The sequence below is a fragment of the Chaetodon auriga genome, chromosome 10 (assembly GCF_051107435.1).
Source record: "Chaetodon auriga isolate fChaAug3 chromosome 10, fChaAug3.hap1, whole genome shotgun sequence".
Lineage (NCBI taxonomy): Eukaryota > Metazoa > Chordata > Actinopteri > Chaetodontiformes > Chaetodontidae > Chaetodon > Chaetodon auriga.
This window is the reverse complement of record NC_135083.1, coordinates 16,573,928-16,718,106: the sequence shown is the minus strand read 5'-3', so window position 1 is coordinate 16,718,106 and position 144,179 is coordinate 16,573,928. Positions and strand designations below refer to the sequence as shown.

The 144,179-nt window shown below is 41.2% G+C and overlaps 2 protein-coding genes across 11 annotated transcripts; one reads left to right on the top strand and one right to left on the bottom strand.

Moving 5' to 3' along the window:
- The first annotated feature begins 27,685 nt into the window (after nt 1-27,685).
- Nucleotides 27,686-102,234, top strand: cntn3a.1 (contactin 3a, tandem duplicate 1). 4 transcript variants are annotated; one of them, XR_013077719.1, is made up of 24 exons: nt 27,686-28,230; nt 36,414-36,557; nt 45,182-45,314; nt 48,431-48,606; nt 56,383-56,478; nt 67,563-67,766; nt 68,367-68,469; nt 68,822-69,006; nt 71,743-71,882; nt 76,556-76,688; nt 79,833-79,983; nt 86,887-87,014; nt 89,528-89,703; nt 92,949-93,066; nt 94,394-94,552; nt 94,763-94,912; nt 95,586-95,656; nt 96,223-96,457; nt 97,565-97,680; nt 97,916-98,102; nt 98,929-99,041; nt 99,749-99,917; nt 100,787-100,929; nt 101,017-102,234. XR_013077719.1 is itself a non-coding variant. In XM_076741154.1 (24 exons), exons 3-24 carry the CDS (start codon nt 36,503-36,505, stop codon nt 100,876-100,878), a joined length of 3,087 nt encoding a protein of 1,028 aa, XP_076597269.1. In that variant the 5' UTR covers nt 27,712-28,003; nt 28,107-28,230; nt 36,414-36,502; the 3' UTR covers nt 100,879-102,234. The 4 variants fall into 4 exon arrangements, 3 of the variants coding, with proteins under 3 accessions (XP_076597269.1, XP_076597268.1, XP_076597270.1); XM_076741154.1 differs by having other exon boundaries at nt 27,712-28,003; nt 28,107-28,230; nt 76,559-76,688; nt 100,787-102,234; XM_076741153.1 differs by having other exon boundaries at nt 27,712-28,003; nt 28,107-28,230; nt 100,787-102,234.
- Nucleotides 102,235-103,107: 873 nt separating this feature from the next.
- LOC143327026 (band 4.1-like protein 1) lies at nt 103,108-142,157 on the bottom strand. Of its 7 annotated transcripts, none has more exons than XM_076741145.1 (24): nt 141,844-142,078; nt 126,533-126,621; nt 126,044-126,190; nt 120,281-120,385; nt 119,244-119,286; nt 119,022-119,097; nt 118,275-118,493; nt 118,064-118,151; nt 117,827-117,979; nt 116,595-116,692; nt 115,268-115,443; nt 114,590-114,837; nt 113,978-114,016; nt 112,830-112,859; nt 112,006-112,164; nt 110,584-111,684; nt 109,369-109,419; nt 108,481-108,882; nt 107,337-107,549; nt 107,136-107,195; nt 106,808-106,897; nt 106,566-106,646; nt 106,109-106,225; nt 103,108-106,003 (listed from the first exon to the last, which is right to left on the bottom strand). In XM_076741145.1, the coding sequence occupies exons 2-24, from the start codon at nt 126,602-126,604 to the stop codon at nt 105,995-105,997; spliced, it is 3,777 nt and encodes a 1,258-aa protein (XP_076597260.1). In that variant the 5' UTR covers nt 126,605-126,621; nt 141,844-142,078; the 3' UTR covers nt 103,108-105,994. The 7 variants fall into 7 exon arrangements, with proteins under 7 accessions (XP_076597260.1, XP_076597261.1, XP_076597264.1 ...); XM_076741146.1 differs by having other exon boundaries at nt 112,006-112,161; XM_076741149.1 differs by lacking the exon at nt 110,584-111,684 and having other exon boundaries at nt 112,006-112,161; nt 141,844-142,157.
- Nucleotides 142,158-144,179: the final 2,022 nt, after the last annotated feature.

The following is a 144,179-nucleotide window of genomic DNA, read 5'->3' as shown; positions in this document are numbered from 1 at the left end:
AGGGAAGAGGGAGGCGGGAGCTGGCAGGCAGAGGTCAGTGGGAGGACTTCTACATTTCATCCGGCACACATTGAGGGATGGAGGTGCCACAGAGTGACAGTCTCCGACCCCTAGGTGAGATCTGAAAGGGATGATAAAGGCAACTGACGGAGAGAAAATTGGCAGATAATTACAAAGGCTAGAGGGGCACATTTTGTCTCCCCCTGTCCCTTTCTCTGTGTCATGTAACACACACACACACACAAACACACATAATGCAACAACTGTGACAAGTCAGTGTGAACACTGCAACATCTAGGTAGGCACTGAAATTATCCTTAACTCCTGCTCCACCATTATAGCTGATTGTTGTTTGCGTTGGTTTGTTTCCTCTTTCATGATCTTTCAGAGGAAATATCCTCCATTAAAATCATATATATCTGTGGTATATATATATATATATATCTGGAGATGCTGACAAATTGGCTCTTTATATGTGCACTCCAGCTCTCTGCAAGATGAAATTACATCAGGGATAATGGAACATTTGATGTCATGTTTGTGAAGCTGTTCCACCTCATCTTTGTTTGGAAAATGCCATCTACTGATCAGGGAACATGAACTCAGATTTGTTATTTACAAATGGAGTTAGACGGCGGTGGCATTGTCAAACAGAGAGGTGCAACCCGACAAAGCTCTGAACCTTTTTCAACAGCAGAGAGCATCTCCAAACCGGCCCTGTATCTGCGGGAATGAATTCCTAATTCTCATAGTTTAAGATAAGATAAGACTTTATCGATGCTGCACTAGGGTAATTAAGTTGTTGCAGCCAGCAAGTATTACAAAAAGCAAAAACAGCAGCACAGAAGGGTCAAGATAAAAAAGTAAACAGGATACAGAATAAAAAAAAACAACTCTGTATAAGTACATTATGTACAGATTCTAAACATACTAAATGCCAAAAAAATCCTACTGGTAATATTCTTATGAGAAAAAACTGCTAATGTCATATGTTGTATTGCACTTGCATTGCATAGAATGGACATTGAATTTTACCAGTCTATGTATATGCACAATATGTAGAGGTTATAAAAAAGCAAAGCAAAATGCGTTTATGATGTAGAATTGAGAAAGACAGCATCAACACAGAACTACATTACATGATGCTGGAGTTAAACAGTCTGACAGCTGTTGGGATGAAGGACCTGTGGTGGCATTCTTTCTTACAGACTGGATGCAGCTGTCTGCTCCTGAAGTTTAAGGTTTTAGTTTTGCCATTTTGTTCTCATGTGTCACGTTTTGTTTAACTTCCTGTCTTGAAGCATTTTCCTGCCTGTTTTCACTGTCACCTGTGTTTCATCTGTGAATTAGCCTCTTGTGTGTTTAGTCCATGTGTTTACCCTTTTTCAGTTGTCACGTCGTCTTGGTTGCAGTTTCTTCTCAGATTTCTTGCCTGTTTTCCTCGTGTCGCCTCCAGTCTGTTGTTGGTTTAATAATCTGTATCTCTGTTTGTGTTTTTTGGATTACTCCTCATCCTGCTCCTGCAATCTCTGTTCCTGCCTCTTTTGTGTTTTTGTCTTATTAAAACCTTGTTTCGTCAACCTGCCTGCCTGGGTGTCCTGCATTTGGGTCTTTTCAACTGCAAAACATAACACGTATTGGCTGAGGTGTAGCAGGGTGTAGAGGTCAGGTGGTGTATGGGCATGTGGTGCGTCAGACTTGTCACGCAGGAGACCGGAGTTCACCTCTAGCCACAGACCAGCATTTCATGTTTTATCAGCTGTAACCACGATCTTACCCCAACCTTGACGTGATAGTACCTTAAAATAGCACTCCACTGATTAGCATTGCGCTTCTAGAACATTGTCAGACTCATGATGAACACTTTTAAAAAATGTCAAATTGGATGTGACACAACCAGAGTTATCATGTTTTTTTTTATGGCATCCTTTTTATTCTTCTTTGTCAAAACCTGGTGCCTACATTACCCACAATGCAGGTCAATGTAGCTTCAAGCTGCTAACCTCAAGCAGATGGCTACAGAAGGCTGGTTAGCTCACGTCTCCAGATCTTTCATTTTCAACCTTATACTCTTCAACTCCAACCGATGCTGCCTCAGGTGACATCACATGAGGCAATTTATCAGACTTCATGCAGTTCTCTCTGCAGCCACAAGGGGCTTTATGCAGTTCATTTCACACTTGCAGTAGCACTCCCCAAGAAGCTGTAGCTGCCATGTGCCAATATTACAGAGAGCGATAATTAAATTCATGCGTTCAGAAATATTAAACGAATACATTTTAAAACAAACTGTAATTGAATGTTTCCCGCAGGCGCTCGTGCCAAATCCACTTTGACCTGCACTGACTTTCTACCTGTTCATTAACTTCACACCCTCATTTCTAATTTCTCCTAATGCGGTGCTTTTTTTCCCCTTCTTTTCTCCCATCAGCCACCTCTGTTGCCCATTAATCATGTCATGCGTTTCTCACTGGATGAACCCCAGGGAGTGCTGAGGGGATCAGAGGACTGAACTGCATTTGAACTGGAAGAAATGCACCAGAGCAGTCAGAGCAGCTGAACCAAATCATGTCCTAAGAAAATCATGTATGTGCGTGTGTGTGAGAGTGTGTGTGTGTGTGTGTGTGTGAGAGAGAGAGAGATTAAAGTGCTGTGTAATAATAATGCAATGCTATTCCTTCTGAAGTGTATTCTTAATCCCAAACATTGTTTTTTTTCTTCACAACCACCCTCGCTGATTCAACTTGACAGAGGCAAGGTGGGCGCAGATATATCACATTCTGTCTCAGAGGACACAGTTTGCAACATGTAGTCTTCACCCGAAAAGTGAGAAAAATCACAGAAGACATTGTTCTTTTGAAACTGGCTCACATGTCGCAGAATGAACATGTGATCTGTGGGTGCCTGTCAATCTTAAATGACACAAGAGCTGAGACTCACCGGACTGATGGGAGAGAGATTTGTTGGTTTCCACACCATCTCCATTCCATTTTTGCACCCTTTTAATTGTCTGATTTTATTTGCTTCATTGCAGTCCTGAAATGTTTTAACACTGCTTATACCATGTAAAGCACTTTGAAACTCCATTTAGATAACTGCTGCAGGCCTAGAGATAAAGATCATTAGTATTATTAGCATTAATATAAAGCTACAGTCAGCTTATCTTTGCATAAAGACTGGAAACAACCCCCTCTTAAAACCCATACACACACACACACACACACACACACACACACACACACACACACAAACACATATGTGTGTCAGCATACTGTTGATGACAAAGATCTCTCGGCATCTTGATCAACGACATAAGTTTGGATCCTCAATTTCAGTGCCGAAAAATGATTTTCTGATTTGGGAAACTGCAATCATATTTCCTCACTTTTTCATCATTCTCCCAGTGATTCCTGGATTATTGGTGTCAGATTCAAAAGAGCTGATCCATATTTCAGCGCAGACAATAAGACAATCATTTGACACAGATCAATAGCCTTGTTGACAGAGAATCCAGATGAGCCAGCATTGCTGAAGCAATAGAGGGCTTGCTCCATTATGCTAAACCCAAGACTAGGGAGGGTAGCCCTAATTGTCTAAACAACACACACCGCATTCCTCATTTGATGCGGCATTGACATCTAACATATTGGATTCCATGCTGGAGCAATCAGGCCTGGACTGCAGCGCTGGGGCACCCTGAGACGCGACCAGGAGCCAGGATAATTAACATTTATTGATACATGACTGCTGTAAGCCTGTTTGCCCAGTGAATTAAACCAGCTCATTACAGGCTTAATGGTGGGTAGGGGAGATAAATAATAGATGCCAGTCCACTCACTGGCACTTAAGTATGCACCAGGAGACCCCTTCACCACTGCTTCATCCCACCACCATCCCCTTCCACCATTCATGACATCAATTTTCCCTACACAAAATCAAGACATCCTCCCATGGTGCCAAAACTGACATCACCACTTCAGTCCAATCAAGCGGTCTCTTGTGGGCCTGTTTGGAGATTTTAATGATGATAGTTGTGGAGAAAGGTTAGCTTGAATTGGGTACAAAATCAGCAGCATGCACACGCGCAGGCACGGTTTAGATAGTGGGGATGTGATAATTAACCACATAAATATTTATGTTGCAGCTTGTGGAGATTTCCTTTTGCACTCCTGTAGTGTTTGATGATAAAAACACAGATGTCAAGACACAGAGAGAGAGTTCTTCATAGGTGCCAACACCACAAAAGCAACACCACTAGCTCCACTTCGCCCTGCCTCTCTCCTCTCGCCTACCTGTGCTCGCAGAAATGAAACAAGAGAAAAACCAATACATTTTAGCGGCGCGTTACAGCGAGGCATCCTGACAAACAGATGATGCTTTTTGTTGTGCTTCTTATCTTCTGTGGCTCCCCTGTCCTTTCCAATTGTTCTCCTCCCTGACAACATAAACTTTCACACTCCTGCTCCTCCCGCCTCCCTCCTGTAACCCCACATGAAACGGCGCCTTATCGAGCCCCAGCCCAAAACACAGTGCGTTTTCATCTGCCGCTCTGCCTTGTAAAAGCCACTCAATTCAAAAGCTCATGAACATTCATTGCTGCGTGCAAGGATAGAAGTTCGAAAGGGACTAGTCATGGTTGGATGAGTGTTTTATTTCTCTATTTATGCATACTACTGCCAGGTCCAGCCTCATCTTTTTTGCAATTGTCCTGACTTATTTCTGAATATTGCTGGCATTCATTGGCTCATGAAAAGATTGAATTTTTGAAGAAAGTTTCATGCTACTTTCTGGTGCGAAGCAGCACAAATAAATTGCATTTATGAAATTCTTTTCATCCGCAAAGAATAAAACTTTTGCAAATGTCCAATTTACAGACCAACTTTCAGTTTAGCTCCGAATGAAGCGGTTTTAATCTGACAAACTATGGTTTGTTTACGAGCCGAATGTTCGTCTGCCTGCTTGTGCTTCTTGTCTGATCAAACCTAATTTTACCAACATTACCTCCGTGATAGTTGGTACTTTGATACATTAGTGAGTACAATGGTATCATAAACAACAGACACTGAAACCTTCAAAAATAAATCGGAGCTGGAATTATCCTTTAACAAGCCAGATAGGTTTTCTTTAATGGAAACACATGTTGCTCATTTTGTTTGACTATAAAATAAGTAAAAATGCAGAATTTTCCTGCTTCCCGTCCCAGTCTAATATAACTGAGGCATTTTGGCTAGAAACACCCAATGATGGGTGTGAGTAAGTGAGTGAAGTGTGATGATAGTGAGGTGCCTGTGTAGGAGAAGTCTCTCTCTTTCCACTGAACATTTATGACCAGGTCCCTCCTCATTGTGGCTGAGCATCATTATTACTCCATAAATCTTAATAAAGGTTGCTTGATTCATGCGCTGTTGCTCTTACGCTGTTTGACATTTCCATCTGTGAAGGAAGTACATGTGAAGGCTGTGCAGAGACCAAATTATATTTCTCTCAAATATTCCAAGAAATGGAAGCAAAATCCTGTTGCTAGCATTGGTTTGACTCTATCTTGACAAAAGCTAAATTTTTTTTTTCCATAGCAATATGGTGCATGATGCAAACATGCAAAAACAAGCATGATTGAGGTGTGTTTGTTTCCAGGTAATGTATCTCTTACATGAATGACATCAATTATGTAGATGGAGATTTCACACAAGAATCCAGATTTTGATTAAGTTCTTCATGCAGAATGTTTTTCCAAGTGTCTCAGATGCTACAATCAAACAGGATAGATGTTTGGCACAAATTGAATTGCACCCCGAATAAGGACAGGCTGGCTTTCGAAACGTGTGGAAGGTTTTTAGCATTTATACCAAAAAGAGTCATATTGCACAACAGTGGATGGGGGCTCTGATCCAGCATCTTAATATAGTCATCGTCCACACAAACGTTTAATTTCATCTCTGCACCTCAAACAACTAAACCACAGTAATCTCTCCTGGCCATGTTGTATATTATATAAACATCTGAGCCAGGATTCTATCAAGATGCATATTTTGTTTTGTTTTCTTTACTACAAAGTAACAAAGGTCAGGGGATGAAATTTCAGCAGCCACAGACAGCATTCAGTAGTTCAGTTGTAAGTGAAGTACTCTCATTGTCCTCATTATGTCACTTCTGACATTTGTGATGCTTTTGCCGGTTTGTTTGTTCTGGTTTGTAGGAGGACTCCTCCGGTGCCACCCATGAGGGTCTATCAGTATCAAAGCAATACGTCAGAAAACCTGACACACATCACAAGGCTTTCTCCAACACTGCCAAAGCTGCGCTGGGACTATACTGAAGTGACTGTGCAGCTGGCTTTTGTGGGGGATCTAAGAGCTCTCTGTAACATATACAGTTATATGGTGCATATAGATGTGAGCGTACAAACAACTGTATGGTGTCAGTTCATCGCCTGTTTTTTAGTTGAAAAAGAAGAATAACAATACAGGAGCTGGCAGTTTGTTAGTGTGAAGTTGACATGCCAGAAGTTTTAGAAATTTCCTCAGATACTGTGGCTAAAACTTCTATGGTGCAATGTTACCACGCTGCAGTAACTGTAAGTGCATTCCCATCCACCTTTCTTTATTTGCATTTTCAATTTTCAAAAGCTGAAACATCGCAAAAACCTTTTTTAATGCTTGGCTGAGGTGGAAAAGTTTGCGTATCTTAAAAGCTAAATGTGACAAAGTGCATTGAGAACAGATTTAGTGAATAACTGAAGAGACAAACAAACGCAGCAGATGAAAGAATCTGATCTGTCGGGTGTTTAGGAGACTGTGACCTTCCTCAGATGAATATATAAGTTCTGGTTCATTTGAGATTTCACTGCTCTGTTAATTACCTCATGTCGTTGTACCTTCTTCTTCCATGCTCAGCTAACACTAATAAATGTGCATTTCTTAGCATTTCCTTTTGTGGATTTTCTGGAAATCCATATTTGATTTGTGCTGAATTTGGATGGAAATGTAGCTAAAGATTTACAGTAATGGTACAATGCCATTTCTATTATATCACCCCAATAGTTTATTGTACTCCTTTGATCAGACACTGTTATAAAGAACGTTTTGTGCAGCTTGAATGGTGCTTTTTAGAACCCAACACTATTAGGGTTAGAACCGTTCTGGCCCTGTGAATGATCTGAAGTATCAGCGCTCAGTAGCTTTGACTTTGACAATCCTTAATTCTGACAGGTCAACATAACTTTTGGATCATGTGGCAAAGAGGTAAAACCACTGCGTCTGGAACAATTTAGCCACTCTGAGCTCTGTTGGAAGCATCACTGCTAAGTCTCTGTAATATTGCCCATGGGTGCATGCCTGACTAATGCTTCCTTCTTTTTCTCTTTCTGTCAGTACCTCTTTTTTCTGTGACCTGCAAATGGATGTTTTCGCTGTCATTTTGTCCAACCATCTGTCCCAGCAATCTAGTAGGCAAAATAAGCTGCTTCACTGTCTCCATAACAGCTTTTTTCAAAGGAGTATGGCAAGTTATCTTTGTATGTCGGGCCGTCATCCACATGCAAGATGTCCTGCTCCTTCCAGATAGATTTGAAACTGACATCAGCAATAAGCCAAGGCTATTTCCTTACACCAACATAACTTAAAATCATGGTGACTGGATTACAGGCAATAATTATAAAGACTGGATCTTTTCTTAAAATATGCAGCTATTCTACATTCGTTATTTCTGTTCAATGGCAACTGTCAAACCCAATGCAGGAAGCGGTGTCAGGCTAGGTAAGGGTGTGTAGGGTGGAATGGCCTTGAGCATTTGCCTTCTACGTTGGCATCCCATTTTTGTTTCTCATCTCATAATAATAGCTGTCAAGGACGAACTCTTCAGTCAGAGGTGAGGGAGGGGGGTTAGAGAGAACCCTCAAAAAGTAATGAACAGTCAAAAGAACATTGAAATTAAGGACTAATGACTAGTGACTAATGTTGCTGATCTGGGAAATGAGTCTGCGTCTATTCTAGCTCCCAGTTGTATCCAAATGTCCACACACCTGACGCAGTCTGTATTTAAGCAACACAGTGCGTGCCAGTCAGTCAGCGCATGGAGTGCGTGTGGTCGAGCAGTGAGGTGAAAAAATGGACAGCACAAGACGAAGAGAAAAGGAGCGTGTGAGGGCATTAAAGGAGAAAAGCCCAGGAGCAAAGTGCCACTAAATGTTGTAAAATTGCACATTAACTTCATGAGCGAGGGACCTGAGTGGTGTTTGAAAGACGAGCAGGGCTGCTCTCAGCACGTCACATCAGTCATCGATGTTTTAAAAACTTAATCATGGTTTGGATGAAAAGCTGGACGTCAGTGCATGGAAGTAATCGGCAAAGTAAAGATACCTGTGCCAGGTGGAAGTAGCTCCAGTTTCCAGAGCTACCTGAGCTTCAGGATGATATCCAGTCAGAGCTGTGAGGAGGTGCCAGGTGCAAAACTAACACTCCGAAAGTATGGAAGTGAGATTTGAAGCTGAAGAAACTGTGCTGTTGTTGGATGTGTTTTTTGAAACTAAAAGTAAAAGATGGAACTGGCACAAACAGCCAAGAGAAAAATATTTCAACAAAATGCTTTCAGTATGTGAGGTCTGTCGTGAGTGGAGATTGGCCTGGGCTGACATTAGATTCACAGCCTGAATTGTTGTCCCAGGTGATAAGGACGCAGCCCATGCCACGGGTAATGCAGGCTCAGGTGCACAGAACTGTCTTTTGCAAGTGCGTTCGTGTTTTGACCAAAGACACAATGACAACCAGGTCAGTTCACAGCGACTCAGTTTTGTGATGAATCAAACACAGACCCGGTTTTCAAATGACTGAGTGAAACTCAGATCATCCTCCAGCCTGTTACACAGCTGCTGTGTTCACTGCTGTTGGTCAACATGTAAGCCAACATGAACCAGGAGCAGTTCAGTGAGCATCCAGCATCAGTTTAACACTGAATACTGAGAGGGAGGAAATGATTTTCTTTTAGCTGTTTGAGACATGTGATGGTCATTACAAATGCCATCCATTTTTCACATACGGGGGAGACGTGACCCTCTGTCCCTTGGGGCACTTAAGCACTTGATAGAGGTCAGCGCTGGCATTTTTATTCCTGAGCCATGACCGCTGTCTCTCCCTAATCTTAACTTAACCTTAAAGGACCAGTGTGTCGGATTTAGTGGCATCTAGTGGCAATGACAAAAAACATGAAAGGTTCTCTATGGGATTCAGGGTTTGGTTTTTGTCTGTCCTGAGCTACCGTAGAAACAGCGTGGTGTTGCAACATGACAGATTCCATGAAAGAGGACTCACTCCTGTAGATACAAAGAGCTCATTCTAAGGTAATGAAAACAATTGTTATTTTCAGGTACACTGATACACAATGAAAACATACTTATGAATATTATATGACATTTCTGCCACTAGATCCCCCTAAATCTTACACACTGGTCTCTTAAGTTCCTGTATGGAAGTTTTCACATATAGATATTGTATGTTTCTGAAACTGTTGGTCGACATTAATCTAATATGTACATGGGAAACAAAATCCTGTTGACCTATAATTCCCAAAATGTATTTTACTAATGAATAATAGTTTTACATGAATGTTATTTGTGGGATGTGAAACTGATGTAGGTGAGTCTATAGAATATTACCTTCTTTCACAAAGTTTTTTTTCCTTATTTCTTACTCTAAAAGCTAGTTTAGACTCGTTCCGCAGTGACCTAATGTTTCATTCAATCTTTGTCATTTAAATGCAATACGAATTTGCACTTCGGACTGGCCAGGCACCATGAAGCCCTGTGACTGGCTGCAGAGCTGGACGTTTGTGATTGGTCATTTTCAGAAACATCCACACTGTTTTGAGGATTGAAGATTATTATTTTCTGTTGTGAACTTCAGTGTCCTGTGACCTAAAACGTTGTGGCAGAGGCCGCAGCTATATATCAAAAGAAGCAGTAGTTGTTAACCCTTATGGCATTGTTTGCTGCTGTGCTTATCGACTAGGCCGTGAAAAAAGAGAAATGGCAGCTGACAGCTGTGAACTCTTTTAAGTATCTAAATTTCTGTATAAAAAACAGGACATTACCAGTCCACAGGAACTGAGATAATTATGGTATGTTGCCTTGTTTCTAACTTTTTACCCACATTTTTCTGCTGAATGAAGAAGCAGTTATTGCTGCATTATTTACTTCCAAAACAGCATGAGCATAAGTGTATAACTGCACAGCATAAATACACTGTAATCAAAATGCCATATTAAACATGTTGAAAAGACTGTTTATTCAATTAAAAATGAATTATCACGACATGCCACAGGATGTTACGATTCGACTTTTTTCATCATAATTCTATCATCTTTATAGTTTTCCTGTCAAATATCTTAAATGTATTAAAGTACAAATAGATTTCTGACTAACAGCTAATTAATTGAATATCAACAGTTTAAACCTATTTTTCATTCCATCTGTTCTCTACATAAACAGTTGGAAATGAAGCTATGGGTGTTTTGATAATATGGCTTTAATACTGTGTTGTTACCAAACAGGAGAAATCAAAGTAATGTATTTATCGGAAATATGACGAGGAAACACTAAAACGCAAAATGACAGTCTAATACATTGTTGCTGCCATCAGTCCTACCTCCTACCTCCTACATCAGTCCTATCTATCTGTTATAATTGCCCTCATTTACAACTGAACACAGTAAATAATGTTCACAGTATATGTCAGCTTTACTGATGAGGATTGCTCTCTTGAATTATTCTGAGGTCATGGTGCAGACAGACAACGAGAAAGTCTCGGAATAACACGTTCACCTTAACAACTGAGCTTCACCTCATTTAGTCAGTGTTAACACCCACAATTATTGCTGGCAGGAGAACAAATGTAAATTACAATCAAATTCTGTATTAGCCATGCTTCAATGGTTTTAACTGCACAGAGGAACAGACGGAAACTGGCGGCCACGTTGAATTGCACTGCTGCAACTGCTGCAAAGCAATTTTCAGGAGAAATGCTGGTCAATCTTTGCTGAACAGCAAAACAACATGTGTCCAACAGCTTTCCATTTGGAAACTAATGGAGCTGTTGTGCGGAGATGTTTGAGACAAGTAAACCTGAATGACACCAAAACAGCTGGTGAGGTGTGATGATGATTAACTTCTGCACAGTGGGTTATATAAAACAGGGACAACACGACACACATGCGAGCGCACACATTTAGACATGTGCGCGCACACACACACATACACACACACACAGTCTCACAGACTCTCTAACCTCTCAAGGGAGCACCTCCACAGCCTCCTCTGATGTCTTTATCATTCAGTGTTTGATCCTACTTTCCTTCTCTGTGTGTTTAAGCCCGGCCAATTCAAGGGGCCAGGTGCAGCCTCTTCAGAGCAGCTAACACAACAGCCCTCCATCCAGTCACTGTGTTCTCACCAACACCACAATCATATGTGACAAATTATTCTGCTTTTTCACACTCCAGGGCTGAAAACATCAAATCAGCTATCCAATTTTTCCTTCTTTGAAATTTTGTGACCAGCCACAGCAGTCACACTGACATGCAAGAGCCGTTTTACCTCTTGCTTCTCTCTCAGGAAATATTTCACTGAGCTATTATTTAATGTCAGATGAGGGATGATTGAAAAAAAATCCAATGCACAAACTGTTTATATAGTTAGTAGGCTAAATATAATTGTGAATGATTTAAGTCAGGATGAGACTTTTCTCAGCCTGCCTATAATCTATATTTATATAATAACGTACCAAATGACAATGTGAAAGAGGTCGCTCATCACAATGAAGCAGCAGAGAATCATCACCTGAATCTGCAGCTCACTGCTTTGTTTTCAGCCACACAGACACACACACACAAAAAAAGATTAGCTCTCTTCAGGGCTTGAATGGGACAAAAACATCAGCTAGTATTTTTGGCTCAGAGCTGCACCTCACAATCAATTGAACACCACCCACCTGTACATCATCCTTGTGGTCCCCTTTAAATATGTACGCTGTATATTCCCCCAAAACCACTTTAAAGTTGAGTAGTAAATGTTGTTGACAAGTGTGCCAGTGCAAGTGGACACTGCACTCACTGGCTCTTGACTGACTCCCTGGTGATCAGAGGTGGGTGTAGAGAACACAATATCCATACTCAAATAGAGGTGTTAGCTGTCAAAGAAAAAGCTCTGCTGGAAGTCAAAGTATGAGTTCAAATTATTTAGTAAAATTTAAGTATACAACTGTTCACTGTTAAATTGACTATACAATGTTATCCTTTCATCATCATTAATCAAATTGATCATCATTAATCTTCGTCACCATGGCATAGTATAACTTGTCCTGTTCCTGTTTCCCTGCATACTCCATGCTTACAGCTTCTAACGACATCATCCTCCTGCTCACTCTGTTCCTCGGCTCCCCTGTCACACGGCTATGCCCCTCTGCTCCTCTGCCTGGCAGTGGCCATGGTCAGCCACCTCTCCTCCTTCCACCTGTTGCTATAGATGATGAAAACTACCACTGCAGGCTCTGCAGCCAACATATCTGTGATTTTTGCACATTTGGCTGTAACCACATCTTGCTGATTTTTTGGCCCGCAACTTCTCCGCAGCCCCCTTCTTTCATTTTTGCTCATCCGTCTTGACAATTGACAAAGATGCCCTCCTTCATCCACACATGTTGGGCTCTGAGCCACAGCATCTGACATGAGGAGCAGAGAGGAGAGTGTCATTGTAGAAAATGAAGAAATAGACTGCTGCTGCTGCTTTATGTGCCAGTCGTTAGCACAAATCTTTTTTTCATATCAAAAATTTCTATTATTTCGGCCCTAAAGTGCATCTTCCCACTGGGAAAATGCCAGATTATCAGTCCAGTGCTGGCTCTCTTTGTAGTGAGGGAGTAGCAAGCTGATGTACTGTGTTACCGCTGCATGGTAAACAAGTACCAGTGTCTTGAAACTGATTCAGGCAGATGCCAGAAGCCAGTTCAGGGTGCGAAGGAGCCATGTAGCCAGGGTGAACTTGGGTAGATTGAAGATCAGCTGCTGCATTCTGGATGAGCTGCAGGGGTCAGATTGCACATGCAGGCACAGCAGCCATGAGCGAGATGCAGTAGTCTAGACGTGAAAATGAAAAGAGCCTGGACCAGAACCTGCTGCGAGTGCTGGGTGAGTAATGGATGTGTCCTCCTGATACTGGTCACCCAGTGTCACACCCAGGTTCCTTACAGTCAGAGCCGCAGACACCACAGAGCACTTAGCATCTAAAAAGCTGGATATGTCCCTAAGGAGTTGGTAGAGACCAAAAACACGCGGTCAGACGATTTACAGTGGTCCAGAAGAAGTATTGTTCACCATGACGTTGTCAGGTCAAGCAGAAGACCCCACAACAATGCCTTCGGGCTGTCTATCCCCAAGTCTGGGCTAGCTAACAGTTAATGGGACTGAATAGGGTCAAACAGTGAGGCTATTGGGATAAACATCAAATCAAAGTGAAGCTACGGCCTTTTGTCTCCGTTGTAGCGTGACCTATTGCTATTTTGTGACCGCAGCTGAACAGGAGGCAAAATAGGATGTATCTGACATTTCCCACTGCTACACAGAGCTAATACCAGTCCACGCCAGTCCCAACCAGTATGCTACAACATCACCACAGCTTCATCTATGTGCTAGCCAATGCACCATACAGTCACAAACAACATCTGTTTAATTACATACCATTAAATCATTAGCTGATGTTCATATAATGAGGTCATCAGCAGGGATGTTTCCACCCAATACACACCTTTTGCCTGTCTGTTGGCCAGCTCAGTGTACCATCCTATCTAATCAACTCCCGCCTCCCTCACCCCACCACCACCACCATGACTACCTCTCTCAGCCATTCTTCTGCTCCATTGAGTCCAAAGCCACTCGCGCCCCTCTTGTTCTCTACTCAAGCAGAATCATTGGCAGTGACAAACATCATTATAATGTTCCTCAATGAGCGCTCCACCTTTAGCTGCATGTTGTAGCCTGCGGGGGGCTCTTCTCCTGAGTGGGATCTATGTGCTGACCCGTGTTTGCATGCTCGCTGTTTGAATGTCCACTCGAGTGAATCACACAACCAAGTCACTACCCAGTCCTCTCTCCTTGCAGACTATCATGCAATAGCTGGAAGACATTAGGGCAAGAAGACTGACATCATGTAGCCTCTTCATTAGAAGTTAGAGAAGTTCTGGTGACTCACAACATGATTGATTAAGTAAACGTGTTAAAAAAAAAAGGTTTTGCTGTGAATACAAATGAAGAAAACATTAAATAAAGCTGCATGACTTGCCCTGCACTGTGATCTGAGCGATAAAAACTTCTACATTACAACACAAAGTGAAGTTCATCAGGCAAGAAAAGTTTACATTTTACCAACAAACTGAACTATTTTCAGTGATGCATTAATGCCAGAATGACTGAAACATGTAAAAATGTAGTTTGAAATCCTGAAATCCACTCAGACAGATTAGACTAAAAGCCTATTTATCTTATTATATTATCATATTTGAGTACATATTGAACTTTGCTTAAACATCTGAGGATTTGGTGGATCCTTGTTTGGGTCTCCTTAAGTGTGGCACTGAAGGGAGCTGTTTTTTGGATCTGTGAAGTACAAATGAGCATCACACTTGAATGTATGCAGCTGATGTATATCCATCCTTGCGGTGCCTGCAGCGGCCTCTTTTTTAAGCTTTCATGGGCCAGTCGAACCCATTATACCTTTGAACATCAGGAGGGGGAAGCATTGTGGGTCATCTTTTTCACACTGGGGTTTTGTGCTCTTGTCTAAATCTATGGATGCTCTGCCTCTCTTCAGGGTATTGATTTGGATGAGGTTGCCAGCTGTGCCTGGAAGTGCCTCCTGTCCATGACTTCCTTTTCACAGATCTGCAGGGTTCTACAGTCATCTTCCAAAGTTTGTCCTTTAGCTGTTTATTTGAAGCAGCGAGGTTGTTGACAAAGTGGGTGGATGAAAGCAAGTACTGGAAAAGGTTACGAGCAGTGCTGGGAAGATTACTTGTGAAAATAACTTCATCAACTTATTTATTGGTTAATGCTTTAAAATGGGTTTGAAATCTTTATTTTATGTGACTGAATACAGTTACATTAATATACCTATAGGTGTTTCTTCAGGATTCATCAAGCAACAGCAACAGCACAAACGTTACACTGTACAGTATGTGTGTGTTTATGGAAACGTGGTATGTCTTACAGTATCAATATTTTCCTGTCAAAAATGTTGCTGTGATACATTTGAGAGTCTGGGGTGTTGGGACAGGTAGTGTTTGTCTACATTCAGTCAGGATTAGGTATTACTAGACATTTAAAAATAAATAATCTGCGGGCCTCTGGGGGAGGGGATCCTAATTCTGAATGTTCTCTCATATATTGGTGTTCTGCTTAATGTAAATTACGGTTACTTTATAATTTAAGGATCCTAATATGCATGAAATATTAATCTGTGGTCTATTAGAGGCACACGGTCACAGAGTCTGTTGGGGGCTCAAGTGTTCATTACGACAGAGCTTTGCTTGGAGTAAGTCTCCTGCAGACTGTTTCAAGTATTAATGCTTTGGGTCCTCTGTGAATTTGTCATAATACTGAGTTCCCAAGAAAAGTCAGACATGTCCGTGGGCAGGCTTTTTTTTTTTTTTTATCTCCTAAAACTATTATTCATGATTCATAACACATGACTAAATGCTGAATGTACTTCTCTTATGTGTATTGTGACCGCATCATTAATGGCGCTGAAATCCAGATTATAACTTTCGGATTTGGTCTCAAGAAAGGACACATATTGTCCTGGTTCTTGTTATTTATGCATCCAATGTGCTTTTGGAGGTACATCAGTAATATGGCTCTGGTTAGGAAGCATGTGGTGACTTTGACCTTTCCTCACCTTGGCAAGATGATACCGTGACCAACTGTGAGGCCGGCTGTCCGTCTCTCACTGGGCCCTTTTCTTTAAGTGACAGGCCTGGAAATGTTGCCAACACATTTCTTTTTCCAAATAACGTAATCTAAAACTAATAGACCATGAAGTCATTAAGTCATTACGATAACATCGTTGTTGCTAAATTAAGCCACACAAGACACTCTAAGAGCACTCTATGACTGCATGGAAACATATAATCTTGTTTATGCTGACGCTGCTCCTCGTATCTACCTTGTTTGTGCCTCTGAATGTGGTTCTGCTGGTCCTTTATGGGACAAATGATGAGGAACAGATGTAGCTGTTGTCAGAGATGGAAGCTCCTGCAGGGCGTTGCTAGCTCTGAGCTTTGGGATCGTGTGTCCACTCTGTTGCTGAGTCCAAGAGATGCACGACACATTTGTGACAGGTGGATTGCCTGGTGTCGCAGTTGGTGGCCAGCCTTTCATGTGCTCAGGTCTAGATGTCACACACGGTCACTACTCAAAGTGTCCATGCAGATCTGAAAGGGCCAAACAAGGAAGTGGCACAAGGCATATTCATTTTTGCTTTTATCAAATAGTTAATGCGCTAAAATCTATCAAATATAAGGTGATCAACACTTCAGTGAAAAGGTGAGCAATGTATCACGTGTTTACGTAGTCCCTGAACAGTATTTGAAATACAGTATAAGTAATGAGAAAACAGCTTCTCCCTAGAGGTAAGGACAAACTAAGTGGCATGCAAAGTAGTAAGGTGAGATGACTCCTGAAATCTAATGTTACTCTGTGTGTGTATGCGTATGCGTGTGTGTGTGTGTGTATAGGAGGCAGTACACCTGTAAGCCCTGCACTCACTGGAGCAAAGCCTATTAGAACAAGTATAAGACATATTCCTCAGACTGTGAACTGTGAACACACACACACACACACACACACACACACACACACAAACTCATTTCAGGCAGACAAGACATTGTACAGTGCAAGGCATGAATTACCATCTTGATCGTACCCACAACAGCTGAGGCGCCACGCAAGCTCATTGTTCTGTCTAATACTGAGGTCACCTTCAACAAGACAGCAAGTCAAGGTGTGGCGTTATGCTGTCTGCAACTGTGATGCTTTGTTTTAGCTGCGAAATGTATTTCTCATCCCCTGCAAATGCTTATTCATCAATTGACAAGCGGAGAATCCTGTCAAGGGTAAACTCTGTGTTCTGCTTCCTGCAGAGGTTGATGGGTGAGAGAGATCTGAGCTACTGCAAACACGAGGTGTGGCATTCCCAAATCCACTTAATGCAACCGAGATACTTTTCCAGGCACAAAGTTTATTTCTAATCCTTTCTAAAAGCTTAGTCATTCTACTGACAGCAAACCGCCGTTACTGTCGAGCATTTAGCATCTCAGGCTCTTTTGTGCATTGTCCAATATTTGGTGCAGATTAAATATTGATTTCTATACATTTTGAAACACAATGAAAAATGTTCCCTTGCGTTGGATTATATGGGGCGTTTCTGGAGGCCACTCATCATTTTTCTGATTCCTACAATTTGACTCAAGAGGCGAGATTATACCATACACTTTGCACTTATGGCCCATTGGTATTTGAGTTATTTGAGTATTCGGAGAGCATTGCTCAAATAATGTGTCCCTAGCAGGGATAAAACTCCACTAAACTTACTTTCCAGTGCACTAAGTCCTTAAAGCAATCAAGGATGAGGAGAAAATAGCCAATCTCCAAGAGAGTATCTCATGCTGATTTGCTCGCAATGCTTATCCAAATAGTCTGGCTTCTTATCAAATTGGATTGGTTTATTTGAATGGGAGTGAAGTCCCTTTTGGTCAGCAGAAGATTAATATTGATCTAATCTGAAATTGTTAAATATGGGACAGATGGTGACAGTAGAAAGACCTTGAATTCTGAAATCGTTGTCTATAATACACCGTTCCCTCTTGGTGTCTGTATTCTTTTTTGCATGCTGACAAGGTTTCTGTAGACTGTTAAAGTATGTTCTTCACATCCATGACCCCACAAGATATTTCTATACATTATGTAGTCCCACAATCTTTGTATGTGTGCACTCAGTTTTGAAAGTATTTCACCTAGCAGGGGAGCTCCGTCTGTGTTCAAATCGCATTAAACCACCAATTTCCACCCTCTATTAAGGATACTACCGCTCTGTTGCAGCAAATAAGGGAATTTATACATTTAAAATCTTACACAAAAACAATATAGCTGCCTCATTTGAACAACTTGTAGCCAAATTTGATATATCCAGAAAACACTTTTATTGTCGGGCAGGGACTGGGCTCGAAGGATAACTAAATCTTTCCACCTAATGCCTGAGCAGCAACTTACTGATAAAAAACTTCCAACAATCACTGGCTGTAAAAGAAGCATTGCTGTATTTTATGAGAAACTCTCCTGCTTTGAGACCCTGTCTGGATAAGGTGAAAGAGACATGGCAAAAACATCCAAAGGTAAATTGCACAGAAGACGAGTGGTCATCTATCCTGTCGTAAGTGCAGAGCCTGTGAATTTGTGCTCGAAACGGCCTTCTTCAAATCAAAATAGTGCAAAGGCTCCGTTTGTCTAAATCACGGCTGTGACAGATGTATTCATCAGTAGATGCCTCATGTAATAGATGTTGGTACTCACCATTTTCTGTCCCAAGCTCTCACGTTGTTCCATATTCAGTGATTTTACTGAAATATTTGGAAAACCGATTGAATCCAACCTCCTCTCAGGTCTTTTGGGCATTCAACCTGAAGGTAACTCTCTGCCAAACAAGCCGCTCAAAATGTGTTACATACACTAGTCTTATGACAAGAAGATTAATCCTGTTAATTGGAAGGACAGCTCCGCCTTGACATTTAAACTCTGGTTCAAGGATACTTTGAGGTTTTTGAATTTAGAGAAGATGAGATTTGCTATTCATGGGCCTAACGACGGATTCTTTCATGTGTGGCAACCTTTTATCACATACTTGGTTAACCAGTGGTAAATGTATTCATCTTCTGTCAAATCAGTTGAAAATATGTAATTCTGCGATAGTGTTGTCTGTCTTATCATCCCTTGCTGTCATTGTCTGTTGTCATTTTTGTACCGAATTTTATTTTATTAGTATTATTTTGATATGTTGAGTATCATACTGGTGATACTGTTTACTCAAAACCAAACAAATAAACTGGGCAGTTTAGTAAGAAATAGCCAGAGTTGTCCCTTTCTTTTGCATCTTTACATTGTAAGACCAATAATAGGTTATGCAACTCCCCCATGCTACACTAAAGGTTTTTGGAAATGCATCCATATTAATTTACTATAAACTAAGATACTACAGTACGACAGGAGCTACAATGAGAGGTGTGAGACTTGAAGATTGCAGATGAATGTGTGTGTAAATACACGTTTCCTAGCTCTCATATTTTACAAATTAATAAGCCATTGTTGCTCTCATCCTCACTAATATGCTGCTATGATTACAATAGATGTTGCACATAATCATTTCTCTTGGGTGAGTGATGTTACTGATTGTGAAAAATGAAAATGGTTTTCAACCGTAGAACAGAGGCTGTTTCAGCATCCTCGTCCACAGCTCATTAAAAGCTCTCTCCTTGTGCCAGAGGATAATTACAAAGGATTTACTGCAAGCCCTCGCCTTGAAATAGGGTTAAGCCTCACCAGGGCCAAGTGTCAGCTACCTGTTTGGGAGGTGATCACAGCAAACTTGAACACGTGGTCTCCACCAGTCATGTTAAACTGAATTTCTGAATTACAGATATCATAAGCGCTGTGATGATGTGGCCTCTGCTTTCATCTGAGTACCAGGTAGTGAACTCTAGTGAGTATCCACAAGTGCACTACAAGCTTGATGCTTGCCTTGTTGTTGTTCTTTTATCCCCCCTACCCTACAGACAGGAGCAGCCTTTGAGCCTCTGCAGATGCTGGTGACAGCAAGGAAATCAATGCACTCAAACAGGGATAAGAGGGACTTGGTTTTGGATAACTCAGGATGTCTTAGTGTGCATTATTCATTAGACAGGAGAGACACAGTCACAATTGCTGCCACTGCAGAGGTGTAGTGGAGACAGAAAATATGAAAGCTTAACCATATCACACCCTAAATTTCAGAGCAGAAGCGCTGCAGTTGCCGGTGTTTAGCTTTCTCTCGCTCCCTCTGTGTCAGGGCAGGTACGACACGGCTTCAGACGACGTCGTAAACATTTGAAATGGAAGCAAGGGAAAGCTCTTCTGTGGCAGGGTTCTCTGGCCTGATGTGGTGAGGCAAAAGCTAATGTGTGTTCATAGTATGCATAATTTCATTAACATTAATGATCTTAACTGAACTGTAAATGTGATGTTAGAGGGATTTTAATTATCACATGACCAACTGAAGAAGCGGACAGTCATTTGCATGAGAGTTGCAAAAGCAAGCGTCACCAGAGGGAAATCTGACAGAAAGAGATTGTTTGGTTTCAACCTGGAGGATCTCCCACAAATGTGCCTATTGTGACTCAGTCCTGCATATTCACCCAGGCTTGTTCATTTGTGCGAGGCTGACTTTCACTGCAGTTATGCTGTCTTCTGTACTGTCTCTCAATGGGGGATTATCCAGTGGATTACTTCCTGAAATCAACTGGAAAAAAGACAGATGCCAGCTGTACAAAACGGTCAGCTCTCCATGCAATAAGAAAATGCGATTACGACACATACGAGGCATTTTTATGTGAAGAACCGCAGTATGTGTGACCCATCAGCAACAAACACTTGCGACTGGTTATACATGTTCCATCACTATGATCCAACGTTACAGGGGTGATGTTAGCTGAGAGAAGAGGACGGCAAGTTACCCTGGATGTAGATCCCTATGCAGTTTGCCAGCGTGGCAGTTCCAGGGTTCTGTGTTGACTTTTTTGAGATATACTGGAATTTTCATTGAATGTTCCCACGTTAGTTGATTTCTCATTGAAAGCATTTGCTGTGCCAGTCGTTTCACTCTGACAATTACTTCTTTTCAAGCGCTGGCTTGAGAGCGAGGAATCTAATCAAAAGCACCGTTTAAGTACTGTAAATAACAAATTCAACACTGATCATCACAACAGTAGACGAATGTATTGACATTCATTTTTAAATTACTCAAACTCATCAAGTTCAGGCTCAGTATATGAAGATATTAATCATGCTTTTCCTACACAAAATGCACCCGCAAGTGGGTGGACTTTGATGCTCTGAGAGATTGCTATACATCCACAAAAACACAGGAAAAACATAAATCTCCTACACGCCTCTCACATACAAATTAGTGAAAACACCTCGCGGGCATGAAATTACACACACGTTCGTATACTCATCCTGCAACCCACACACACAACTTTTTCTGATATTAATGCTCAAGAAAGATTGAGTCAGTTTGTCCTTTGAAGAGGTAGCTGTCACTTCAAATCTGGAATATTTATTAACTGCTATAGTGAGTAAAATCTCAAGGGGATGGTATCATATGAATCTTTTTGTGCATTTCAGATTCCCCTTTCAGAGGTGTGATGTGTTTCAGAAAATATTTAATTTGCACACACACACACACACACACACACACACACACGCACACACACGCACACACGCAGACATGCACACAAATCAAAATTCAGAGGGAATTTCTGCATGCAGGTTTTGCTTTGATTGTGTTATATTCAGTGGGTGATTTAGCATGTTCCTTCATCCCCTTTTCAATCACTTCCTACATTGAGACAGCTGGGTACAGGCATTGGATCGTACCCTCACTTTTCTCAATAAATTTTCCTAAGTCTGGCACCAGAGTCCCTTTGGATCAGGATGAGTTTGACAAATTAATTCTGCTTAAGAGTCATTGCATCTGCTGTGTTTTGACAGGTATACAATCCCTTCATATAAACTTAGTCTAATAATGGTCATGTGCAATGTGTCTAGCACTTAAAAATTATTCATTTGGAAATGATTGTGCAGCAAAATCCTCAGAAAACGACTTCACAACGTTTGAAATGGCAATAATTGATTATCTTGAAGTAGTCTGGGTTGTAACCTCCTTTCAGAGGGACAACTACCTCCATTTCATGGTTCAAGAGCTCAGCTTTTCTAAGTGAGAAGACAGATTGGCTCAAGGTTAAATGCTTGGGCTAGACAGTCATTAGTGTGCAGCAAATGGAGTATGGTGGTAAGAGAGAAAGCCTCTACCTCTTGATTTTCTGTGAGATATCTCCCAAACACACAGTTTAGCTGGCAGAGCCAGAAGTCACAATTCAGTGTCAAAGCCCTTGTGTTAAGACTTTTTCCAACTGAATAATTAGAAAATAGTAGTGAAGTCCTCCCAAGGAGGTATTTCTCAGAGCTTGCTTGGTATTAGATAATGTATTAATAGACAATGAGTATATCTGTCAAAATACATATTTAGCTTAATAAAGCTCATGTCACTTAAGCTGCATTCACCAAACAGAGAAAGTGGCAGAAACGCTGATCTTTCAGCATACAAACACAATAATTATAGCACACACCACCTGGTCTAGTTTGACCTAATTCAGTTATTCAATTTTACAAAACTTTGTGGCATCCTCAGGTTTGATCATTAGAAGACCAGCAACAGGTGTATGTTTGGAGCACAGTGCAGCAGCTCGTAGATATAATTACAAAAACTTTAATATACAATACACAAATCATAAATAATAGTAGTTAAAGGTATAACAAACTAATTAATGAGATAAAAAATGCAACAACAATGAAGCATAAATCTTATCCAAATATTATAGGCAGACGACCTGACAGTATTAGGCCTATAAATTACATCTAATACTGACAAAACAGGTGGTGGGTGGACTGAGGGAATCTGCGGTGTCTAAGCTCTCACTATATTATGCTAAATTTGCAGCACGCACAAAAAAAGAGACACATTATTCCATCATAAAAATTGACTCAAATCCAGTTCTTCACTCAGACCATTTGGCTCCACAGTATTAAAGTTGTGTCTCCAGTATATTGCTCTCTTTTCATTAGCTGTTTAATGATGTTGCCACCTCTTGGGTAAAGTTAATGTGCTGCCACCCAGATTTTGTTTATTGTTGACATAATGAGGAAACATATGCAAGATATTGACTGTGAAAATGCTCATTGTCAATGTATTTAATCTGCTTTCTGTACAGTATCCACTTTGGGATTTCACTATAACATTGTTGGACTCACAGTGGACAGTCACCCCCCCCCCCCCCCCCCCTTTTTTTTAAATATCAAATCAATGCAGCAGAACCAGATATCGTCTTGTTTCATTCCTCACATTCTTCTTCCCTGTCACAACCTGGTGCCTGCAAATGTGCTTCCTTTAATGACATATTCTCCACCTCCATTTCTGATTGCTGCTTTGGGTTTGCAGATTGTTCATTTAAAATGGTATTTGTCTATATTCAAAGTATATCTCTCTAAAAAGTAACCATTCATTTGCACATGAAGAGCACTCTTTCTACAGTGGACGTCAGTGACTTCAGGCTGCTGCCATTTGTGTTTGTGAGAGCAAAGGCTGATGCTCTTTCAAACTGTCCTAGTTTGCCAATATTGCCTTCAATAAACACAAACCTTTTTGTTCCTTGTGTCTCTGCCAGGATTCCATTTGTGAACCTCACCTCTGCTTTCAACACCATTATCCTGGATTTGCTCCACAGCAATGTGTTGCAGCTTCACATTGCTCCTCTAAATGCATGGGTGGATATCAGACTTCCTGACAGATTGAAGGCAGCTACCTGTCCAACCAAAGGGTGCAGGCACAGGTGTACCACAGGGATGTGTGCTTTTCCCTCTCTTACACACCCTGTGCTGTACATCTGTGATTATATGTACTAACTTGTCCATCAAGCTGTGTGAACTTCACCTTAAAAAAGGAATCGGTTGATAACGTCAGGATGAACACACCCATATGTAAACTGTGGAGATGAGAATTCACTTTCATAGGGACTATGTGCCAGCTAATGATTGCTGAATTTTAATTGTTGATTGATTCACTAATCAGTTAGTCTATAAAATGCAAGCTCCCAGAGCCCAAGATGATGTTTTAAATTGCTTATGCGGTCCAAACAACATCATTATCCACTCAGTTTATTGGTTTAGAGCAAGAGGGACTCTCATGGAATATTTCTAAGGACACATTTATATAAACTTAAGCTTCAACTAACTATATGGACAATCATCTTTTCATTCCATGTAAGACAATATAGTCAGTCCATAGTCATCACATCAGGCGTTAATCTCGGGTTTAAATCCACATCCTCTTGTCCTAAGGATGAGTTCCAATGTGTTATCTGCATTGCTGAGCAGGTGACAGAGCTGTTGACTGTCCTTCATTTGATTAAAAATGAACGGCATCATGCAGAGACAGGGGCAGGGAGGATCGCCCTACCTCAGTCAATGCTACCACCTCAGTCCTGATGACCATCTGTGCCAAAAACTTTGCTCTAACAGACAGCACAGGTCCAGCACAAAATCCCCCTTCACCTCAGCCGCTTGTCACAAGCACCAATTAAACCCGTCTCACCTAAAATGCAGGTTGAAGAGAAAACAAAGGACAAAAAAAGTGAAATCCAGACATCAAAAAGTAGAATGTGCATGTGTGGTGCTAATGACAACATGGATCGGAGCATAGTAATTTTAGATTATACGTCGCTGCTACCATAGAGACACAACAAATGAGTCAGGATATTTAGAGGCTTGTGAGCTTTTTGGCCAATGACAAGTTGCTGCTTCCAAATTGGCAACAAAAATACAGGTAATTTGCTACTTTCATAGCACACACACTTTCCTAAAATCAGTCAGTCAGTCCATTTTTGAAAGAGTTGAACACGGTGAGGTTTACAAGACAGATAACAAATAAAGGACGATGAGCAACATTGCTCTTTTATACCTATTAGTTAACTGAAGTCTGATACCCAGCAAACAAAGAAATGTCCCCAGCGTGAGCCCTGCAGGTCCTCTCTGAACATTCGCTAAACGTTGTGTAGGGTCCCTGTTATGATACAGGGATGCTATGCTAAAAGTGCTAAAAGTACTAATGCCACACTTTGGAAATACTTCATTACAATGTCCTGCATTCAAAATCTCACTTAAATAACAATATGTAAGTTTCACCAGCAAAATGCAGACATCAGTGAAACAGTTTGTGGTTAAAGATAATATTTTATTTAAAATCCCTGTTTTGCTTGTGTCAGAAAGAGAGCGTGGCAGCGTGACACCTCTGCAGAGAATAATCTGCCTATTCTTGCACTCAGACAGCCGGCCCTGAAAATGCTTGTGTTTCTGACTCCTGGCAGCGTTGACAAGTTGCTCATTTCAGCATCTCATTGAGTGCCTCAGGACAAACGTAATTCACGTCTTTAAATGACATCTTCCAAACAGCAATGAAAAGCTCATTGTCACATTGGGGTGGTCGCATGCAGTTTTGGTCCCCTTGGAGACCAGAGGGAAATGAGTAAAACTGCATGAGGTAAAATTGAGTTAGTTTTTCTTTGGAAGAAATTATCACTGTAAAACGGTAAGAAATTTTCCCTCCAGTCTTGAGCATTGAAGAATTCATGAAATATTCAAGCCTAGTTGTGGATACAGTGTTTGTGTTTAGGGTAGCTATACTATTAAGCGTTCCTTGGAGCTTTGATGTGCCATTATTAGCTGTGTCTATGGGTGGCTAAGGAATACTAAATGTTCATTCAGTAGGTTAATCCAAATAGTCTTTTTTTTTTTTTCATTTTGCCTTTCCAAGGCTCAGCGGGGCATTCAGTAATTTCTGCTGTAATTATCTTTCTCCCATTGGCTCAAACAGAAGTAGATTCTTTTAAATCCCACTCAACATTGGATGGATTATGAACCAGAGGCATGGTGCATGTAACGAGTTCTGATTATTTGAACTTTGTGAGCTGGCAGTCTCTCCAGTTTTGTGTAGTGGCAGTAATGATGGAAACAAATGCATTATCACAGGCCCATGTCAGCTGACAAAGATGTGTTATTCTGGACACAAATCTGATTCTTTTATTTCTTATGCTAATTTTAGTAATTTACCACACTGCATACAGGAGGAGGACAAAAAATGCTAACACGTTATGAGAAATTGCTGCAACTGTGAATAATTTCATCACAGTTACAACCGCTGCTGCAAAGGTGCACTGCCATAAACATCGCTTTTTTGTGTGACTTTCAAAGCTGCAGGAGGCAATCAACAGAGTGCATTCACAGTCAGGGACGAAAGTATTGGCACCCCTCTGGAATTGTTGGTTTTCTAGCAAAAGTCGCACACTTTTGGAGGTTTTTTGACAAAATAACCAAACCAGGATCATTTCAATAACTTAACACAACTAAAACAACAATTGGTTTCCCCAAATTCAACACAAAATACCACCAAAATGCTGTGGGAAATGAAAACTGCATGGTCAAAAGTATTGGCACCCCTTCACAACAACTGTCTTTTGTACTGTTAAAGCACATTCTCATAGTTAGAATCTTGTGTAACTGCCAAACTTATGTTCACTCATTTGTATGGTTTTGGTTCAGGATTCTGTTGACTGTATCTTCTATTACCAAGCTCCAACTGCATCTGGGGAAAAAAGTGCAAAAATATTCACTATGTCATTAATACACACACAAAAAAAAATGCCATAAAAGGCCATATTTTCTAAGATGATCATATGTCTTTATGAAAACTCTGAACTTGTTAAGTGATAGTGGCTCGACACTGAAGGCCAGTAAAAATAGATAAATAAATAAAACAAGGCTTCAGGTCACTCTTTTCCCCTCACAAGTTTAGCATCTGTATTTAGTATATGAAGTTTCCTAAAATGAACACTAACAAAGTACATTTACTCAAGTGCAGATCACAGGTATTTGTACTTTACGCAAATATTTCCATGTTAGAATATTTCAATACTTCTACTTCACTTTCAATTCAGAGAGAAATATGGCACTTTAAACTCCACTACATTTGTTTGACAGCTGTGGTACTTTGCAGATTAAAGGTTCTGCACACCTAGACAGGTGTTTTCATTCATTGTGACTGAACAGACCTGCAGTATAGTCAGACATGTTGGGTGGAACCATGCTAGGCATTAGGTTGTCCCGCCCTAATAGGCTGAAAACAACAGGGGCAACAGGAAGGAGAGAAAGATGTCAATCAAGCACAGTCTACACAGCTCTGAGAAGAGCGTATAGGCAGTGTAAGTCAAAACAGCTGTGTCTGTGAACAGTAGGTCTGAGGCAATATAAGATTCTTTCATTCAAAATATATGATCACAAAATACCATGCATTTGTAGGGATTAAGCTATCAAGCAATATAATAAGTAGGGTAGAATTGGCTCTCCATTGACTCACCACAACATTAAAATGCTGCTTGTACTTTAATGCATCAGCAGCAATAACTCAATATGTAAAAATACAATACTGAATGGATCCTGTCTGCATCATGAGAACTTTTACTTTTGTTACCTTAAGTACATTTCTTTGTCATATTTACGGTTTTTAAAGTCAAATTTTGATTTCAGGACTTTTCCACCAAAGAGAATGGAATATTTGTTTTTGATTCCTTAATTCCCTTAAAAAAAACAAAAAACAAAAACAAAACTCAAAACAACAATCATGTCAGAATTCTTTAATCCTACATCGTGAGGACAGGACATCGTGGAGAACATACTGTGAACCTGCATTGTGAAAAACCAGCCTACTGTAAATCCACCTCTGATGTCCCATGTGCCACTGCCGCCGCGCGCGCAGACAACTACAGTCCTCACCCTGTGGACGAGCCGGACGCACACACTGAACGCCGAAGACCGCGAACACCTCCTGCTCCCGAAAATGAAATTATACAGCGAAATTTAACAGCATTTACCCCGCAGCCCTTTTCGTTAGAAGCCGCCGCTGCGGGTTTGGTTCGTATCAGCCTGCCTGGTCGCACCGCCGGGGTGCCCTAAATGAAAGTGCCGGGGACCAGCGCGTGGAGAGCGGGGAACCTGGCTGCTAGCAACTACTCGGACTCTGAAAGCTCCGAGGGCACTTGGGGCGGAAAAGGTGACCGCCAGCGTTTCGGGTGACTGCCTCCGAAGAGGGGAGAGGAGAGTTTGAGTCCGTTTCTACGAGAGCAACCTCTCTGAACGTCTTTCTCACTTTGCAGAGACGAACTTCGCTGTCGCCGTCGACTCCATGCTGCTCGGCTGAAGGAGTGAGGAGATGCGCGGTGTAACATGGATATCCGAGAAGGGATAAACATCAGCAAACACCGCAGGGGACGCACTCAGGTAAATTATTACAACTATTTGCTCTGCTCTATATTCTGTGTAAACTCTCTTTTTTTTTTTTTCAACATTTCCAACCCATTATTCCTTATCTTCGTTTTGTGCTGCTCTGAAACGTCAGTGTACAGAAACTTCCACTTCAGGTATCGAAGACAATTACAGTAACAGTGTAAATCCTACTGTTTTAAACAGTCAACGACAAATATCGTCTCGCTTTTTTTTTTTTTTAAAGACTATGCTCATTTTGATTTATCTCACAAACAACTGTAGGCAGTACACACACACACACACACACACACACACACACACACACACACACAGCATCATGCCACAGCGTGTTATTGCACATGCATGCATGCATGTGTTAATGCCATTATTACCATGTGTCAGTTAGAAAGAAACAAAAAAATTTTTTTTAATAACTGAAAAAAAAAACAAAACCTGAATGTAATTCTCATGTTCTTGTTCCCAACTGATTTGTACAATTTCCACATAACCTATTAAAAGATAACAGCATTCTGTGTTCTCTAATTGCCATGGCCATCATTTATTCCATGCATTTTTTTTAAAGAGGGCACAAATCCACCTATCAACTCCTCCTCATTTAAATCCTCTGGCAGAACTCATTTGTCGTCAGTGATCAACAGGGGATTGGACTCAGTCCAGTCTCATCATCTCTCCCTCTCTTTGATTGCACCGAGCTCAGAGCTTGATTGCCGTTCAGATTGTCTGAAGTCCTTTGGCGTGCGACTCCGTTGGAAGTAGTTATCCTCATGAAATCAAGTGTCCATATGTTTGAGGGGGAGCTGCCTCGCACATCATGATTCTGCTATTAAGAAAATTAGAGGTGGCTGCAGGATAGGCGTCTTTTGACGATCAACTCTTTCCTGTCCCGCGTTGTAAACTGTTTGTGTCGTGTCCCCCTCTGTTTGCAATTAAATCTCAGTGTTGTCTTTTGTTTCATGTTGACATAATGCCAGCTGGATGTGTCCTGGGCGTAACACTTACTACCAAATGCCGCGGTTTAATTCCCCGCATAAACACTACTTTGGAGTGCAGTTACTCTTCTTACCTTTTTGTATCCAAGTGTTTGGAATAGTAGAGCTACTACACATCTCCTTGGGGACGTGTGCTTATGGCAGGACACGTTTCTGATGATGTCACTGCCTCAGAAAGAGGACGAGGAGGGAGGAAGATGAAGTTCGTAGTACCTACTCATGTTCATTTTTAATAGGGGGATGGCCCAGTGGAAGCACCCCCATGTGTTTCATGTGTCTCTGTGTTCCTCCCGCTGTTCCATGATTACACGTTGTTGCTTGTCACTTTGATCATGAAGGTGATGCTACCCCATAGTGTATCTAGGCTGCAATATAGTATAGAATTGAGTATTTATAATATATAATTTAAAGAATACTATAGATCCAGGGTGAGACTGACAGAAAGGTGGGAATGAGAGAAAAAGTCTGTCATTTCAGCACCACGGAGAGCGTCATCGATTCATCAACACAGCAGTTAGACTGCTGATATTCAAAGCTCAGTCAGAAAAAGGAGCAATGAGTTAGACTAGACTAACATTCAACTGAACACCCAATCTGCACCTGCACCCTCTCTGCTATCATGGATGGAGAGGGGGCATGGCAGGGGGTTAACAAAGGGGATGGCATCCGCCCTCATTCCCCCTCAGATCACCTACTGATAGCACCTCGATGAACGCAGTCTGGTCTGCGTGAGAAGTGGGAAACCAGCACTAAAGAAGGTTAATGTGGGCAAAATGATATGCATTCTGTGTAAGCTCTGTAAAGGCTGTCCTTGTCCAACATTTTAACACAACAGATATGCAGAGATGGTAAGAAGATCCACAGGGATTCAGTTTTATGTATCTGCTGTTGATTCTTCTGCAGTGGACCAACAGCATTTTAACTGCAGAGCTAAGCTATATAATCTTTATAGTTTACTCAAATCTAAGTGCAGTTGGGGCAGTTATAGCTTGAAGCAGCATACTAAATTCTACACCGAATCTACAATATGTGACTCTTTTCTTATTAATAAGTATGATAACAGCAGCAAAAAGCATTTGTAACATACGTTTATCTCTTGCCTTCAAATGTTTAAAATCGATGACCCTGATTCGTATGAACCCTAAATACTTCATTCTTTTGTTGCATGTGTTGTTTTTCTGTTTCTCATGCACATCTGCTTCGCGGGGTACTGCAGAGTTCATTGTTCGACCTCCTCCTGTGCTTGAGTGTGCGACATCCTCAGAGACATGATGAGGAAATAAATTTTCACCTTTTTGGTCAAATGTTCAAATATGAACGTATATATGTTACATATACAGCGAGTGAATTGGACCCAGTGTGAGTGAACTGAGAAATGGATGTACCCTTGATCTGGACCACTCAAACATGGAACAAGCAGCAGTTTCTTTGCTCTACAACTGACGCTTGCGCTGTCTACTACTCTGTTGAAACTGCATATTAAGTAGTAATCATAGATGTGTAGTTGGAGCATGAACTGCATTTACCGTGGAAAAAAATAACCAAATACATGAAGACAAACTGTCTCAACATCGTAATGTGTTGCTGATGGATATCACAGCTAGTAGTCTCCAGGGACAGCTCAGGAAACATATCAGGAAGGTAATAGATGCAGGAAAAATATTTTTTTTACTTGCCCTTTATTTCCTGTTTTTCCAAGCAGGGAAAAAGACATGAACTTCTTGCATAGTGAAGATGTCGTGCTGACATTAGATCATATGGAAGCTGCACTGTTTTGAAGATTTGTTTTGTGATCAGTGTTTCCATCTTGTGTAGACGCCTTGAGCCACTTAAGACGGGTTTTTTGTCTGTAAGTGGATCTTTCATTCTTCACAGTGGTAACAGCTTACCCTTTCTCCATCCTGGGCTTACGGTTACCTCTCATGATACGTAACTGCTTCCTTCCACCAAAGTGTTTCGACAAAGACCTAAATCTGTGCATCTAATGAACTATTAATTGGCAGGCTTTTAAATCCTCATGGGATCCTTAATTAGTGCCTTTGTAAAGGCAGGTGCACTGGAATTGTCAGCTTCTTGTGTCTAAAACACTTTCAGTCAGACCATCAGTTATAGGATAAATACACAGTATGCCTGCTGCAGGTGCCTAGTCGGAGCGATTAAAATTGAGGCCAGCCACATCTAGATTATTTCCAATAAAATTAAAAGTCACAATCATCTATTAATTCACTTACATCTATTATGTATATTTATAATGAAGGCATGGCATGGCAAGTTTAACCACTTACTCAATAATGCTAAAATAAGCATGTAATTTGATGCATGGGTCTATAATGATGTTTAAATAATTACAATATACTGTTTTTATTTTATTAAGACTTGGGCATAGCACACATGCAGGCAGGAAGACCCTTTCAACATACTCAGTTGCTCTTGTCACAAGGGAGATTGGGATGAGTGCTTTCATGGAGAGCCCCTGGTGTGGTCTGGAGAAATGAAGAAGCTGGCATGTGTTATGTCATGCCTACGGCTTGTGTGCTTAGATCAAAACACCATTAGTCTCTTTGTCTTGTGCCACTGTTTGAGGTAGAATCTTGGCTGGGGAATACATTGGCACTTCCTTGACGACCGTGGTGTGTCATTTGTGAGGAATAAAAAAAAATTGGCTTGGCATGCACAAAAGCTTCAGCTCCAGAAAGTTTTGAACTTATTGGTTGTGTGCGACCAAGATTGGCAGAGAGATTTTTAGGTATTTTGGTGGCTTTTTTTGTAGGATCAACAGACGTGACGACAAGTTAACATAGAGCAGGGAAGTTCTATGATGCAATAGAAAAACCTTCAAAGAACAGCAGGATAGTCTTGGTATGCTGTATTAATAGCTCCCACAACTAAATAAAATAAGAAAATCTTAATTGCTGTTTTGCATGTTTGCTTTAATAATTGAATATTAAATATAAAAGGCCATTCCAACTATAAAACACTCTCATCTGATTAGGACTTGATATCATTATCGCCACCACTCTTCCACAGAGCTGCTTGGTAAATCTTTGATTCATGCATGTGGTGAATCAAATTATGCAGGATTAAGTAGAAATTCCACGTTCCGTACTACTACTAGTCTCAACTCACCACCACCAGAAAATGAATTTTAAATGACTGGAGGCACTCAGAGCCGTGAGATGAGCCTCAAATGCAGGAAAACACCGATCGAGCTGGTGTCTGCGGATTGAGTGAAGTCACAGCTCAGGTGATTAAAGATGCAGCATTGTATGCCATTTTTCCCTGGTCTTGTCTCATTCCTGCAGAGTGTGGGAGTCTATTCTCATTCATGATTTAGAGCTTGGGGGTGTGGGTGTGTGCGAGCGTGTGTGTGTGGGGTGCTCGTGCATTTTAGTGTGAATTTTATCTTCATCTGGACTCTTCAACCAATGGGACCTGGAGTACCCTTCTATTAATACATTTTTGAGCCCTGAAAAATTGATGGCAGTGGAGAGATCGGGTGTAGTGGAGAGGGTCGAATCAACTGCCATCACTGTCAGCCTCTGTGGCTGACTGAACTACAATCTGTGGTTTATCAACTCCAGCTGGTGCTGTCAGAGGAGAACAGGAAAAGGGGTGTCACTTTGACAACACTGAAATTTGGAGGACGGCTTTGTCTTCACAAATCTGAGGCTTCCCTCAATGCAGCTGCATTTCCTCAAAAGTCAAATGAGATCAGGTGCTCAGTTCTATATCTAAGCTTTCTGCTGTTCCAATACGTGACATTGATCCCATGTGATTGGAAGTTCGAGTACATGCAATCATGAACAAAGGAACGCCACGTTTGTCCGCAGTGCAGGCAAACTAAGGTGAGGTCTTCTTATTCCTTGTTTTTTCTGACCAGCAGTCAAAAAACTAAAGATACTCAGTTAACAATGAAATAGTAGAATATCCTCACATTTGATTAACCTGTATCAGGGAATGCTTAGCATTTTTACAGCGTGACAAATAACTGAAATGATTAATATACTATCGAAATCGTTGCTGATTAATCTTGAAAGGACAAATGTGCTATAATATTGAAGCCTCAAAAAGGACTATACATCATCTAGTATGTTGGTTATTATGATAACGTGACATTTGGGCGTTTTACACATTTTCCCCTGAAACTGGAAATATTTATTTTTACCTACAGAAGTCAGAGATGACATCTCTGAGCTGCACCTGACATTTTGCAGAACTCCTCTTGCCTCTAATTAAAATGTTTTGATCTCCCAGAATCAATCACCAGCGATTTTGCACACTTTCAGAAAGCTCATGTCAAAGCTTTTGAATTTCGCAGATAGCATTTATATTTTCCCCAGAAATTGACAAGTTTGTGTAAGCACTTGAGTGGAAATTTCAGTTTCATAGCAAGGAATATGAAGCACTTGACAGGGATAATGCTGCATGCAGCCCGTCACATGGTCAGCAGTGGTTTAATCATTGCCCAGAAAGAAAGTAAATTTGTTAATGTGTGTTATTTATTGCGCTGAGATTTCGTGTATTATTTTCCCTTGGTGTCATCTGCATTTGTGAAATGAGAGGCTGATCATCGCCATTGTGTTACATTTTAATGAAGATGAGCTTGTGCAAATTGGGTCAGGAAATGTTTAGGCCAGGACTGTCATTCCAGCCTTAATCATATTCCATTTTTCAACCCTTGGCTTTTTCCAGAGACATGAAAGAGGTTGGAACTTGAAAGGCAAAGTTTGAAAGCCTTCCCTGTCATTAACTTTCATTTCATACAGCAAACAAATGAGAGAATCGATTAGGGATGAAAGTAAGTCATTGGCCTTGCCACCACCACTTAAGGTCAGAAGGGTGATTAATTTGTACTGAAGAAGGAAGGCAAATACTGCTATGGACACCCCGACTCGCCTAGTCATCATCTGAGATTCTTTGGATCAAAAGGCTGTCTTTATCCCCCCCCCCCCAACTCCGCTGTCTGATGTTTCATGTCTCAGGGCTCGCTGAGTAATAGAGATCAAGAGATTGCTGTTAGGGGCCAAGAGATACCTTCATGAATGGGGTCTCTCCAGTTCACACGTTCTGGTCATGTTCGCTAGTGGTGCTGTCAAGGCCGGATGAATTCATTTTAGATGACCAGACCGTCACATATTTTCTCAATACAATTACTTGTTTCTGGAAACATGAAGCATTTGTCACAAGCGAATCAGTGTCAAATTACAGCAAATGTTCCGTCTGCAGCCGGAGGTGACACAAGTATTTACTTTGGCAGTCAAAATTTGAGTCTAATTTAGTGCAGGTATAAATGTTAGATCCTAAAGCCACAGTGCAGGACTTTTACATATAAATGTCTGTTGCGTTTAAGGCCTTCCCAGATCAGTTCACACAATGCTGATTTAGCCTGTCACCACCGGGTAAAGCTCTCCGTGTTTCGCAGCATACCGGAGGGTTTAAATCGGGTGTCTGTGGTGACATTCCAACGCTGGTGCAACAATACTGATGTGTTACAAGTCAGCCAGCAATAATTGGTTTGCGTAGGTGTAGAGCAACCACAGGTACGGCAACTAGGAGTATGACTGAGCCCATGGTGTCATGAGCACGTCGATGGTGTTTGTGTAATTACTGTCACTGCCAGAGGGGGGACAAAGTTCAGCACTGCAGGTTTAAGCAAACATTTGAATAAGCTGGTATAAGTGTTAAGTTGGAATACAAAGTTTTGCTGAATTTCAAGGCTCCTCTTTTTTCTTTTAAAGACATTGTATGGAGTAATTTATTCAGCACATCTCTCACAATTATTCCCTGAAAGGAGGAGCACTCCAAAAATATCCAGGAGCAGAAGAAGGGATTTGAAGTCTCTCTGTTTTATTATTAAAAGCCAACATTTACTCATGACATTTGCATCCTAATAACCGCAAGATAAGTTGGAACTTAGATGACATTCTAAACCCAATCTCCATAATGAGATTTATAGGGGAAAAGTGTTGCCTTTAATGGTTTAGTACACGCAGAAGGAAGAGTAGTGTAGGCGAACGTGTCAGGGACGCAGTTGATATATTCACATAAGCATCAGTATGCTCTGTCATGCCTTTCAGTGGTGCAAAGATAAGAGGCGAGCTGATAACTGAGAACTATGAATGTGTAATCTTTCAGTTGTCTCTGCTTTTTTGGCACTCGGTCTTGATAGACTATACTGTATGTTCTTATTAATTTTGTCCTCTCATTTATTTCAGCATGCTGATGGTGTGTAGTCAGAGGAAACAGTGCCATCAGTCAGTTAAATGTACCAGGAAGAGTTTGAGCAAAGACAATGCCTAATTTCTTCCCCTCATCCTCTCTCACTCCATAACCGGCCGATCATACGCAAACATTTATCTGCTGCTTTATCAGGGAGGATCTCAGCTATCAACGTGTTGGGGGCGTTGGAGTATTTAGAGAAATAAATACATCACTGTTTTCAGTGACAGCAGGAATACGTCTCATTATCATTTCACAACTTTTTTGGGACTTCATTTGGGTCTTAGCAGGGATAAATTACGGTTTAGTCCTTGAGAAAATCAATTGTATGAGTCTCCCGCGGGACTGAAAATGGTTTTGCCCTGCGTACAGTCATCTCTTTATGTCAGAAATACATAATCCCTGCAGCTCAGACGAATTCGAGGAGCCAGGACAGTACTTTATTTCATGCTAGGGATGTGTCTGACAACCAGCTTGCTTTTTGTTTTGTCTCAGCAGGTTTGAGTACAACCGAGCGATCCCTTTATGTTTCTCTTGCAGACATGATCCCTATTATGCAATGTTAAGCACTCTTAAGCAAACTCTACAGCACGAGTGTTTTGTAAGTGCTTTGCTTGGACGAATCATTGTGTGTGTTTGCACGAGTCAGAGCAGTTTCTTGATTATTCTCACAGATAAACATTATAACCCGACTATCACAGTGTCTGCAAGTCAAAACACAGCTGCTGCTCACCGTCATCTGGATCTGAAATGTGTTTGCAAAGATTAAATGTTACTAACAAGTATTTTGTGGTATGATTAGGTTAGGGGTATGATTTTTTACCATTCTCTTGTGTTTTATTTCATTTAAGTCACTGACTAGCAAACAAGGACAATCATTGTACTTGTGAAATAAGACCATCTGATGAGACGAGTGGCCGGTGGTTCTGAATCTCTAATGCCCCCACCCCCTTTCTTTTCATTTGACAGAAGAACGGTGAAAGTGCTGGAAAGGACAAAGCCAGGATTCTACACACCTGTGATTGGATGTGAGCTTGTATTGACCTGAGACCATTAAAATGGAGTTGCTATGGAAACTTATACTGCTGCTGTCATTGGTGGAGTGTCTGTCAGGTAAGCCTCCCAAACATGCACTTTTTTTTGCGTTGTTAGCACAGCGCCTATGAATTGTTATTTATAGATTTTTTTTGTGATGGCGGCTCGGCATACAGAACAGATGGCACTTGAAAGAAAAATGGAAAACTAAAATGTTTTATGGCAAAGAGCGCCCAAAGCTTTCCACCAATTTTACAAATGGCAGGAAAGGTTCACCTTGTTGTTTTTTCATTGGCAGCTCAAGGCAGCAAATCAACATTCCTTCAGTTGTGCAAAGCAGCTTTCTCTGTTTTTTTTTCCCCAGCAGTGAATCCTGATGGAAAAAATAAGCCAGGTTTCTGTCTCTGAAAGACAGTCCCTATCTAGCAATTGAATGTGCAGTCATTCATTTTAAAGAGCCCCTCAATTGTTGCCCTAATTGAGATTGCACCGGTAGTAGTGCAGAAATCTTGTCATTGATCTTGCTTTTAATGAGAGGCCTAATTTTTTTCCCTTACAAAATGTTCAGGGTCAAATGCTCATTCTCTTCAGAGCGTCTGAAGCTGAGACATGATGAATAAGGACTTTGTCGCATGTGCACAGTATCTTGACGAATGAATAATCTTTCATGTTGCCTTGCTCCAAATCAGCAGCCCCTCCTCACAGCTGGGACCTAAAATAATTAGTGTGTGTGCGTGTGTATGTGTGTGTACTTGTAACTGTCACTGTGTGTATTTGTTTGTGCATGTCTCTTTTCAAAAGCACAACAGCACGTCGGCACCTAAATTTGCCTACATGGCAATTAGCACCACTTATCACTAAATCCAATACACATCACTGGATGTCTAATGAGGCTTTCCTCAGGGAACTGTGACTCACTATGGGATTACGATCTAAACCGCTAGTTGGGATCACGTATTATGTCCTACTTAAGCATTCTGTTAAATATACAGATGAGTGAATGTCTATGACATTGGTGAAAATTCTGCCACAAACCTGACAGATCTGATTTGATCTGACAAACAGCTTCACGGAGACGATTCAAGTCTGCAGTCTGTGCTGCACATGAGACACCAGCCACAAAATGTTCTCTCGCAATCATGAGGTGCAGAAAACACATTCAGAGTTATCTATTCAAAGCAAATTAGTGCTTAACAAAGGAGCAGAGGGCAAATCGTTTCTGAAAAGCATTGCTTTGAGTGAGGGCTGAAGGCTGTGTTGCACAGCCCTTGCCTCACTCTTGAGGCTCACACACAGTTGGTAACACAGAGTATCAAGCATTAATATTCAGTATGGGGTTACATTACATATGCTCTGCTTGCAAGACAAGTATGGCGCAATATAAAGATAGACCTCCAAAGCCTCAATGTTCTGAGAAAGACACGATAAGCATTTTAGTATGCTGATGTGCACTACTGGATAGAGAAAGCACAGTGTGAGGGCGTTAGATAGGTGCTTCAAGGTAGGCTATTTATCTAGACTCAGAAGTGTTTGCTTTAAACAGTAGGCATCGGTTATGTGGGAGAGCAGTGGGGCCAAGGGGAAGTCATTCCCGTGGCGAGTTCACCGGGAGTTAACTAGCTCTCCTCCCATTCCTCCATGAGGACCTAGAAAGTCTTGAGGCAGAGGCGTGTGCTGTAGGTGCGTTTGTGTAGTACGAAAGGGAGAGAGAGACAGCAAGGGAGCAAGGAAGAGGCGTTGAGGTTCGGCTGGATGAGGTTTACCCCACACAGACACAGCTAACCTCTACACAGCAAGCCACCTCCAGCAATGGATCAACAGTCTCCATCTGACAAAAGTGGTTTTGTCGTGCAGTCACAACATTGTCGGTGGAGCATGTTCTCAAAGGTGTATTAACAGGAGAGCGACATTTTCTAACGTAAGGACTGCAGAGAAGAGATGAAATTTCTGTTCAGTTAACATGCTTCAATATTCAAAAACATTCAAATAATATATCATATATAAAATATAATAATATATAAGAGATTTGGTCAGTAGAAATGACCAAGGCCCTACAAGGGAAATAAAGACCCTGCTATGAAGCTTGCTGTACACATTCCCTCTTACAACACAACCACCAGCCAAAAACATAAATAACTTAATGCAAAATATTGATCTCAAGTATTTATAGGCATCTGCCTAAAAACAGTTGGCAGGAGTGAAATCATAGAAACATCTGTAGTTGGCATTGAAAGGCTACAATTTAGCAGGACTGGAAACATAAATGTAAACAAATCCAGTAAGATTGCTGCTCTAACCAGCAATCACATGTGCTGTTGGAATAATTGGGAATTAACATCAGACAAATCTTCTGCAGTCAGTTGAGTGGCTGCCTACCATTTATTTTTTGGTACAACGTCTTGATAGACTTAAAAAATCAACAAAATCTCTTGGACTTGTTGAAAGTGGAGTGATATGATTAGATGTCTAGTGTTCAGAAATCACTCACCTCAGACTGTGTTGATTGGCCAATCAGAACTAAATATTCAACAAAGCTGTAATGAGTTTTTTATTGTGCCTAGCTGAAGTGGCGTGGCACAGCAGTTGTGCCACAGTCGCAAACGATGCTGGTTTAATGGTTTTGAATGTCGAGTTGAGTTTGTGGTTGTGCAACTGGAAACTCATAAGCATTGAAGGATATTTTTACGTTAGTGTATCTCAAAGCAATTCTGACATATCCGTATGTACATTACAAGTGTAATGTGTCACTGTAGTTGTTCCATCTGCTCATACTGATTGTGTGTCCCCAGTCCTCATTCTGAGTGTAAAACATTTTTCATATTTCAAGCTAATATGAGCTTCAGCAGTCTGAGTGGGTCAACTCTTGTGGGCATCTTCTAAATTGGTCCAAAATTTCCTTTGTTTAGCTGCTTCCCTGGACGGCGTGTGCTTGCTGAGGTGCGGAGAGGCGTAGTTACAAAAAGGTGACATTTTGTATTACAAAGACATAACATTAGAGGATGCCTGCTTGATTTGTCTAATTGCTACAATTCCAACTCTCTTATTAACTTAAATGGTGGAATTCATTCCACAGAACAACTGTGCATTTTGTCCCCGATCACTCACATTGAAATAGCATTTGGACGGCATCTCTTCTCATTCAGTATGAACAGAAGGAATGATTGCAAAGACCAAAAACTGTACATTTAAGCATTGTTTTAAGACAGACTGTGAAGTTCAGAGAATGTGAAGCCATCCTTTAATTTGACACAGTCAGCAGTCACCCTAAATACATACTCAGATGACTTATAACTTCACCACCGCCATTGTTCATTTAAGGTAGATACGGGCTGCTTCTGGCCAATGCTATAAGCTCCCAGAACTACATTTACTTTGCTATCCATCCCCCAGCGTGCATTCCAGAGATGACTGGAGTTTCAAATATTGACTTACCTCATTGATTCATCAGAACATGGCAAAGCCTTTTAAGAATCCTTAAGCAAGGATTTTATTGCATCTTTGAAGTTTTGTGTATGTGAAGATGTGGAATATTCCCTTGTGGATCTTCCTCCCGTAGCTGGCTGGTACTTTTGCTTCATCCAGGAATGAAAAATCATCCAATTTAAATGTGTTTGCATACACAGTGTAGCGTTTAATATAGATGCATAGTAATTAATTTGTAATGTGTTTCATTTCTTGTGAATACATCACTATCAGTCAGCAATATGTATTTGTGTCAGGAGCTGTGAGCTGCTTTCCCTCGTGTATTTCAGTTTGGTGCCGATGCTGAAGGTACCAGTCTCTCAGAATTACCATTAGCTGGATATTTGAAAAGGGTAGTGATTATGCACTTCTCACTTACCTGCTTCACGTCTTATTAACAGTGTTTATGAGATTTATGCCACATCTTGTAAGAAATATTTGCGAAGTACAGGAATCCACTCTGTACGCTGCATTGTCAAAAAAATGAAATGCACTCATGGTCAAATTTGGCATTTTGTAATTTACAGTTTTAAAGCATGATGAATGTTTCCATTAGTGTCGACCATACGAGCTGGTAAGTGACAAATAACCTTCTAACCAATCTTGAAGAAGAAAAGGTACGACTATTACTACAATTAGATGACAAATGGCGTTCTCAGAAGCAATGCACTCCTGAGTTTATGTAGACATTCAACAGAGAGAAAAACAACAACAAAAAAATAGCTTTAATTTTCCACTCCCACATATGGAGTTGGACCTAATCAATTTTTTGCTTCCCCAGTGAACATGGCATTGGATACCCTGGATACGAGGGTATTGAATTTCAGATGCACTAGCTTTGATTAGTCGGAGAATGGTGTGACATGGGTGGATATTTGTTGGGACTATGTTGGCCACATTCCCCTCCTGACAGGCTGTGTCGCTGAAAATGTAATTAACTTAATTAACGAGAGTCTGCAGCATAGTATAGTACACCCTAGCTGATAGTCATAGCAGTAAAGTATGGCCTCCAACATTTTGTATTAGTTTGGCTCTTGGGCTATTTCTTTTTATGTTTTTCTACTATATCTTCCCACCACTTCTACAATACTAGAATCAAAAGATTATAGCGTTTTTTTCTTTTTCCATTATTTTATTGGTGAAATATAAAATTATTCATATTTTGCAGTTCCATGAAAACAGACCATGAAAAACAGATATTTCAAACATTTGAATGTAATCAAATCTATAGCTTGCTCGTAAGAACGCAAACCTTCCTTCTGCTCTGGAGCAACATTTGCTGGCCCTGAATGAGAGACCTTAAAGGTGTACCTTATCGGCCTGGACAGAGGGGAAAGATGCTTTAAAAAGCAAGATTGGCTTTTTTTATTTGATGCATAAAACCCTGAGCTGAAACGAATGGATTTGGGACCTCACAAACGACCGATACCTCCCCCACAGCCGACTCCCCATGTGCCTGTTTATTCATGCTGAGGTAAGCTGGAGGAATTCATTTGCTGTCAGCTAGTATTGAATTTGAGATTAGTTTTTATTTCAGCCTCCTAAACAGCTCCCTCTGCCTTCCACTTGTGCTTCGATGCAGAGTCTTGTGTTGTCTGAGGAGCCTTCGAAAACGGCGGCACATATCACCATCTGGCAGCAGGTGACAGATATGAGTGGGGGCGGCCCTGTTTTTTTTTTTTTTTTTTTAAACTCTTAAAGGACTCTTTCATAATGACCTCCATCTTTGTCCTGCGGCACTGTACAATCAACTTCCTGTTAGGATTCTGGATCAGTGCACTTCTCTGATAGAGCGCTTTTTCATCATCTTGCTTTCTGTTCTCTGGCGTGCTCTGAGTTGGACCTGTCAGTGGGTTCCATCTTTCTGGTTTCAGGATTTCTGGACTCCTTTTTAGAAGGGCTAACAGTCTGTCAACTTAAGTGTCAGTGTTAAAATCTTGCTACTTGGCCAGATGTATTTCCAGTATGAATCCATGGTCTGGTTGAGCCACAAACATGAAATTCGATCTGTAAAAAAGGAAAATCCTTCAGTGTCTTCAGCCTGTGGGTGTCGCTCTGAGCAGCACTGGTTTAGTGATGTGTAGCACCTCAATGTTTGATTATCAGAAAGCAAGCCTGAAAGTTATTCTACTTTCCCCTACCACATCTTACATTCATTCCTGCTAGGCCAACGAAAGAGTTTCAGAGAGTTTGCATCAGTTTGAACTGAGCCCCCAGGCACAGCCCCCGGAGCTCAATCCCGTCTCATTATTCTGACACTTATTCACCATTATAATAACAGCTGCCATGGTGCTCCCAAAGTCCAGGCCAGTTCAGCGGTGCCATTACTGAGACTAGGGGTTGCAACCAAATATCTGTGTTGATTAATTTCCCATTAATTGAATATTGAGTTAGGTTTGTGCACTGAAGTCCACTTAGGGATTGATCCAATTGTGCTGCACACACCAAGCTTCAGGACAAATGCTCTGATAGACATGGTTCGGTGCAATTAGGCAGTTTGCTTGTGGGTGCCGTAGGGGTAATGCAAGTTGTTCTGTTTGTGCTTTAAGCGTAGCAACCGCAGGGCGCAAGTGATAAGCGACAGGTCAAACACATTAAATAAGCACCGTGAATCACTCACTGCGCTCAAAGACAGTTTGTTCCCACATTCTTAATCAGGTGGTTATGAAAAAAAGTTGAAGACGAGCCAGAGCAGTGCATTTTCTTGTTTACGGTTTGCATGCGTTCGTTGAGTTGTTAATATACAACTGTGGTGACAACCCTAAATAATGAAGCAACTGTTCAGAAAAAACAACTGCGAGGTATTCTTAAAAAAACACGTGTTTCAATACAATAACCTTTATTACCTGCCCCAAGGAGGAGATGTTTTCGGTTTGGTTTGCTTGTCTGTATGTCAGCAGGATTCTGGAAAAACTACTGTCATGATTTTCATGAAACATAGGGGAAGGATGAAGAATGGACCAATGAAATTTTGGGAAAGATGCACAAATTATTTATTAGAATTCACATTGACACACATCATGCAACTAATTATACTCCAAATATGAATTGTTTGCATTAAACTCTGCAAGAGATGTTAAGGAAAAATGTTTGAAATTTAAGCTTCATGAGAGAAGCAGTCATATTGGCTGTGAGGAGTGGACTGTTGGCGTTGGCAGAAGTCTGCGCTCTCAGAGTGGCCTTACACAAAGCTATTCTTATTATGACTGCTTGAAGGATAAACTTCATTACAGTTGTCCCATATACACAGTCCAACATAGCTCCTTCAGTTGAAGGAGGAGGGAATGAATAGCTTTTATCTTTTGTGGCATCATCATTTTTTTTTTTTTAACATAATTCTCTGTAGTAAACTGTAATGCACATGATTAATGAATCACACACTGTTTAACAATATTATCCAAACACTGAATTGCAGTGCAAGCAAGATCCCCTTCAGGTTCAGGTTTTATTCAGGAGGAGAACTTGTAGCATCGAAAGCACATGGTGATACTAACACTGAAATACTGTTCTGTTTGTTGTGTTGTCAATTCTGGATGAAATGTCTTTGACTTCCCACTTTTGAAATCATTATTGAGTTAAAGTACTAATTAGTGTCCAAAGGGCTTGATGAAATATTTAGGGCCGCCAGCTGAAAAGCCCCATTTTAAGTATTTTTCAAAATAATTCTCAATATAAATGTTTGGGGCTTGATTACTGGAATCGTTTATCAGTTTAATAAGGCACGGTGATTCATCTCATGTTTCCCGCAGGCTTTATCATCCTTCCAAGTTTGCCTCCAACAAGTGTGAGGATTTGTGTTTGAATATGGACTGTACAAGATGTGTCTTCTGGTAATCAATCATCTCTCAACGCTGCTTCGAGGGACACGCTTCATCTAACAAAGATTATAATTAGGCAGCCTTTTATTCTGTGTAACTTTCTGAGAGGTTTATCCTTGTGGAGAGGAACAATCAGTGTACAAGGTCCCTTGTCAAACAGCTCCACCCTCTCAGAGAGTTATTTTGAGTCTTGAGGATAAACCTGTACTCCCATGGTGCCAGAGACTTGAAAAGGATACCTGCCTCTCATACAAATTAGTTACCCTACCTACAGAATCATCCCACTTCTGTGCCATTACAGAAATGCAAATGTATTCTGACAAATCCAAATTAATTCCTCTTCCATCACAGAAAGAAATGTTCATTCCAGTGAAGTGCTGACTGCCCCATGGGTCAATCCTACTGTGGGCTTTGCCTGCACAACATGCATTCACTATCGTACCATTGTAATTAATAAGAAACGAATGTTACACAGACATGCTGCTGTCGTTGTTGTTTGTGTTTCCTTGTTGTTGTTTCTTTCTTTTTTTTGTTCTTACATAGGCAGTGAATCAACAAGCAACAGTGCTATAATACAGAGCGTACACACAGTTATTGTGTTAATTTGTGTTTTGTGCTGTATATATTGTATGTTTAAAGTTTTGTCCTTGCAGAACACCACATGATGTTATGATAATAATGGCCAGAGTACACACAGTGCTTCTATGTAAAAATACTGGAAAAGTGTTATTCAAAGAGATTTGCAAGCAGTGCTGGTATTGTATCACGACAAGCTTTCATTATAAATAATAATGGGCAGTTTGGATGAAATTTACAATGGAAGCAATTTATACTGCACTTTCTCAGAGCAAGGAAGGAAAACAACAACTCAAGTATTTTTCCCCCCAACTGTTGAAATTACTGTCTTTTTGTCTTCGTCTGAGTCACAATGGGCAGCATTTCGATGGCTCAAATGAGATGGACTGATTTAAATGAGACCATATTACTCTCAGTATTTGTTGTGGCATTTATTTCAGATTTCTTGCTCGACGTCCCCTGGGAAGGAGGTGATAAGTTTGAAGGGTTTAGATGAAATTGTGCCGAAGCACGGCGGCAGGGCACTGTGCCTTTGACAAGTCTGTAGATTCAGATGTTTGCATTAAAGTTTTATGAAGGTTACCAGCCTGATTATGCAGTACCTCAGGGATCTAGCAACTTTTTACGACTAATATGAAAAATGCTCATGGGCTCTGCTCAAATGGCCGACGGACTCAAACCAAACTCGCATTGTGATTCAACTGTCTGTTGAGCAGCACTGTTTTCCACTTTCTTCCCTCCTATGTAAGCCCTCAAAATCTACTTGCCTTCAAAAACATGTGAAAATGGGTTTTCAGGCTCACCAGGACATCAAAGCTGATGTAGTTTTGTTGGTTCTCCACCCAGGAAGCGGAGTCCTGCTGAGGCCTGTGTTCACCAAACAGCCCGGCAGTGTGGTATTTCCCCTTCAACCTGGCGAGAATCGCAGAGAGGTGGTGTTCAGCTGTGAGGCCCAGGGGCACCCACCGCCCTTCTACAGGTAACACCTGCAGGCATGGCTTTATGCACGCTGTTTGGGTTTTGTTAGCCAGAACCTTTAGATAATATCTCAGGGCTTTCAAGTGCAGCATTTGCACTAAATATCTAGCAAGGCTGAATTTATCGGCCTGGGAAAACTGGGGATATGTGGACTTCATGGCTCGCTGCTGCTCACCGCCCACAGTGCTTAGCTCCATTGTCAATCATTGGGAATTTGAGGATGATGAATTAATTGGCCTCAGTTGTTGGTCTATTTTATATTTGCATTGGTGGGTGCACATTGATCCGCTGTAGAATTCAATTTGAGAGCTTCCTGTCATCAGTATCATTGACCACTGAAAAGATCAAGTGACCCAAGAGAATCATGCAACAAAACTCTGCCGCTACCATGACAGAGATTAAGTGAGGAAGAAAAACACAGGCGGAGTATATTTCACATACCAGGAATGATGTGGCAGAAGTTGTCATTCCATATCGCTGCTTTAGGTCTGCTACAGTTGACATTTTATGTACAGCTTCACTGTCCGAGACTGCACAGACATTGTTACAATCCAACTGATTTGGAGGCTATCACGACACGATAAACATGAGTCAAATGACTTGGTGGGCTTAGGTGTGGGAAAAACAGCTGTTCTTGTGGTCCTTGCGCCCTGGCAATTGTTAGAAACAAATTGATGTTTAGCGGTTCCTCCGCCGCTAAAATGATGACAAATGAAAACAAATGACAAATGATGATTTCTTTAAAGTGCATCAAGCGCATAAGCTATTAATTCATAGTCTATCAATTGGGGCCACATAGCTGTTGTACTCCTGTCAGTGTAATTAAATGCAAATTGCAAAGCATTTAATGTGTAATAGGTTGAAACGATCCCTCATAACATCAGCATATGCGGCCGTTAATGTAGCTTGAAGTTCCTTGGTGTTATGCCTAATGGGCACAAATTGAAATGAATGTACAAGATCCTATCACTTGGATCGGCTGGAATACTTATTAAGTAATCAGTCGCTATTTCACCGTCTGGATAGTCCTGCTTTTTAAAATGAAAAGCAATTTATGAGGTCTGCAAGATTTTTTTGCCCTTCTGAGTTCAACTTCTGAGAGCGTGCCCAGCTCTGTATCAAATCAAATTTTGCCATAATTAACTTGTTAATTACAACAAGTGGCACCAACTGTGGCAGTCGATATATCACATTAAGAACTGATTTTCTGATTTATCACAAGCTGTTATGTCATACTTTTTATCCCTGTTAGTGACGGGCCTGATATTCAGATGGACATATTGTTGCGCTGTTAGTTTTTTATTTATTTATTTATTTATTTATTTCTTCACCAAAGGTCATTTCTGCCAGCTTTGGAAATGAGTCTTGAAAAGGCTTTGGGTCCTTTTGAGGTTCAGCAGCAGGACACCATATGCTGAGTGACTCTTTACTGCTGAGTATGTAGGCAGGTATATTTCAGGGGCGCCAAGGACAAATTAATTTGTCTAAGACTACCCAATGACTGCTGCCACATAAAGCCCCCACTCCAAGATCTCACCATGGTCCCTTGATTTGTCTCATGTGGAGCTCTTGGACCAGTTCCAGCCGCAACACCAAATCACTAAATCAATCTAATCAGCCAATCTGCCGTTGAGTACCGCTCCGCTGCATATGTCCCACTGTTCCCTTGCTTCTTCAACCCTGCCTCCCACTCTCTTTGTCTAAATCCTTCCCACTAAAAAAAAAGGGAAGAAGAAATTCAGAAATAGAAACCTCAAGCTTCCTTTTCTCAGAGAGATGTGAAAATCTAATCAAGACCAAGGAGCTAACATTCAACCTAATTGTGCCTTATTTCCTTGATGAAAAGCTGTTTCATAAGAACAAGTGTCACTTTTCTTGTTAGTCTGCATTTACCCTCTTCTTTTTTCTCATTTTCTTTCTCTTTGACTGTAATTTCATTTGAGAATGAAAGTGCCATTTGCACACCAGCTTTGCCCGGGTACAATGCAGACATTCTCAGCAAACTATTGAATTGATGAAATGTATTTGAATACATTTAGAAAGTTTTCTGCAAAGAAAGTTACATCCTTTTTCATGTGTTGTTGTAAACTCTTTACTGTTCACAGTGAGTACAAACTTGCTTGAAGTCTACATGATAAATTAGGAGGTTTTGGTGACATGCTGCATTTGGTTGAACTGGTATCATCAACTCAGCAGGTTATCTTAGACTGTAAGCCTCAATTATGCAAAGTGAACAACACTAAGTCAAAAGTTAAAAGTTGAAAGTTGATTGCTGGCATCTTTCTGGTCTTCCTCACTCACGCTCACACACTGGACCCATATTATTCAAAACAAGAGGTTTAATAAACAAAAATCACCATTATCCTGTGCTATGCATGTGGCGATTTTGTTTGAGCAGCCCTGATGGTTGGCACTCCAGTCTGCTAATCACTATGATTGGAGGGAAGGATTTTGATTCATGGTGAAAGGGCCTCCCTCCTGTGGCTGTGCTTGATGGACAAACAGACTGAAAGGAAAAAGGAAACGGCAAAGGAATGTAGAGCGTTTGATTTGTGAGTAACAGTTGTTTTGGAAGGGGGAAAAAGCCTGAATAAAAATGAACGGCCTTTTGAAACGGCGGTTGCTGATTGCTTCTCATTTCAGTTGCAACCCTGATTCCAAAAAAGTTGGGTTTTTGCATGTTTTGTAAAACACAAATAAAACAGAATGTGATAACTTGCTAATTGTTTTTGACAAATACTCAATTGAAAACAGCACAAAGACTATATAATTAATGTTTAACCTCATCAACCTCATTGATTTTTGTAAATATCTGCTTATCCTGAATGGGGACAGGAGCAGTTAAAGACTGTGAAAGTAGTGGAATGTGTTCGTTTTGGTTTTGCTGCATGATGCATCAGTCTGTGCTATTTTTGCTAATGTAGGCTTTATCCATAATAAGGGCTGTTTGGTTTATATACTAGTCTCTATTATGTATTAACTGGACTCAGTGTTTCTGCATCAGCATCAGTCTAAACTGTTAATCAGAGGGGATTATCAGACACTGGCCTCATGGATATGACAAAATACAAGATGTCTAAATTTTTTTTGTCTTGTAACATGTGCTTACATTCACAGGTGGAAGCTCAATGACTCTTTCATCCTGCCCAGGCCAGGCTCACGCTACTCTCTAATGGGAGGAAACTTACACATCAGCCATCTGAATAAAGAGGGAGACGTCGGCATCTATCAATGCCTGGCATCAAACTCTTTTGGCACTATTGTCAGCAGAGAGGCCAGCCTGCACATTGCATGTAAGTCCATCTTGTATTAACTTATGACAAAGTGCAGAATGATTGATAACAGCCCTCTTCTAACAAGGAAAAATCCAATAATACAAAGATATAACAGTTTAACAATTTGTGTTCTTCTCATTTTTATTATTTCGGTTGAGTTTAGTTCACCTGGATTCAACTTCAGCACTTCTAAGTTCACTTCAGGCTTTGTTTGCCTCAGAAAGTAAACGTTTCATTAAACATCACACAAGCCGGCTCACTGAAAGTATAATGACCCAGTGGGATTCTCAAGAAATTGTTTGTTATCGTCCATCACGATGTGTGTTTTTCACTTTAGCCGCGATTAAAGCTCCAGTTCTCGTGTTTACTCGGCCTAGTGGTTCTAAACTTCTCACACCCTTGTGATGATTGTGTGGTGGGCCTTGACAGACCTCGTATAGTTGATGCTTTACAGCCCTCATCCATCACATTTTATAAGACCAGAGTCTACGGCATCTCTGATGGCAAGGTGAACTTGAGGCCTCCGTTCTTGATGGGCAGCCCATATCAAATGACAGCCCTGATATCTGTGAACAGATGGTGCAGCTAGATTGAATTCTGATGTCTGTTTCTGTGCCATAGCAGGTGCAGAGATGATCCTTGGCAGGGAGAGCACCAGAGGTGTCCATCTAGCCGCGATTTGGTGCTTCTTTCTCACAAAGCAGCATTAAATCTTCGGCATATTGTGCAAATCGGTGGCACGAGTTGCCAGCGGGCTGTTGATCATATTCACATTTCCTATCAATTTCCGAGGCCTAATATGAACTCTATGTCATTGTGATTGGTCTCATCTGTTGCCCGGGCCTGACCTGGGACCTGCTGCTGTTGTCAATGGATGAGGACAAGCATCAGTGCTGATGTGTGATACATCTTATTTATTGCTCTTGGTTTAACTTAATTAAGTGTGCCGAATGATTGAGCAGGGCCCAGGTCAAGGGAATAATTCATGGAGGAGCAGCCTGTTATGACACTTAGTATTGTGTCATTTGTAACAGACTCAGACTCTGACTCTCAGAGTGGCTCAGTATGCTCTTTCAAACACCGTGGGCTTTGCACCCCTCTCAGCCGTGTAATAACTGTGAGACAAAGACCAAGATAAAGGCCATTAATAAAGAAAATACAGGCGTCTACAATAATGTGTACGCAGTAATCTTATCAAGTCTGGTAGCCTACAACTAGTGCTTTTGCTCACTGCTGCAGAAAACAAATGTAGAACAGTAATTACAGCATACCCATTACTAAAAACACTATTTTTGTCTTCTTTAACAATCTAATCTATATTCGGCAATGCATCCATGGAGGTCTTTGCTGATGACGGTGAACAAGATCAGTGTGTTAGATTTGCTAATGATATCCCATAACATCATATTTGTATTGCATGAGTGTGTGCTGCACACATAATAGCTAAGATAGCCTACATTTTTAATCCTCTGAAGGATGGATGATATAACAGTTTCTGTTGGCATCTGGTTGGGGCTTAAACCTCTAAAAGTATAAAGGTCCTTGATCCTGTTGACAATACAGACTTAAATGTTTAAAAGGTTCTGCTCTCCTGCTGGGAGCGCTGGAAGGAATAATCTAGTTGGTTATCGAGCCAGATTGAGTTTCCTAATCTCCTGGGGATATTTTCGGTGTAAGTGAAAGGATTTTCACTGATGCAAGATGGAACATTTTACAGCAGATTGCAGGGCCAGCAATATGGGCAAAGTGTATTGGATGCCTGTCCTGAAGAAGGAGCACGCTACAGCCTAGATGCTGTGATGCTTATAGAGCCACAAGGTTAACACAGTGTTTAATGAAGGGTGAAATAGCTGTATTTATGAAAGCAGTGCAGGATGCGACTCCCTTGTATCTTGGTGCTCATGATTTCTCCTATCAAATTCAGCCCTGTAATTGCACATCATTTGCATTTTATTTCTTACTGGCTCCAGTCTAACCTAACTGCCTTATCTGTGTAATTACTTTGCAAGATTTCTATCTCTTGTTTTTTTCTTGCTTCTCTCATTTCCATCAGCTCAGTGCTCTTTATTCATTGCTTTTGCCTCAGGTGAAAATTTAGTCTTTCTTGAGTTTGAGAGCATCTGAGAAACGGACAATAACATTTATCGTCAGCACTGTGATGCTAAGTGCTCTATCTTGATTTCAGATCATCTTTTAGTGAGGTAGGCAGCAGGCATTATCTGAATGAAGCACTTCACAACAGTATTATAATTACCAGGAGACGCCAGCAGTAGCCCCTTGTATGAATTAGGCCCCTTTGATGTGGATCACTCCTCAAACATCACTCACTGTTTGGGCTTCACTGCATGATGCTTGTCTGAGAACAGAGGAGAGAAGACAAAGGCCAGACAGAGATGACAGAGATGAACGATTTTCATCATCTACTAGTATTATTCATTAATTTTTTATCATCACGGTAAAAACATATGACATGTTTGACATATGGCTTGTTGATTGTGGCTTTTAGGTGACTTGCACTCTACCTTTTGACTTCTAATAATTTATGTAGTCAATAGATTACAGAGCTTCACTTAGTTATAAGTAACCTTTCCCAGCTCCGTCTACATCCACAGTCAATTTCTCCCAGTATCCGAGTGGAGACTTGATTCCCCATGGTAAGAATATTGACTGACCGCTCTTTAACTTTGTCATAAATATTGCTTAAAAAATTGTCAAGTTGTGAATTCTAGCTGTTAAAAGTAGATAAGTGCATTCAGGAATAGCCACACTTCACTCAGCACAACAGCATAATACAACAAGCTGCACATTAGAACATGCACTCTGTCACTAATCATTTCCACAACCTATCAGGTTTCTGTGTGACAACCTGCAGATTATGTGTACTTTATTTGATTTAGGCCAATCATTTTCAGAAAATTAGTTTCTTGTATTCTAATTTTGGAGGGTTTAACCATTTAGAATGGTTTTATTAAACCTTACTGCACAAGTGTTATTTCTTCCCAAGCAATTTCAAAAGGCTTTTGATTAAACCATTGTACTTGAGTTTCTCACAAAAAACACATTTCGTCTTTGACGTTAGAGGTTTTAATGACAAATTTAGTGTGCATTTGTTTCATTGAGGATGCACAAATTTTATACCTACATATATGATAATCTTGGTGGCGCCTCTTGTAGCCTCACAAAGAGGTTCTGGTTTTGAACTGGCCTGTTTTTTTCTGTGTGCTGTGTGGCTCCACTTTCCTCCCATGCTAAACACATACATTACATATTCTCTTCGAATTTTATAATAATTGTATTTGTGTAGCACTTTTCAGGCAAAGTGCATAAAAAGCTTTGCAGTGCAGGAAAACAACATAAAAAGACAGTCACACACAAATAAAAACATCTCCATATAACTATAGTTAGATATAAAACCATCCATAAGGTGAAGAAACAAAAAAACAATCAAGAAGAGTAAAAACAAACATAAAATCTCGCCGTAACTTGACAGTGCTAAGTTGGTCTTGAGTGCAAGTTTGATTGAATTCAGTAAAGTGTGTAGATAACACAGCAGTGGGAGGAGAGAGGCAAGGTCTGCTTGGTGAAACTCATAATTACCTCTTTGCACCACACCTTGATCATTTTATTATTTAGACTCCTTATTTTTTGATGGATTAAAATTCACACCTGTTTTTAAAGTAATTCAGGAGAAGTAAATGGTTGGGTAAAAAAGCTTTATAGAGGGATGGCATTAGTGGGGAAAGATGAAAAATCAGTGAGTGTCATCCCATTTAAATTGGTTCCAAGGCTCTTTCCATTTGCTGTTTGACTACAGCTGGGTGGGAGGCGGCTAACTCCCTGGCAAACTCACAGACAGCCTTTGCTGTTTCAACTTTGCTGCTCAAGAAAAGGACAGGGACATGGCTCTTTTGAAATCTCCACCAACATGCTTATGGCGTTTTAGTCTATTTTTTATATAATCTCCTTTTTATTCATTAGGTCTGGCAATGTTTGTTGGCCTGCCAATCCGACAGCTCATGAATGGATTGCCACAACATTTTGGACCAACCCTCTTGCTCCTTTAAGTATGAATCCTGATACCTTTGGTCAGTGGATTGATAGATTTTGTTAATACCCTGAATTTCATCTTGAGCCATCAGCAGGTTAAAATTTATACTTAACACTTAAGTTCATCACAAAATGCATTAAAATAATGACCAGATTTCTGTCATCCTTTGTTATAATTACATAAGCTTATATTCTATTCTAATGTTTTCTGCTCATGTTTGTCCTGTGTTTTCTGCCAAATCTAATGCTAAACATTTTTGTTAGGTAAGGGATAAAAGCCTGAGGGTTCATGGTTTTTTAAGAATAAGTTCTATCCAAACTGGCACCACAGGTCAGCCCACATCAGAAATACAGAATAACCCTTAAGTGGAGGTAAGTGATGCCATAGTAGGAGAACTTCAAATACAAGCACTCTTGGAAAGTTTTTAAAACTCCTTTTGCCTTTTGTCCAATGGTTATGTGACAAATGTAACCACAACCCAAATTGCCCTCCAGCTCACACTCCAACAGAATGGCTTCAATTTGTCTTCTCTACAATCGCCTCTCATTCATTACAATGGGTCACATTGATGTAGCTAGCACAAAAATGCAAATTCACATCCAATTTCATGGATCTGAAAGCACTCAAAATAGCCTGAACTCTGTCATGGAGAAGCACATGGAGGTGCAGAGCCGTGATAGGCTTGATAAGATGATCCACGGGGTGCAGAACAGCTTGGGTTTTCAGGCATTGTTGGCTTTTAGTATGTCTAGCTCATTTACGCCCCACCATACTCCAAAGGAATATTGATCAGGAGAGCTTCACTCTCAGTGTGAGCAGAGCAACTCTGATATTTTCTAATGTTTGAGCCTGGTTTTAGAAAAGAGTTAAATCTGATCCTTTATGCTGTTCACAGTTCATAAAACACCCAATATTTTGCCCTATATTGAGAGGATAAGAAGAGTTGTTGTGCGAGTGATTGTAACAGTGATTGTACCAACTGACAGTGGATTAAATGCCTTTTCTATTATATATTATATTCAGATGATTTTAAATACATATAATACACTAATGGACTGAAATGTAATGTGCTATGCTTTGCAATGGGGGAGCCAAGCGCCAGCTACTGGTTGATTAGACAAGTGCTGTATGAATAAAATGTATTATTATTTTTAAAGTACTTTTTACAGTTATCCAGTTGTTGGAAAACCATAAATCAGGGCCCAGACTCCAGAAGCCTTACTAAGCTTTGAAGACATTAAAGATATGAGGAAGTACTCTGTCTGAACCACACATGTACTGAACACATGAAATGGTTGGTTGTCTAACAGTGGACCAACATCTTGTGCAACATATCTGAAACCACAGACGGCCTACTCTAGATAGTGTATTATTTCTTATCAGCATGTGGATGAGTGTGCAGAATATTAACTCAAACCGTACGATTCACAACATCAAACCATTCAGAATCATTGCTGGTACAGCTGCAGGGACGTACTGTTTGACTCAGCAGGTAGTGGCTCTGCCAGAGTAGCTATAGTCAAATGTGTTATGAGCTTCTTAGCCTGCTCACAAAGCCAAAAGAGCATATTGAGGTAGTTGAAAATAGACTGTTATTTTTAGCAGTACTATTGGCATTGCTCTTTGGATGGAAGTGCCATGTTGTCTGGTTGGTTGGTTGTTCCGCCATTTAATGCAGGGGTGGGGATCCTTTTCTTATCAATGGCCATTTCAATTTTCAGAGCATCCTTTGTGGGTCATATATACATACTAGGGCCATACTAAATACCACACTAATGTTCTTTTCCAGCTTTGGGTCAGTCAGTCTTGAGCAGAACCCACTCTATGCAAGAGTCAGATTGGAGAAGAACTGCTCTTGGTAGTAAGTTGTTGCTTTGCAGCTCAATGATTCCGTGTCGGAGGTTGTCAGACACATCAGCTGATTCCACATTAAATAGCAAATATGGTCACTTCCTTTTTGTTTCTTTTTCATGCACTGAAACCTCTTGCCAAATGCCAGCAGCATATTCAGATGTCATGGCAGGCTTTTGTTCTTGCAGAGTATGACAATGCACAGTGTTACCAGTTACAGTTACCACAGCTTTAATTTCACATTTGAAAGAGCTGAGAAGCTGGCTGGGACTTGAGGTTCAGGTCTGAGAGTTAATGTCTGCCATGAAGGCCATGAAGGCCACATCGCACAGACACCCAATGAATTGTTCCAGACAAATTGACACTTTGGAACAGTTTTACTTTGTCCAGTGCTACCAGCTTTGCAGCAGCAACAACAAAAGATTTCGGATGTGAGGGGAGGGATACTGTGGAGCCGTCGATATTTAGGGTGATGTTGTGGGTGGATTTGAAGAGTGATTTTGGTCCGATAATGATGATTTCTGATTTGTCACAATTGAATTATACCTGCTGAACTTCAGTAAATAACTTTTGTCATTGTGAGTCTTAGCAGGGTGCTGTTGGCATTTATTAAAAAGCACTCAAAGTGCCACCTCTCAGGGCTGCTAGAGGGCTGCGAATCTTTGTCTTGTTTTTATTCTGTTATTCTATTTTGTGCAAGATTCAGTCAAATTACAAACCTTTTCTATTATGTTCTTTATTTTTACCGTTAAGACGTGATGATACATGAAGTTGAGCATAACACTACATGAGCATCATCAGATGGCTGCTAATGATTGCTTTTACAAACATTACATACATCAGCATACATGTCAAGAAAAGGATAAATTAATACATCTCTCACATTCATTTAGGAGCTTTAGGACATCTAGAGGCAGCTATAGTTGGCTTGCTGGTCCAGAGGGACCCTGACTATTCTGAGTCTGTTCATGCATATAGAGGCTTTATGTGATTGTTATCCATGCATCGGTCCTAGATTTAGAATTGGCTACTGAAGCATCTGCACAATCTGTTCGCACCAAATATGAAAAGAACTTAATGATCTACTAATTAATTTGTGAAATCGTACAGCAGCTTTCCACTAAATCATTTGTGAGCCCCCCTCCCCCCCAAAAAAAGCTTTCAATTGTGGTAATATAATGCTGTTCTGCTGGATGCAATTTTCCATTACTCACGAGGTCTGTAAAGATCACATACTGTATTTATTATGCAGAGGCTCACCCTGCTGTGCTTGTACACAGGAGGTGTCAGTTTTGCATTCTTTCTCCCTGGTTTTGAATTCAGTCTTGATTATGTCATTATATGGCAGCCTCGTATTTGGCTGCACTGCCTGCGATATCTCCAAGAGCCACAGCAGGCAAGAAAAGGCAAAGTGTTCAAGGATTGCCGTCTCTATTTGCTTTCTCTCAGCAGGTTGTCAACAAGTAATCGGTCTCCATACAAATGATGTTTCAGTCTTAGTCATTTAATTGTTGCTGGTCTGCGTGCAGTGGATGAAACACAGAAAGTGATAACAATACGCAGTTCCAATTAAATTCACTCATGTGTGACTTATACTTGAGGAATTGCTTTCTGCTCCACTCAGAAGTGTTTAGGATTTTACAGCACTTTGTCTGCATTTATGCAAACAGAGCATGGGTGTTTCATGAAAATATGCAGAAGTTCAGCATCAGATGGCACTTTGAAACTCTGCTCTGTGTTCTGACCAGAAATGAAATTATTGAGCAGCTGCAGATGTGACTTAACGTGCATTTTTATCTTTGTAAACATGATCTGTTTGCTTCCTGTGTGCGCATGGCTTTTGTGAAATATGAGTTGATCATTTTGCTTTATTGCTTTTGTGTTGTGGTAAACAGACTTGGAGAACTTCAAGACCCAGAGAAGAAGTCCAGTAAGGGTTCGTGAAGGTCAAGGAGTGGTCTTACTGTGTGGCCCACCACCCCACTCTGGAGGTAAGATGGCCTATTCTGAAGTTTTTTTATTTGATCTCTACCTCATGCAATGTCATTTGTGCTGCAGTTCAGTGAATAGTCATTATCAGTGAAAAATCACTTTCAGTTTTACGCAGAAATATCGACATCATGTGGCATCACTTCTCTGATTCCTCATCTACTCTGTGTTTATCTGGACAAAGTGGAAGTCATGTTTGTGGCCTCCCCCTCAGATCTCCTGGCTGTTTGTTTGTGTTGTTGAGGTCAGTGGAGTGAGTCATTTTTACTTTGGGACACTCTGGCCTGTCAGCCTGATTTTCAATGGGGGCGAGGAAAAACTTTGGCATGCAGACTGAAGAGGCTGTCTGTGGCTGGGGCCCTGCCAGGCTGAGTAATAGAGCCTCTCTCTGAAGGTGCTTTGTTTGCTTCTCATCAGCCCTTTGCATCCATGACATTATCGCTGGGAGTTAGCATCCAGTGTTGTTAACCCCTTCACAGAGATGGGGTTTTTTTTGCTCTACAGCCAGCATGGCTGAATGTAATTCTCCACCATTCAAGATCAGTTTTAAAGAGTCGATTTACACCGAATTGTCCTTGTCACTTTCATTTTCACTTTCATTTCAGTTTTAAAAAGCATTGCCTCTATATTTTGTTACAGTCTCTTATTGTATGTTACAAGGCAATGGTGGTGAAATTCAACATATGTGTATTTCCAGTTGACACTTTTTTGCAATTTTATGTGTGATTCTGCCTACATTTTACATATAATCATAGCGGAAATAGTCATAGTAAATGTTAGCATATATGTAATAAATGTTGTGATTTTGGTCATATTTCCCAGCCCTGATAATGGCATACGGTAAACTAAGAAAGATACAGTACAGTAAGACGCTGAGGAGCAGTGAACAATCTGTAAAACATGTACTTAGAGCTTCGGCTGCGGGTTGTTGTCAGCACATATTGAACACAAACCATTGTCTGGTGTCATTTTAGGTCAAATTTAGTCCTCTAATTCATGTGCTGCTACTTTGTGAAACCATGCTGCTCATATGCTGCGATGAGAATATGATGAGGTGTTTTTGTTACACAGTCACTTGCAAACCTAACAATAGGCCTACATTTGTCTCACCTTGTGACAAGAAAATCTGGAACAATGAGTCATATGCTTACATTTGGCAGTCTCGTGGTATAATACCTTCTTTTTTTCGGACTCTGGTGCAAGGTGTCCAAATGCCAACACACTCTACAGCCAACTAGAAGGAAAACAGAAGCATTGTCAGGAGTGTTGGGCTGTAGTAGCAGTGTCACGACAGTGTCTAAAAATATTTTGAAAGATGTGGGTACAGCAATTTAAATTCAATAGTTTATTCATTATTCGTAGGGAAGCAGCACTGGTTTAGTCAGGATGGTGTCCCATATGCAAAATCCTGTCTGGTTTCTTTTTAGAAGCTTGATGAACTGTCTGTTGTGAAGGCAAACCTGCAGGCACCAGGCTAATGCTTACAATTTGGAGGAGGAAGATTGCGTCCTTTATGTGAGTGCATAAACGGGGAGTGTAGCACTCCCTGGACAACCTTCTGGGTTAGGCAGCATTTTAGTGATGAACACAGAAATGAGCCGACATTGACTTCTCCTTGGATAGATTACATGTGGCAAATCCTTTTGGGCAATTTGCACGTATTACACACACAGGCTGCAAGTACTATTTGCAAGCCACTTATTCAGATATTCAGTAAACAACCATTCATTTATTCACTTGGAAATATATTGATGCAGTTTAATGAGTTTCCTTTAAGTCACCTTTGAGTCAAGAAAATAATCTGGACTGTTTGCATGTTTAATGAATGCTGAATGCATCATTTAATTCAGGACTTTAATGTTGTATACACTGTGGCTACATACTCTATTTTGTATACAATTTTAAATCCTGTGTACAGTTATCACAGCAGCCTTTGATCTGTTCTAGCACGTAAGTCAAGCGTACTGGAGGTGCAAGTGTACAAAGTGTGAATTTTCAATATCTACTGCAGGTAATTGTTTCTATTCAGAGCAAGAGATTCATTTGTTAATTTCATATTCCCATGGTGTGAGAGCACTTGTATTTTTGGCAAACTGAGGGCAGAAAATATAAATTAAAATGTGGGGATTGCCAGGTACAGGTTGCCAAGCAGACAATTTTAAATCAGAATCTACCTACTTTCCAAACCTCCTGTTTTTGTCCTGATGGCTAGTATGTGAGGACACAATGACTATGTTTGAAGTATAAGTACAAAAAAATCACACACAGTGTGACACAAGTACAGCATGTTGTTATGTAAAAGTGTTATCCATAGCAGTGTAACAGACCAGCATGGAAGGAAGTCCAAAGGTTTTTTTATATATATATATATATATATATTTTTAGAGTGATTGCATTATGTAGAAGAGGAGGGGTAAGGGAGGTTTTGAATTTCGGTACTTACTTTTACTGACATTTTCAAATCTCAAGAATTCAGCACCATTGCTGCTCAGTTCCCGAAAGGATTTGGGGTTTAATGACTTTGACCAGAAATCCTTAAACTCATAATATGACCATCACATCTGCATTTCAAAGCATAGAAACACATCTGATGATGAATCCTATTTTTCATTTTTAACAGCAGGTGGGAGCTTCAGGGCTGTAAGAAACCTCATTTAAACACCTTTGAAAATGTTGGGAACTGATAGGAGCAGCCTTGGTTATTTGCAAATGTCAGACATTGTTATTAGTATCACCAAAATTATAATGGGAATTAATAATTATGCGGCACCACTCTGGGATCAGGGACTAATTGCTGAACCGTGGATACAGTCTCACAAAGGAGTGTTCCCTTAAAATGTCAATATTTTAGGACTATTCTACATTTAGAAGATGAACAGTCAAGTTGAATCTGACCACTGACCCTCACAACCAGCTGTTATCATAACGCATATGCACAGATAATCACAGACTTCTCCAGAAAAGGACCACAGAGCCGCACCAATCAATATTCAATAATACTTCCGTCAGTCAACATCCACTATCCAACTACAAATACAGTGTGAGTGAGGGAGAGGGAGGAGAGAGACACAGAAGGCTACATGGTGGATGTGACCACGTGAGTGTCTGCATCATGCGAGAATTTAAGATAGTGGTGGAAATGTCGAAGTTAAACAGTGAAATGACAACTAGACGGGGGACGTGATTCACATGTCTCTGACAACAAGATGGCGTGGACACAAGCCGGGTTATGCTAACACACTATCTGTGCCTTTAAGGTGTGTGTGGACGCATGTGAAGGCATGTACGTGTATTTGTGTACATGTCAGTAAAAGAGAAAAGGAGAAAAGCAGATGGTAGGACTGGCAGAGTTTCTTCAAGTTCAGACAATGACGGGGCCATTGTGGTTTAACAGTAGGCTGAGCCTCATATGGATAAGAGGGCATAGAAGTTACCCTTCTGTTTCTTGAAGAAAACTTGTCCATATCTTCCTTCTGCAGGAAAGATGTGCCTCGGCTACCTAACAGTACAAATGTTTGATTAGGAACGGCGTATCTCCTGTAGTAGTTTGACACTGCACTGGAAAGGGGCTGTGGAGTCGGCCATTCGATTCTTGTATCCTTGGTGACGTTAAGGCTGTCTCGCAGGAACTCCCCCTGAGTTCAGGTGGACCTCATTTGAGATTTTGAAGGCCTGACAGTCGTTTCATTGCTCAGGCTTTTTTTTTGTTCTTTGTTGACCCATCTGGTGAGGTCCGAACGAAACGTACCTCCTGTAATAATGTAAATCATCTCGCGTTATTTTTTTCTCATACATGTCATGTGTTACCTAACAGCATTTAGTTTGTTCCTTTATCACATTTGAAATGTATTATTTTACCCTTTAACGGACAGATGGTTAAACCAGCAGGAGCTTCTATAATTTTTCTCTTCTTTCACTGCTGTACTCTTGTGCAGTAAGGGGATATCAGGACACCATTTTATTTAAATTAGGATTAAAAATGTAACATCTCTCTTTTCTAAACTCATTTTCATAACATTCAGGAGACTCCTTTGGCTTCTGATGTTGCACTTTGCACAAGAACTCAAGAACTGCTTTGTTGTGACTGCGATCTTGCATATTTGACAACATCACACTTCACAGATGTTTACTGAGATGTATGTCACAATGTGTTTGGATAAAAATTTGACTAAATCATTGGAAATATGATATCTGGGCCTTGATGTTTTTGTCTTCAGGGAAATGTTCATAGACTTATTCAATAATTCTGTTCAATAATTCATGTTTGTCTTGTCTGTCATTTGTTCCCAAAACATACTCCTTTTTATTTAGACTGCAAACTCCCTTTGGACTTTCCTCCAACATGACACTGATCATTTGGGACTAGAGTCCTGGAGGGGTTGTTGTCAGTAACCAACATTGTTACATTGCACCTGGCCCATATCTGTCACATCCATTCAAATACGAAGCCTTCACCTGCTCTTGAAAAGGAATGATTACTCCATCCATACTAACATAAAATCTGTAGCTATTAAACGTTTCGCCATCATCATTTTATAATCTAAGACACTGTGAAAACACAAACATAATATTGTTATTGCCACTGAGCTACCTAAACCCACATTATCACTGGAGTAAATGCTTCCTCTTGTTACTTGAAATTATTATATTATGACTTTAGATTTGCTAACTGTTGTGTAGATTTGTGGTTGCGCATTGGGTAGCAATTGCTTTTGCTGCTTGGTCTATTATTTGGTTTGCTGGTTCCCCTCTGACTTAGAAAGTAAAGTACATAAATTCATTTCATCATCATCCATTCATTTAAGGATCCTATGAGGAAGCCTGGCTGAGGGTCTAGAACGGTGGTATAAGGCAGACTCAAGAAACTCATTGACTAACTATGTTTAAAAAAAGTTTATTTGCACAGTGCAACAAAAGCACGTGTAAGAACAAAAATCTGATGTACAGACTGTGTGAAGTCAAACTCACATGCATCCAGGTACACGACATCCTTCTCTCTCTCTCTCAACTTAAATAGGCCTCTCAAGCCACTGAACAATCAGGCTAGGCAGAACCATGTTTCTCTTAGAGTGCATGTTTATCTCAGTCTCTCACACCTATACCAGGCAGATGGCTATTTTGCTTGTATCAGTAAACATCATCAACACAATCAAGACTTAAACACTACTCGCCATTTTGCCAAAAACCTTTTTAAAAATTGAAAAAACAATCAAATACTAATCAGCATAACATGTTAAACCAAAGACAGCCCCCCCTCACATGATTGAACCCATGACATAATTTACTAAGAAATTATTACTAATTACTAATTATTTTTGGCACCAATTAGTTCAGGAGAGGTACAGTATTTCAAGAGGACAGAGACAGATTTGACAGAAGTGATCATGACAGTCAAACATAAGACCTCTGAAACGATAACATGAAATACAAGCATGTTCAAAAACCAATGTGCATCTTCAGTGCTCTCAGACCAACTGTCAAGAATAATCGTATTTGGTTGAATGGTGATTAATCGTTAATCTTGGTAAAATTCGTTCAGCTGGGTCAGTTTGCTTCACTGTTGTTTTCCTCATATCACATAAACACAACTAGAGCGTGCTTTTGTCCAATAGACTAGTAATGCACAGACTTCTTTTATTTACACCAGCAGCCCATTCATTCCTTCTTGTTGTGATGGATCATAGCTGTTCTCTGGAGACATAGCACAGTGCTCAGAATGATCAATTTTTGACAATATTGTCAGCAGCTGTCATTGAAGATTATCCCTATTGATGGAGATGTTGAGGATACTGACATGTGCTTTAGGATAAATCATCTCCAATTTTCAGAAATCTTTGCTGAAAGGCTAGCCTCACCATATCTTCCATGGTAATGATGTGCCCCATCTTGTTTTAGTTACATGCTCACACATTCACCCTCACACTAAACAGTCCCATTTTCTTGTCATTCAGCCCCTTTCTTACACTGCAATAATGAATGGCTGTACCGTACCTGGTCACTTTCCACTGAAATCTTTTTGAGAGAAAGAGGGCTGCAGCGAACGATTGTTTTCAGTTCTTTTCATTCTGATTCTTTTCAAAATGTGACCAGACCCACTGTTGATGTTTTGAAATGTTGTTTTGTGTGAGCGACAATCCAAAACCCAAAGATATTTAGTCTATTATCACAGAAGCGTAAGAAAGCCAGATTTTTTTTTGCATTAGAGAAGCTGAAACCAGTGAATTTTTGCTATTCTTGCAAGAAATTACTTTTTCCCAAAATTATTTAATAATTGATGCCCTGAAGGGAAACCTGTGAAGAAAATTAAACATATACTATGATATTAATGCTTGCATAAATTATAGGAAATGTTTTTAAAATGGAGAAAAATGTCTGAACCAATGTCATATCTTGAAGTTCAAGTTCAGGCAGCTGAATTTATCTACAGCAACTGAATATTACAGAATATTGTGACAAAGACTGAAAAAAATAAGATTTAAAAGCTCTTACAGTCATTGAAATTATGTTACGGCTGCATTAGAAATGTTTGCCAAATACATGAATATGCTCTGACAAATAATGGCATGCTCTGCTGTATTTGGAGCATGACTGTATTGTTGCACATCTGAAACATAGAAAATCCAGACTGGCATTTAAATAGACTCTCACAGGGTTGGAAAAGTGAGAAACATGCTCTCATAAAGGGTGACAGGACATAATTCATGATCAGCAAAATTCAGCCTTAGACAAGGATATGCCTCATCTCCCCTTTAAAGGATTTCAATATCCCATGCATGATTCAGGAAGCCATTATTTCATTTTAACGATGCGTCAAAACCCTCAAGACAGCTGCAGGAATTAGTATGGTGTGGCCAGGATGTTCTAAAACTGTAAGGCAGTTTGAAGTTGTGCTTAAAGAATGGCCAAAATATTGTCAAACATCCAAGAGGAGCTACAGCGATGTTGTTCCACTGAGCTGTACTGTGTTTGCATTAGATGTCGGTCTGTACCATCTTCTGCTTTGAGAGGGTCTGAATGACTGGGGTGAGTCCAGAACCTAATACATCTGACCTCCTTTCACTAATGGAAACAGGCCTTTTAGATTTACTCAAGGCTGAAATCACTTGTTCTCTCTATGCAGCGCATCTTCCCCAAAACAGAGGCTGCTCGGTGGCCAGTAATAATACACATAGCTTGCAGGGATTTTTCCCATGTGCGTGACCCAAGCCATTTCACAGAGTGAACTTGTTATGTGTTATGAATACAGATAGGTAGCCCTGGTTAATGGCTGTTACTGTCTAGGGAAGAGACTTGCGAGTACAAACTTTGACACAAGTTGTGCATATACTTTAATTTGATACAATACACTTGTGCAAAAACCCACTCTGGATTCAGTATGTCCTTGGGCTGTCATGTTCCATTTTCTTCCCTCCCCTCAGATCATTAAGGGGGAATTGATGTGGCCTGTTCATTACACAAGGGCTAAATGGAACCACAATGAAAATCTGCCACTCACTGTCAGTCATGATTGCATTATTCCATTGCAGGAAGCTCTCAAGACAAATCATCAAATACAACCATTGGTGCTCTTCACTTCCGATTTCCTGCTTCCTGTTTCTCACCATGAATCTTTAATTAACCAATTAGTAACTTCTTTTTTTTGCTGTTGCTCATTTGTTGTGCCCTGTACCATTGGAAGACATTGTTTCAAAAACAGAAATTAAATATACATGACCTTGTCAGGATGAGAGCTGAGATACATTATTTAGGGGAGAGAGGATATTACAGCTGTTCTCTCTGTGGGTCGGATGGATCAAGCCATGGTTGATGCAAGTCTTGGAGCCACGATGGCTAGTTCATGTGCGGTAAAACCACAAGAGATATACATTGAAATCAAAACGCAATTCCTATTATTACTTGCCTCAAATCAGTTCATAACCTCTTTCACACATAGTTCCTGCTAAATTACTGGAATAACCTTTCTTGCACCACTAGTGATTTTCACTATTCACACATGTAGCTACGTTCAGGAACATTTCTGTCTTGTGTCTTTGCACACATGCCATGGCAATGCTGGAATAGATGGCTCAAAGGACAGTTCAGCAGATGGTGGTAATGCTTTAAGAAACTCCTTCAAAGGTCACTAGTTGGTGTCTTATGTCTTGTTTGTTACATTTGTGCAACACTTGAAGTGAAAAACAAATAATTGAAAAATAATAATTCAATATAAGTTTCTTGTTGGCAAGAATCCAGGAAGTCAACGCTACTGACCTAAAACTAGTTTAAGGTATAATCCCCTGTTAAACTGCAAATTGACATTTTTTTTTCGGTCATTTTTATCACAACTTTTTTTTTTTTTTTTTTTATTTACAGTTTTTGTTTGACTTTTTACCTTTGGACAAAGCCAGGCTAGCTGCTTCCCCCTGTTTCCTGTCTTTAAGCTAAGTTAAAATTACCATCTCCTGGTTGTTGCTTCATATTTATTGTACAGGCATAAGATTGGTATCGACCTTCCTATGTAACTCTCCGCAACAACACATATAAGTGTGCTTCCCAAAATGTCAAACTATTCCTTTAATGCCAACACACATCTGTCAGTAGCCGAATTGTTAGCAGACATATAAAGCTAACAGCAGGGTGAGATGTTATGTAGCATGAAGTTCATATACATTCTAACTTTCAAAATGTGGCCCATTGGACAGCAGGAAACATTGACATCATTGGCACACAACAGACAGACAGATGTGATTACTGTGTGGTCCAAGTTTCAACCTCATGTTGTGTTCTTGGGATGATCACAAGGTCAGGTTGTCGACTGCCAGTCCAACCCACGTAGAAACACCCACTCTGGTCTGTACTTGATAGAAGGGAGCATCCTCATATGCCCCTCACAAGTTCTCAAGATTCTACGTCACGTCGTGATTTGCAGGGTTTGCAGTAATATGTCAAAGCCCACACATCTTCTTGCCCCCTAAAGAGCAGGAGTGAAGAATACTGAGTCAGTAGATGAGTGTCCGACTGACGTCTCAATTATTTCCTGTACTGTAATGCAGAGTCATCGCTTAGACAAGTTTCTTACCAACGGCCAAGATTGCTTTTGGGACAGGGATGCAATATGGTCCAGAGCAATCTGTCGTTGTGTCAATATGTCAAAACACCATCATTCCTTTTTATAATGCTGCTGATTGTTAGTGCAAAGCCTCTCTGACTGCACTCCATTTGGTTGGGAGTACTGGGAGTCTTTCCCAGAAGCTTGTTATCATGGATGATGAATAGTAGACTAGGTGGTACCATACTGAAAAACATGATATGTAGTACATTGGTTTTATTGGGCATTATACAGTTTTTATGCACGATCTGCAGCATAAAGGTTGATTTAAGGTCCTCCGCTGCCACATGACAGCCACAAAGGGAGAACGACTGTGTCTGTGTTTTTAAATGCATTTAAAAATAAATAAATATATATATATGTGTGTGTGTGTGTGTGTGTGTGTATGTACATATATATATCAAGGAGGTATGAGGTATGAAGAAGAGGTATGAAAAAGAAGATTGACTAAAGGATGTGAAATGAAATAAACCAAGGCATAATTTAATGTGGTTATGATAATACAATTATTTTAAGACTCATTTACACTGGATGAGTTTTCATAGTACAAATGTAACACTCTCCTCACATTAACATGGAAATTTTGCCAGAACAACTACAGCCCTTGGCCGTCTGCAGACTAAATACTGTGAAGGACTGCCTCGGTGGGGGCGTGGTGCTTCAGGTACCGGAGAGAAGATGAAATATGATCCAAGAAAGCTGGTTTGAGCGATACATCCTTTTACATCTCTGGAAAGTTACAACTACCACAACTTATTTTTCTTTCCTTTCATTCATGCAGCCATGTTCATGATTGGTCAGTGCAGTGTATTTAAACGAATGTTGAGCCAGGTTCAGCTGTTCTGCTGGAGCCTTCTGCTTCAGGTCCCCCACCGTACAAATGTAGTGGTCTCATTGAAATGAATGAGCAGGCAGAGCAGTTAACCTGACGTCGCTGAGCAGCACTACTGTAGCAGATGGCACTTAAAGCTGGGCTTGGGAACATTGGAGAAACCAGCAAGAGTTGGAAAGGATCCAACCTTCAGACCTCCCTCCAAAGCCACTCCCCAAACCACATTAAGGACTGCCTCAAAGTACTACTCATGAGAGAGTGTTGGGAAGAAAAGTAGTAATGGGACGACTTGTTCTTTTAATAAATACATTTATACACAGCTCTGTTAAACGTCATAATCATTGATACACAAGCAAAATAGCCGTTATGAATGTTACTGCTCACTGCTGTGGGTGTGTGCTTTGTGCCTCTGGGTTAGCTGCTGAACGAGAGTCTGATGGCTCAGGGGGTGTCTGCTGGAGAGCAGCACATCACTGTCATCGCTAACTGCATCCAACTACCTCATGTCTTATTCACAAGGAAAAAAAAACTCCAAACATCACAATGAATGTAAACAATGGACATAGCTGCCGTTTGCACTCACAGCTGTCAAGCTGGCATGTTAGCACCAGCAAATTTTGGCTGCACTTTCTGTCTTTCTTGTGTAACTTGCTCGCCATATCTTTAGCAATATATCCGCCCAGCCTTTGGAAGACCCCGGCCATGTGCAATGAGTGCAAAGGCAGAAGCACGCAGGTCGGCCATCCAGTGATTTCATTCAGGCTGAATAAAGAGCATTTGATTTATTGGTTGCTGTCAGGAGAATTTCAGCTAAAAGTCAAGCATAAACACGGCAGAAATACCTGCCGTGAGTCAGTCATTTGTACTCTTAGCATCATCACTCCAACATACTGAACCTGTGAAACTTTTTTCATATTATGGGCATTTATCCAGCAGTGAATAAGAGTAATTGCTCTTCAATTATAAATTGTGTTTTTAATCATGGACGGCTGGCACTCAGTCCACTCCACTAATTGCTTTATCCCTGAAGGCATCCACTCACACTGAAGTGATGAGACTGCTGATGTAGAACACGTTATCTGTACATGAGTATAGATGATGTATAAATACAGTATCTGCTTCTGACTGGTGCCTGATGTGTCTCACATCTCTGACTTCTTTCACAGAACTTACCTTCACATGGATCTTCAATGAGTACCCATCATTCGTCATCCAGGACACACGGCGATTTGTGTCCCAAAAGACAGGCAACCTCTACATTGCCAAAGTGGAAGCCTCTGATGTGGGCAACTACACTTGTGTAGTTACCAACACAGTCACCAAAAGCAGCGTTCAAGGGCCACCAACTCCTCTAGTGCTGCGGGTTGATGGTAGGAGAGTTTTACTCTATTTACTATATATATATATAGTACAAAGTAGATGCAGAGTGATGTATTTCTTTTGTTTTGAACTTGAAACTTATAAGGAGTCAAAGTGTTAGCTGGTGACCATCGATTTTGCTGGCTGTGAGCTAACTATTGCTGGCAAATTTAGTCATCTGCACCTCATTGATGTCAGTGACTTGGCTTGCAAAATGAAGCTTTTCTGGTCATGCTCCCGTTATGAAATTTGGAATGATAGAAAATAGACTGTGCTGATCTGTCTGACTGGTTTGCAAAAGAGAAGCTGAGAGGTGTCAACCTCACAAGGCAACAAGCAACTGTTTCATTTCATCTGATTCTTCTCATGTGGAAACAAGATAGGTTTTTAATTATCAAACCAGAGTCCCAATAGTGGTCAGAAAAACGGCATTTTGATGTTTTCCCCTCAGCCCCATGACATAGTGTTACATTTTCTTTACGCTAAGGCAGTCATGACCTTAACTTTGTTTTGATTTAGTTTCTTCTTTCTGACCTTTTCAGGCCTTTAGCTGAAAGAATTCCCTTAAGAAAACCGTGGCATCATCTCTATATTTCTCTTTATAACTCCAGGTGTGATGGGTGAATACGAGCCAAAGATCGAAGTTCAGTTCCCTGAAGTCGTCCCCGTTGCTAAGAGCTCAACTGTCAAACTGGAGTGTTTTGCACTTGGAAAGTACGTCCCGCTGTGTAATATTATACCACAGTTGTAACTACACTACTAATTGTTTACTGTACCAATCAAAGCTGTATGGTAATGTGTGAGGACTCCATGCAGTGATTTTGAGAGCAGAAGATTTCACCTTTTAATGATTCCTTCTTGTGTTGTACACCCAGAATACACCAAGAAGAATCACACACCAGTTGATGTTTCAGATTAATTAAACATTGGCACACTCTTAGTGTTTTTCAGTTTTCATTGGTATCGTCTACTTCTCTTTGACTAAGCTAAATCCCTAGATAAAATGATCTTCAGGAGTATTTTTCATTTTGCTGCCTTGCTGTGTGTTATATTTTCACGCCTTTAGCCCAGTGCCAACTATCAGCTGGAGAAGAGTGGATGGAGCCTCTTTTGGCAGGAAAGTGGACATAAATAAAGCCAGCGGAGTTTTAGAGATCCCTTACTTCCAGCAGGAGGATGCGGGGATATATGAATGTGTGGCTGAAAACAGCAGAGGAAGAAACTCTGTTAAAGGAAAGCTGTCTTTCTATGGTGAGTAGTAGGATGCCTTTCACTGACTTTGATCTAAAGCGTATCTTGCTTCACACCTCTTGTTTTGGGAACAAAACACGTCGTATGCTTTCAGCCTGTCAGTCTTCCTAACATATCTTGTACATTTATAGACATTTACCAAATCTTCTACCCACTGATTCATGGTCTCAGAGGTTCACTACTGCTGAGCCTGATTGAAACTCTTGCAGAATAAAAGTGTAGCTTTGTTGTGAGTCTGAAAAAAAGTTTCATTTCTTGTCATGCAATCTGTAGCTTTTATTAGAACCCATATATAACTGCATCATATAGTGGAATGTGGTAATAAATTAACCTATTACCAGTAGTTCATTTCTGACAAGCTCTTTATTGTGCCAGCGGCTAACACGGGACCGTAGCACACAGATTTATACCACCTTTCAGGGAGAGGTGATTTTTCCCTCACCAACACTGGACTTAGGGCCCATATTCTGAGAAAGCTTTTAATGGCCCTTGATGAAGGATTTTTATGGTTTCTCTCTCCATTATTTTGCAGTTTATGCATTGATGATGTCTGCCCACAAAGCCCTGTAGGGATGTGCTTGACTGAAATCATCAAATCCAGATTTTTCTTTCCTGTGAAGGAAGATGCCTTTGATATGATAATACAGGGTTTTTGCGGCACCTGTGGGTACGATGAAGTGCTCACGGTACCTGTAGGTAGGCTGAGAATTAAACATGCTTTACTTTAAAGAGAAGCGCCTGTTCATGGAGCAGTATAGCATCACAGCACTGGGCCTTGACGGCTTAGAGGTCCTAAAACTATGGAAAATGGGGTGATCATGTTATGGTCATTTTGTGAGCAAGGTCATAACTTTTTCAACAGCTTGTCACTGCCGCTGTCGTGGTACTACGCTGCATGGCCTCTGTACATTTTCCCTGCTGTAGTCATGCGGTCATGTTTCTCCTTGTAAGATTTAAGTCCTGTCTCGTCTCAAAGCCTCGCAGACTGGCCGGCCGCCAGGTGATAAAAATCTGTAATCTCATTTTAAACTCCCATAGACAGAAGCTTGTGAGACATCCATCAACTCTATGGAAGAATAGGAGAATCAATAAAGGGATGTGGTGTTTGCGACACCCAACCAATGCGAGCGCAGGAACAATAAGGGGTGGCCTCTCTTTCGATTTCCCACTTAATTGTCCTTCTGTAGTTCCAGGGGATGTATGAAATTAGATCACAGTTTAGCATTTGAAGGGACAATCAGATTGACTGAGCATAGCTTGCATCATTTCTTCCCTTCCGTTATGTTATCTCTGATGGTCTAATTTGTAATAATGTTAACAGGATGTCATGCGGTATTTGTGTATTTTTAATTCAGTGCTGCTTGCTCATATCCAAATATATTTATTATGCATTTTCTTCTCACAAAAAGAGCTTAAAGACAGCTTGTTTTTTGATAACAAAATATTATCTCAGCTCTCATATGGGGCTGCCAAACATTTCCTCTCTGTAAGCTTTTTAAATATTACATGAATGAGTCTTCTTACCAAGTAAAATGCACTTCAGTCAATACATTCCTCACTGTTACCAAAGATAGGGAACACAAAGTGAAGTAATCAGCAAGAAGCACCTTCATTCGTTGTGAAACACACTGTTGTCCTCACGCTTGCAGACATTTTTTCCTTTCATCTATAGTTTTCATGATTTTGCCTTCTAAGTTGGCAGGAACACGGTTTCTAAACACCGGCTGTTCCGTACAGGATACGACACTCAGCTTCCTTTTGATTACCAATCCAAGCAACAGTCATGACTGATATTAACAGATCACACATAGCACTCATAGCCGCATTATGACCTAGTGAGAGAAGAGTCTGTATTTTGTATGAAAAAACATTGGTTTAAATCCCTGTGTGTGAGTGAGTGTTTGCCCTGCTAAAAGGTCCTTGACACTGAATGTATTGTGGAAACTGTTCCAGCTTCAACAGCTGTGGAGTTACAGCTGTGTCTCTGGAGAGAAATAAGTCACAAGACCATTTCAACTGAGAACATTTAATTGTTTTATTATTATTATTATTATTATTACTCTATCAAAGTAAAACAGCGAGGCAAGCTGACAGACTCACTCAACTACCTCGTTCCCCTTGACCCTGGAAGGGCGTCCTGTATTTATGTGGGTGATTCACAAGGGCCATAAATCTTCTTACACTGTCGCCAGAGATAAGGTGCTAGTCATTTATGTGACACCAGGACCACCATCATAAATACAGAGGCATTTTTTCTATGGATTTCAAATGTTTCAGAGGACAAAATGGGAATATCAGCTGTGTTATTAACTGCAATACTGAAAAAGAATGACAGCCTATCCATTGTAAGCATTGCATGATATATACTGTGGTCTGTAAACCTGTTTCTTGCAAAAGATCTGCATCACTATAGCTGATTCAAACTGGTTGCAGCAAACCAGTAGGTATCTTTTAGCTTTTAACCTCACAGTGAATGATTTCAACCATGAATTATTGATCCTTCCTCATGTTAAGCTTACACAGTTGTTTTCATTTATATATTTTTCAAGTAGAGGTGAGCTTTAGGTTAATTGGAAGTGGATTTATGATTTGTGCCCTTGGATGCTTCCTTAATGAGCTAAATGCCTGCTTGGTTGGTTCATTGATTAATTCTGAAACTGTTTCACGCTTGTAATGCTCAGACATTTGTGTCAAGGTAAAGTGCTCATTTAAAGTGTGTGATATGTGAAATCGCAGCTGCACCTCACTTGACTGAGAAGCCTCAGGATGTTCAGAAGACCATTGATGACACTCTGGTGTGGGAATGCAAAGCCAGTGCGAAGCCCAAACCCTCGTACCGCTGGCTGAAGAACGGAGAGCCTCTGGACCAGATGGAGGTAAAATTTTTCTTGATCTGTTTTTTTAATTGCTTCTAATGACAAAAACAAAATAGGACCAAAAAAACGGCAGTGCCAGGAATGTTTGGTAGAATAATCAGATACTGACTGTATTTCCAAACCAGACGGCAAGTCCAAATTATGTTTGTGCAAATCATGTGCTGGCAAAGCTTCACCCCATCATCACTGTCATCCACATTTAACCCAAGAAATCACCATGTTAGTCATCCAAAAAAAATACACATGCCGTTTGTTTATTGTACATTTTGGGTCCATGAGACCTGTGGTATGAGAAAGAAGATAAAAAATATTAATTTGCCCTTTTCAACTTTAATCAACACCCAATCTTATGATCGTGTGCAACATTCTTTGGACAACAAACACATTAAGACTTCTGAAAGCTGCAAGGCTCCATTGAAATAGTTTTGTTATTGTTAGCAGGGAGTCAATATTATTTTCATTATAACAGCCCCTCGGCAGTTGAAGTGGTGAAGATAAACGTAATTTAATGTGTGAGATGAAAGATGACAAGATTACAGTAGATTTAGAACCATCTTGGTTAAAGGATGCACTGTTTTTTTTTTTTTTTTGTTTCATTTTGCTTAGAAGCAAATAATGGTTCCAACTCATAGGCTTGTACTTGGCAAGAACATGTCACTTTGAAATGGCTGTATTTGCCTGGGACTAAATTTGGCATCAAAGTGTGTGTGTGTGTGTGTGTGTGTGTGTGTGTGTGTGTGTGTGTGTGTGTGTGTGTGTTGGGGGAGGTTGTTTGTATGTGTTTTGCAAAGACGCCAAAGTGATGCCATTTTCTGCCTGTCATCAACCAGGGACTCTGTCGACAATTCAGCGCTCAATCTCTCCTATCTGCTACTCTCAATTTTATCATTAAGTCTCTTCTCTCTGGGGAGGGTGAAAAATGCCTTATCATCCAAAATACATTTCACATTTAGGCAATTTGCCTTGTTTTATGTTATTGTGCTGCTGGAGTGAGTGCACTTTCTGCCTACAAAGAACGGCTCCAGTGAATCACAGTCACTGATAGTGTTTGGATTGGGTAATGAGCCCAACCCCAGACTGTTGCTGTTCTGTTGGACATGTCTTTAAATGGGGCAGGTGGATTTTATTTTTCTGTTACTTGGACTGAGTGCTGAGATAATGTCTGAAATCTGGGGCACATTAATTGTGCCACTGAATCACAATGCACATGCAGTGTGGAAGATTACGGACTTTTGCTCTCTGAATGGTTTGCCATTATGACAAATAAGTAAGCAAGTCAAATTTTAATCTGTATAAATAGGCCACAAACATTTCCTCTCTCTGTCATGTTATTTGTTGATTGTGAAGGGCTGACAAAGGTTGCTTCCTCTATTTGCCTCACATCCTTAACCACAGGAAACCCTTATCACTCCACCTGTGCATCTCCGGTATTGATTTGTAAATAGCATTGTAAAAATTCCTTTGGTAGGTGGCCAAGGTAACATATTCTCTGTACATGTGGCTATATTAATGAGGGTGGGTGTTACCATTTTCAAAATGCCACCGTCAACAGCGGCAACAGTAAATCAATTTCCAAACCCAAAGGTCAGCGATGTAGAGAGAGAAGGAGAAGGAGAGGAAGGCCAAGGGGGCCATTTGTTATTCCTCATTAGAATGGATCAGTCCTCCTCGTCTCTCTCACTTTATCTCAGTATTTTCGGTGCTCTCTTTCTCTTTCTTATGCTCTCTTTCAAGCCTTTATCCTCCCACTTTTTTCTCTCTCCACCTCATTTTGGGTAACCTCCAAGGATTTAAATGGCGCAGAGTGGGGCTGTCACTTCAAAATGTCACCCGTAGAAACAAGGACCCCCTCATGCTTGTATTTTTCCACTCCACCACCAGTTCCCCTTTTAGTTACATACACGACTGTGTGGTTTTGGGATTTTCCTACCCTCCACCTCCAAAGTCAGAGACCTGCCCTCTGAGGACTTCTGTTGTTGTAGTGCACACCCAGTGCATCTAATCCAATCAGGAACAAGATCATTACTGGCATACAACAGAGCATCCATGAAGCAGTGCCGGTATCAGAGAAGAGCCAAGCATAATTAATGATGGTTATAAAGCAGATGAATGCCACTGTTTGTCTCCAGTGCTAAAGAGATTATGATAGAGCCACGACTGAGTGTCAGGGTTTTTTAACAGGGCAGTGGGTACAGAATAGTGTAGTGTGGCACCGACCCATGCACTTACACAGATCCCTTTCATCCCCCTGGGCCCTTGCACTGTGTAACCTAAAAAGAACCATCTATCGTCTATTCAAATCGCTGTGGCTCTCTCTGTCTCTCTCTCTTTTTGTTCCTCGCTCTCCCTCTCTGTCATCCTTTTCCCCTTGAACACACATATAAGCAGCCAGCCAGTCCTGGCCAAAAACCCTAGGACCCGTTGTGTTCCACTTGGAAACTGCTGCATCCATCCTCACCCAGGACCCCCTCTGGCGGTGGCTTTAGCGCCAGGTCAGCCATGTGTCCATTGTGTTACTGGACCTCAGAAAGAGCCCTGTTTGAAGATCCTCAGCAGTGTCACTTACTGATGTTAAGGGACAGTCCTTGTCTTTTCAAGTGGCAGTGCTGTAATGATTCCAGACGACAGGCAGACTGGCGGCAGGACCCTCTGGACTACTTTGTCAGTGACATTAAAAGGTCCAGCTACACTCAGTGGGAAAGATCAAGGGCAAGAACAATGAGTGCTGCCACACTTAAATTGACACAACTATAAAAAGGGATCAGAAAGAAGTGCCAAACCTCGTGAAGGTGAAAAGGAACAGTTGGAAGAGAAGAACTTCAGGTGTTGTTATTACTACCTGCACTCTGTATCGGTGTTTCTAAAATTGCATCTATTTGCTTTTACACAAGGATTTCTTTTTTCTCTGCCACCAAACACTCCATGATACTTTCAGGAATACAAAATAGCCTACATCCTGCAGATTATTCTTAAGTAATTCCTCAGAGGTTTGATTTCAACCACCGTTTCATAATGTCTCAGTTCTATGTTAAGCAGAGGGGGGTTACATCAAGTCACCGCAGGCCTATTAAGACCTCAGAAAATTAGCAGTGTTTCAATTATCAACCCCCTGAGGAGAGAAAAAGTGTGGCTAAAGCTTGAATTAGATCAGGCCATTCATCAGAATGAACACAGTTGGTGTCGTGGTACTTAAAATGTCCATAGATAGCCCTAATTACCCACCTCAAAGCGGTTTTAGTCCGGCATTCTAATATTAACACATAGTATGTGATTCGGCTGTGGCGCTAATTGGACTGTTTAGACGCTTTTCTTCAAAGATATCTTACGCATTTCTTACATAAAGAGTTTGTAGTCAACAAAAAAAGAGATGTTGCTATGTTTAATGGTTGTTAAGAGTGCCAAATTAACCATGAATGTTAGGTTAATCAAATTAAGGTAAATGTTCCAGATGCTGCTCCAGACAAGACATAATACAACAAATTACGGTGACATTTTATCACTGTTTTTAATCCATTTTGTTGTACTATAGGCAACAGCAGAACAATAATGCTAGAAACTATTAAAAATACAGTAAACTACACACTAACGAGATTTCTCTAAAGAGTAGAATGAAACCCAGTGTACTACATTAAGAAAGTAATGGTAGTAATATTGTTGGTTTGCTGAGTACTTTTTTAGACAATCAAACAAGTCAACCTTTGTGCCACCACTGTAATTTCTATGTAATTGCTGTCATTATCCAAAAAATATAAAAACAAGCATAGTAGCTGCTAACTGGCTTGTGGAATTCAAATGCTCACGTAGAAAACCTTCGCTCGAATATCCTTCCTCTGTGCTGTCTTTGTATAATGGTATTGTAATATAAACAGGTGTCAGTCCTTTCAGGGATGAACATCAGATTTGCTGAAGGAATTTCAGGCCAGTTACTGTAAACTGTTAGCATGGTCTGAGGGTTTCATCTTCCTGTCTCTTGTACCTCCACTAATCAATATTTTTATATTAACAGTCGATCAAATGATTGCATGTAATGTGAGAGGGGTTACTGCAGTGACAAATCCACAGGGAATTATTACCCACTGTACACCACCGCCCAGCAGTAGCACAGTTAGCGACTGGCGGCAAACCCAGATATCTTTCTTAGTGGAGAACAAAGAGATAAAAGATGGTGAATATTGAACTTCGATGGCCACAAACATGACTCCAAATGAAGGATAATGTTTCTATGTGTTTGACACATGCACTTGACAGGTTTATATGGCAATAATGTGCCATAACATATCGAGCATGTGGGTTTTTTTCCACCTTTTTGTTCCTCTTCCTCTTAAGTGTCTAGAAAAATCAATTACTGTAGCTGTAAGCATTAGCATGGACATGGGACAAATGGGAGACACAATATGATGTTGATAACAGTACTTTCATTACATATTGATTAACCAGGGGTCTAAGTACTTCAAGGGGCATACAGTGGTCCCAGCACATGGGAGGTCTTGACTGGATGTAAACCTTGGACTCTGTTGGGACATATTTTTGCACCTGAGGCATCCACTCAAGCCCCCTGCTGACTGTTCGCCTTGTCTAAACCTGTTCGGTGTTTGTTGTCACGTTAGCACAGCAGATTCAATTTTGAATCATGTGTGTATCTGCATGTGTGTCTTGTGTATGTGTGTCTTTAGCAGGACAGGGTTCAGGCAAATAATGGAGTGCTGACGATCAGCAGCTTGAATCTGGCCGACATCGGCATGTACCAGTGTGTGGCAGAGAACAAGCATGGCCGAATCTTCACCAACGCTGAGCTCAGAGTTATCGGTAAGTCCAAACATGAACTAGATGTGACACCACTCTGCCCGGTGGAGGCGCTATGATTAAGGGTCCATGTTTGTAGCCACATCTCCTACACCCACGGTCGCATTGGCCGAACATTTGCCAGCTAGACCACCAGGATAATTTTACATTAACATCATTTCATCATCATTACGCTTGTTTCTTATTGTTGCTTTTTTCTATTTTCTTGTATGAACAATTATTCGCAACAAAGGCTGTATAACACACAAACCCAACTTCCCCTTCTATTGCAGTTAAGCACATTACAAGCAGTTACTGTTCTTGCCTCTGTATTGGGCAGACTGTGGAAAAAACGTTCGTGCCTACAGTTCTTCCACCAGTGATTTGTCCCGAAGTGCACCCAAATTCTGCTCACATAATCAAGTGACCACATTGGATGCTGGTCAGCCCTCAGCTGGGAAAGTAGAAATGACTGGTTTACTGGGGGATTAGCAGTTGTTTACTCTGCAAACAGCAGAGGATAAGGGCAGTGCTTTGCTGTGTTAGTTATATGTAATATTATTTAAGTAAAGAAAACAATCTCTTGATTGTCTTTCCCTCAGTGCTGTGTTTCATATTATTACATTTAGTCTCACAGTTTGTAATTTTAAAGGCCTTTTTCATTATAGATTTGATTATTCTGACTGGAGACCCTGTAAACACCAGCTGGCCATATTGACTGTGATGGAAGCGAACCGTGTCCACTTACTCCTTGTTTCTTGCAATGAAAATTAAATTTCACTTGTCTGTTGTCATAATTTGCTACTAACTGTCAATTAATAGATTTTAGGTCTAGTTTTGATTTACATATAACAGTTTTCTTGTCACTGTACATATTTCACCAGAAGGTCTCCAGTGACATTCCTGTATCACAAGTGTCTGTCTGTTTTGAAGGAAAGGGAATCTAATTATGGAAGATGAACCTCCTGTCGCAGTTTAGATAACACATGACACAGGAGATTGGATGCAGACGGGTTGTTGGCAACATGCAGTCAAACGAACAGCTACAAGTGACATGACAGGTTAAGATGCTGTGACTATCTGGGCAAGACGTGCTGTGAATTCAGTACATCTAGGCATTTGCTTCCAAACATCTTGCTTACTATTTTAGAGATTAAGTGCAGACTTTCCTTGCAAACTCTGTGAGGTATTTTATATTAGCAGGTTATGAAAAAAGACCTTGTTTATATCCTTGTATTAACACTCACAGCACTTTGCTGTGGCAGTTTGACACAATGGCATTAGTGAAATAAAGTATGAGGAGTCTGTCAAAGCCACTTCACTTCCTGAAACAGCAGCTTTAGATGCTTGTGTTTACTAACATATGTAATTCTGATTGGCAGTTCGACACAAAGTCACTGCATATATGCAGGTGGGGTTGAAGCTGCAGAACTCACAGAGCCTCTGAGCAGGTTTTAGTGTCTACTGTAGGTCCAGTATGTGGATTTGAATCAGGTTAACAAGTGGAGTTGAGTGGAGAGCTTGGACATGACAAACAACTTTTGCATTCTTCATTATTTACTACAACCCTGATTCTAAAAAAGTTGTGACACTGTGTAAATAAAACAGTTTTGTACTGTTTTCAATTGAGTATATGTCAAAAAGGATTAGCAAGTTATCACAGTCTGTTTTATTCATGTTATACACAGAGCCCAACTTTTTTGGAATCAGGGTTGTAAATGTGCACCTCTCCACAATCATATCCTGTTCTGTATTAGACGTTATTAGACTTATCTGACACTGCACCTGCTTAGGATTAAGACCAAAACAAATGCACTTTGTACTTCTTTTACTAACACTACTGTTACTGCAGAGAAAGGAGCCCATTTGTGTCGTACACGACATATCTATGGACCTACAGTTAGGGCTGCAGCTAACATTTTTAACATTTTGTCTGTAAGATGCCAGAAAATTTAGAAAAATGCACATCATGCCGCTAAGGTGACATCCTGAACAGAACGCCAAAATTGAAAAATACCAAATTTGCAAAACAAATAAAATGATTTTCATGGGCAGTGGTGGTTATTTAACAGAGACAACAACTCCCATGATCCCATGCTACTTCACGATGTCATCACACTCCATCTTTTGTTATTGCTTTGGCTGAGAGACATTACATACCACGCGGCTGAGGTTACATACCGTGCATCGAATAAAGTAATAATTGTACATTTTTTGTTTGACGGATCCATGAACAGTCAGTTATGAAATAAAAAGCGAGACTTAAACTTTGATGTATAGTTTTAATATTACTAAACTCTTCTAGTTTTCATCCTTTTAGATGCAGTCGTAAAAAATGTAACCCACAACAACCAACAAGAGGGTCTGTTTAAAAACAAATAGTACATTGCTACATTAATTTTATATACAGGAGAATAAAGACATTTTATTGTCAACTCCTCCAACTCTGGCTTTAAGATAAGATATAAATCCACGTGTTATGAGGAGACAAGTAAGACAAATAATGGAGGAAAGCGGCATTTCACACTTACTGTCAAGGAATAATTGTGAGGTGCGACATGCGCATGAATGCATGTGTATCATTGTGTGTACTGTTGTGTATGCACATGCACCGGCATGCGCTGGCAGGTGCTCAGCCATGTCAGTGGCGCCAGGCTGCGTGTTCACTTTGAGGAGCTTTCTGCTGAGTCAGTGCGCATACAAAGCAGCTCCAGACGACGGCGCCTTAGTAATTAAGGCCTGAAGGAGCAGCAACAAAACCTCCCTCTCATTTTACATTCTCTCATTTTTGCTTCAGAGCCTCTCAGCTTCATTCTTAATGCATAATGTCTTCCTAAGGAAAATTCATGGAATTGGAAAACCCACCTTCTTTCAAATACGTTGTCCTCTTAGAAATTACGTACCGTGTCTGTTCTCCTGCATTTACGTGTGCATGTCAGTCCCTCTGCGTGTGTGCAAACAATGTGTGTAGAAAGAAAAGGATGTTAGAGCTGACCCACCTAATGGATGGAGTGACCTGAATGTTTTCAGGATGCACCTCCGCTCTCATTTCCTCAATAGCTCTCCCCCCTTTGCTCCTTGGTCTCCTCCGACAGTAAATTAAACCTGTTTTTTTCTTCTGCCTGCCTCACAATACTTACTTTCCTCTCCTTCCACTCTTCCTAACAGCCATTGCTCCAGACTTCTCCCAGAACTTGTTGAAGGCCCAGACTCTGGCCCGACAGGGTGGCGATGTTCTGATTGAATGCAAGCCCAGGATGTCTCCTCGGGGTGTGATTTCTTGGAGGAAGGGCAAGGAGGCATTGAGAGAGAGCCACAGGTACCAGGTTTCTTTGTGTGGAGCAGTAAGTGCAGTGTGTGTGGGACTATTGTTTAGTTTGTCTGCCTTGCTTGCAAAACAGTATTTCATCGACTTGTTATTTTATTTTTCCCTACTTGATATTCATGGTGACAAACTGCAAAAAACAGAACCACAGTGTGACACAATACAATTTGAATTGCATAACACGTTCTACACTCCACCACTTTCCCCCTGCTATCTACATTTTTTCCCTGAACTCCATTGTACTTTGCTCTCCTGGCTGTGCTCAGAGCAGGTTTCTACACTGTTTACTTGAGGTAATTGGCCGTTCGTAGACTGCGGCACTTGGATCGATGCACTGATCCATCAGCTCATTAGCAGCATGTAAGACCTGGAGGGTCATTAGAGCACAAGGCAGAGGACGATCCAAGCTACCACTGAGACGAGGAAGAAACAGGTGAAATCCCCTAAAGGACTGATCAATGGCTGGCCACTGAACAACACACACATTCTTGTGTGATAGTGGTGGTGACACTGGGGAAACTAGCTGGACGCCTTGTTTTATTAGAAATCAGGTTAAGTACAGATCAATACAATACCTCTGCGTGCTGGAGATGAGAAGAAAAAGGAAAAACAAATGTTAATCAGACAAGAGACACCAATTCTTCCCTGCTGAAGTCAGTGACTGATCAGGATTCATATAGTCTCTTCTCACACAGCAGCAATCAAGGAGATATACAGATATGGTGGATGGCAGCTTTAAACAACACAGGCTTTATATCAGTGGCCTTGAAGTGAAGCGGACATTACGTTTTCTCTGTTTCAAATGCGCACCGACACAAGCAGGCAACCACAGGAGCGTCTTTGTCTTCTGAAATGTCACCATTTGATGATATTTGCACTGCTGCAATTCTCACAACCTCGAGACATTCAACAAGATTGAACTGGAAGGAACCGAAACACCCTGATGTGCTATTACAGTCTTAATTGCTGCTCTGTCAGGAAAGTTACCAAGTAAAGTGTGATTTTTGCAGTTGGTGTTGTTGGAAACTGGCAACTTTCAGGTGTGCTCTCACAATCTCTTATTGTATAAAACACAGCATGCTCTACAAAAATCACTCAATGACGCAATTCCACTTTCTGTTTGATAACATCTTTATTTTGTGCTGAAATGTACCAGCAGGAAGCAAAGCACACCTGCCGGCACATGCGGCGGCATAGTGGGGTTCCAGATTTCTCATTTGATATGGGATTAATTGTTCAACTGGCTCAGCAGCTTTTCCACACCCAGCCTCTGGTACATCCCTCCTCACCACAGTGGGAGTGCAGCAGGTTTAGTCATGTCTCACCTCCTCCTGTCAGACAGTATGTTGCAGGAACTCAAGGTGCAATCTGATTGTTAATACCGATGCCAGGCTCAGTCGTTTGCTTACAGGAGAGAGATGTTTTATTTGAGGGGGAGCAGCAGAATCAGCACCAAGATTATGTGTTGCAAACGCCTGCTAAATGTGAGACCCAGCTTGCAGATTTATCATCCTCTTAAGTATTGAAAGAAAAATGCATCCATACTGCAATGTGCGCTATCAGTCGCGCCCATAAATGCGAGATTCCCCATTTGAGATTTAACGTTACAGCCTTGCTCTGAAGTAGGTGAGCTGAATACAAGATGTAAGGTTTTGACATTATTGCAGCATTTCTCGTGAACCTATTCCCCTGCTCCTGGCTCGTTAGCATTTAGTTTCCTCCATATCGAAATGGGGCTGCTACCAGTGCTATTACAGCGGTGGCACAACACTAATCCATCCCACTGGCTCAACTAAAATACCCATAATTCCTTCTAATCTTCCAGGGATAATGTTTTCAAGGATCTGGAGCAGAGGAGGACAAATCAACTAAGAACAAGGCGGGATCTGATTAGTTAATGAAATCATGCAGTGACGATACCTATATCAGCTCACATCCTTGGCATGTATAGCCCTGCATAACAGGGTTGCTGTGCACTTACGCGGGGAGCCATGAGTGTAACTATAAAGTGCTTACTCTAATTTAATTTCACTGCTGACCACTGCCAGCAATTGTAAAACGGATATAGGAAATAGCTTTTAGGAATATTACCTTTAGATTGAACCGCTGTGTTTAAGACTATTACGCTAAACGATATATATATTGTTTCATAATGCAATGTGAATCAATTTATAATCCTGCTACTAGAACAGCACAAGCTTTCTGGATGTGTTGCCAATACAGAATGGCCATTGCTGGTGAATGAAATAAGCAGTACTTGAGAATACTGCAAGTTCCGAGTAATATACTGAGTTAATTATGCAGTCCTTCTTCAGTGGTTAAAATAATGTTTTTCATTTACAGCCTCTTAGTTTTTTGTTAGACCCCAGAGAGGCAGAGAAGGCCTTTAGATTACAAACAGTAGCTCACTTTAACACTGGCCAATAAGGTTGAGGTAAAGCGCCTGTTTACTATATCACACTGCTCAAGTTTTATTTACCCCACAAATTTCCCCAATATCTTAATTGCTGCAGGGCAACCTTTAAGAGAAAAGGGAACAAAGTGAAAGCCTTTCAGACAGCTAATACTCCTCATATCTTTATCTTGCACTGTTCTTTTGTAGCTTTGGTGAGGAGGAAGCCTGACATAGACTGCTACACAGTTTAATGGCAAGTCATATCCCTGCGACATCTCATATCCATAACTCTTTGTTATAGTCCATTACAAAGGAAGCCCTCAGCTCAGTTAGGAGAATATACCCGCAGCTCCACAGGGAATGGACACTGCAGAAGAGACTAATACATTTTAATTCCTCCAGCCTTTCAGGTGATATAGGTCATTTCTGATCATTTGGAGAGGACCAGGCTGCCTTCAAGGGATCTTTTAGAAAGGGGTGTTCAAGTTCGTCTTTCAAACCAGTTCCGTTTGAATCACCAGTTCAACCCCATTACACTGCTGTGTCGTTTAGAAGATAAGATGGGAGCTTCCCGGTGCGGATTTGCAGGGCAAGGCATTTATCAACGGGGTAATTAATTTCAACGGGTTCAAATGTGGTCAGGAAATTGTTCTAAAACCACTGTTGAAAGGCGGTATCAAAGACTGCTGGAATATAATTTGACCAAATTAATTCATTTGACCAAAGATAGATTTTCTGCTCGACTTTGTAAAAGAGGTGAAGCTGCAGCATTTTGTGCTTGGAATCCATCAGAAATGTCAATAACACTTTCCTCCCACAAGCATTGAATGTTTACCCACTGTTGTAGTTTTCCTTCTCTGACAAATGGCTCTTGAAGACACAAAGCTGCACACATGGCAACGATCATAAGCATCCTCCTTTCGTCAGTTAAGCTGCAGCATCAGAATGTGAGTCTAACAACTGTTGCACATCATTAAAATGTTAATCTGTGCACATGAGGCTTAATGGTTATTGCTTGTTTTCAATAACTTTGATAACACCTGGCCAAATTAATTATTAGATCAACAAGCAGTGGCTGTCTTGTTAGCTCGAGGGAATTCATTTTTAACAGTGTGATATTTTATTGATCCCTGTGGGGAATTTTTCGTCATGCCTGGCCCCTCTGGGGAGATCAGAGCTGGTAGAGATTCAGTGTTGCTTCAGGACATCTCAGCAAGGCAGATTCTTGACTTCAGTGTGACAGCTGAAGGGCTACTGGCCTGCCTCTATTATTATTTTTATTTTCTAGAGATCTACAACAGATTTTCAGCAATGATCAGGAAAGGTGATTGACCCTTTATTGACGTTGTTGTTTTCTCTAGTGTGTTGCCAGGACACTGTTGCAAGTACGCAATGTACTGCAGTTCTATATTTAAGTTTTATTATATAGTTTGCATTCATTTCATATTGCAATAATTTTTGCATTCATTATTTAGATGGTCTTTTTTGCCATATCTGATACTCCTAGTGTTAGGATATGCCTTTTGTCTTCTCCTAGTGTTTTTATCATTCCCCTTTTCCTTTGTGTTATTTGTCTGTTTGTCCTGTTTCCCCTGTCTGTCTGGGACTGGGTGTGTCTTCCACGCTCACAGCTGGCCCTGTCTAATTACGTGCACACCTGCAGTGTGTTAGAGTCATCATGCCGGCAGTATTTAGGGGAGACTTTCTGGGCACATGGTTGCCAGTTCGTCCTGATCTCTCCCGTGTGTTAACCTATCCTCTGTTGTTCTACACCACGTTCAGTGTGCAACTCTGCCTCAGTTCTCCAGTTTGGTTTTGTAAATTCCACTCTGAGTGCGCTTTTGGTTATTGTGTTCCACTCTGTTTGAGTGAGATTTTGTTAGTAGTTTTGTTCTTTGTTAATGAATTTGCTTTATGGAGTCCTGTAAAAGTTATATTTAAAGGCTTAGCCTTAACACCTAGCTGAGTTTTGCACATTTGTATCCTCACAGAACAATAAAAATGTAGTGAATTGTGACACTTTGCAAGAAGGTCAGTCCACATCACCAGAATCTGAAGGTTTTGAACAAACAGTTAACAAGACAAGATGTTGTCTTTGCTTACATAAGGAGCCTTCTTCTATAAATTGCAACCCATTCAGGTTAACAGACAAGCCAAACCTCAGAAAGGATCAGTAACATAATGTATTAAACATGAGCACAGGTTATTGCTGATGCTTCTTTGCTTGGACTAACATATTTCTATCATATTATTTCAGATTGTTTACTTTAAAAATACAAGATAAGGAAAAAACAGCAACTATTGAATCCTGAAAACACGATAGAAGCGCAGCTGTGAAACAGAAGGATGCAGCACATAAGCAAAAATTTCAGCCACGCTGTCTTTTAAAGGATGTGATAGATTACCTCCAGTAATTACAGAGATCAAAGGACAGAGAACAAGGAAATGTGTGTTGTAAACCTGCTGAAATGCTTTGATAACAGGGAAGACAGAAGGATCAAACATGAACAGTGCTAAAAATGAAAAAATGAGATGGAATATGAGATGTGATCATTTTTTGATGAAATAAAGGTTTGAAATCACTTCTGCACACTGAACACATGATTAAATCCTTTTAGCTTTCCACCTGCAGCATTCTGTGCAGCATGTGGTCAGTTTTTCACCAAATAAAAGAGTGCTTCTTTTGCACAGTCGATAAAAAGAATTAATCAAACCATGTATTTTTTTAGTGTGTGCCTCAATTTCCTGTGACCCTGTCCTTTCTTTCACTTCTTTAGAGTGTTAGGTTGTCCCAGACGTGTAGACCTCACCAAACAAGTTTCCCACTTAATGTGTCTTCTCTTTTATCCTCTATCCTTGACTCTGCTCAAAATGCAGTAAAATTGGGTAAAATGAATGCCGTTATGCATATTTCTGTGCAAGTTCTTTGTGCACATGTTTCTGTACACACGGTGTTCAAGGCCTTGTTGACACTGACAGGCTTTTAAGGACTCAATCACGTACAAATCTTTTCAACGCTCCAAGAGGGGGCATCAACATATCTGAAGTTTAGTTTTTCGCCTTAGAAATCTGTCTTTTCATCTCACTCTACAAGCACTTAAAATGACAAAAAAAGTAGTTCATGATTTGTAGTCATGGTTTATAGTTAAAAGAACAAATGATAATGATGTGATTGTTTGAGTTGAATATGAGCGCACTGGGTGAAATGAGAAAAGCTAAGCCCGTGGATGAATTTAATTGTTGCTGTGAGATGAAACAGATTAAATGAGATAACTCTGCGACACGAACGAAGAGACTGGAAGCATATGTGCTTTATTTGAGCAACGCCTTGTTGCTGATTTATCTTTCATATTTGCCTTTACGTCACTCAGGCACCTTGTTGACTGGTGGAGTAGCAGCAGTGCACTTTCACTGTCAGAGGAAATCTTTCAGGCTTGACTGATGACGCCAACAGATGAAATGAGAATGTTTGTTATTTGGACTCGCGAGTGCGATCTGTCATAGAGGTTCCAGCTTCCTTTTATTACCACACAACCAGGCAGGTCGAATTGGTTTCTCTGCTGGTGAAATTTCACTGAAATATACATGACTCCATTGGACTAAATCCAAGGCTGGTTGGGTTGGGTCTTAATAGCAGTACTAGTCGCTGTTTGTACTGTTTACTTGTTAAAGCATTTGTCCAGGATAGAAATGAACAGCTGCACAGCTTGAAGCAGCCCTCTCATGTCTTTATGTATGAACCTACCACTACAAAGAACTAAAATGATCTCAGTGCTGCTTTAAAAATCAGGGTTTAATTGAATTATTTTGGTTTGCACCTCCGTTAAATGTTGTTTGACATTATGCTGCTTTTGCCTCCCTTCTTACCAGTGTATTTAGGGTGACATGTCCTTGCCATCATGCAGCACTGTATGCTGGAGTGCTGGATTAACTGTATTAAAATTAATACCTTTGATGCGTGTAGTGCAGCATATGTGACAGCCAGAGTCTCAACAACTAAGTAATATGGAAAACCACGCTCTTATCAAATTTTAGTGTGTTTATGTCTGCTGGAGCAATATTTGTGACATAACGCTTGTGCTATGCTTACACAGTATGAGCAGATCTATAACATTTGGTTACTAAGAATTTTTAACTTCGATGAACTCTTTCCTCTCATCATGTGATCTTTGGCTGTTCTTATCAACTGCTGAGAAATCAAGCTGTAACTCCTCACATTGAGCTTCTCGTATGGCAGCCTAAAGCACAGGGAGCCAATTAAAACTCACTGAGATAAACTCCGGGCTAAAGTTGAACTGCTTTAGGACACAGGACTTGCTCGTTTAGAATACATTTTTATGCACTTTGAATGTATATAAAATGACAGCCAAGCAAGCTTCCACAAGTAGAGCTGTACTTTATTAACTCAACACTAATTCACTGTCAGTTAGCCCTATATATATATATATACATATACAGTATATATATACGTATATATATATATACTCTCTTTTCACCCGCAGAGTTACCGTGTTGGATAATGGGAGCCTACGGATATCAAATGTCACCAAAATGGATGCTGGACTCTACACATGTGTGGCCAGAAACCAGTTTGGAGTAGCGAGCAGTGCTGGCAGCCTTTTGGTTAAAGGTAAGATGTTGTTTTCTTCACTCGGCTTCTTAAATGGCAGCCGGATATCATTTATTTCATTAGCTGTTTCCATTGTAACCACTGTCCCTACAGTATACATAATATAGTTACAGTAAAGCAGTGTAATTACATGAACACCAAACAGTTAAAGCTTGTTTGCTTTTTGTATTTGAGGAATGAGGTTGTTTTTTTTTTTTTTTTTTTGTTAAAACATTTAATGTGTGATCCATTTGAACGTCAGACCTCTTGCAGGTTGTGTCTCACAGCCCTTGCAATAAACTAACACATCATTAATGATGACATAAATGATCTGACAGTCTACTCAAGAGCTGTGAGACACAACCGACCAGTGCTGCATCTACAATTAACCAACACTGACCCTCACTGCACGCTTGATGAACAAATGGTGACACAGAGTTCCTGTAAAGACTCCCCTCTTCTTACCTGACAGATATACTGTCCAATTAGTTGATTGGCAGTGGCTGCAGGGAGCTCATTGGGCTCATTGCATTCATGCGCCTCAATGTTTAATTCATACTTTCTTGCACAGTGGCTCATGGCCATGGTTTGTTTAAGATCTCAATCCATATAAATCACACACTTCTGCAGTGCAATGAATTTTCTAGGTCTTTCTAAAGAGCAGAGTCAACAACGGTGCTCTATTAAAATGCCTTTTGGTGATTCCTCCTCACAAGTTTTTTGAATTGCAAATTGACTTGCATAGAAGCTTATTTCAGCTCTCTTTTCCCCCACAGCCTCTATACGTGTACGAATGGAGCTGTCATACAGTGTACTGTATATATGCATGTGTATTTATAATACTGGTCAGAGATGGAAGCTAAATTATACATTTATTCAAGTACTACACAAATTTAAGGAACTGCACAAGCACAGTACTGTGCAGATTCAGGTTTTACATACAGAAATTGGTTTAAAATATCACGCATTGTGTCTTCACCATCTTTACGGACACTGTGTACAGGTCAGTGTCAATAATGTAAACATGAATGGGAATGACAATGAAATATCTTCACTGTTGATTAAGCCTGCAACAAATGATCATTTCTATTATTTATCACTCTGAAAATATGTTTTTCATTTTACTGATTCATTGATTAGTTCTTAAAATGTCATTGCAATTTATCTTAAGAAATATTTTGTCCAAAACCCACATATATTTATATAATATATAAAGCAGGAAGTCCTCAAATTTGCTAAGCAGGAAACAGTAAACCTTTTGATGTCTTTGCTTGGTAATGATTGATCAGCCAAATTCTAAACTTGAATCTTAATCAAATGGTTTTTTACCTAACTACAATTTAAGCTGAGTACTTGCTTGGTTTCTAAGTAAAACTGTGAGTTTTGAACCCTGCACCAGGACTGTGCTGGTCCTCTGGATTCTGAACACAGTTTGCTTTCTAGCGTCCCGTCTAGTTAATTGCCGTTCATTGCATTTCACCTGCAAATCATTTCTTAGATTCCACCAGAGCTTGATGTCAGCTACCACTTCATCCCAGACGTGTTATTTTGACTTAACTGAACCTCAGGCATACTATTTAAGTTCACTTCCCCAGAATGTGGATACTCTGGGATAACAACACATCCAAGCAACTCCTGCTATCGTATGCATTTAAATCAGCATATATTGGTACATTAAAAACGTCTCTGTATGGTTGTTGGAAAATACTGTCATTCCATCGGTTTACAAAATGAGAACTGCCCTGCACGGTGCACATTGAGGGGAATGAGGGAGCCAATTTGTGATTTTCCTTCCAGTCATAAGAGGAAATGAGCGTGACAGCTTTGCAATCGAAAGCAGAAAGTTTTACCCCTCTCATTTTGCATCTGGTGCCAAACTTTCCTAAGACTCACCTGGAATGCACTGCCATGACCAGTCGGTTCTCCTTAGGGGGTGCGAGATAAACAAGCTGGCTTGTTTTGACAGAGCCGAATATAGACCTTTACTCCCCCTGACATGCTGCATTGGCTTGCCTGTCCATTAGATGCTTATGACATGCATGCATAATTCACAGTGGACTGGTGTATTGGCCTCTCAGCCCGTGCTATATTCTCTGCACCGTACTGCCGCTGAATGAGACACCCAGCCGCGACGGACCAAAGATTATGTTGATGCACACCATGCTGAGGATGAAATAGGATGGCTTTTTGTCTCGCTGCAAACAGAGCCAAATTATAGGCTTCTATCTGACCTGCCGTAATGGTTGAGTTTTTTCTTTTTGTTTGTTTGTTTTTCCTTCCTCTTGTCGTTGTTTAGTGATATAGAAGACCATACTGATTTATGAAACTCAAAGAAAGAGATGCAATATAAGCTCACTGGCAGACTCAAAAGTAATTTATTTTGTTTGGCTAACATCTAGGACAGGGTTTGACAGAGGACAGGTTTTGTTTTGGAGTGTGGCATGTTTTTGCAATTATTTCTCCATGTTCAGGGAGCATAAAGAAATAGAAGGACTGCTCGCTCAAAGATATCATATGGTGCTCCCTGTTTACAGAGCCAACTGTGATCACCAGTCCGGCAGGTCATCTGGACGTGACTGTGGGTGAGAGTATCGTGCTGCCTTGTCAGGTATCTCATGACCCCACCATGGACCTCAAGTTCACCTGGTTCTTCAACGAGCAGCTCATCCACTTTGGAAGCCACTGGGCATATTTTGAAAAAGTTGGTGGGGTAAGTGCATTCTATCAAACATTGTGATTGAAATTCAGTTTGTCATTCAGTGTGCTCCTAGATACTTAAAGCAGGTGACAGTTCCTACAGATAGGTCCCAAAGTGTAGGACACATTGGGATGTGTCTGCATGGTTTAAAATAAGCTCATTTATTTTTCCAGCAGTGATTAGCAGGAAGCTGGATTCACACCAGTGTTCCAGCTTGGAAGCCTGGACAAAGTAATCAGAGACACCATCATTCTTATAAAAAAAAGACCAACTAAAGCCTTGTCATCAGCATATTTGAATAGCTTAAAATTGCTGTCCTGCTGTGTCATCTCATTGGTGTAAACAGAAAATAAGAAAGGTGAGAAAACGCAGCCTCATCAGAAAGTGCTCCTTTTACAAAGGCTCTTTGTGGGCGGTCAGTTAAATAGTCCTTGACTGAGTGCACAAGACCCCCATTCACTGAAAGACCAGAAGCTTTTGCAGGGGCACTGTACTGTAGCCTGTCCCCATTGTATTAAGAGCTGAGCTAAAATCAATAAATAGAATCTGCACATATGCACAGCCAACCACGTTGCCAGTCACATGCAGTCAGTCCCCGCTGTGTGTCTTGTAAGCAAACTGTCATGGGTCCTATTGTTCTTCTGTGGATGAGGTCAGATGCTGCAGCCGGGAGGTTGCACATGAACATCCCCTTCAGATCAAAATGTGCTTCAGAAATCATATTGACACAAGTTTTTGAGTTGGTTTAAATTACCTTTCAACTATTCATTGTGGCACAACTACAGAATCTGATTTCTTGTCATGTTGATTAAAAAAACATTTACTTCTATATCGTCTTCATGATCTGTATGATTTATCTCTGAATCCTCCAGCATCTAAAGACAGGCTTAAAGCAAAGCTCTCTGTGAACATTTCCACACTCGATAACACTCAGAACATCTTTCTCCACATACTTGTACTCATATACAATAGTTTAAAGTGACTCATGAAGAAATTAGACGTTTGAACTCTATTACAGTGCTTATTAATGTGCTTACATTAATTCTCTACAGCTTAATATCAGGTTCATCTCTTCAGGAGCAAAGTATTCAAGACTTGTTCATGATGAATCATACATAATGTTTTTTGTGTTTTTTTTTTTTTTTTAAACTGAATGAGAGGGCTGTATCTATGCCTGTTATGCTTGATAGTAACACCTCCTCTATTGACAAAAAGCAGCAACAAAGGAATTCATTAAGCAGTGTTCAGCCATGCATTACATCTGATCATCTAACACCAAATATTTTTCTCTTTTAATTAGGAAAAGCAATTACGAGGTCTTGGCTTCTTTATCACCTCTTGTTGTCTTTTGCATTTGGCATGATCATTAACAATAACAAGAGCTTTATAATGGCGTGTAGCCCTGCGGTTCATTTAAACACTTGACTCCTCCACAATGAACCCCCGCTGACCTGTTGTGGTAGAGAAGCTATTGACATGTTGATGGTGCATGGTCACATTACTTAAACTTTCCTGATCTATAGGGAGAGATCCTTTTTTTCTTTTGCAGCAGACTATTACATGCGTTTCACTGCTGATAGAGTGTGCTGCGAACTCAAGGAGAATGAGACTTGTAACATAAAATAGCAGTGAGTCATCGCCTGATACCTAAGGTGTAGGCATCATCAGTGTAGCTATTGTAAGATTTAAGTGCTGCTTGCCTAAATGCATGATTCCCAGTGTTTGACTTGTCTTTCTACACACTCTAATATTTTCTAAAAGCTTCTAAAAGCTACAAAGAGAGATTCAACACAGGGTATGCCGAAGAATATAATTTTTAAGTAAATTGTAAGGGTTGTAATAGCTTAAGGTTGTACCTTATCAAGCAAATGTCAAGCAACAAGCTCCACAAGCACCGCATTACAGCACATAAATCAGAGATATCACAGACTGATTTGGTCTGAATGTATTTTATAGGCTAATGTTATCTTCAGATCTACTGTGGAAATGGTGCCACTGGCTAGTAAAAGTTAAAAGGTCTGCTGGTAGAGGACACACTGAGAGTTGGAAAAAAAAAAAAAACCTTATCGCTCCAGCAATGCTTACACCCGCCTCACTGTTGGTTACATCCTCATCTTTCGTTGGGTTCATAACATTCAGCAGCTGCAAATAGACGCATGCTATGTCTACGCTTTGTAGAGCTAGTTGTTAGTGCCAGAGCAGCACTGTGATTGACATGGGACTCATGGTGTCTTCACGAAAAAACAGGTTCATCTGAAATTTTAAACACAAAAGTACAGAAACTGAAATATACTTTCCAACGGAAATAAGATGGCGCTTGCTTGAGATGAAAGGGTGACAGAAGGATGCATTGGCCGTGTGAAGCACAGTCAGCATTTTTGATGAGCTGGAACATTTCGAAAACCAGAACATTGCTGTACATCTTTATAATTATTTGATATTGCGGTTTGTATTTTGCTTTTTTTTTTTTTTTTTTTTTAACACCACATGAATCATGCCAAGTCAGCCTGAACATAAAGGAACTGCACTGCCTCATGCTGCAGAGACAGACATGATGTGCAGTGGACGGAGAATGTCATTTACCTTTTATCCTACATCTAAAAGCCTCACGACATATGATTACTCTATTTTGTAAGACTTTTTACTGTCTCACTTGATTTAATAAGCAAGCTTGGAGGTTCTTTTTTTTCTTGCTGTATATGAAATTTGCCAAAGTGAGAGATCTGTGACGCGCTCCATCCCCAGTTAATATTATTTTAATGATGGCAGGGAGTTTCAAAGAGTGAATGACTTGCAGTAACTGAATTTTTATCTCTATAAAATGTCCCTGATTATACATCAAAGTAATTATCGGCTCTCACTCTGTTTCAGTCCCTTACTTTCATAGATAAGACATCAACTTAACATTAGCTCTAACTTTAAAGTTCAAAGCTAATAATGCATTTGGCATTGAATGGTTGTCTATAGAGTAAATGGAATCAGGGTGAATAAAAGGGATAGAGTTGAAAGAAGCTTTTTAATTTCTCACAAAGAGCCGTCGTCATAAATGATCATGAAAACTTCCACTCAGTCATTTCGTGCGTCCCTGGACTCATGTGTACCTCTCTCCTCCATAATGTAAGTGCCAAAAGAAAATCACTTTGGCATTCGCTTGTTTCTGCAGTCCTTTTAGTTTTGCTACTTTAAATTTCTGCCGCTTTACTGTTTTTTTCCTCTCTCTTTTTTGCCGTTGCTTTTCTGAACTTCTGCACTGACAGCGCTCGGCTGGTGACATCATGATCCGTAACATTCAACTGAGACATGCTGGGAAATACACATGTGCTGTTCAGACCAAGGTGGACAGTGTGTCTATCGCCACTGATGTGGTGGTCAGAGGTAAGAATGTCCCTCACACTACGTAAAAAAAAAAAAAAAATCCACACATCAGGGCTACAGCAGCCAAGGAGATAGCAGAGAGACACTCTATTTTGTGTGTACATCTTGTGTGATAGCAGACGTTTTCTGCAACCAACCGTCTGCTGGCCATGAATGTCACTCTCTTTCACAGTGAATGAAAGAATGCAAACACAAGTGCTTTGGCTGACTACACGGTAATAGTCTCCCATTCAATAGTGAAACAAATAAGCCTTCCCAGTACTACTCTGTATCACAAAGTGAATGAAAGAATGTAAACAAACTGTGGAGTGTATACTGAAAGCACGATAAAGCCTGACAGTGTACGCCGTATCCACATGATTGCCATGTTTGTGAGACCTCAATGCACCGTGATGCAGACGTACCATTATCCACCCAACGTTATTGATTTCTGACCCCTGAAGATGAATCAATGTCTACTTATGACACCTCATCACAGGTTACATATGTTCATTAGCTGGAAATAGCTTTACCCCAGGATTGATTTTGCCTTGTAACATCCGTCGACTGTTTCATAAGATCAGATAAAAATTCATAGAATTTTTTGCAACAAAGAAATTATAATTCTGATTTTATTTTATATCCTTTATTGGTGTTGTTAAGGTTATTAATCTCTTTTTCAAGTGCAATATGATAGTAAGTGTAATAATATAATAATAAGAATATGCCAGTGGTTAAGTCTCTACGAGAGGACAAGGCAGACCATCCAACCACAGCGTACAAGGAGCAATAATGAGTAAGGGCTTTAAATTTGTAATAAGTCTCAGCGCTCCATGGTAGAGAGTGCCCAGTGTGTGTAGGCATTGCAATGGTGCAAGGATGTATACAACATCTCGAACAAGTCTGCTTTTGACGTCAAAGGAAAAGCAACACTTGCTAGAATAGAAACCCAATTTCAACTTTAGCTTTTTCACCAGTTGCTATCCGTGTATCTTTTCCCTTTGTATCCTGTTAGTCATCTCGTGATTTACCTTGCAAACCTTCGGAGAGACTGTGAACCACTGCTGTAGGACATGTTATGATCTAGTGCAATAAACTGCATTTCATAAGAAATAAAGTGAGATATTTAAATCTTTTGTAACACACATAGTGTTCGGACTGGATTTACTGTACTTCTGTTTTGCACTCTCAGCCATCTTAATAACTCTCTGTCTAATCAGTCTGGAACATCAGCTCTAAGCGTGGCCTATCCGCTCTGTATCTCCCTTCTTCTGCCTCTTGTCTTCATTAATCTCTACAGTATGCGTCATCGTGTGTGTGTGTCAACTGTGGCTCCTTATCCTCCCAGGTGCCCCCGGCCCCCCTGTGGACTGTCACGTGACTGAGATGACAGAGACCACTGCTTCTGTGTCATGGGGTCCTGGGACAGACAACCACAGCCCCATCCTCAGCTACACCATCCAGGCCAGAACGCCCTTCTTTCTTGGGTGGCAAGCCGTTACCACTGGTAGGTCTGTTTCATGTGACAGTCTGAGTGCAGGTTGTGTGAACGTGAAGTTTACTGAGTACGTAAGAAAGAGTGTGGGGTGTATGACTGGTATTCCTTTCAAGCACCACACATAAAATGACAGTAAATAGCACATCACCAGCATGGCTAACTTTCAGTGGCAGATCTCGCAGGGCTTTGATGAAAAGTTATTTCTGTGATGTCTCTCAGTTCCTGAGCTGCTCGGGGGGAAGCAGCTGTCAGCCACTGTCATTGACTTGAGTCCCTGGGTGGAATACGAGTTCAGAGTCCTGGCAACCAACAACATTGGAACGGGGGAGCCCAGCAAACCCTCCAAAAAAGCCCGCACCAGAGAAATGCGTATGTATCAGTAGCTTCTGACATTAACTTTTTTGCCTTTTGTGCAAATTGTTTGCCAATTAGGCACATTATACGTAGAGGGATGCTGTTTCAGGGTGACAATTAGATCCCTTCAAAGAACTTCACTGTACCAGTGTATTTCAGAGAATTCTCCACCTCCTCAAGACACAATATATGAACTAAATTCACAACAAATGCAATGAGGCCCGGCAGCTCCAGTCAAACAGTTTGTGTGTGTGTGTGCATATGTGTGCGTGTGTGCCCATGTATTGCTCACATTGTGGAGACAAAAATCTGTTTACACAGTCACATTGTGGGGACTCACCTTACTTGTGGGGGCAAAATACAGGTCACCACAATTTAAATCATTACATTTTAGGGTGAAGACTGAGGATAGGATTACGGGTTAGGTAAGGTTAGGTTAGGTATAGGGTCAGGAATAGGCAAATAGTGGTTATGGATAGGGTTAGGGTTAGGGTTAGGCATAAAACACTTAAATCTGACTGAACTGTCTGAGATTGAGTTGCACTGTGTGTAATGTAGGTGCCAGGTTTTGACAGGAAAGAAGAATGTGTGGGATAAAAAAGTCGATGTCATTAGTTCTGATTGATTTTGATTCTTCTTTAAAAACTGCCCACTGTCCACCCTGTTAACACTGTGTTTGATCTGTTAGTTCCCAGGGTGACTCCGGCCAGAGTGAATGGTGGTGGTGGAGGGCGTTCAGAGCTGGTCATCACTTGGGAGGTAAACTGTATTTAGATACATTAAATATTTGGGGGAGTGGATGTGACTGTATTTTTTCATGTGCTACATCTAAATACATAACTGAAATGGATTTTAATGAAAAAAACACAATTTTGACAGATATATATGTGTGTGTGTGTGTGTGTGTGTGTGTGTGTGTGTGTGTGTATTTATATATATATATGAAATGCACCCATGCATATTGATATTGACATCAAGCACAAGAGTAATGAAATATTGACTTAGGCATTGAGTGTTTTTGTAACCTTATTTTTTGCATCATCTACGATTTCTGGTTTCACTTTAGTCCTTTATTTCTTTTAATGTGTAATTGGAAGATAAAGCGTAAAGAATAAACTCCGTTTTAATAGTTCTGTTTTATTTCTCCTCAGTATAAAAGCACTTAAGCAGACAGAGTTCATGCAAGACTTGCACGTACAGTACCACCTTCAGTATTACTCCTCTAAGGGCCTTAGTCTGTGCAAAGCTACATTTATTTTAGGTATTGATATCTTTAAGATCAGCCATCTTGAGTCATCCCTCTGAGTCATCTCATACCTCTTCAGCCTGTTCCTGAGGAGCTGCAGAGTGGCCCGGGCTTTGGGTACGTGGTGGCTTTCCGCCCACTTGGGGCGCAGGGCTGGATGCAGGCTGCTGTCACCTCCCCGGATGCCTCGAGATATGTCTTCAAGAACGAAAGCATCCCTCCCTTCTCCCCTTACCAAGTCAAAGTCGGGGTTTACAACAACAAGGGAGAAGGCCCTTTTAGTCCAGTGACCACCATCTACTCAGCAGAGGAAGGTGTGTAATATTACAACAAAGCGTCTGTTCATCTAACTCTGGGAATGTACAACATGAGCACACACTGCAGCGGCAGATCAGATTAGCTTTAGTCTTATTTATGTCATATTTTATTTTGACTCCAGTTTTAGTAATTGATATTTTAAACAGTGCCTGCTCCACAGCCATGCACGAACAAGTGGACCCACGCTGGAAATATTCTGAGTCTAAAATCCTGTTTTCAGACATCCTGAGAGGCTGTGAAAACATATTTTCTCAGTCAGTTTCTTATTATGATTGGGATTAAACAATATTTGAATAGAAATTTGGTGACAACTGTTGGTTTGTATGTTTCTTTTGAGACAGCACTGTCGGTCTGATCCAACCCCACCCACACAGTCTGATGATCACATCAGATGAGTTTAAACTCTGGTAAACTCAATTTATTGCACTTAATAATGATATCAGACAAAACGGTTGCACATTTAAGTCATGAATAAATGTTACAGAGAAATACTTAAGCTTTGTCTTGAGTGCATAGACTAATTAATCATAGCTGCTTGCAGACAGTGATGGCCTGAGCAGGTTTTGGTTTGACACTTACACAAACAACAGAATAATGTATCTTTATCAGGAAAAGCAGGCCACAATAAATGAAAGGTAATTACTTTTCTGGCCAAAGGTTTGTTTATTGTAAAGATAGATGATGAGAAGATGGTTATTCTCCAAGGACTCTCATTTTATTCTTTAATGTCTTGTAAACACGTCCATGTACATGCACAGGAAAAGGTTTTGTCCATTGAGATCATTTAGAAGACGAGTGTAGAACTGCATCAGTTATTTAACAGGAACAGCATCTCCATTATTATCGTTTTCTTTCACTATAAACACGCAGTCCTCATATTTGTCATGAATCTGCTGTAGACATCACTGCTGGGGATCTGTGTAAAAACGCAGAACCAAGTTATCCTATTACACTTTTGAGTGACGTGAATTCCAGGACTTTCTGTTGGAGCACTCTGGATAGATTGGATGGAGCTGCGGTATATTCAGTAAGTCAGTCAGTAAACGTGGGCGTAATGAATCTGGGTCTTCCTCCTTATTGGGACCATCCTGTATGCCTTTCAGAGCCCAGCAGAGCTCCAGGCAGGCTGAGGGCGAAGAGTGTGTCAGCGTCCGAGGTTGAGGTCACCTGGAGGCCACTGGCTTGGAGCAACAACCGCAGACGCATCCTGGGCTACGAGGTCAAACCAACACATGCCCACACAATAGGAACTCTACAAGTATAGTGGACAGTGCCAACAGCTAGTGAACAATGCAATGACCTTTTTGTGTTGTTGTCTACATAACTATTCATTCATGAAGTAAACTGAAGTATATTCATGCCCACAGTCGTACAGTTGCAGGTGGAAGTAGTAAGTAACAATTCGATCACAAGCTGACCAAGTATAATCTGCGTGTTTGTGTTGTGATTTTTAGCTGCAGTACTGGGGTCAGAGGCAGAGGCAGGACACAGCCAGTGTGATCAGGACAGTGGGGAATAAAACTTCAGTGCTCATCAGGGATCTGGAGGGCAGCAGTACCTATTACATGTCCCTGCGGGCCTATAACAGCGCTGGAGTGGGTCCGCAGAGCAGCATAGTCAATGTCACAACCAAGAAACCACGTAAGGGCTCTCAGTGTCTTGTGGGGACTGACTGTCTTTTTGTGTTTTCCTTTGTGTTATTTGTTCTTTTCCCTCTGGCTGAAGGTGCGTGGTCCCTTTGGTATATAACTCATTTCACCAATTAGAGTGAAAGGAGAGACATTCACTGCACAAGAGCACCTGCATTGTTCACAACCATGTTTCCATCGTCTTCTTCATCTTCTTCCCCCCTTTTTGTGAACGCATTTTTTTTCCCAGCGTCTTACCGACATGAACAGTGTGAAACAAAGGGATGTCATATAGTCAATTTGATAGACATGCCATATCTTTGATGTAAATGCCGGTGGAAATGGAAAATGATGAGATGCTTCCTGCTGAGAGGTTCCCCGTCATCGTAGTTAATTCCTCTTTATGTTGCTTTACCTTTTTCTTCCCGTGTCACGTGTGCACGTGCACGTCCCTGTGTGGCAGAAGTCAAACAAAGCAAGGACCAAGACATCAAAACAGGGCTCCATGATACCCGCAACAGGTGTATAGCATGTCATGGTCATATAATAGTTAGAATACATCTGTTTCATACTGCATGTCACTCTCCCCAACCATCCCCCTCACAAACATCCCAGCATCTCACTCCCACACACACACACACACACACACACACACACACACACACACACACACATACTCCTTAAGTGGGCGCTCACTCCTAACAGTGGGATGATAAACCGATAATGAGAAATCTCCTTCATGCTGAGTTAGTTCTGGACTTTACTGTGTATTGACTGGGTCGCTTGTTGTTTTTCCTCCCTCCTCTTCCTCTCCTTCTGCTCCCCTTGTCCTCCTCCAGCGCCCAGTCAAGCCCCGGTCAAAATCATGTGGAACACTTCCAACTCCAAGGTCATCCTGAGGTGGGACCAAGTTCATGCTCTGGAGAATGAATCAGAAGTCACAGGATATAAGGTAAAAAAAAAAGAAGAAGAAGAAGCAGAGGGTTTTACACTTGAGAGTGTTCGAACTGGGCTGGCTGCAGCTCTGACAAGGGAAAGGTTTTTTTTACCATAACAGAGAATGACAGACTGTCACTTGGTCCATGTCCTCCATGTGAGTGCACTGTTTTGTTTTGTTTTTTTTTGACTGTACTCTTCTTACAGTCGCATTAACTGCATTCAGTCTGGAAGTACAGCAAGCCACGTTCCTGTTTACTTGTTTTTAAACGTTTCTTGCTGAAGTTGTGGTGATGTGTAGCTGCACTTTAATTAAATTTTCAAGTCCTCCACAAATTGCCTACTTTCCTTGAAATAACAATCCCTTGATAACCCTGCCGCCCACACCCCATTATTATAGACACATAATTTCAGAAGCACACAAAAACGTACAACTTTTCTGATCACTCTGATGGAAACTGGGCACATGCGTGCACACACATCACGACTGCTGCATCTCTACGTTCCCCCTCTCCCCCTGGTGGTCCAACACAGTCGTGTGCAGATATCTACAGAAAGATTAATCCTCTTTAGTTTCAGAGGCAGCACATCACATCTCGTGGAGCCGTCTGAAAGAAACACGAGCTACGAACTCTCCGAAACCACTAGTGATGCATTGTATCTGGAGTGACTTCCTGCCACGCCTCACACTGTTATCACCTTTCCCCTCTCCGCTTCCTGCAGGTGATGTACAGCCAGGACAAACACAGCCGTCCCAGTGTGGTGGAAACCAACACCACCTCCCTTGAGTTGTCGCTGCCAGTCAACCAGGATTACATCATCCAGATTAAACCCTTCAGCGAGGGAGGGGAGGGCAGCAGCAGCCGCCAGATTACCATCCCCAAGATAGCAGGTGGGACAGCTGCTGAGACATGAAAATGATATCAGTGTCTGTTTGTGAGGAGTCAATGTAAATCGCGAGTCTCGAGATGCAAGCCTCCAGGCACTGGTGTTTTCAGCATATGTGGGATTATTTTGCATCCACGTTTCCTCTTCTTCTCTAATCTACTTCTCCGTAAATTGATTTCTTCTATCTGAGGCTGCTTCCAAGAACTTCAGGGTAAAGGCATGTCTTCAAGGTAAAGACATTGTTGCTGGACCAGATGTGTGAATGTAAAAATATACTCTACTCGTAAACAAAAGTTCTGTAGCCTCATTGCATTTTGGTCCTTTGAGGCTGCTCCCTGTAGATAAATTGCTATCTCTGACTCTTCCATGGCTTTTTTTTTTCCCCCCCATTAAATGTTGGCTCAAAATGGTCTTCAAATAAACCTTTTGTCTTTGCAGCTGAGTGTGAACATTGTGTTTACAGTCATCTTGGCTGTGAAATACATTCTGTTATCCGCAGACTGAGAAATGTTTATCAGCAAAGAGCTAAATGGGCTCAGACATGCAAAGAATATCACCAGCAGCTGGATGTTTAATAGATATTTCTTTTAGAATCCAACTGTGTCTGTTGCTGTGCCCACCCCACATCTGCAGTCCAGCTCTTTGAAAGGCAGCTTGCTCTATAATTGCAGCGTACCAGTGCCATCTGTCGGCATAGTGTACTCACGCCACGCTGTGCTTCTTCGTACTGAATGCGTTGGCTCTCTGAATTTTCTTCTTTCTTTACTCTCATCATATACACAAGACTTTTCAATACATTTCTAGACCAGACACCAGACATTAAGAATACAAGAGCAAACAGCTGTTGGATTTTGATTTGTCTGTGTGTTTCAGGCTCCATAGCTGTGGGTGCAGCCGCAGAGTCTTCGGGGTTTCCCATGTTCCACCTCGCAGCGTTAATTCTCACAGCCAGGACTGTACTATGACAAACATCTGCAGGAACCGGGCACTACAGCTGCTTATTAAGAGGAGAAACAGTAGGTCAGAGGCAACAAGAGGCTGACAGCCACATTTCCACCTGCTCCCTGCCCTACCCTACTGTGTCTTTCCTCTTCTTTCTACAGAGATCTCTTTGTGAGGAGGATTCTCTCCCTCCACCTTTCTAAAGGAGTTACTGAAAGGAACTGGCTCTTTCAGAGGTTGCTTTTATGGAACTGAAAGGACACGTGACTTGACTGCAGGCTCTTTGAAGATGTTTCTTTCATTGCTCCCTTCTAACCAATGGATATTCTGCTATCGTTTTAACCTTGGAGGCCCAGTGGTGTGTGATGCACAATAGGATGTGTATATGCTTTCTCTGTGGGACTGTACAGGTTCTGTTTAACAGATTTGTACAGTATGTACCACTGGACTTATCTTGGATGATAGGATTTTATGTCGCCTGAGGATGCAGGGCGTAAAGCACTTACATTGCTCATATTTATGTGAGTGAAGTTATATTTAAGAAACGGAGGACGTCATTTCCTTCCTCTTTTTTGACTGTAACCGACTGATAGTTATCCCTGCCGCAACAGGGAGCTAAGCCTCATCGCTTCACGACAGACCAGACTTTGGGACCTTTGTAACTCTGCCTGGATTTTCTTCATGCTTTTATGTTCCACCACTTCACATCAAAACCTCAGAGTTGCCATGAAACTGTAACCAAAGGTATTGAGCCAACAAGGTTCAGTTCCACCTGTTGTATCATTGTGAGAACATGCAGCGTGTACGCCCCCAATATGGCTTCCATTGTAAACAGCAGGCTTGTGTTTATTAATTGATGTCTTACTTTCCTCCCTCGTCCATGAAAAGTGTGTGACAAAGGCACGCTGAGCAGTGTGAGCCGCATTGTTGTACACAATGTATGTATGAAATCCTCAGGTCCCAAATGAGCCTTAAGTCTTATGATTATTATCCATGTTGTTATGATTCAAGATCCGTTTTATTTGTTTTCCTCCTCTGTTTATCCGCATTGTATTCTGGCTCACTCATGCTATAATTTATGAATAACTGACCTTGTTGTACGCTTTGTTGAGATTTTTCACTTTTGTTACTTTTTAGATCATATTTTTGGGCGTTTTGGGCTCAGAAACAACATGCCTTTCTCCTTTGTCTTTCATGATGAGCATTGTAATACAGTACAAGTGGCAGTGATCACTGACTTTTCTAACCGCTTATTACAAAGTAGGGATGGTATTTTACTGTCAGCTACTGTTTGGCATGAAATTGGTCAGTGTACATACCTACGTTGCTTAGGATGTCTGAATGGATCGACCTGCTTTTAATAAACATAATGTCATTTTCCTCATTTCTTTCTTTGGTGTCAGAAGAGGCCGAGAGGTCGTGCCTCAGCTGGCTGTTTGGAGTAAAGCTGAAAGCTCTTATGGAGTTTTCTTGGCAAACAGCTAGTAAGTGGACCTAAAGGTAAGATTTTAGAAGAAACTGCAGCTTAAACAAACACATCCTGTTGCTGTGTTTCAGATCTGTAAGGACTTTTCAGCCAGTTTCTCTCCTGATCCAGTTAACTGTGTTCAGTTCAGGGTTTCTTCCATTCAATTAAAGAGCAGGACTTCACTTGGTAATTTCAGTATGTAAATTTAAATGTCTTTAAGCCTTTTTGCTTTAAATTTATTTCTATTTATGTCCTTGTCAGTCTTTGTGTGCCTTCAAATCACAGAAGCGAGAGAGAGAGAGAGAGAGAGAGAGAGAGCGAGAGAGAGACTCTTCCATGGTTGCTCCTGATCAGTATTTCAAAACAGATGCTCATAATCAATATTTGCAGAGCGATACCTGTAAACCCTTGAGATTTGTTTGCTGTTCTTTGTGACTCTGAGCTGTAACACTTAGCAATCGTGCCTCTGGAAAGACTGGGTGGTGTTTAAATTCCACAGTATCTGTTGAAATAACATTCCTAGAGGCTTTTTTTCTCACATTAGTTGAGCAACAGCTGCAAGAAAATCAGTTTTTTGCCGTCATCATCAGGAAGAAAACACAAGTATAGATATGTAAGAAACTTCAAACCTTATTTTATACTGCATTATTTTTTCATGATTGAAAAATACAGCAGCTGCACTTCATTACTGGGCCCAGAGGACAAATACGCACACACATACCAGCCGTGATGAGACAAACACAGATATATGGAAGAGATCAAACAGAGGGCTTACCCTCTCATCTTCTTCTTTTCTTTCTCTCTTTTATTCATTTCGAAGGAATGCAAGTACAATGTACAACAAAGACACAGCACCAAGCAATGGAGAGCAGCAGAGCAGAGGAGGTGAAGCTGTTGTGGAGAGGAGGAGGAGGAGGAGGAGGGCGCTGTACAGAGAGGAGAGGGCTAGGTTTAAGGGTCAGCCAGAGGTCGTCCAATCAGACGTCCGCACCAGGTGTCTCAGCCACAGTCAGATATCTGCGATTAATCACAGTCTGGTTATTACTTGTCAGACTTCCATGGGCAGGCCTTTTCTGGACGGAGGAAGGTGAACTTGACCTTAAAAGTGGATCCAAGGGTGATTTGGATAATTTTGCCCCATAGTGAAGAATGGTGAGAAGGATATTCACTGTGTCTGCTGGATGTTGTTTGCTAAGCTGTCTTCTTTTAGGTAACTGGTGCCCCCTAGTGTACCTCAAAGCCCATGGCCATTAACTACTTTACATCGTCACAATCCACCAAACGGCACCAAATATACAGAACAAGGTATGCATGGCTGCATTTTTTTTTTCCCACCTTGCAGTTTGACACCCACATCCATGACTAACCATCACTTTAAAGGATTCTGGAACCAAAATATGAAACACAACGGGAAGTACACGACACGTGAACGCTGACGGTAAAGTTGAGTGTCTGAAAGCCAAAGTTATACCTCAGTTATACCCTCATAAACCTGACATGACAGTTTTAACATTGTGTTTGTCAACTGAATGACTTCACAGCTGCATGTGTTTCGATTTCTTTATAAAATACGACTTTTTGCAAGGAGACAGAAACTTTGCAGGAAATGCTGAAGACACCATAATTAAAGGGAAACCTTGCCGTGTCAAGTTTATGCATTTGACTTTCTGGCACTTCTGTAATTAAAAGTAGCTCGTTCATAGAAAGTTATTTCATACAAAATCAGAGTTTGTACAATTTGACCGCTACCTTAATTGGCACACTACATGTCTATGGCATCCCTCTAACACTGAGGTACTAAATCACACAAAACTACATGTTCAGAGATGCTGCTCCTACGGCAAATTTTATTTATAACACAGTATTTTGCTTGAAAGAGTATTGGAAGGGCTCTGATACCATTTCTGCAGGTTATGTTGAAACTGAAAAAAAAAAAAAAAAAATCAGTTGTACAGTCAGTCAACTAAATGCAGGCATGACAGGCCCTCTGCATGTTTCTGTGCTGGGAAATTAAATCCAAAACAAGCTGATCTGTGAGATGTATTGAACAGCGCCAGAAGCTTGAAATGGGGTGGAACTGTTGAAGGGTTGTAACTGGAGGAGGAAACTATAGCCACTGTGGATCTTGGGATTAATCAAACCTCATGAATGAAGTGCTTGATATTTCCCACTTTTTCTGACAAATACTCTTCATTTCCTGTCAGGAAGCTTTGTTTCCTTTTTCACATTTCAAAGCTCAGACATTCGTTATAGGATTGTGAATAATTCGGCCTTCACGACTTTTTCACTGTTTCCTTCATAGATATCATGAGCCGTCTTCTTTTGAGTTAATATCAATATTACTCAATTACTATTCAATAATGCAAGAAATTACCATGCAGACATTATCTCAAATACTAGTTTTACTGATGCAGCAGCCCAGTCTGTGACTCGAACCAGGGTGTGAGCCTACTCTATGCACTTACTACACAAACTGGCCAAAGTGGGATTGTATCCAGCTGAACTCTGAAAGCATATCTAAAGGTTGGGAAAGGAGAGTAACTGGGCTCATTCTGAAACATCGGCATGCTCAGAAACAACATCGCCACCATTTGAATAAATACAACAGGTTCGCTGTGTGTATCAACAGCACCTAATGTCCACACACAAATTCTCAAAAAGTCCAATCAGTCCATCGTGATACAGCAACTCGTATCCTCTCATACGTGCCACTCGCACACCACGGTAAAATACATGTTACAGCAGTAAAACCTGTAAGGTAGAGACAGAGAGGGAAGTATTGTGATCAGGCTAGCTCCGACTTTGGTCCGTTACAAACACTTGAATAAATACCACCAGAGGAACTTGTTGGCTCTACATGATACTTTCTACTCAGTGCATCCTCATCAGTCAGTGTGTCGGGGGGGGTGGGGCGAAGCTCATTTGTTCATTTGACCGGCTATGCGAGAGTGGAAACTGAAAGTAGGATTTGCTCTGCTCTCACTAAACCCTGCTTCACTGGATGCTTCAACAGCACTGGAGCTACACATAATGAATTCTATTAACAAGCACACACACGAGGTTTTTCAGCACACACAGCAGGAGTCTGTTGATTTCTTGTTATTCAGCAGGACGGACATGTAGAAGACTGTGCATGAGCTTTTTTTTTTTTTTTTTTTTCCCTAATTTTCCTGTTTTTCAAATGAGACTGTCTGCATGAGAGGGCATGTGATTATTCCACAGCATGAATGAGTGCACAGATGATCTAAACAAACCCCTTCTGCACTAATTCCCTTTGACCTTTGAGGAATATTTAAGCAACTCTTTTAAATATAGAGGCCCTGAGAGGTTTGCAGTCAGTTTAGTTGAATTATCTCTTGAATTGTTCCATATGTTTGGATTTCTGGTGGCATATTGTCAACGAATTGAGGAATTAAATGTTCTTTTGCTGCATGACTGCCAACCCAACTTGCTGGATGTGAAAGATTCCAATAGTGAAATGTCTGGATAAAAATAAAACATAAGAATTTTAAAGGAGTCTCATTTCAGCTTCGTGTGTGCGTGAATGTGTACAAGAGGCTCCATTTGAGCGCCACTGGCAGTAGTCTATCAGTAGGGATGGTGGGTGGCAATTTCAGGTGCTGTGGCACTGACGCTTCTGGTCCAAAGGGGGGCACTCTCGTCTCAGGAAATCAGGACTGCTGGTGAGAAAGAGGAGATAGTCAGCCTTCAAAAAGTCAAAGGCGGGTTGTGAGGCCAAATCTCGGCCAGATATTATCATTTGGAGTCAAGATGGCACCCGGTACCTCTGATGCACGGTGTCGATCCTCAGTGGACGACTCTGTTTCCCTGACAACAACAGCCTTGGTCACCTGCATGTCAGGATGCTGCTGCTTGGCTTCCTGTATCGCAATAGCCAGAGCCTGCAAGGAAAGGATCAACTGTGGTTCTTGTATCAAATGAATGACAGGAACAAATGCTGAACTTATGAAGATAAGGCTGACTTCTCTGTTTATAACATGGTCTTGTTCCAGCGTGTCAGATGTGACAGTCTGCTGCTTTTCTTTGTTAGATGTTACTGTCAACTGAATATCTTTGGGTTGACAAACAAGACAATTTTTTTTTTTTTTTGCATTTTTTTTCTGCTAGGATACTGCTGATTATTATATTTAGAACCTGTATTTGATTACTGGTACTAAATATAATAATGGTTCTTTTGACTTTACTGTGTCATCCACAGTTCATTTGTTCATTTCAGCTGACCTGCTCCTGGTCTACGTCATCGTCTCCTGTGATTATGATCCTCTTCTCAATCCTGGTCTCTGAATATCCTCCTTTGACAGTCTGCAACACACAACGGCTTGTCTTTTAATAGCCTTCAGAAGTAGAGTTCACATTCTACAGACAGAAGAATTGAGCTGTTCCTCCTCATGTTGCAAAACCCACTTTATCATAATTATACAATAAATCCTAAGCTTTTAGAAGTTCTGCTAAGGCTTCTCCACCTTGGTGACGTGAGTGGTTGCCGAGGTAACGTTTTCAGTGACGAGGATGGGCGACCCCGACGCCTCTCTTCCAAAACTGCTCATGTGCACCTGAGAAGGCAGAACAGCTGGCAGAATTAGGCAAACACTGTGAACGCACACATGTGCAAATCATTACGGACGATCAGACGAACAGTTATTCTGTGTTCTGATATTTTAGGACATGCAGTCAGGCACATATTCAGGAATTCCTGTTTGGTCTTCGTAAGTAGGTTTAAACCCCGGAGAGCAGGAAGCAGCGTGGTGCAGGTTGAGTTAAAATTGGAGAGGTCTTTCTGTTTGTACTCACAGGGGACACACTCTGTCTCGTAGAGTAAGAAACTTCACTCAGGCCAGTGATACCGTGATCCTGAAACAAATACACTCAATTATGTGACTTGCAGGTCGTAAGACTTCATGTTTAACAACATAACAAAACTGTATTACAGTTATAGTTGCAACAAATATCCATTTTCACCTACAATATTTCCCACTATAATACACAATTAACCTGATCTGTGAACTCCACGATGGTTGTGGTGACCTCTGACCCGTTGGGTTGAGTCTCTGTCCTGATGTCCGTCTTCCTCACTGTCGGTGTGGGCATCACATCGCTGGCCTCCCTGCTGAGGGGTGTGACACGGCTGGCTTCTCTGTGCGACGGCTCTCTGTCCACCGACGAGGACACTGGCACTGACCTCTTTGGTTTTTTGGGGACTACAGGCTTAAGACAGAAAAAAAACAAGCTTCAGTTTTTACACATGTGGCAGATGAGAGGGAAGGTCTGTTAGCTTTTACTTGAATTCAGTGGAAAAACAGGGCTTCAAAAGGGCCGAGAGTTAGCTGATGTAAAGCTGGAAGCACATTGCTTACAGATATTTAATAAAGTGTCTGATGCACGGGGACAAAAGACAAAACAGCACCTGGACAATGAGTTTGAGCTCAGAGCTTAAGAGAGATATTTCATATTAGAAATAAGATGAAAGAAAAACAGGAAGGAAAAGTGATGACCAGCATTCCTTCATATTAAACAGCGTTAAGCTCAAAATGAATGTTTCACTACAGCCGCTCACCGTGTCCTTTACATTGTACAACTTTTTGACAGTTCAAACACTCGACACAGAAAAACACTCCGACACATCTGTGACAAACACTTCAAGTGTGATCACGCCACGGTTTTTTTTTTTTTGTTTTTTTTTGAACCACGGTGGAAATGTGGTCACCGTTCTATTTTTGTATGTTCCATTCACATTCACACTGACCACCTACTGCATAGGCAAACTGGAGCTTGTAAACAAAACTCAAATAAACTCATCAGCAGCTCCCTTTGGTGGCCTGTTATCACACTTCGTTGGAAACTTGAAAAGCACTAAGAATGTGGTGGTGGTGGTGGTGGTGGTGGTGGTGGTGTGATAGTTGAATGGAAATCCACTCCTGCTTCCTGTTGTTTTGGCAAAACACTTGCCTGCACTCTTTAATTTCTTTCCCATGTGCTTCATGTTAAGAACACATGCAGAGACGTTGGTATAAAACACATGTACTGTATATGCATATTTTTTCCAAAAACAGAATAGCTCTTCTAACCTACCTGAAGAAATCAAACTACAGGAGTAGAAGCTTCTACAGAGTGTGCAGCACTTGCTGATCTACAGTACCTGCACATCGGGCCGTTTGACCTCTGGTCGGACTTCTTCAGCCTGGATATGTTTGGCTGGAGGGCTGCTGCTGGCTCCTCTGGACACAGGAGCTGACACTAATGGAGGAGGCGGTTCTGAGGGGCCCTGCTGCTGGAGCAAGTCGATGCCAAAGCACAGACCCACATCAGGTGACAGATCCCGGTCTCCCAGCTCTGACATGCCCCTGGAGAACTCCTCCATGCCCGTGTGCAGGTCTGTGAGGACGGTGAAGTCTACTTCAGCCTCCAAGCTGGACGTAGAGCTGACCGTGATGCTGGAACATTTGCGCTCGATGCCCAGGTGGGTTTCCTTCAAGTACGGGATATCGTGGTCCTGGTCATCCTCTGAGACGGAACCCAGGCGTCTCTCCCATAGGTCCCTCTGCAGAAAAGGGTGCAGAACATTGAATGACAATTAACACTTAGAACCTAAGCCCATGGAAATATGAGTAAATTTACTTATAATCAAAGAATGTGACCACCAGAAAAAGAAGCACTTTGAGTTTCCGCACTGATCAGAAGTAAGATGCAGGCCTGTTTTCCCGTAATTATGGATATAAACAAACCCATTAACAGCATCTGAAAATTATTATTGCATACTGTTAGCAGTAATAAAATAATGTGTTTTGAATTTTGGTGGTGGGGTTTCCCCGTTGCTTCGACTAATTTTCACAGTGATTTTAATGAAACCAGAATGGCAGTCAAAAAGTCCACATTTAGCATTTAAACACACTATAAACACATGAATGAAAACATCTTGAAGAAAAATGTGTTAGATAACCGAGTTAACTGTTTATTCATTCCCAGAAGTGAGGTAAAAAGTAGGAAAAACAAATGAAGTGACTGGTGGAGCTGAGGCCTGACTCACTGAAGCTTCGTTGAGAGGCTCCTCATGAATAGCAGGTGTGGGAGGCGTCTCCTATAGAAGAAAAACAAACAGCAGGCAAACATTAACATAAAACGAATCAAGCATGTGTCATAAAGAACCTTTTTTGTTTTGTTTTTTTTTTTACCATTTTTACCACAAACCGTGATAGCCATCTACACTGTAGCTAGTGTGTGTGTCAGAAAAGGAGAGCACACAAATGGACCGTTAGCAGTTTTTTTTCGCTCTCGTTGTGTCTGCAGCACAACACACCGCTAATAAATGCATTATTTGTCAAATTTAGAGAACCCATGTTTGCAATGTTCTCTCTTCACAGCTTTTATGCTAATTGCGTTTGCATTGGGTGGAGCTCACCGCTCATCCACCAACTCCAGGTTCTGTGTTAAACTTGTACAATAAACACACATATGAGATTTCCCAGAGTCTGTAGAGCTTAAGGCTACTGTCAGAGGCATGCGCTTAGGATATATTTCACAGGTTGACGTTATTGAAAATGACTGCAAGTGCAATGGTAATGCCATGCACTGAAAGGTTAGATTTTTTTAAAATCCCTTGCAGGAAAAAGGTATTCATATTCGTAAATGCAGCATATGAATGCCTAAGGCCTGAAGAGGTTTGGCAGCTCTGCAGCCTGTGATTACATCTGATCGCCTTTTTCATTTTCTGACTGTTGCTACAGAGGTGCCAAGGCAGAACATTTGGTTCAAATGCCCTTCTCAGCCATTCACAAAAAGGATTTAAATTATGTGGAAAAGAGGTTTCAAAGAAAAATGGTGGAAAGGTCTTGCCCTCCTTGCAACAGCAGCCACCTTTATCCTGTGAGGATGTTGGAAGGAGAGACCAGGTGTTAACGTGACAAGTTAAGGTGGGATAAAAGGGACGCCTGAAGCTTAAGCATTGTGAACTTTGCTTAAAGGCCCGAAGCATTCTGAAATGGCCAAGCAGATGTCAAGCTTTGCGGAGGGGAACAACGGAAAGCAAAAAGCTCTCTGGGCCAATGATGCGATGCGAAGGAACGTGAACTTTTGCTTTCTCATACACAGCCACATGAGTTCTGAAGTATGTGTGTGTGATTGGGGTTTTTTTTTTGTTTGTTTTTGGATGGTAAAAAACAAGATTTGCACCACACCGCCTGAAGCTCATGCAATGTTTGACTTTCCGATGATGGACAAACAGGTTAGGGGGCAGATGGTTTACCGCTTGCTTCCTCTTGGCTGTTTCTTGGCTGGGCGTCCTGTAGTGAATGTGGCTGTTATCCATGTTGCTCTGTCTGTCGCGGGTCCACTGTGTTTTCAGAGGAAGGGTTCGAGGGGGAGCTGTTGGAAATTTGCAGCCAGTGAGGAGATTCTCTTTCAACTCCGAGTTGTTTTGAAAATGATCTTCATGAACCACACCTCCTCTTGTCCACTGACTTTGTGCTGTTGTACCCCTGCAGTCTCTGAGCTCCTGTTGCCCAAACAACTCCTTCTTAATCTGTTGATGGAGCAGAGTCTGCTGCTGATAGGACATTGCGGCTTCGCTGTGGTATTTGGTCGCCCCTGTGTTTTCCTTGACAACATCTTCGGCAGACTGTAGTACAGTATTATCATCCACTCTCCTTCCTGCCTCGCAGGATCCGTCTTTTGATTTTGTCACATGTACATCCCCCGTCGCACCAAAGACACCTCTATCAGACTGGCTTTGAGTTTGAGGGTTTACAACACCTTTGTTCTCCTTATTCAAAGACTTCTTTGATCGCTGTGGCTTGAGTGGAACTATTTTGGTGACTTCTGAGTGTGAGTTCCCTGTTTTGTTGCAGTCTTTCACTCCTGTGGGGCTCGGGTCTTTTATTTTCTCACAATGCCTCTCATCACTCTCAATCCTGCCCTTTGGGAGAGAATCCACAGCCATCGGGGCTTCAGAGGTCGCTGGTCTCTCTCGATGAATACTGTGCTCGTACTGACAATGCCTCATATCTCTGCTCATCATCACACTCCTCTGTTTGTCAGGAGGAGATCCATATCCGTTTTCTTGAACGACATTCCTCGCTAATACAGAATCATGATGGCCATTAGTTGCTACCGTTTCATCCATAGCGTTCGTGAAAGTTAGTCCTGTTTCCTGTTTGGGTGATGTTCCAGGTCTAGTTTTTAAAGAGTCCCTGGGTGTTTGACAATTGTTCATGTTTGCTTCAGTCCAAGGTGTCACAGAGAACATGTCTCTACCCACAGACAAGGTCTTACTCTTATCCAATTTAGAGTTATCCAGCGCTCCTTCATAAGCATCCTGCTTGTCAATCAATTTGGCATCACCGGCCGCCTATGTTGACATAGAGTAGACAGTTGCATTAGCCTAGCTAGATATACTGCTCCTCCATTTGCGATATCATTGTTACCCCACTTAATTACTGTAGTGAAGACAAACAGTGATTAACTGGGGGGCCTACAACTGTGCAAACTTTGATGCATTTCAAGAGGTTTTTTTCTGTGTTTTGGGTCAATGGAATCAATATTCTGACAGAGAATGGGAGAAGTAGACGATGGGAAAGGGTGACCAATACAATGTTTTTTAGAAAATCAGAATATACAGGACACTAGCTGCAGTATGGTAAGTAACTTGGGAGTAGGGTCTCGTTCTTACTGGTTTCCGCTCGGGGGTTCCTCCGGGAGGAGTAGCTGAGGAGAGGCGTTTCTCCCTCTGGGCCATCTTGCTGTTAGGCTGCCTCAAAGCCCTCTTCAGCTCATTGATGCTGGCCTGGTGCTTTTGTAGAACATCTTCTGGCTTATCCAAGAACTGCTGCTGACACAGTGAAAAGCGCAAATTAACACAAGTTAAAATCCTCGATCTGAATCTGTTAGATTCTAGTCATTTACACGATTAAACTGGATATGGATTTAATTATTAATTATTTCCTTTATTTCCTGATGATGGTGCATGATTGTCTGTTTTCTGTTATGTAAAGAAAGGATGAATTAAATGCTGTACCACATGATGACCAGAAACAGATATAGACCTCATTATAGTTCACTCAGATCAGGAGTATTATCAATATTTGTCTTTTGCCTTGCAGCATTGTCAACAAAAAGAGATTAAGTTAGAGGTCTGGAGGTTTAAAGTAAAGTACGTCTTACACATTTTGATGACTAAACATCTGCCTAGTACCTCACAAGCTCAAAAACTGATTGGCATTTGTAATTATTCACTGTTGAAAGTCTAGACACGTAACAAAAAAGACTGTCACTGGGTGTTCAGAAAATATAAAACTGACATGCAAAACTGGGATATTGCATTGAAGAAAGTGGTGCACCAAATGAAATATACAAGAAAATAACCTGAATATTTTAACATGAACTCCATTGCTGTTGCTGCTCTAACAGCAAGTGACACAGACATGAAAACGAAAACACAGCACAGCTGATGAGGGTCACACACTGCACATGCCAAAAGGAGAGGACAAGCAGTACCTCCTGTTTGGGCCGAGGGGTGGCCAGATCCTTGTCCAACAGATGAGGGAGCCCGAGGTGGGGCAAGTGAGATGAAGTGAAGGGTTTTGAGCAAGGCAGGAGGTTGAGTTTTGGAGGGGGGGTTGGAGAGCAGATGTGTGCAGAGACAAAGAGGTAAAATGCTGCAGGTGAGTCAAAAAGGCAGACGGCCAGATGGACAAACAGAAACAGTTGACACCATCGAGGCTTTTGACTAAGACTGCTAGACCATTTAATGTGCTGCCAAGAAGACAGGGACAATCCATTTCAGTGTCAGCCAATTGATAATTAATGCAGTCATGTATTGACTGAAGCTAAGTGCTTGGAGAGGAGGATTATTCCCATACTTCTTCATCCAAAGATTTGGTGAGAAGGCATTACAAAACCACAAATGAACAGACCCTTGAGTGACTAATGCCAATACTTCCTGCAGTACTTAATAACACTATCACACACACCTGCACAGGAATAAAATTAGACCAGGTGCACTGTAGTGACCTTTACCATAGAATTAAAAAACAAACTTAATTTGTGCATTTATACAACAAATAAGAGTGTGTATCTCAAAAAGTCTGTAAAATAATCTAAGAATAATTATTAGTTAAACAAAATACTGAGATTGTTATGCATCTCAGCTGGAGCACCAGGAGATTTGTCAACTTGGGAATCACAGATTCACTGAATCATCAGCATTGCTTATGGGCCATCTGTTTATCCCGCTATTAACAATCAATCCCTCTAACTTCACACAGGAGCACTGTTAAAAAAGCAAGTGTGAACATGTGCTGACAATTGAAAAAGCTGGAAAGATCCACTGTTTAACTCTGGATAAGAGCTAAGTGCCTATGAAGAAAATCTAATAAAAATGTCCAATGAAACTTTTTTCCAGCAGGCAGACAAGAAAAAAGAAAGAAAACCCAAATAAATGTACAGTATGTTAAATACTTTGTGTCCATTCATCCGAAGACTGATTCATGCAGTTTCCATGGATTAAACTCAGCGGTATCCTGGAAATCGTGACGGCAAAAGAGACAACATTCCCTCTCGTGTTAACAAACACAGACTACGGATGCATGAGCCACAACAACCAAAACCACACAGACAGACACCAAGGTCCAAGGCCAAAATACCTCTGGTTTTGAGTCTACAGGCGAGCCTGCCTCCTCACCCTGCAGGAGAGGACGAGGTGGAGGAAAGCAGAGGTCAGCGAAGTGTGTTAACATGACAGCAGGGAGAGGAGAAGAACTGTTAGAGGCAGGGTGCTGGGTTCAAAAAGTAACATCCGCAGCAAAGAGGTCAAGTTAGATTTGGGAGGTGATTTAAGAAATGGAGGCTGGACTCATTCTGAGAAGTCTTATAAGTCTGGGGAGGAAATTAGGCCAAATGGAGAAAAAGTAGGGATGTGATTACAGTCTTAAATGAAAGGAATGTGAGAGGGAAGGATGAGGACTGTTAGAACTTCATGAGGGATTTTTCTGACTTTGTTCGCTGCAGCTGAGTACTTTTTCAAATGAGCCGACTGCTTTTGTAAGTTTTGTTGTACTTTCCTCACAACGATGGTATAGTTTTCATGTATAAGGTAAGAGTTAAGTTCGTTGACGTTAACTGACTGACAGTAATGAATTCATACTGTGTGCAGTGAAATGTCTTAGCTTCTTGTAAAAGCCAACTGAAGCAGTAAAACCGGGACTGACGGCAGGTTTCTGTGTGTTTGAACAGCTTTGTTTCCTCTCATCTTGTACCTTGAGCTCCAGAGTCTTGGTGGGCGTTGAGATGTTGGCACCCCGATGCTTCTGAACCTGATCTTGGTCCTGAAGGTCATGCTGGTCTAGCTCCTGATCTGTGTACAGGTCCTGGTCCTGGTCGTGGTACTGTTCGTGGTCCAGGTCCAGGCTGCCCTCTTGGTCCAGGTCTTCTCTGGACATGAACTGTGTACGTTCACTGGAGCTTCGCTGGGACAGCTGGTCCATACTGTCACCTAGAGCTGAGGCTGGTAAAGTGTGAGGGGAGGGGAACATTAAGCACCTGGACTCCAGTGTCCAGCTTTAACATGAAATGATCTCCAGTACAGTGTTTAACAGGGACACATGTCTCAGCAGCCTGCACTCTAACTTGAATTTACAAGTTCAAAACTGCCCTCATTTCTGATTTTGTCAAGGAATTTCAGGCTCTGACAACATTGCAGTCTCAGAGATTTGGTACGCGCTCCCTTCAGAGTGGTAACACAAGATCAATAAGGCCTGTTGCTGAAATATTTACACTGTGTGAGACAGGAGAAGTGTGTTTTCATGCATACATTGCTATCGATCCATCAATCCATTTTCTAAACCTGAGGGATTGAAGCCAAGTTATTGCCTCATCAGCTAATCCATAAAATATTACAACATCCATGTGGATGGTGAAATAGTCTGGGTTCTTACCTCCATCAATGCTTCGGGGCAACATGTACCGCTTGCTAACGGACCTATCGAACTGCGGGGCAGGCCTGTCAATCAGAGCACTGGCCTGTCTGGTCTGGGCTTGGGTCCGCCCACTGTAGCGGAACTTGGAGCCAATCACTAAGAAGCCCTTGGGAGGCGGCTCTGGGGAAACCAACCTGCAAGAAGGTTCAGTTTGGGCAAATACTCCTCCTTGATGTCATAATAAAAAGCTTTACTTCTCTGGTCCATAATTTCCAAATAATTTCCTGTGAAGTTTCCTGGAGAGAACCACAGTGTGTGATTTGGTACCAATTATAAGTTAGGTTCTTTCAGTTTAGTTATTTGTGTTGATTTTATCAGCAGTTGTTGGTTTCTAGAGAAATTTCCTTGGCAGTACAGCTAAAATATTGGAGTTCCACATTTTGCTAAATAGGCTTATTTGCTTTCTTGCCAAGAGAAAAGATGCCACGGATGCCTGTATCATAAATATGAAACTACCACCAGCTGGTTAGCTTATCTTAGCCCAAAGACTGGGAACAGGGGAAAACAGCTAGTCTGGCTCTGTTCAAAGATAACAAAATCCCCCAACCAGCACCTCTAAAGCTTCCTGGAGTCTTGTTGTCACTGTGAGGCTGCCAGGAAGTTGCTGCGCCTCACCAACAAATAGCCTGGCCCCATAAAACATGTAAACTTTACACTTTTACACTTTGGTTTTGTGCCCTTTAAACAGGTGAGATATAATGTGTTAATTTGTGAGCTTTGTTACCTTGGGACAGAGTAAGAACGGTTAGCTGTTTCTCGGCTGAAAGCTAAGCTAACGATCTCCTGTGAGAGATCTCCTTCACATTTAAGATACAGGCCTGAGAGTGGTATCGATCAATCTCATGAAAGCAGAACAGAAAGACTGTCATAAGCTTATTCAAACACAAAGAAATAAGCAGTTATTGCAGTAAATGTTAGATTACGTAAGGTTGACTTTCCTTGAGCTGACCCGCTTTGCACTCACTAACATGCCCTCTAGCTTAAGACAGTGGTTAATTGTAATTAATTAATGATTCATTTACAAGCAGATCTATGTTTCCATTTTCCCTATAATTAGCAAATAAGCTTCTCCTCTACCAGAATCTCCCTATGAATTTACACTTGCACTTCAGTGCCTTTCAAGGAAATTATACAGAGCCATGGGACCCATTAAAGAACAGTGTTACCATGAAAAGTTGTGCAATGAGTGCCACTTGAAGGATAGCTCTACTGTGCCAGTGCTAACAGTTCATGCAGGGGCAGAAGAAGTGTGTCTGTCTGTGTATCTGTGAGCATCAAGTCTTACCTGAAGAAGGTGTGGTGCTCTATGCAGACCTTCCACAGCCGCTTCGAGGCCCGGTGGTTGGGCAGCTTGAAGCCTATGGTGCTCTCAAACTGTTCATACTGAGTGGTGAGGGGAAGGAGTGGAGGAGGTGGAGGAGGAGGAAGAGGGGCGAAGAAGAAAAGGAGAGTGACGGGAGCAAGTGCAGGGAAAGATGGAGGGATGGTGGCAGGGTGAATTGTGTTTACTCTGCAGCAATGGAAAAATCAATGTTGTTTTTCTGTTTACTGGGAGAAATATATTCTCGTGTCTCCGACTGCCGCGTCAGGTAGATTTTCCATCTCTAACCAACCTACAAATTAGGTGTTCATGCACTCCCTCGATCAGATGTTCAGTGGTGTGAACAGAAAAACCTGCCTTCAAATCAATAGGTTATTAGCAATATAACAGGTCTTTAAAAATTAGAAGTAGTCCATTCACGAGAGTAAGCCAACTTTAGTTCCACACAAAAAATCTGTGGGGACAGTTTAAAATAAAAAGGGCTTTAAAACACAATGACGACCCTCCAGGCAAATTTGAAGTGACGGCTGACTTAAGAGGATCGGTCTGCAGAACAAAGTGTATGCATAGAACGGCCTTGGTATTCACTATCAAGATGTCAACGTCAGTTTAACAGTGGATATTAAACGCACTGCAGATACCCCGAAGGCCAAAGAATGAGGGAAAAAACAACACATCATAATTATTTTAGGGTGTTGAAAACCAGAGCAAGCATAATGTGGCTCTAACATTTGCAAGTAAAATCCTTGATGAAAGTGCAAATCCTCATGACTGCCTAATCACTTTATAGTCACCATAGAGGGAGAGAGAAGGAGGAGAAGAATAAAAACATGACCTATCAGCCCAATCTTTAAGTACAGTATCTCTGAGAGCTATAAAAATACTCCTTGTCAGTTGTCACATGGTTTGCTGCAGATAAATCACAGAAGTAACACTTTTATCAAACCATGAAATGACTATTTATGCTGCTTGGGACGACTCAAGAGAGACAATGATGTAATTTTAACAACTGTGAACCCATGAAATAGAAATGTGGGGTTGGCTCTCTACCAAATGATCCTTCATTCCACTTGCCTCGGCTTTGCCGGAGTGACTGTCATGGGCTGTTCTAGTGGGATTGTGCATGCAGTAATTGCACAGTGAAGTCTGCAGTCAGGCAAGATGCAGAAGACAAGATAATGACAGTTTTTATTCACCTCTCCCGGGCGGATCTTGATGTAGAAGTTGCTTCTCTTATAGGAGATCTTGAGGATTTTTGGCCAGGCGAATCGATTGATCCTTAGACGGTCTCGGTAGATGAGCAGACCGTTGGCACTCACGCCAAGCATTATGTCAATTCCCTCTGAATCCTGGTGAAAACAGGCGTTAAAAAAAAAAAAAAAAACTCTGAAAAAAGTGCACTGACAGGAAGCACTGAAGTTTTATCTATATACCTTAGCATGATGCAGGTCCACTCCATACATTGAGAGCTTCTTGGCATTTTCTAGAAAGTTCACCTCTGCCTCTGCTGGACTCATTCCCCTACAACACAAATGCCATACAGGATTCATGACTTCTTCATTTTCATTCCACAAATCAAAAATACCAGCATTTCTCATTATCCTCACACCATTCAGTTTAATTAATGGTCATATTTTCTCTGACCTATAGTTATGGTGCAGCTCCATCACTCTCTCCTCCAGCTCACGTGTCTGGTTGGGTGCAAAGCGGAAGTCGCTGACATAGTCAGGGCCATGTTCCTCAGGCTCGTAGTCTCCGATTTCAGCCTGGACGGTGTAGGAACCCAACAGGGCGTGGGTGACAAATGAACAGGGCAGACGACCGGACAGGATGTCGTCCCTCAGCTGCAGGCACAGGTAGTACCTAAAGAAACGCAGGAGGTGGAGGCAGAAGTGCTGCTGACACTTGTCTCCAAAAGCTAAGTTTCTACATTACCATGAAACATCTGGAATAAGCACTGTCATCAGTCACAGTCTTTATCTGATATTGACAGCAGTGCCTGTGTGTCTGCCCACCACTTTGGTCCAGACTGAAATATCTCAACAACTATTGGATGGATATTCATGGTGCTCAGAGGATGAATCCCAGTGACTGTGGTGGCCTCCTGAATTCCACTTAGTGCCCTGAACAGATCAGAATTTTACTGTATCCAATACTTACAGGTGGCCAATTACTTGCAGAGCTAATGCCATTCCCATTTGTGGTTGGTGCCAATTAGCATATGTTAGCAAGTGTGTTTAGCTCACTGGATAGCATACTCTGTAGCTGCTCTGCTCTTACTATAAATTCTGTCCTCACAACAACTTAACATATTAGATTCAGACAACCAAAACAAATCAGGGTTCTTTAACATGTGAGTTAAAAAGTCCCTGTTGTTGTATTCAGACCAACCTGGTGATGTCTTCGATGAGCACAGACGGGTCTGGAGGGTAGAACTTGACAGAAAATCCAAAGATCCAGGAACCAACTGTAGAAAAAACGCCAGCAAGGAAGGTTTTGAAAAGGACTGCCTGTTCATCAAACGCTGTGTGCATTTGATGAACTGTGTGTCTGTGTGTATGTGTGTGTGTGTGTGTGTGTGTGTGTGTGTGTGTGTGTGTCTACTGCACTTACCCCGAATTTGCTTCTTAATCTCTTTGGAGGGATCCAACCAATTCTGACAAAGAAAGAAAAGAGACAATCAAGAAATTCAACCTCGGCAAAATCATCCATATTCACATTTCTTAGAGCCCTCTTTAGTCCATTTTTAAACCTGTTCACTAGTTGAAAGCCAGATCTATTCATGCTACAAAAAAATGGATGAAGGCTTTTATAAACACTGAAAGCACCAATATGGGTGCTATAAATGCCAGTTGAATCCAGCTCTCTCTGCTTAATGTCACTAGAGCTTTCATGGTGGCCCTGTAGACCCTGTGCACAATTCTTAAAAGGCCATACTGTCTAATCACATTTTAAAAGGTTAAAGACCATGTATGCCACACTCAGGCTGTAAGTGCTTAAGCACGGTTAAAAGGGCAACCAGGGACTCACTGTTTTACAACACCTGCAGAAACAGTCGGGTTAAAAAAGCTGGTGGGCTGAAAAGGGTGACTGACATTTGCTCTAAAATCAGTGACAAACTTGAAATATGTTAAAAGAAGGTTTGAAGAAACACATCAAATTCATGATCAACATACAGTGTATATTTAGCCTCGCGCCCCCTAAAGATATTCACCACAGAAATTACCCTCACATATTATTAATAATGATCATTGTAGTGATGACTTTTATATGATAACTTGGCACAATGGCGACACCTTGAACAGAAGATCAGAACTACAGTCGATGACAGTTCAGACTGTCACACAATGTGCTGCCCAGTGTATGCACATCATAATGGATCGAGAAACGTATGTGGATTGCTAACAAATAAAAACTTACCTACCCCCAACAACTATACAGCTGCTCTACCTTTCTGGGCCAGAGTACTACTAAACTACAGATTATAATTCTGAAGGCTCCTATGCTCAGTGTAATGCCTTACTGCATGCTGTATGAATGAGTCAAGAGGTTCAGCTACAGATCTTAGAATGAGTAAAAATAGATGTAATATCTCCAAGTGAGATATCATAATGCATGTGTGTGTGTCTGCGTGTTTATGCGCGTCTGACCTTGGAGTTGTCCGTGTCCTGAAAAGTCAGGCCAAAGTAGTCCCTCTCCAGAAGGTTCAGATGGCCACACACCATGTCCAGCAGGGTCTGGCCCTTGGCAAATTTCTGTTCCACACAAACATATAAGAACACACAGTGAGTGGGCAGGTAACAAGGAACAGGTTGTGTGGACATCACATAATGTAAAATGAAAAAAGAAGGTTATGGAGTGCAGTGATTCAGTAAGGATGTGTAGCGGCTCATGTCCCTGTTCAATAACCATTGTTGCGTGTCACACCCTTCATTCTCTCCATGTATTTCCTGTCTATATCCACACTATGAGCTGGCTTGGACACAAAATCCCCCAAATAATCAGATAATTTATTATTATTTATGATATAATTCTTTCTGATAAAATAAAAGCTGCATATTATTGTCATATATTACACATATAACACAAAGGAGTCAAAGAATATCAGAGATATAAAAATCCACCTTAAATGTGGTCTGAGAGATGCTTCCAGTCCATCCTCTCCCCTGCTGCGGAGGAGGAGCTACCCTCTGTATGACTATATAAGGGGAGCGATTGCATTTCGCATCAGTGGCGTTTCAAGAGACCACACCTATCTTCCGTCCAATCCTTCAGGGCCGAGAACAACGACTCTGTGGGTTACGCAGACGGTCTTGGCAAAGCGCTGTTTCCACACATACACACATGAGCAGGCACGCACACAGGGACACACACGCCAGATTCATCTCCTAGGGAAACATGGCTCCTATGGCGACAAAGCAACCAAGCAGCTGTTACCATGGAAACAGAAGTAATAGGTCCCTTCTGTATGTGCGGGTGCCCTCTCGCTTCCTCTGTCTCTGCTACTACAAGGCCACCACAAAGCTTTGTGCAGCTCCTGTAAGAACGGCTGGCAGGACTCTCAGCGTTTCAAATTTTAGGAAAGAAATCATGAAGCATCACAAAGTGATCTGTCTCTCAATCAAACAATACAAATTTACATCCTGCTGCAGTGAGGCTGCCGCTGGTGAAGAAGTGAGAGGAATAATGCTGATTAACAGACAGAGGCTGCAGTCAGAGACTTTTTGGGGGAGCGGCGCATATATTCGATTTTCCAACAAAATGAAATTGCAACACACATTTCAGGTGGTCCCCCAAGCATGGCAACCAATTCAGGAGCTGCTGATGAGATTTCGTTGTCGCTCCAATTGGCTCCAATCACATTTCTGTAACTAGTTCTGTGGGCTGATTGTGTTAGCAGCCATTTGGTGTAATCCTAGAAATCCATTTAGCTGATCGCCTCACCCATGCAAACAAGATGAGGGGAGACAATGTGTGTGTGTGTGTGTGTGTGTGTGTGCATGCGTGTGTGTGTGTGTGTGTGTGTGAGTGTGTGTGTGTGTGTGTGTGTGTGTGTGAGTGAATGGGTTAATGGCTGGCCGAGGAGAAAGTAAATGTGCTGAACTTAGTCACTTTAACTAATGCGAGTGGAAGGATGGCACTGTGGAGTCAAGTAACTAGAGAAAACTGTGCAGCTTCTGTTATGCTATATAACAACACGGCTTGGTTCTTAGATATAGTGCTCAATCTTTTCCTGTTTCTAACCTGGACTACACTCAGCTTTACCAAAACTGTATGATGGGCGGCTCGAATTAAGGAAATTAATGGTAGCATTCAATTTACCTGCAAACAATCCCAATACAGAACAAGTAGTAGAAGTAGCAGAGGCCGATATATTCTGACTTTCGGTCCCTGTTACAGGTGAAGCTCAAAAATGCTGGAACCTTCTTTCCTAACTCACCTATATCATCTTTCATTCGACCTGTTGATAAATGCCTTTGTCTCTGTAATACAGGGTTTCTGTTTAAATCTTACGCCTCAAAACTCAAGCCCAGATAACCCTGATGACATCACCAGGGTTACTTTTTCAGACTTCACGAAGAGCGGTCTGAGCTTTATGTGTAAAAAAGCTGGAATGTCCCTTTAATAAAACAGCAGCCGACAGTAAACCATGACATTGGCTCAGGAATCTTTCTTTCTTGATTTCACAGTCATGACACCTTTTTAAGCACCTTTCAGCTGGAATCAACAAACATGAGAGTGTTGTACTTCACACTGGATTCATTAAGCAGCATCACATTCGAGGCAACCATGGTGGAAGGACATGAATCCAATAAAAATTGAAATTTCAACACTTGAAGTCGATTGGACCAAATATCCTCTGGTTCCAGAGCAATTTTTTAAAATACTTTAATGACTCGTTCACCAAGTTTGGCTCATAACCTCTTTGGAAAATGCTTCAAATATAAATTATATTGGATATGTTCAAGTTCCCAAACAGTTTATTAGAAAATGATTTGGGAATGGAAAAGTCCCTGTAGCTCAACGCACAGTAAAGACAAGCTAAGCTTCTTAGGATATTGAGTAGTGTGTAAGTCAGAAAGGCTGTCTCAGGTTGTGCTCCAGTGTTAGCAAGTATATGTTCTGAAGTTCCCTTGAGCAAGAGACTCAACTCATTTGAACCTGCAGAGGCTCATGTCTGCAGCTGACTGCACTCCGTGGAGGGGAGGAGGCCGAGTGATGCTGCACAGGAACATGTTCGATGGGTGCTATTAAAGAAATTATGCAGAATATACTGTAGATAAACTGATTTTATCGTCCCTTAAGCTTTTTCAAAGGAGGCCGAGCTGGGTCCCAGTGTCATGAATCTTTCATTTGGTCTTAACTAGTTTAACCGCACGATCACATGAGCCACACTTCTCTGGCGCTGGTGGTTTTTCTCTGTGGAGGCACTTCAAATGTGAGAATATTGAGCACTTGAACGCTCCTGTGCTTACGTTGATGTATCCATTGCCCCACTTTTTACGGCATGATTGTTGATACTGCTGCATCCCTCTTTGGAAAGTTATGAATGATTGGGAATGGGACTGAGGTATTTCAGTTTTGTATTAGCATTCAGGCTACTAATTAGAAAACCGGTGCCAGTACAGGGTTGATTGTGGATAAATGCATGAAGCAATTTTATTTTTAATATTAGGGTACTGACATATCAGCGGAACAGAATGCTTTCACTTCAAGAAAAGCAGACCCCAACCAGCCCTGCCTCTCTAATAAAGTGGAAGCTCACATGATCATGTGGTTAACCAACAGCGATGAAGGAACTATGCAAACGAACATTAGCATTTCATGGGTTGGACCTGCACAAGAAATCACATTCAGCCAAAGTTTAAGCAGTTAAAATACGAGTTCAGTGGTCTCCTCAGGATTTTATTTAAAAGCCAGATGTTTCACTTTTTTTTTTCTTTGAAAAAGTAGAAGCTCTAGTGCGTAAGCTTGATGGCAGGGACGTACTGCAAGCAGGTGGGTGGAGTTCTTTCTTTAATAGTGTGGCTTTAGATTAAGGACTGGACAAAGTAAATGCACTGAGATCAATCAATAACTATAATGTCGGGAGCCAAACATCAATAGGAGGCTCAGGCTGCTTCCCCGTGCTTTTATCATCATGGCCCGCTCGCTCCGCGGACATCATGGCTTTAAGTTAAGTAATGATTTCAATGCACCCTCCTTGTCTTTTTTCTATTGCCAACACAGTGATATACACACTCTCAGACATACTACTGTACACAAGCAAGCACAACCTCCTCTCCATCTTTCTCTCCACCTCCTCCCCCGCTCATCTTTTCCTCCTCCTCTTTCCTTCAGCCATTCTATTTTCTCCGCGCTCAAACTTAAGAGCACCCATCTGTCAGCTGTATGGATTCCCTGTCAAAGCCCAAAACCTCTAGTGCCACAGCCCAGGTGACACGAAGAAATGTGTGTGTGTGTGTGTGTGTGTGTGTGTATGCATGTGACCAAGAAAGAAGGAGATGGGGAGGGGGGTTGAGTTGAAGGAGAATGTGTGTGGGTGAGTAAAATATGTAGGGTCACGTGGGAGGCAGTAAGCCATAAAAGGAAGATAGTTAACATGAATGAGGTCGAGCTACCAACAAGATCCCGTCACATGTCACACTCCATCATCAGCAGCAGCCAATGGGGTTCCAGTGCAGGCTTTAATGGAATTCATGGCAGCTCTGAATGTCCTGCTCAGGATCTCCCCCTTCGACACCCCTCTCTCTGCCCCAGAAGTCAATTCAGTGCAGGAGCAGATTAATTTTCTGCACTGTTCGATCATGGTGAGCATGTGGGCTCCTGTTAAATTTAAATAAACCGAGAGCGGCGGGAATTCGTCTGTTTACAAACACAAAAGGCTACAGAGTCACGATTCACGGAAGCCAAGCTCATCATCTGAGCCCTCCATCCCCCACAAAGTCGAGCTTGTCTTACCTCCCTCCACCCATCACTCCCCCTCTCAGTGAGCATAGCAGCAGAGCTGCATTTCCTGACTCAGTAGCATGTATTACCCAGGGAGACTAAATCCTACTGAGGTGTACCGCGGTGCGGTGTGCTGAGTCAAGGACTCTGTTCAACTAGGGGAGATATACACCAGCTTCTTAAACTGCTGTATTTCTTGTCACCCTGCAAAGCAAAGATATGCATTTTAAGCATGTGTGCATTTTAGCGTGGAGAGACAGCCAAACGAAAAGTGAAACGACATTTTGAAATCATTGAAAATTCCAATTATGCCTCCACATGTGTGCAGAATTGCTTACCATAAGTCTTTGGAAAGGAAACTGTGTGTTTAGCTTTGCAGCTGGAAGCACCTTAAAGGATAGGTTACATTTTTGCAGTTTTGGCCTTCATTTCTTCCAGCTATGATAACTATATACCAACAAGAGTACTGGATGAGACCTGGAAACATAGTAAAAAAGCCCAACATCGAAGTATGATGGAGCACAGGACAAGCAATCCAACAGGTTGTGAACTAGATCTGATCCAGGAGAATACAACTCATCTTAGCAACCTATAAACCTTGAAAATCATAGGTAAAGCAAGAAAAACCATGATTTGTTCAGACAGAGCAAGGTCCCCTCTATCAAAGGCAATACAAACCATTACAATCACTGTTATTTTGCTGTTATTTTATAGTATCCTACATTTTTTCCTAGCTTGTATGTTGCTCAAAAGATTGACTAAAATGTTCCATGCGGGACCATGACACAGTACATGGTGCACGTATAGGTCCTGATCAGGCCTATTTGTGAACAGTTCAGCCAAATTAAATGAACCCATTTCATGTGCAGGCAAAAATGAAAGTAGTCAAGTTTCTGGCCACAAGAGCAGATTAATGACGGAATTTGCAGAAAATTGGCAAAAAGGGAAATTGATGTGTATTTCTATCCACTATTGTTATGAGAACATTAGGAGTTGGATGCAACAGTTTGGTTTGGTGCACTAACACTAATAGCCTTACACTTTTGAAGAATAGGACACAAGAAGACCACACATTTAAAGAGCATCAGTCAAATCTCTAACAAGCACAAAGTGATGTATGAAATGAGATGGAAATATGGCATTTCAGTTTCTATCAATCTTCCAATCAATTTCATGTCTTCAGGAAAACGAAGGCTTGAGTGACATCTAAGTCACATGCTTATGTTCACTAAATCTGTTCCTTTTTGAATCTCCAGCATTTCCACTCATTGAAAATGTGCATAAAAAGATGCACTAACAGAGGGAGGAAGTCAGTCTGTAAAAAATGCTTGTTTGTTTTCTCTTGTTGGCGAACCATTTTCGTGATGTCCCAGATTGCAGCAAATAGCTCAATAGTCATTTCATGTTTCATGGATTGATCAGCCATTTTCTGGATCCTCGATGATGAAAAGCAAGTAACATACCTCAACTGCAGCCTCATAGTCTGAGCCGTCGAGTAGAGTGACTTTGACAGGGACAGTCTTGGGCCGTTTGGTGGTTTTCTGGGGGGATTTGGAGGCTTTGCTGGGGGTCTTTTCTGAGCTATCATCTTCCCCGTGGTCCTCTGGAACCTGGGAGAGAGAAAATCCTTCCTCTGAGTGGGTGAGCTTCAAATCACTGTAGTTTGTCTTCCATTTTAAATATTTCAATTCTGAGTCTCAAGAGGCATTATGCACTTGTCTTGCAAAGTGATTTAAAACCAAAATCTCTAATCATGTGAGGCAATCATCAAATGCGTGACATGGTGTGGGCTGCTGCTCTAAGATGTTAAGATGTTAAGATGTTAAGTCACTGGCACACACAGAGGGGGCTAGCTGCCTTGCATATCAAACAGAAAGCCGGAAGGCCCCTGGGTGATTGAAAGGCCTGAGTAAAATGATCTACAGCTGCTCTGAGTTCCACAGTGCCCCCACCTGATTGGCTCTCCTGGCGTCACCCTCCATTGCGCTCTTCATTTCCCCAGCCAAAGCCTTCTCTGTTGTCATTGAAATGGATTGCAGTCCTGCAACCACACATAAACATATTCAGTCAACATCACATCTTTTCCTGTTCCAGAAACCAGTGTTGAGTGTTTACTGCTGCTTGAAGTCCAATCCGCCTATAGACTCCTGATGGATTTGACTTATGAGATTTAAGCAAAACACTTTCCCATCTGCACACACCATAGGAAATCACTTAAACTGACATGTTGGTTTAATGAACGGCCACAGAACAGATACCTACACTGACATCACATCCACTTTCCTTTGCAGCACACAGCTACGATGTGGTATTTTTTAATTATCCCGTACCACCATGCAGATTGAGTATCTTTGTCACATGCATGGTCAATGCATTGTGCACAGAGAGATGCTGAAAGAGGGTAGCTCAGGCAGTGCTGGCTCACAGCCTCCCACAGGAGCACTCTGCATGAAGAGTGTTGGCTTCAGGACGCTCTCTTCTCACACTAGCAAAGGAGATAGCATAAATTACATCAGCCAGCGAGCCCTGCGGCACCGCACAAGACAGCAGACACACCGAGATAGAGAATGAGAGAGAGAGCAAGGGAGACGTCAAGGAAGGAGAGGGCACTGGGAATGTGACAACAATCTGAGGATGAGACAGGAGGAAGGAAAGAGTAGCACGGACTAAAGGCAGAGGTTATGAGGTGAGAGACACCAGAGAAGGGTAAAGACAAGGGCTGGAGAGTGAGACATATAACAGTGCTGATACAATATCGGGGCGAGGTGGAGACAGATGAGGTTTGTCATTTGAAGGTGACCATTGCTATAGTGGAGCTGGACTCTTGCACCGCGCTCTTTCTCCAGGTGCATACAGCTACAATAGCTGATATTCAGATTAGGTGGTGCAGCTAAGAGGAACAAACTATCTGAGATAAAGTCCAGACTCAATCTGTAGCTTTTGTGAGAGAAGTGAGCACGAGGTCACAGGTTTAACATTCCTTATATGCCAGCTGAAAATTTCAAAGATAACATCGGACACTTTCTTCCAAATTACAGGGTGTTAAAATTCGACACTTCAGCCAGTTTTTTGAGAGGGACTGGATTGTGATGAGAAAGAAGTGCAGAATTTTATGTAGGTGCTTGCTCTTCCCAATCTGGCAAAAATATAGGGTGGTAAATGCCAGATTTTAGGGTTGTTCCTTTCCTCGAGTATATTTCTTCTCTAAGAATTTCCCCATTTTTCATCCTCCAGAGAAAGGCTATGCACTAGAAATGTAAACTCTGCTGTATAATATAACAAAGTCTTCTCAAGGAACTCCAGGAACCGTCTTAGCCGAAGGCCATGAAGCCATAAAGCCATGAAGCCATAAAGGGAACATGCTTTTCACTTCGGAGCAAACTGTCATCAGCTGTTGATTTGCACATGAGAAAAATGAAATGCTCTAAATTTGTATCTTATCACACACACTGTGAAGACATTTGTAACACAAATAACCTCCAAGCTTGAATGTAAAAAGTGTGAGAAAAAGCGTAAAGTAAGGTAAGAGGTTAATGAGAGGAAGGGATTAGTGAGGAGGGGACATGGGAAGCTCTGATAAAAAGTACAAAGCTTCCAGGGAAATCTGTCATTAGGGAGGAGCAAAACAGAAGCTTAATTTGGTCTAATAACGGCCAATGAAGTGTTTGTAAACCAGGAAAAGATGGTAGTATTTTCCCCCAAAGATGAGGCCCTAATTAAGATTTTTTTCCTCAACCAGCTGTCTGAGCACATCTCTGTGTTTATAATTTGGGAAGCAGGAACACAGCAGCACGTCTCAGCTTTCATGATAGGTCAGCCTCCCTCTGCATAATGAAGCCGGATCAAAGAGGAGTGCAGTCTGGCTCCAGGAAGGCTGCAGATGTCACACTCACACCGTGTGGTGTCCCTTCACCACTCTGAAGGGCCTGCGGGTTGCTTAATTCATGTAAATACTGAATAATAATGTAATTGATTTTAAAAGATATTCTCATTATGACTTTATATTATATGTCTGAATAACATTTTGTGGTGTTTCAGGTTAAAGCAGTAAGTATTTTCTGAAGCAGACTTTATGTAGATTTGTCTGTACGACTCATGGTTATGCAGTGAAACAATGTCAAACAAAGTCAGACATGGGACGTGGCCAATTTACATGAATGCATTAATACGCTGCTCTATGAAGAAGAAGAAAAGTCTGAGAAAACACAGCATGGAGCTTACTGATGAGGGACCCTGTTTTATCAACATAAGTATCTCATCAAAAGTGTTCTTCAGCGAGTCAAGTCAGGGTGCAGATTCTGTTTATGTGGCATATTTCATTAAGAACGGGAAATGATTCAATATTTACTGCAAATGGTATGATCATATTATTAGTAATGATATTATCATGGCACTGCAATGTTTGGTCAGCTGGTCCACCACTTTGACCTAGACTAAAATATCCTAAACTGTGTACAGACATGTCCAGACAGTGGATGAATACTGACTTTGGTGAGTTTTCCTTTAACGCCACCATGAGGTTGACATGAGGGTTTGAGTTTCATGCAGATATCCATGATGCTCAGAGGATGTACTGTAATAACCTTCACTCCATTCAGTCCTACACTTTGGTGCTTCATTGACCAAATATCTGCAAAGTTAATGACATTCCCATCAGTCTCAGCTGTACTTTGTGTTTATTGCCGTTCAGCAAATGTTAGCATGCTAGCACACTAAACTAAGACGGTGAACATACACAGTAGTAAACATCACATCTGCTAAACATCAGTGTGTAAGCATTACCAAGGTTACCAATTCTCATACTTCAGAGGCTTTCTGTGTTGGTCTCAGGGTCACAAACACTGCGACAGCAACAGAGATTAACAGATGAATGTATTGTGGTCAAAGTCTTTGTGTCACTATGGTTAAACCAAGTCAACATTGGTTACATAACCCCACATTCTGTGAGTATGGGCTCTTCAATTACTCTGACTGGTGCACAACGCTTAGCATGTTTTTCATGTGTGTGTGAGTGGTTGGGTGGCTCATGGAATTAAATCACTGACCATGGATTTCAGTCATGTTGACATGATAAGGGTGATGGTCTCCAAGCTGAACAACCCTGGCATTATCATTGTGACCATGTTAACATGCTGATTTTAGCATTTAGCTCAAAGCTGAAACAGAGCTGTGCCAGACAGCCCCAAAAATGGAAGCATGACTGTAGAACTTTAGTGTTGTTTAATTGTAAAGTGGGGACACCTGCAAAAGGATCCTGGTCTGATTTAGACCTGAGACCACAGACCTGTTCTCACAGAGTTTGAGTCTTAGACCCTTACACCACCATAACATTTCATTTCATACAAAAGCTCGTTTCATATAATCAATGGTATATACTGAGGAACACCAAAGCCAATTCACATTCTATTCTTTTACCTTGACAGCCATCTCTAATCTTATCTCATCTGTTCAGCCAATCAGATCTGCCCACTGTAATACCTTCACTGCGTGCGAATGTCAGCCCCCATGAAGCAGCTGTCAGAACAATGTACCAGTGAATCACAAGCAAACTTGAGAGGAATTTTAATAGATCGGTGTCAGAGACTTTAGGGCGCTCATTTCACACACATCATGATCGCAAGGCCAATCAATTCTTTCATTTGGGTCACTTTGTGATTCAATCACTCCAACTCCGCATCAGTTCTGGTCTCTGCACAACTAATCATCTGTGTGAGGGAGATGATGGAGACCGAGATTTGTGAGGTGCTGCTGCTGCTTAGACTCAAAATTCCTATAACAGTCATTGTCTTCAAACAGACTCACATTAAAGGTCTTTCTCCACAAAAATCGTCTGGAGCCCTTTGGTTCATGAACTTCAAAGAGCAAACGTCAAGGGAAGTCTCTGTGAAGTATGACAGCGTCGGGGTAGGTGAAGCTCTGAAAACAACGTGCAGGATTGAAGGCCTCCGAAAATAGTCGCATTAGGTGAGCTGACTTTTCTTTACTTAAATAAGACAGAAATAACTTTTTTATTTATACTTCAGGAGTTTATGGATCAAATTAATTGTCAGAGTAGATGTGGGGAAAGTGCTTATATCAGGATGGTTATGGAACTGATGGACATCATTACGCTCAGACACCACCGTGATTCTGTTCTACAGGTTTAGCATTTGCTTGAGTTATAGACGACCAAAGTAATCCCAGACAGCTTCCTCTCTGCCTCCACTCTTGTTGATTAATCTTAGACTGTGTGGGCACTGTGGTGTATGCGTGCGTGTCTGGGTGTGTTTTTGGCCTGATGGAAACAAAATTGTACCTACAACTAACTAAAGGTCGCAGCAGTCCCAAACTACGACTGATGGTAATTGTATCAGGCATCGAGTGACAGAAGTCAATGTGATATTGATGGAAGAAAAGGGGAAGCTTTGCAGCCCACTCTCACTGTTTATCCACACTGTTGAACGAACACTACTCACCATGTTAAAGGCCTCGAAAATCTACTGAACTAAACTCCAAACAATTTTGGTGATTTCACATATTTTTCTGTCTTTGAGTTTAGGAAAACTGTGACTTCACCCATTGGTTTGTGGAACACTGTGTTGGGATTAAGATCATCTTGTTTTCTTGCAGACAGAAGTGATCATATTTGGACAAGAGGGTGGAAACGGGGATAGGCTTCTATCCTGATTGTTATGTGACTGATAATTGTGTATTCACATATCCCAATTCATTTAAGGTCATGTTTTTGACCACCTTATGAAGTCCAATATTCATTCTTTGTTTTTGTTTCTTGAAGAAAACATCTAGCTCTCTAGTTGCAAAATGCTTCACAGCTTGCTAACTGTGTCTGTCTGCCATTTCGTGCTGCACAGGTTGCATACACTGAGTTTTCAAGCTTTTTTTTTTGCTAAAAATAGCTGCCTGCTGGGCCAAAAATGACACTATGAGAGCGGTGAGAGTGAAACAACTAAACATGTGGATTGTAAAACCAATTCAAGGACCTGGGAGATGCTATGAAGCTTCAGAGAGCTGAGTTCAATGATAATCCTCTATGGGTTTGTCACTATGAGTGACCCCATTTATGTTACACATACACCATTTCAGCCAACAGAATATACAAATGCACTCAATTGCAAGATTCACGCAATAAAAGTATTTTTGAATCTTCGTCAGTTTTATTGTATCTTGACTTAGTCAGGTGTTGAACCTCTACAGTCGAGTTTTTGGTATTGTTAAACTGTGCTGCACCTCACAAGTGAGTTAAATTGTCTCCTTGACCGTCTGAACAATTAGTACATGTGTTCTTTCCAAAACATTCAGTCTGTCAGGATGTTCGCTCTGAGATTGATCCTGTTTTAGTTCAAGAACCAAGTAATTAATACTAATAGTTTGATACAGCCAAATTACTGTCTACATATTAACTCAAAAGTGTGAGTTCTACCCAAAAAGCTTCATTGGTGTGTCACTGTTGTCTATTTGTGTCATTGCAACCTCGACCCCTCGAGATTTTGACCAGATGTAAAAAAGTATGTCAGAAGCTCTCCAATCATTATTCCTTCAGTTAATTGTTAATTTGCTGTAAATGTTATTTCACTAGATGAAAGTCTAAATTCTTTTTCAATGCTTTTTCTGCACTGCACAAAGAATTCCTTTACTTCTTTGTACTAATACTGTAAATATTAAATTTAAAAAAAAGCTTTAAATTGCAGAATGAAACTCCAGTCCTGACTATTCCCTCTAAAATAAAGCATTAATTACCTCATCATTCTGGCTGTTGGTGGCACACTTGATCCACCATCCCTTTTATCTTTTGCCAAACCAGGTATAAAGATTTCTTACGCAGGTAAAACATTTACCTGGATAAACCCTGTAATCCATTCAGGATGGGAGGGGGCCATGAGTCATTTACACCTCCTAGGCCGACTGCCACAAAAGAGAAGCGTGTACAGATGGTACTGTACTGTATGGGTACAGTACCATCGCACTGTATTAAAACAGGACACATCTGCAAACTAGTGTTTTTCTGCAGCAAAGTACTTGCCCCCGCATTTCAAACATTTTTCACCACACTCAAAATATTTCTTGTCTTTTTGGTTGAAAAGTAAGGATGGTACATCTGAAGTCTATGATGTACTGCATCTCCAACAGATCATATCTTCAAATCCAATGAATTTGCTTTGTTTCCATAAGACGCGTCGCCTATTCAAGTGCGTTACAAAACACTGCAGGCATCAGTAAGATAAGCTTATGTTTAGCTGATCAGCCATTGAAAGTCTTTTAAGATAAGCGAGATTCAGCTTAAAACAAACACACACTCATATTATCCTCAGAGACGCACGCACACGTGCACAGACTTCCCCGTCGCTGAGTCCTCTCTTTCAGGACTCATGTCAGTCTATCAGTCAGTGCATCTCTGGAGATGACCTCCTCTGTGCTCTACATTTCGGAGTCAGTCCAGATACACAGTAATGACTACTGAGCAGCACGGCTGTTCTGATGTAAGCCTGGATCAACTGCAACACTGTGAAACCGCAAGTCTCAAGCTGCAGAACGTCAACTCCTTTCCAATGAAAGGAAGCCAAATGCAGACAATGTGACGCCCAAAAACACTCATCGTCTGCAGCGGGGCGGCTCAGATAAATTGCCGGATGGTAACGGACATGATGGCTGATCATCTAGGGCAGAATGATGTCCATGATGCACAGTTCACCATTGCCTGCCTGTGCCCATTTGTCTTCATGCCATCTCTCAAACAAAGAGTCTGTCAATTTAGAGGCCCCAAAAATTGATGCATTTTCAGTTGCCCACAGGCCCATCATTCATCAGCAGGTGGGCAGGAGAAATCTGTCAAATATAGCAACTCAAAAATATGTTACGGTAGAGCAGGGGAAACACAGCTTGTGGATTCCTCACGCTCCTCAAACACAGAAGGCTGTCAGGAAACCGTACATGTGCTAACAGCGTCAAGTGTTTGCCTTCCTCCAGAGTATATTAGAAAAAAACAGGTCTGGTATGCAGTGTGAGAGCGAAACGGTGACGAAAGCAGGAGTCACAGTATCATCAGCACTTCCTCTGGTCACAATAACAAAGTTTTGGGAGAAAGGTGTTTCAGAGAATCAGAGCCAGACTGCAGAGTTGTTTCAAACTGATTTTGACCAGGTTTTAGGCAATGTATCATAGGAAATCCCCATGAATTTATGCAGAAAACCTGCATTATTTCTGAATAATAACCCACTCAGATTTTAAAAACATTTCTCAACATTTTGTGTCAGGTTTTAGAGCTCTCATCAGCACAACAGAGCTGCCTCCCCCTCACTGTGGATGCCGCTGATTGCTGTATTTTACAGCTTTAAGATCAAAGTGCAGCATTTAACTCTGCAGATCAGACATGAGGTGAATCTGTACTCATCTTTTTATGACAGCTGCTTTGCTGTTGTTGTAAGAAAAGCATCATCCTCTCAAGCGTTTCTCAAAACATTCCCCAAAGAATTTCAGACCCCATACTGCATTTCATTATTACTTGTTTCCACTTGGTCACCTTATTTGCAAATGCAATATGTGTTTCTATACAAACCAGTGATTCCAGCAGCTTCCCCCACTGTCAAAGTGCTTTTATTACAAGATGCCAAAAGAATCTGTTGACGTAAATTAACAAAAAAGAAAGAAAAAAAGAGCTTCCCACTCAGGGACTAGTGGCACCCTGTCTGGCTACACAGAAGCTGGATGTGAACACAATGTCATTTGTGATGTTCAAGACCATTTGAAAATTGTGAAAATCTCAACAGACACATCTTTCAAGAGGATGTTATGTTTTATTTGTTTCTTGTAATTGGGGTTAACTGACCCTTTAATGAAAACACAATATTTTAAGTCACTGACTTGCCACAATGGTCCATGTAGCCATTCTGATGTTCTGAATGAGAAAGGGCTCTTTACATAAGGGTGCACCAGCTCATGAACCGCCTCACTTGAAAGATTAGGATGTCGGTGATAATGAGGTGATGACAGTTAATGCTTATTTTTACAGAAAGGTATGGCTGAATAATTGATCTTGTAACAACAGTGTCACAGAAACAGGGTAGAGATCGTAGTAGAAGTAATGGTAACAGAAGTAGTCGTGTAATGTGCTGTGGAGAGGAGCATGCAGAGAATGTGCTTACTGTGATCTCCAGGCAGTGTTCTTCCTTTGCCAGAATGTCTTTTTCTACATCATTTACAAATATGAACAAAGCATGCCCCAAACTGGACTCCTGATAATTAGGCTATTTATTAATTTGGAGATTTAAAGGGATATCACTTTTGCTCAGAAACAAAGCCAGTTTGCTCCAACCAAACCGCCTGTCTGCTTTCAGGATGTTTTAAGAGATAATGACTGTAAATATGGATCTAAGTCTCTTCCTCTTCTGGCAAGTGTAAAAGTATCCTTGTTCTTTTCCCAGGAGTTAATTGGCCAGGTTGGCTGCCCTAAATTTTTGGCACTTTTTGGAGGTTAATCCTGCCCCATGGTGCCTTTGCCTCGCAAACTTCAGTGTTTATCGTTCAGTGTGTTCAACGCAGAGGGACTGATGGTCTGCCATGGCGAAGCGCCAGTATTCAATAAAAGTTCAGCTGGAAAAAACCTTTGTGGTTTTCAGGAAGTCCTGTTTAAATGATGTTGTGTTACTGGCTTGACATTAAGAAAACAGAAGTCAAGGCCAGGAGGAGGAAAACTGTCACTCAGCCACACTGTTTTCCAGCTGACATTAATAAATTAACAGGGAGGCTCAAGCTAGCATTGCTCCAGGAAATGTAATTTAAAAAAAACAGTTAAACACAGAGGGTATAATTTGGCCTTTCAGTAAAAGAAAAGAAATTATTATTTTTTGTTGACGCAGAAGGCAGGCCAGTGTGCCTAGTTTGTTGGGATGTGCGTACAGTGGTGAAAAAGGCAAATCTTGAGCATCATTACAGCTTGAAACAGGCTAAACTGGATGAGCTGCACGGACCAAAGCACTTCGATGAAGTTAGTGCTCTTCAGACGAGTTTGAGTGCCCAACAAGCAGCTTTCAGAAGACCACATGACAGAGACAGAGATGTTACACTGGCGGGGTTTGTGCTGAGAGCGCTAACAGCTAAGAAGCTGAAACTTCACTCAGCAGAAGAATTTGTGAAGGAGTGCCTTGTTGCCACTGCTGAGCTGTTAGCACTGAACAAAATTGTGCAATTGGGCATTTTGTGACAGTTTTCAGGACATGAAACATAAACAAAGGAAATTAACATATTTGCTAGATCATTTAATGTGGAAGCAGTTGATGTGCCTGAACATGAAAGCAATAACAAGCTCCAAGCTAAGTAGAACAACCTCTCTCTGCTGGAGTTCTACAAACTGTGTGTAAGGACTCAACACGGACTGTCCCACAGCTGTAAAACCAGCTGCGAGTAGCATCATCATCATCATCATCGCTACCATCTGATATCAGACGCCTCGCCAAAGAGAAGCAGTTCCAGCCATGGCATTAGAGGTTAGTGTGATATATGTGTTCAATTACTTAGCATGGCTCTCGAAGGATGTTATAAAAATTGAAATGGCCCTAGATAGGAAAAAGGTTTATAACCTGCTACCTGCTAAACTACAGACACTCCCACCAGCCTCAGTTGTATTTTGTGTTTAGTGCTATTGTTATCATGCTAACTTGCTAAACTAAGACGGTAAATAAGGTAAACATTATACATGCTAAACATCAGCATGTTAGCATTGTCACTGTAAATATGTTAGCATACTGACATTAGCATTTAGCACAAAACACCACCATGTCTAAGTACAGCCGCACAGAGGAATAGCATGGTTGTAGACTTACTAATAATACATATATACATCTTCACTATTTATTTTATTTATTATTTATACTTTTTTGGTCATTGCTAGCATTTTGAATCAACACTTTACATCTATCCTTTAATATAATGAACAGAGTGCAGCAATACCATAATGATTAGCAGACATGTATAAAGCAGCAGCTGTTGCTAAAAGGCAATACACATTTTTGTGTAAAAAGCATTAGACGTACTGTGCAAGTCAGTCAGTCAGTCAATATCTACTGTGCACTGATATTAGCCAATCACTGAACCTTCCTCAATGAGCCTCCCCATGTTATCATGCAGCTCCCTCCACATCTCGGCTTCATAATCAGTGCTTTCCTACTAATGGCATGCACAGCCAGTCCATCAATCCTTGCTGGGTGGAGGCAGGCTCTGGCAAACCAGGTACAGGACGGTGGGGGTTGGGGAGGTGGGAGTGGTGAAATGTCCTTGTTGAGGGGAAACCACATACACACATTCTCCAAACCGATGGCACTCAGCAGTCTTGGGAGAAGATTGCATAGCACGACTGTTAAGTCTGCTGCAAATCATGTCACACCACAACACAGATAAATGATGCGACTTACGAACCAATGAGGCTGCAAGTTCATCCTCCCATAGAGAAAGTGAGCCCAGAGGGAGTGGTGCTACCTGCGTCGACAGTACAAGTACTCTCTCATGGGAAGGGTCTGCAGTACAGCAGGGGGAATGACAGGGGTTAGCAAAGTTTCTGCACTTCATCATCTGAAGCACTAACTTCCCTTTTTTGAGCTGATATGAAAAGACTGATTGTGTGATTGCAAACTTGTCTGTGTCTGATTCATTATCGCTCGGAGTCGAAGAAGGTGGCAAATGTGCGTATCACAATCATTAGAGCAGGGGGGGAGGGGGGTCATTGTAAAGTTAATCCTCACTGATTAAAACAAATCAGGCAGTGAAAATTCTCTCAGAATGAGCTGTCAAAATGCATAGTTTGATTTATGAGATGAATATCTTAAATATTAATCAGTTTACACGAGTGGAAGCGCCAACCTTTTCCATTTGACGCCACAAAGTAATCTTACACCCATTTAGTGAAGGAGGTCATGTCAGGATATGTAACAAGGCATGGGAATATTACATTAAAGGTCAAAAGCAATTTGAATTCCTGTGATGTGATTGGCGCTCAGGCTGCCAACCTATTGAGATTTTTCTCTCAAAAGACCCTGATTATTTTAAGAACCGTCACTTGTGTGGGTGACACTGATTGTGAGACATGTTGACATACTGTTGGCACACTCACTGACAAAACACAGTCCCTGCTGACAAACGTGCTGCAGCAGTTCACATATACAGTGAGAAAGAGCACGACAGACTGCATATACATATCACACTTTTCATGCAACAGTCTATAGTGTGTGTTAAATACTGCTGTTTAATGCAGCATCACACTACATGCTTCAAACTGACCATAGAGTGGAAACAGCTCCTCTTCAGCACAGCCTCGACAGAAATTGAACATTATGAGTTTCAAAAAAGTTCATATTTCTTGCAATGCTTTGTCATTGATTGCATAACGTCACATAGGTATTACAGTTATTGCATCCACTGCCTGTGTATTTAAGCAGCCTGTAAGTAAGTAAGAACAAAGTGTGGGATGTACCTCCAGTAAATGGTTTCTTATTGGGAGTTATGAATACAATACATTCAATAATTTAGGTTGCATTTGTTAATTATTTTTGAATTTATGCGATAATGAATTACTTAGAAAAAGAAATGAACAAATAAGCCCTACAACTCCACTTTATATTCCACTTTATCACAGCCATGCTCAGTTAAGCTGAAGACAACCATCATTCTCCCACTCCTGCAGTAAAAGCATTGTCTGCATGCTCATAGTGTACACACGCATGATTCCTCACGTCCCTCAATGCATTTTTTAATGGCGTTTTACTTGCAAAGTCAAATAGACAAAAAAACAAACCACGTCCTCACTCGTCACCGCACTGACAGGAAAACGACAGGCGCACACGCCGTGCCTGCAGCGCAGATCAATTCTTTTTCTGTCTGACCAAAGAGGAGTGTCGCCACTAACGATGGTTAACACAGAGACATCAGGCGTGCCTGTTTAAAATGCAGTTACCATGGGAACCCTAGCCTAACATCGTCTGTCAAGCATATCAAAATAAGATAAAGAAAAAGAAAATAAAGGAGAGGACTGACTGGAGAGACTGGAGGCATTATTTTGCTAGCTGACACATACGCACTCGTAAGAGAGAAGAAGAGGTGAACAATCACCTGGCACCGTACTGCACAATGTGACACTTCATGTAGAGGGTGGGTGCGCCGAAGTGACACGGCGGAGACAGTGGTGGTGGGTGGAAGAGGACGACCGACAGTCTCATGTACAGTAGGATGTCTGCTTCTTGTCCGCATTAAAACGGTCTGCCATGAATACAAAAGGTTGATGAAACAGGATGTAGATCTATGATGCGTGTCACACTGGAGGGGTTATTTTTGAAAGCATGTTAGTTGTACACCCTTTGGGGAGGACAATTTGTTGTTCACAAATCTGGTCAGACTATTAAAATCAAATATGCAATACCTGATGTACAATACAGCTGTTAAAGTGAAACCAGTGGGCTGGATTCTCTTTTATGAGAGAGATCATCCTCATGACCTTTACTGCACTAATGTCTAATGTGAAGTTCTGCCAAAAGGTCTTCAAACATAGGACTGGTAAATGATAAAAAAAGAAGAAGAAGCTATTCTCTGCTCATAACTTAAAATAGGAGTCTATCTTTACTGGTATTACACAAATCAGTCAGGAGGACGCAACGTTTTACAACATCCACATGAAGTACTGAACACAGAAGCTGCCCAGTATATTATGTTGTGTAATATTCAGATTTATCTTTCATCATATTTTACTGTGGGAGACTAAAGGAAGATTGTTAGAAATGTTCAAACCTACTCTTGAGCTTTAAGTGCTTCAGCATTCTTTCATTTCATTGAGTCATTCAAACTAAACAGGTCACCACAACTGCAGTACGTCTCAGAGCGCCTTCAGTTTTCTTTTCAATTGAAAACAAGCTTATAATACATTTATATGATCTGAAGTAACAAGTTTAGCTCTCAGCAATCACACTCATTTTCTCCAGAAGATGCACTTTTTCTAGTTTTAAATTGAAACGCTGTCAGTCTCGTCTTACGCTTGCATTTGATTTGTGGTTTGCTGTTTAATGATGGCAATATACCTTTGTCAAACTGTGTTACCACTCATAACTTTAATATGATGTTAGAGGGGAGATCGCCAGAAAATGGGACGTCTTGCTGAGTTGGGCATTGTATCCTACAACACATCATTTGTGATGATAATGCAAAAAGTGACAGTTTATTACATGCTGTTATCTTTAATATGCCTTTGAAAGCTCCTCTCACTTCTAAGCGACGTGAGTTTATCTTGTGGAGAATTCCAATTTGGCTGCGAACAGACCACTGGCCCCGCTTCAATGAGCTATTACAAATCGATCACAGGATGACTTGAAATAGGACTCGAGGGAGAATTGTGTCGAAGTGTGCTACCTTAAACAAGCATGCACGTTGAATTTACGTGCACAGAAACACACACACACACACACACACGAGTGCATCCTGAGGATATACATCGCATGACCTAACCTTTACCCTTATGGCATATGCACTGGTGACAGATTGCACAGAGGTTACACATTGACCGGGAAGTAATGGAGTCGCTGCCTGTGAACACCGTGAGTACATCGGCCATATAACCTTGCAAGTCCCTCCCTGTTTTAACTGAAGATTTAGCCTGAATGTCTGTTACGTCTTACCTGTGATAGATAAGAGCAAATTGCTCTGTGGGAAATGTAGCATGTAATTCCATTACTGTATTACCTGCAGTGAAACTCCTTGAACCGCCTTGACAACAGCCTAGAAAACAGATACTCAATATTTCTTCCTGTAGGTGCTAAACACAACATGCATCCACACAAAGAGGCTTTGCCCTTTAATGTGAACAAGCAAAGAGGTGTGACAGAGGAGCAGTACACTGCTTATAGCTGCACCACTGTAATGCACACCAGGGAGGCTGAAAGTGGAGCAGGTGAAAGAAAGGAACATGAGAGTGGAGGATGCACGGAGGGAAAGAGGCATGGATGGACAGATGGATGGATGTGAGGTCTAATTTGCCCCCTCCCTGACTCTGCCCCCACAAATTCAGAGTCTGGGAGTAACTGTAGCCTGTGGCTGCGAAAGAGCCAGATACACAAGCACTGACAGTCTGTGTGAGTAGGACGAGGGTGAACAGAGGGATGCATAATGTTAACTTTTATAGTCTGACTAGTCTGGAGGTGTTGGAATAAAACTTGCTGAATGGTGCAATAATGTAGTTTTTCCTACATTGCATTATATTTGTGGACTCTCTGTCATTTCAGTCTTTGCTGCTCGTTTGTTTGTACTGCGTTGGTTGTGTGTGTCCCCAGAATGCTTGAGTTTGCTTTATAGTCGTATGGTTCTCGCATATTGCTGAATCTGATATAACTGTCAAAATCCGCTCTGAAATTTATTTTGTTTATACTTTACACAACACAGTCTCTCATTTTAATTCACTTTGTCTGTCATCTTAGGAAAACATGTTCCCATATGTATGGCAGGATCAAGATGCATTTTAAGAAGACAATTATAAATAAGAGGAAAACATCCTAAAATGTGTCATTGTTTTGTGATTGTGGTTTACAGCTGCTTTCAGTCAGATTAAGCTCATTTCACACCTTTATCTTTTGTCATAAGTGTGAAGTTTCTTATACAAAGTCCCCTGATTTCGGTTTCGGGGCATTTCTTGTTTAATAATCCACTTTCCCACAGTGCAATTCACACATTTAGGAGACCCACCGACTGCAAGAGGCGCCCACGCCTGCCCCCTCTGCCACACCCGCGACAATGCACTCAGTCTTCAATTAGCTCATTATCTTGAGCATCAGCTGTTAGCCCATAGCTCCATTTACAGAATATCACAATCCTTACGCACACTGCCATGTCCAAGAATAAGTCTGAACCGATGTAGGTGGCTCAGATGCGTACAGAGGAGCTGATCAGGCGATGTGATTCTGTAAGAAAGAAAGGTGCACCTGCTGACTCTTTCTGCCTACTGGGCCTTGATATGCATGAAATAAAGGCTGCCCTGATTCTATGCAGCTCATTAAAGCAGCTTGCCGACCATATTGGTCGGATTAAGGCTCTGTGGCAACACCCTCTCCGTCCGTCCATGACACAAAGCGGTGTCTTTGCAGGGCATGCAGAGCAGCGGTTTTGTGCAAAGCTTGTCACCGGTAAGATGATGCTGCCCGCTCCCTCCTTACAATGTCATTTCACAACAACCGGCAAATGCAGCATGCACCTGTTCGGCTGTCACCAACGCCGTTATCAGACGAACAAATAAAACGCATACCTGTCCTGTCAGGTCCGGGTGTCAAGCTTCAGTCCAGATTCTGATCATTGAGATTGCAGGAAACTGGAAGACGGACGCCGCCACCACCCCAGAGCGCCTTTCCTGTGCCGCGGGAGACGTCGCCCTGCAGGCTGGGACCGCAGACAGGCACGAGCCGGCGGGGATGGCTCACGGTCGGGGAAGGGCTCGGAGGAGAGTAGAGGGGCGTTTTCACGGTGCAAGCGAGGGAACTCCTAACGTCGTGCGTGATATGCGAGGAGGACCGCTCCGCTCATGGCACGCAGCGTCTGCTCCCACTTGCTTTACTGGTTTTCGGGTCATCAGAGCTGAGGGCTTCTGGATTTTCGACCGCACATAAGATGCTCTAAGTCCTGCAGTTTTACTGTCAGCTGGACACGTTTTAAACACTTGTCATTCATCTTATTGTAATTTCTTTTAGACATAATTTGGGGAACTTGATTAAATTTGATAAATATTATCTTCTGAATGAGTTTTCTTCATTAGTAAAACTGATTCTTATGTATTTGTTTAACTGGCAGAGCACATTAATTAACATAGCATCTCAAGAGCCTCTTTTTCATCTATAGTCCCTCCACAGATAAAATGAAGAGGGCAAGACACCTGCTGAGCTGCTCCAGAGCTTTTAGCAACGTACAATAATATACCGCTTTGTCCTAAAATATAATTTATGCACCTGTTAGTTGGCTTTGCACTAATGGAAAGTGCTATTAATATTTAAGGCTTCAGGGCCAAAGAGACAAGAAGATGCAAAGTGAAATGTATCCTTTGTCTTGGTTTGATCACAAATGAGAAAAACACATATTGTTAAAAGAATGTGCATTATAATATATGAGATTAGTGATGGTGTTTTATGATAAATGTCCATTTTCTGTCATGTTGTGCTTTGAAAGAGCTCATTTAGCAGAATGGTATGTAATCACACATGCAGCAAGCTTTAACCCTTGACATATTTTACATTCACAGGCATGTAAAAGCCCATCTTTAACTTGGAGCATTGAGTAAAAATTGTCACCCTGCATAGCACGCAGTGTGTTGAATGGATGGAGGCTAAGTGGGTGATGTATTGCATTGGTGACTCATAGGAACCTTCTGTGCTGAACGCCCTCTTTGGCTTTCATGCACAAGTGTTCTGTTCAAATGCAAATATGCATACAGGAAAATCAATTCCTGTCACGCTTCAGTGAGTCTCCTTCAGTTGCTTACAGGATACGCAGAAATGAGCAGTGGAATGACTTCATTGCCATATGGGGGAGATTTCTGGAGCATAAACTCATGCTCATATAGGATATATCTTAATTTATTTTCCATGTAATGAGTAGTGAGGTAAAATATTGAGCAGACTGAATATATGACCAGACACTCATATTAAAATCATGCAGGATAATCAATATCAGACTTTATTTGTGAATGTAAAAAGCCAAAGTCACTCCAAATAGTTGTGAAGAGATTTCTCCACATGGTGGCGGTCATTTACCACTGACACACTCATAACAGCCATGACGATGGTGGACAGTGCTCTGAGATGTATTTGTATGTAATGTATAGCCTGTGCATCAAGTGCTCAGTTTCCCTCAAAGCATATAATTTGCCTTGTTATTTAACTGTATGTACTGTAATTACACAAATCTGCAGATAATTTCAATGCGTAAGAAGAATCCATGAACTGACTTGCATACATAAATTAAGATGCTCCAAGCTCTGTCTTACATACAATAATGTATAATTTTGCCATTATTACACAGCGCATTGAGCAGTGCTGCATCTCTTTAGCAGCAAATTAAGTACCTTACATTTTATACACTGCCATATAGTTTCTTTTCCTTGAGGCAGACACGGAAACGAAATACTTCGAAGAGTCATAACATGAAAGGGAAGAAGTATCCAGTTATCAGAGATATCTCAGTAGCAGCACTGTAAAACATCATACAGCAGTTCAGTGGAATCTTTTATTACTAACTTAATGTAATGTAAAAGTTTGAATAATTCAAAATGTATTCAACTTAAAATTTCTGGATCTCATTTTCTGAGAATTCATACTCATAAGCAGGAGTTCATCTGAAGTGTTTGGACCTGAAATTATAATTTGAATGAATAAACCTCTGAGGGTTTAAATTACGTTTCTAAATAAAGACGATTTGCATCTTTGCAGACTTCCAAACATGCACTGTTTGAGACACATCTCTTTGTAGTTTAGGACAACAGACATGATGGAAACTTGCCATGACTTTAATACATGTTAAGTAAAGTCGTGCTTATTTCTCCTGTTAGTGGCAAATTTATGTTTATGAGTGTTCAAGTCAGACTGACAGGAGAAA

Excerpts from the sequence above, each read along its gene's own strand:
- cntn3a.1 (XM_076741153.1), top strand. The coding sequence starts at position 36,503 with ATGGAGTTGCTATGGAAACTTATACTGCTGCTGTCATTGGTGGAGTGT. Across the intron at positions 71,883-76,555 it reads AGCCTCTGGACCAGATGGAG|CAGGACAGGGTTCAGGCAAA; the intron begins GTAAAATTTTTC and ends GTGTGTCTTTAG. Across the intron at positions 94,913-95,585 it reads AGCCCGCACCAGAGAAATGC|TTCCCAGGGTGACTCCGGCC; the intron begins GTATGTATCAGT and ends TTGATCTGTTAG.
- LOC143327026 (XM_076741145.1), bottom strand. The coding sequence starts at position 126,604 with ATGACAACAGAGAAGGCTTTGGCTGGGGAAATGAAGAGCGCAATGGAG. Across the intron at positions 119,287-120,280 it reads AGGACACGGACAACTCCAAG|AATTGGTTGGATCCCTCCAA; the intron begins GTCAGACGCGCA and ends TTTCTTTGTCAG. Across the intron at positions 111,685-112,005 it reads GAACCCCCGAGCGGAAACCA|GCGGCCGGTGATGCCAAATT; the intron begins GTAAGAACGAGA and ends ATGTCAACATAG.